Source organism: Camponotus floridanus, unplaced genomic scaffold, assembly GCF_003227725.1.
Source record: "Camponotus floridanus strain SB8 unplaced genomic scaffold, Cflo_v7.5 scaffold29, whole genome shotgun sequence".
NCBI lineage: Eukaryota > Metazoa > Arthropoda > Insecta > Hymenoptera > Formicidae > Camponotus > Camponotus floridanus.
The window spans coordinates 1,656,509-1,791,605 of NW_020229425.1; the positions used below are offsets into that span (position 1 = coordinate 1,656,509).

Consider the following 135,097-nt stretch of genomic DNA (forward strand, 5'->3'; position numbering starts at 1 on the left):
GAACGAGGGCGGGAGCGAGACCGAAACCGAGACCAAGAGAAAGAGAGAAAGAGAGAGAGAGAGAAAGCGGAGGTATCCCATCCTTGCCCGGCCACCCACGCGAACTACCCCACTTCCCATTTTCTTCCAGGGTGTGTCCCATGCTTCTTCGATTTAGGGTAGGTTCGGGGCCAACCGAACCACCCTCGGTCTCTCCACCTCGCGCGGTTCTGGCCGCTACACTTCCTCGGCAACCCCTCGCTTCGCCCTCACGCCGCCCTTGTTCCGGCGACTCGCACTATCTTGCCTACGCGGGACTGGCCAGGTGGCGGCGTATGGTGCTCGTGTGTACACGTACGATGCGCGTGCACGTGCACGCTTACACACGCCTGGTCCGATCGATGTCTACACCCCATACACCCTCTCCTCAAATACCGCCCCTTCGTCTTCTCTCTTCCTCCGGCTTTTCCGCCCCATACCCATCCCTTTGGTCCTTAATTACGCGCGCGGGACGCTACACTCTTTTCTTTCTCTTGGCGCGGCACGGCAGCTTCAGCAGCGGAACCGAACGGACCTCTCTCTTTTTCTCCCGCTTCGTCTCTTTCTTTTGCAGACGCGCTCGATCTCGAAATGCGAGCCCGATCCTTAGATTGCATCGCCCGGCTAAGGATGATCCGGCTTGATCCCTCGGCGCAGGCCGTATTCCGCCAAGACGCCGCTGAACGACACGTTCGATTTCATCTAATACAAGCGATCTTTTTCTCTGATCTCATGTTCAAGTGTACTTGCCTATTAATCCTTTTACGCTTGGATTATTTATCAGATACAAAAATCCTCGAGTAGAACTAACTTCAATTATTATAATGTGTTGTGAAAAAAAGAAAAAAAGTATAAAAATGTTTATCAATAATTTGTAATAAATAAAAGTATGTGTAAATAATTATAAAGAATATTATGTGATTTAACACATACGAAAACGATCTTTTTTTATATTTTTGTTGCGCTTGAATATAAAATATGTGTCTTTTATTAAATTATAATAATTTTGAATAACCTATATACAGGGTGTTTCTTAATAAGTGCGAACAATTTTAGGAGATTCTTTGTCGGGGGGTTGATTAAGAGGGGTGATTTTCATATAAACATTAAAAAGTTCTAATAAAAAATTGAATAGGGGTTGCTAGCTTTATCCTCTTATAACAATAGAGGAGGCTGAAAAAAATATTAATGAATAACTTTTTTACTAGTAGAAAATATCCATCTAATTTCATTTCTTTAATTTGTTTCAAATTTGAGAAAAAAATAAAGACTTAATTTTTATTCCCATTTTTGGAGAAGGATAACTCCACAGGGAAGGGATGTAGGAACATATGTAATGAAAATGAAAAACCCCTCTTAATTTTCGATAAAGAATCATCTCCTGAAATTTTTCGCACTTATTAAGAAACAGCCTGTATATAAAACACACAAAAAAAGGATTATATCTCTTCAAGAATTCCATCTTCACATTTTTAAAAGCACAATTAATTATATACGAGTACAGACAAACCTGTTTATCAATATATCGCAAACGTATGACAAAATACATCATAAAGAATGTAAGCGATATATAACGAGTGTAATAACAGTCCCTTTATAGAAGTGAAATTTACACCGAAATAGCAGATTATTGTATTCCACGCGCATATATTATTGATATCTCTGTTAGATGTATAGATTTCTTTTATAATGCATATTGTATGAGAGTTCGCTTAACTATCACATTTATATCTTGCACGCGATTATCGGTTTAAAATAATTTAAACTGTTATTTTTGTGCGAGAACATTATTATTATTGGAGGGAAAACTTGTGAAGAAGAATATGATAGGAATTGCGCATTGTCAAAATTATACGTAATCGATAATAATACAATGAAACATTATTACGTAAAAGTATGTATATCTTCCAACCTGGAATGCTGGATTCTGTTTTACTTCCAAAGGCGAGTATATTTCCGCGATATTACGTAAGGGGAGAAGATCACCATCCGGAAATTCTAAATATATTAGTGCGACGTACACGATTACGAAGAAGTAATTTTCGACGGATAAAATTTTGCAGACACTTGCTCGACAATATCGACGCATTAGAGTAATTAGTTACGTAACCGGCTATGAAATAATATACGTTTCGCGTCCTTCCTATCGATATAATATTCCTTAGTTATTATCCAACATAATTATATCCAACATAAGCATCTGCTAATTAGTAAATTTTATGATATATATACGATATATAATTCGATCTTTCGAGCGAAACCGTTGATCGTTTCGATATACAAAAGAAAGGATTATATTTTCGCCGGCTTTTTCGTCATTTCTAAAGTCCACTTCGCATAATTAACGACGCTCGAATCGCTCGCGTAAAGCAGCAAAGGCCATTCGAGCGTAAACTACACAATCAATTAATCACCGATTAGTACCATTTATCCCGAGATCACGATTGTTATCGCTTCGTTGGTTCGAAAGTATTGTCTTCCGTAGAGAAAAAAAGGGAAAAAAAGGGGAGAGAAAGAGAAAAAGAAGGAGAGAGGAAAAAATGAGAGGGGAAGGAAGCGGTCGCCTCGTCGTCGCTGCTGCTGCGCCTCGTGCTTTCCACCCCCGAGCTACGTCGGGGATAGGGTCAATGCCCGATCACGTGGCAAAAAGGGCGAAAAACGTTTCTTCGTGAGTAACGGCGGGACGACCCGTCGCGGGGGGTCGGCGGGGGCGGGGGCAAAGGCAAGCGGAAGTTCGAGAAGCGGAGGAGCCGAAAACGTGATAGCGCGTCGCCCGGGCCGCGTAGCAACAGGCATCTGTTGCGATAGAGAAGACCCGATAGATACCCTACGTCTCCTCGCGTCTGCCGTTTCCTGTGTGCGTGTGCGACGCGTAACGCCATCGACGTCCATGTGCGCGCTTACGCACATCTCCGAGAGGAGAGAATCAACCGCGCCTGCTGGAACGTCTCTCTACATTCGCAGGGAACACGATCGTCGTGCGTGTACGCACGTACGGAGGCAGTATGCGTATCGAACGCACGTACTATTCCGGAAGACGCATATATGTACAGTGGAAACACGAGCGAGCGCAAATTTCGCGGAAAAAAGTATGGTCCTCGTATGAAAAGAATGAAAGGAAACTTGTCTAATCGACTCCCAGAACATGAAACTCATCATGATTTTATTTATCGCTTATTAAAAGTTACCTAAACAAAAATGATTAAAAAATGAGTTAAAGATGACAAAAAGAATCATAAATTTTTGAGTTCAATAATCGCATTATATAATTTTAAAAAGATTATGCTGCTTAAATATAATTAAAATATACATGAATAATTAAATAAACAAGTAATTATATAAAAAATGATATTATTATGATTGATTCTTAAGATACGCGAAGTATATTCTCCAACAGAGTTCGCTAGAATTGTTTAATATCAAAAATAAGTCACCAAAACATTGCCAAAAGTATATCAAATGAGATCATTATGATTTTTTAAAAATGACTTTTAGGTGACGTCATAATGATGTCATTATGAGTTTCATGTTCTACCTGGGCTCTTCTCTTGAAAAAATTCTTTGATAAGAAATTAAATAATTTCTCCTAAGGTCCTTCTGTACGGAATACTGCGACTTGTTTTTTTTTAAATTATTAATAACGTTTAATTGTGTACAATTTTTTAAAATTAAATGCTTATTAACGAAGGTTTCCTTTTACCTGTGATAAAATTTTTATCATCACACAACAAAATTGGATAAACGACAAAATAATTATTGCAACAAATTCAATGATAATATACTTTGTGTTTACTATTGTTATTCGTTTAATCGAATTTTATTCGGACAATTTTCTCCGAATTATTTTGTACGTTGTAAAACTTTGTATATATAAGACCCTGGTTTACATGTCATCAGAGACATCGGGATATATATGTGAATCAATACAATGTCTGCGGATATATCCAGCGAGGGAAATATGCCGCGTGCAGGAAAATCGCGTCGTCGACCGAATCGCTCGCCGGAAAATAGGCATGAACGGCACGAAAAACGTGGCAGGCCATGCGTGGAGAATTGTCGGAGTGCTGGGAATGATAGAAACGTATAGGGGAAAAAGAGAGGGAAGAGGAAGTGAGAGAAACGAAAGTAGTACGATGCATAATCCGAGACGTGTGTCCTCGCTCAAGAAGCAAATCGACAAGCGAGCGCGATTAATTAAAGGCGATAACAGACGTTCTCTTGATTACATCCGCGGTACGTAGTATGCACATTCCATCTTGAACGTACGTAACAACACATTTTGCAAAAGATGCATTAAAATATTCCATATAAATCACGCAGACAGAGTTGGGGAAAAAAAGCTTAGTATCATTTAATAGAGATGAAAACGTTTCAACTATATAAATAATTAACAATATAGCATGCGTATCAAAATATATGAACCTTTGAGTAGGTAATAAATAAAAAAAATCGCCAATATAAGAGATTCTTATAGTCGTATCAAAACTAGCAACTATCGTCTGCATAATTAAAATCAAAATCGAGGCAGCAAGATGTTGAACTCGATATGGACGCGTAATTAATGTTGTTAAAACGTTGCCATACAATTTCACGCAGCAATTAAGTTTCAGGGGAGTCGGGACGTAGACGTAAAACTTGGTTTGCAATGATAATCTTTCGGTTCGCAGTAGAAAAAGCCCGCCGGCACAATGCGCTAGCGGTACAGTCGAACAGGTGGCAGTTCTATATTTTACCTTTACTTCACTGCGGCTGACTCCTCCCGGCTGGCTCCTCTACTTTCGCCTCCGCTTCGATCCTGCTCTGCTCTCTGCCGAAAATAGCGACCGTGAACTTGCCCGGCTCGCTTGAATGAAGAGATATCCGCTACGTGCGCTCCGGCGAAAATTGCAATTTTAAGAGACCCAACTGTAACAAATATAACATTCATTCAAGGTTACATTACGAGCAGCGAGTTAACAAATAAATCGTGAAATTGAATGTATTTTCGGATGTATCTTTTTTCACGTAAACATGTGTATTTTTTGGTTGAAATTTTATTGTGTCTGATACCGTTTTTAACACCATCGAAACGTTGAATAAAATTAATAAGAGTGGAATTTTATAATTTTTTTTCGTAATTTTTCAATCAAAAAATTCATCATTATTTATTCTTCAATCTCTATCTTCCCTTCAACTATTATGCACATGACGCATTTAATTGTCCGGTCAATTTATCGGAATTGGGATTGGCGGTCCCGAGATTGCGACAGAAACGATCGAGAGATTCAAAGGGTTCCGAAAGCATCGATGACAGATGTCAGAAGGCACTTCCTTGCTCCTGCAACGGGACATCGCCTACGACTTCTTTTTTTCGCGATTCAAAAATGTTTAATAAATACGCCCGCGTGCGAAATGGGAAAAGTCTGGCATTGCTTACACCGTCCGTTGCAAGGGCGACGCGCAAATTCCGCGAAATCCGGCAGCGCTCGATGATACACACGCGCCCGCACATATATACATGCATATACATACACGCATACGCGACACAGCGCGGCGTTATCATAACCTAGTGACGCCAAATATTGATTTTGACACGGAACACGTGACGAGGCGTCGGACACTGGCGCGCTGCAAATGCGTGCATGTGTAACGCGCGTGATGTGCACGTACGTACGTACATGTGTGCATATATTATACATAATACATACGCGAGTCCCACGGTATAGTCCATGTATGCATTCGGCAGCTCGAGAACCAATGCACGTCGAATTTAGCCACTCACACACGCACCTACGCACGTTGATCCATCTCGCGAGCTCTCGAGCTGCCACTTGCCATGTGTATATACATGTGTATATATGTTGTACATATATAACTGTAAAAGGAAGCGGCATTACACCGATAATATATCGGGAGAAAGGATTCGTGAGTTTTCAATCTCGTTACGTTCGACATGATTTACAAGATGATAAGGTTTACAGAGACTTTGAGATGGTAACTGTTAGACAAATAGACGCATCGTTCTGGAAAAGATATTTGGAAATTAATATTGAGTTTACAATCTCGCGAGTTTTAAGTCTCAGGCATATATAATGATAATATAATACACTCATTATAATGTCTAATGTCAACATTTAAATACGGCGATAAATATCGGAGCAAAAGCGCAACTGTTTCTTCCCTCTCTTTCCCTCTCTCTTTCTCTCTTTCTCATTGTCTTCGTATCGCTCTATTTGTCTCTTTTCTTTCTAAATAATATTCTCAGAAAGACAGTGTCGTTTCTTAAGCCGAACATTTTAATTTTCTCGATAAGACGGGTATTACGTTACGTACAATTCGATGGTGGAGCATGTTTGTTTTAAATCCGCGACAAATGCAAGAGATAGAAGATGCCGGCGCAGAAACCGAAAAGGTTAAACTCAAATGCGCATCACTTACGAAGAAGTCGTTGACGCTTGCATTTCGGGTCGATGTTTTCACAGCCGGTTAGTATACGGTTGCATGCGCCGCGTAAAAGGAGGTCATGGTACAACCAAATAGCAATAATAATACAAGAACTATGAGTCCCACACACCGCACCACACGCCGCGCACATCCGACACTTTAAAACTTGAAATTCAAACGCAGATGGTGGTGCGAGCACGTTTGCATGCTGACGACATCTGGCGGCGAAATGGGAAATGCAATCTGTAAAAGTCTACGATATAGTATCGGTAACGGTGCTATAGATTCAAAAGAGAGAGAGAAAAAAAAAGAGGAGAGAAAAGTCAAAAATTGATATCAATGTTTGCCAATTAATTACTTTCAAAGCTGATTTTATTTACGAAAAATGTTTTTACTGATTTCATTACAATCTTGTCATGTCAACAAGTAAATAGAGATAGATAGATAGATAGATAGATAGATAGATAGATAGATAGATAGATAGATAGATAGATAGATAGAGAGAGAGAGAGAGAGAGAGAGAGAGAGAGAGAGAGAGAAAGAGAGAGAGAAAAAGGAAATTAACAATAATAAATATCAATACAAAAACGCAATATCCCATAGAGCACAGAACATTGTTGTAACAGTAATATTGCAGCAATATTGCTGCAATGTTACAACATCCTAACAACACACATGTACAAAAGACGTCCATAGAATATCTAGAGGATAGCCAAAGGATATTTTATGTTCTCTGGATGTCCTCTCGATGACCTCTGGACATCTTTTGGACATATGTGTTATTAGGGCAATGTTATGTGCTCTATGGGATTTCCCCCTCTCTCTCTCTCTTTCTCTCGTTGCCTCTCTCTCGTTTTCTCTTTCTCCTCTCTTTTCTTTTTTCTTTATACAACATTATCAGAAAGATAGTATTATTTTTTTAGTGAAATGAGTCGCGTAACGTTACTGCAGCTAAGCATGTTTGCTCTGCAGTCAAAACAAACGTGCTCGAAAAGCCTATCGAAAAGATTAAACTCAAATGCGCATCACTTACGAAGAAATCGTCGAGTCGATGTTTTCACGGCCGATTAGGGTTACATGGTAACCGTGTGAAAAGAAATCGAGATGCACGCTTAAATAACAATAATGTGATGTAAGAACTATAAGTCCCCGCGTCTTTAGTGCTCCGGACATTTTGAACTGTGCAAACGCACACTAGCGTCATCTGGCGGTAAAACAGAGAATGCGACAAGACTATAAATTTCTACAATATCGACGAATGTTAACATTTGCACGCTACTTTGAATAAAAAATTGATGGTGCAAAAAGATTGGAGAGGAACAATTAATTCGTTGGCTAATTAATTATATATAAAGTTACAATGACTAATACCAGCTGATAATATTTTTCGATACAGTTTACAATTTTATCACACGAGGAAAATTGTCACAAGAAAATTGTCACAATCACAAGAGAAAAGAATCTTATCATTCATTGGTTTATTACTAACATTATCTCTATCAAAGAAAGATTATGATTCAATGTATATATTTTATAAAATCTTTGCGTTATTTGTGGCATTAAATATTTTATCAAGCAATATATATATATCGTCATTTCATGTGGAGGATATAATTACTTGTTAGACATTTATCGATAAAATATAATTACGCGTAAACAATATATGTAAACAATGTTTATAACATCTCATTTATGTCAACAATGAGTAATTTATGAAATATGTTTTATCGAGAATGCTGATGTTGTACATACATGATTTCAACATAACGATACAATTTAAATATTTTATGAGAAATTTTCGAAAAATCAACAAAGGATTCAACAAACTGGATTTTATAATAATAAAAGTAAAAAAACAAAATAAATATTACATACATTATTAAACACATTATTATAGTATATTAATATTATATTATATTAATATACGTTTTATAACGTTAGTTGCTATATATCTTTTTAAATTCTAATATTTAATTTATAAAATTGTACACAAATTTTACTTTGCATATTTACTTGAAAAAAATTCATAAATCTCACGTACCTAGTACAATTTATACTCCAAACATAATTTTGAGAAATCTACGATATAACCTTGGAATATACATCCCAGCTCGATAATAAAATTAATCAAAGTCGTCCAGAGTCGTTTTTACTGACACCTGTTAAAGGTGACCGTGCGCGATGATTTATAGGATTCGAGGATAGGATGCCTTTCTAATATTTGCTTTCTAGTTCGAAATACATGGAATGCGATGATAGATGTCGCGCGAGGAAAGCGACGCCTCGCGAAATCTGCCGTTTCGTGCATCGCAAACCTATACGTCTATGTATATGTATTCTCTTTTAAAGGTACGCATCAAACATTGCGAGAGATACCGATGGCTGGATAAAAACATTAACAATTTAAAATCGAACAAACCACGCGAAGCATCCGGAAACGAACAGCCAACTCGACAGTCAAGTAAACGTCTTCCGTTTTCACGTCGACGTCATCGTCGCCTTCGGGTCCTGTTTTTCTCATTTTTTTTTCTTTCCCCGATATCCCTGGAACATACAGAGATACTGATTGTCATATGACGCGACTAGGCGCTCGACGGCTACGAAACTCAGAGTACGCTTACCGCTCGTACAGTCAATGCCAAGAGGCTGGCGCGGCTCGCTTCGCGAAAGCGCGTATCGGGACCCTTAAATCGCAATATTGCGCCAGGGGCGTCATGAGAAACTTGTAGAGAAAAAAAAGTTGACCCGATTCGGTGTATATAGTATCCGTATTCGCGGCCTCTGGGCAAAGTTATCGCGCGGCGAAGGCGATTTTTCGGGAAGCGGTGGCGCGAGGCGGCGCGCGCGGACTGTACCGTGGACGCCACCGGCAGCCACGAGCGGCCGCTTGACGTACAGCCAGGCGGAAAAGTACGCGACGTGAGCCGTGGACGACGTACGAATCGGCACACTCGGATCGCCGAATTACGCGTGGGGCGTCATGAGAAACTTGTCGGGCGTAAAAAACTAACACGATTTGGTGTATATAGTATTCGTTTTCGCGCGAGCGTTTTCGAGTTATTCGCGATCCAGGGCGCGTTCCGCGCGCGCGTATCGGAGCGCTCTTGGCGGGGACTGTCCCAACGGACGCTACGGGAGTCCGCAGCCGGCATAGGCTCAGTTGGCAGCAGCACGCACAGCGAGTAGCATCAACCATGGCCGATATCTCGAAGGACGAGCTACGCAAGGAGATCACCGGTAAGTGGCGATATCGCGCGATGTAGGGGATTCCGGGGCCGTATGTGGGCGTAATCGCCCTTCGCGCGGACGGCCGCGTTTGTTACGCGGGGCCGCGGCACCGGGAATCGGGGCGAAATCGGGCTCTTTGCTCTTGCGACGTGACGTCTTTAGCGCGCACGTATGTGCCCGAGTGGCGTGCCCCACGCCGGCCATTACAACCGCGGTTCGCCGTATTTCGCCACCTACGTATCGGGCCACAGGCGGGCTCGCCCGCCTCGACGGCCCGTGCAATCCGCTCGGCATTTCCGGACCAGCCACTTCGTTGCCCAGGCGAAAGGCCGGATTTTTCGCCGTTCGCTATAAAAAGATAGCTTTCTCGCCCCGTCCCCGTATGACGCGTCTCGAGTGTGTGGTGGCGCGCGCCTATCAGCCTCGGCTCTCGCATTCGTGTCTCGTTGCCTCTCTCTCTCTCTCTCTCGCTCTCGCTCTCTTTCTCTCGTATCTCCTCCTCGGTGTACATTTCTCGACTCGCCCGCGTCACGATGAATCTTTGCGTCGCAGTTGATAAGAAAAAAAAAGGGAAAAAAGAATGCGTGTTCCTGCGAATGTGCGAATCTCCTTCGAGAGAGATACTCTTCGTCGATCGGAACCGAGCGCGCGCGCGTTGCCCTTTTCCCTCCTTTGCGCGCCTCTCGCGTATCGCCGATTGGATAGTCATTGGTTATAACCGCCACTACGCGCACATACATACGTGCGTACGTGTACGTGCATACGCGTCGTCGTCGTCGTCGTCGTCACCGTGCTCCTCTGCCCCGAGATGTTTGTCGATTCGCTATCTTTTCCCACCGCCTCGCGCCATTACAAGCGTTACGACTCGCCCGTTGCAATTTACAGCGCAGCGGCGATTAACGATTGCAACGAGCGCAAGTGCGCGCGCGCGCGCGCGCGTATTTTTTCGTTAGAGATTTTCGGCGAGAGCGCCGCGTGAATCGACCGAGCGCGCGCGCGCGCGCGACCTGCGCTCCCTCCGCGCGCTTCGCTGCCTTATCTATCTCTCTCTCTTTCTCTTTCTTCCCTTCTTCCCGTCTTCTTCTCGCGGTTTTCGATCTTTTCCGGAATCAATGCGCCGACATCCGCGATCGACCGCGTCACGTCGCGGAGAAAAATCCCTCCGCGTCCCGTTCCACGCGTCGCCTCGTCGCTTCGTGGCGTACTTCCAGATATCCTTCCTTCCGACCTAGCCGCCGATCGGCGGTGACCGGCACCGCGCGCGCCAGGCGGCCATTTGCGCTCGATATTTACTAGATCCTCCGACGCGGGAAAACGTACTATACCCCAGATCACGCACACGCGCGAGACGCGCCGCGTACGTGTGCGATGAATGGCGACGTACTCCCTCGATGCATTCATCCTTCCTTCGTAGGGTTTTTTTTAATCCTCTTTTTTGTTTTGTTTCTTTTTTCTTTTTTTTTTCTTTTTTTTTTTTTTGAACGTGGAAATTGGAGCAGAAAATAAACTTACGACGTATGCGTCTCTCGATGGAAGTCCTGAATAAAGTTCATAAATAAACACTCCGCGAATCGTATTTCATAATTAATGTTGATAATTTGAATAAAGATTATGCAATGTATGTTTGAGTTGGTGTTGGAAACTTGGCGGATTTTTCAGAGTTTTTCTCGATAAACGTTTCGAGAGAAGTAAAATATCTTGACACGCATGTATTAATATATGTTTATTAATTTTGTTTAGCTATCCTCAAGGATGCTGATCTCACTACAATGTCTGCTAAAAAAGTGAGGCAACAAATCGAAGAGAAACTTGATGTTGATCTTATAGAGAGGTAAGCAATAAATAGAAAATGTGATTACAAATGTAAAATATTTTTCTTATGTTAAAACTATTAAAAGCTAATTTATAGTATGTAATGTAGAAAATTAACGTGCATTTGTATATATGCAAATGACAAATGTATATGTGGCAGTGGCAGCAATTTTAATTTTCAATTGATTTATTGCATTGTGTAATATAAGATCAAAGATCCCATATAAAATATATTTAGTTACGGTAGATTTGTTATTAATTTGTTAATTACCCATAAAGACTATTATTTTTTATCAACCCAAATTACTTTTTCTTGTTCTTTTCTTCATATACTATACACAGGATTAATGTAATTTGTGTGAATACATTTATATAATATATAAAAAAGAATATTTCTTATTATATATTATATCCTATAATATATCTTACATCGTATATTTTGTTGTATTGTCAGTGTAAATCAATTTTAATTGTAAATTGTATATTAATAAAATATACTGATAAAGAATAGATAAATATGCATGACGTATTTTAATGAGATTATATTATTATGACAATTTATCTGTTAAGATAGTAAGCATGTAACTGAATGTACGCATTATTGTTGGAATGAATAAAAATTGAAAATGGACATACAATAGGCACTTGTGCACTGTAAAATAGTGCAGAAGAGAGTCTCTCAGTGTCCAAGAAAAAAAAGAGGATTTCTGAGTGGAGCTGAAATAATAAATAGATATAAGTTACCACCTCGTTCCTCCTCTGACATTTTAGTTTATATACAATATCGTTTCTATTTTAAATATTGATTGATGACATATATTTATAAATTGTTTTCTTCTTTATAGGAAGAAAGAGGTGGATGATTTAGTCATGGAATGTCTTCAAGAAAAACAAGATGGAGGAAAGAAAAAGAAAAAAGCTGCTAGCGAAGAATCTGAAGATGGTGAAGAGGAGGAAGAGGAAGGATCCGAAGAGGAAGAGGAAGAGGAAGAAAAGAAACCAGCCAAACGAAATCCTGCTAAAAAAGCTCCTAATAAACGTAAGAAGGGTTCCTCCGATGATGAAGAAAGCGCTAGTGATGATGATGCTAGTGACGAAGAATACAGCCCAAAGAAACCTAAAGTTACACCCAAAAAAAGTAAAATATATAATTTTTATTATATATATGTATAATTATTTATTATTATTATTTTACATCAAGATTTTATTTAAAAAATCAATTTTTCTGTAGATAAGCCTGGAAAGAAGGGAAAAAAGAAGGGAAGCGATAGTGATAGTGATGAGGACTGGGGTAAAAACAAAAAAGCTCCAGGAAGTACGGCAAAGAAGGGTGGTGGTGGTAAAGGCAAGGGAGGTGGTTATACACGCGCCATCACGCTATCTCCAGAACTCGCTGCAGTTGTCGGCGCAGAACAAATGGCTCGACATGAAGTCGTGAAGAAAGTATGGAGTATCATTAAAGAAAGAAATCTTTATGTAAGTATCATTATTTGTAATCACTTATTTAAAACTTTTATACTTGTTATAATTTTTATTTTACCAATTTGGTTGTAAATTAGAGCTCATGTATTATGTATATATGTATATATACATATATACATACATATATACACACATATATACACACATAATATTTACAAATTGCTAATAGAATGATTGGTGTTTTACAGGATCCTAAGAATAAACAATTTGCAATTTGCGATGAAGAATTAATGAAGGTAATCGGCGTAAAGCGCTTCAGAACTTTTGGTATGATGAAATACCTCAAAAATCACTTTGTAGATTAAATCATATTTCAATCCCGATCTCTGACAAGTTATATACATATATAACATATTCCAAGGTGCGTTCGTGCACCTCTCCATCTTTCTCACGATACATATATATATACATATATATATACATGAAACACAAACGTATTTCTTGCGACTTAAGACTTTAGACCATGTTTACACCATTCCGACGTATTCTGCCGCCCATCGTAATTATTTTGTCCCATTGATTATTACAATACTATGCGTTAATCCCAAGTATCATAGATATGACTTCCAACAAATGTTAGGAATAACGTTTTGATAATGTATAACAAGTATAATTGCCAGTGTTTTCCGATGACTCCACCTAACATTGGGACAATTGTTACCATGGACGTTCAGATGATTTCGAAATGTGAATGACATTACAGTGGCCAATAGTCAATAAGCTGGTTTTAAGTCATCTAATTCAAAATAAATGTTATATCATTTGTATGATCGTGATTAATAATGATTAATAACAATATCTTACTCCAAACGCGGTAACACGACGCACCATTATAACGTTTAAAATAACTAGAAACATTTAAATTTGAAAGTAATTTTTTTGAGAAATTTTATTTTTTATTTTAATTGACACATTTATCACATTGGTGGCACATTTTTCAATATATTTGAGATATGGATTAGAGAAATATCTTTTCTCGTCTTTTTTTGTATTATATCGATTATCTTAATTGTCCTTCAATGTGAAAATATCGCACGGTTTTTTTTGTCGTTTTGTTTTACCCTTTTAAGAAGAAATGCTTCTTGAAAATATTGGATGTAACAGAATGACAGATTTCACTTCCAAAATGGGAAAAAGTGTGGATGTTCGAAAGAAATGCGGAAAAATAAAGAGAGAAGCTATGCGGAAAATCATCCTGTACCTCTTCTGTATAATAGCTACATTATACACGTGAAAATGTAAGCAAAGTTTAATTGTATTATCGTGTAATTACTAATTATTGTCGTAATATAGGTTTCTTGGTGTAAAAATTGAAAATCTAACATTTAAGATCTAATGGTAAAACAATATATTCATTAAAAAGTACGATATAAGCACATTAAAGTCAAAGTGCGCGCAGCGGTCACTGGCGCCATGTTGAAGAGTAGGAAGTAAAATAGGCTCACGGAGCGAGGTGCGGAATCTTAACCGCATACGTCTGTTCGAGCTTCGACATGTGTAAAATTCATGTATTTTGAATATAAATTAAAGAGATGCTGGCCTAAGTCATGAGGAATGCCACACGAATAAGATCCTGCAGTTTGCGATAACGAAAGCATACGCGAGGAAAATGATTTGTGCGCACGGAATGATAAATTATAATGCTAATATTGTGTTTCCTAAAAAGAAAAAAAATGGTTTAAGCTGTAATGTTCCGTGAAATGTATTTGGAAGTGTCATTAAAAAGAGTATTGCTTTCATTTTTTTTTTAAATTGCGTCTTGCGTATAATTTATTTCAATTATTTCCTAGCACTCCTCTATGTGAATATGGTCCGATATATATCCTTTAATGTTCTGAATTAAATAATACAAAGGATATATAAAAATGTAATAATAATATATATAGTATAATTAATATATTAATATATATATAGTAATTAATATTAATATTATATATATATATATATATATATATATATATATAGTATAATTAATATATATATAATATATTAATAATAATAATATATAGTATTATATAATATTATATACATATAAGTACTATATATTATATTATATTATACATATATATAAATCAATAATAATATATGTATAATATTATTATTGTTATTATATTAATATTTCTAAATAAATGTATTAATCGCATGTATTATTGATTATTTACGATACTGTAAATATGTGATTCTATTAAAATATATTTTTTAATGATATTTATATTTTTTGTTATATGATTAATGCGCATCATATGAGAGTGTTATTTATTGATGAAACATTTATTTATATGTATACAAAAATTCGACTCACTTAATTATTTAAAAAATTGATTTAAATTTTATAAGTGTTCAAGCTCCTCTTCCAAAAACGATACAACATGTTGATTGTCATCCCGTCTACCTCGCAGACCAAATATAAACGTTTTGAGATTCTTTGTGTTTGTATAGTTATCTCTTCTAGTTTGAACTTCCTTATCCTGAGGCGGGGACGCTTGTACGTAAACACCATATCGAAAGTGCGAGTTGAATGTCTGCGTACTACGAGTAACGCATCGACTTATGTTTGCCTGAGAAATTATCACGTGTGAAATAAAATATTTTTCATCTACAGTAAAAATACACATGGGGAAAAATAAAGCAGGTGTGTATAATTTTTAATATTTCTTGATAAATTATTTTCTTTTTAAGTGTTGTAATATATTGCAATATATTACGACACTTTATAAGAAAATAATTTATCAAGAAATATAAAAATTATATGTATGAATTAATTAAAATACGCAATATTGTAAAATTATTATCGTTAGAGTCGAAAATACATATGTTTGCAACACATCAAAATATTTCACTGATCGAATATTTTCTCTAATGCTAATAAAAATTCGACTCACCAAGCGTAATGCTCTTCGTTTTAATTCCCATATATTGGAAGTATAATCTTTATCAATGTAAGGTGGAAGTATGTGAACGTCTGTTTGAACTTTTTGATTATGACGAACTTTTAATTGCAATCCTTTCTCCGTCAATCTTGTTAAAAATAAATATTTTTTTATATCTCAAATGTAAATACACAGCAAATTGCGATTATATACGATCATAAACTCACTCTTCTTGACTTTGCATGGCTTCAATTTCTTCGTGTAATTGGAACAGATGGATATATTCCGGATGATTGCGAACAAAATTGAGCGCCTCGTAAACATACCTATTAAAAGTAGGTGCTGAAAAAACTTATTGCTTTTATTTATAAATAAAAATACCTATCGGGATTTTCTCCAAATTTAACAGCTGCTTCGGGTGATTTAAAAGCGTAATATTTTCCTCGCCATTTTGCCACACCGTTGTTCGGATTTCCCGGTATTAAAGCACCCTTAGTCGTGGCGAATGTCCATGCACAAAATCCTAAAAACTGATATATTCTTTGATTAATTATTTGAAATTTTATTTGAAGTAAAATTGCATAAATCTTTTGATATATAGAAATAATTAATTTTTCTAATTAAAAGTCTTATAAACTCATACAAACATAAATGTGATAAATTAATTATAAATAAATTTAAAATATTTTATCGCGGTTACTTCTAAGTTAATCTTCTCAAAGTCCTTCATGACATTTGGATAATATATTAAACATTCTCCACATTCCGCTGGAAAAAAGATAAATACATTGTCAAAATAAGAAAAAATATAGCCGTCTTAATTTAAGATATCCTAATTTAAAGAATTTTGATAATATAATAATATATTCATAATTTATCCTAATTTAAAGAATTTTGATAATATAATAATAATTTAATTATTTTCAAATATAATATCTGTCATAATTTTTGATAAATGCAAAGCAGTCCATAGGTAAATATAATTTTTACTTATTAAATTGCCCATAGAACGTTCCAATCTTTCAGCATCAGTCAAAATATCCACATTTTGAGATATGTCATCTAGCTTGGTTTGATCGTAAACAATCTATGACATAAATATATCATTCTGAATACATATTTGAAAAATATATTTAAATTAATATCAGAGATGAATATACATTGATACCTTATTACTCAAATTCTGTAATTCCCAAAGGAAATTATTAATGCTGCTCAAAATAATCACCTCATCTTGCAAACTCATCCATATATCCGCTAGATCAATAAATTGTGGCTAATAGGCAGATTAGATATACATTATTAATCATAATATGATTGAGTCAGCAAGCCTTTTATTTCGATGAAGACAGATTTTACTATTTTAGTCTTTTGTGAATTTCAAAGAAACGTTATATTTCACATAAAAATTCTGCTAATAGAAAAAACTTCTGCGAAAAATTCTGAGAAAATCTCTTTGAAGAAACAATCATGAGATAGTTTATACGAAAACAAATTTTATTGAAACTGTCAAAAAAAATCAAAACTGAAATTGGAAAGATTCTATAAGTTTCAATTCCTGGAAATAACATAATGTCAGAATGTTAACAAAACAATTATACTATGTGCATCAATTGTAAGCTATTTTTTTAGGTAATAATAAGTCATATTTACGTAAACTTGAGCGATAGGAACAGCTGTTCTATATCGAACAGTATCGTGCAGTTTAAAGAGTCGTGTCTGAAGACGATCCATTAGAGTTTTCATTGTGCTCTCGCTGCGCTCCACGTCGCTCAACAGCTTTCTAGAATCGAAACCATGTTCAAAATTATGTCAATCGTATATTAAATATTATATGATTTCTTTCGAAAGGTACCGAATGTAAATCTCTTGCTGACGAGTAGCTGTTAACATTTCGATAGCCCACTCGATCTGTTCTTCCAGGTCAGATGTAGCTCCTTTTGAACTGTCAGCATCCGCAATGTCGATCGATGTGCGCGTAATCGCGTTTTCCACAACAGCTGTAAATTTGTACACCTTGGCCATTAGTGGCTCTAATAACTCAAGGACAGAGTTACGCGTCTTCGTTAAAGCCTCTTGCAAGATGCTGGGCACTGAAAGCAATTTATCATTATAAAATAATGAACGTTTAAAGCGTGCGTATATTTTGTCTTTTTCGCTCGATATCGTTTGAAAATGTAAAATTTAATAATTAGTGCTCTCACAATCATCGATCCCCTCGCCGCCGCGTTGACAATCTCTGTTAAATAAACGGATTCCAGCGACTATGCACATCAACTCCATCAACTGTTCTTCTTTCTCTCGTTTTGGCAAAGTCACATAATGAGCTAATTCGGAAGCCTGGAACACGCTCTGCAACGCTACCGAAACCTCTCTAAAATGTAAAATACTAAATGTAAAATGTCAAATAATAACATTTTGTAATATTATTGGGCATTCTTTTAATTAATCTTTTTTTATTCAGGATTTTATAAACATAATAATAATAATTTTATGAGCATAATAGTAATGATTAATTATTCTTATATATAGCAACTGCCACGATTATTGATAAAAATGCTAGCTTACAGATAAAAATTAACTTTATTTTTATTCAATAATGGCAATAATAATGTAACAATTGATACTTGTATTTTCAGAAATTTTGCATAATCAAGAAAATGAAAACCTAAATACATCATCGATTTTATCTGCTATAATTAAACTTAAAATTTTTATAAATCAATTAAAATTTTTATTAAACTTAAAATTTTTATAAATCTCAACATGAATATGTATATTATTATTATATGATATACCTTAAAATCGAAGGGATCGCAGGACTTCCAAGACCGCTTAGCAGCGTTATTACTGCTAGTATTTTTTGATAAAATCTTTCCGTGTCCTTTCCGGTATCCAATTTAGTAGTCTCGCAAATTTCGGCAACCAGAGGTCTAGTCTTTTGATGCAGTCGCAATCGATGCTTTTTGACAGTTTCGTCTGGAGAAAGTATAAATCTACATAATAAATAGCAATTTATAAAATAAAAATATGATTCATGAAAATGACGAATCATAAATCTTCTTACCTCTATTATGATAATGCTTGGCAAAGTACAATTGATTTTTCAAAGTTATCAGACTGGGCTTGCTTTGGTCACACAGCCTCTTCATTATCGCTTGGGTTAATCTCGCATTGCCCTCCTCATCGTTTTCTTTTATTCGATATATTGGATTTAATTGATACAGAGAAAACTAAAATTATTTTCAGAAACAACAATTGTAATTATTGTTTATGTGCTGCTTTAACAAATATACTTCAGAGTAACATTTTTTTTATTTGTTGATTATTACCAAAAACGAGGCCAAGTCCTTGGTTACTGGTGTTTCTTTCTCTTTACATTCGTTTACGATTCTTTTCGTCAATTCTTTTCGCACATTCTCCATCGTAGGAAACAAATAACACTCCTTTTTCAGCTGATTTAAGAAGTCTCACTTGTTACAGAGTTGTGGATTCAAACAAAATCCACCATCCATAAAGTTTGATCAATACTTGCATCGGAACCATTTATTATCGCTGTATCTGAAAATTTTCTTTCAGTTTCCTTAAATATTATTATAGAACTGAAGAGATTATACTGCTCATAAATAACTTTATACAATAAACATTAATATGAAAAATATACCGCACTCCAAAAAGAAATAATCTTCGATTAATGTATCAATTAATATGTTTATTAATATTAATATAGTCACTCCTTATTTCACGTATTAAGATATATATATATATATATATATATGTGTGTAAAAAATATAGTTTACGCGCGCATGCTTGTCCACACACACACACACACACACACACACACACATATATATATATATATATATATATATATATATATATATATAAATCAAAATTATATCAAGCATGGATAATAGATTTATGATTAATATATTTATAACTTATTATTTCACATATCAAAACATGTGTATACCGAACATAAACTTTAGTCACAAATCCAATTTTTAAAAATATGTATTTATATTTTTAATAACTCTGTAGTTTTGTTTGACTACATTTAGCTTTATTAAACTACAATTACGTATTTAATACTATTATGTAGATTGATTGAAGAAATAAAAATGCAATATTTTTGCAGATAATGAAAAAATTAGTAGTAGGCTAAGAATCGAAATTCTCAAAATCTTACTTTCGATGCATCAGTGCTTTGAAGAAATACTTTTTTAAATTATAAATCATAAAAATCACGCTTTGTCAACCATCAAATTATTGCACGCATATTTGAATTTGCGTTCGCTATTCACAGTCCGTTCTTATATTTAAAACATTTTAAATACAATTCTAGAGGTTATAAACCAATCACAGAGCACGTATTGGTATTTTAAGACGTTTCTTAAAGCCCATTTTACATAGCAGGTTGCAGGGTTGGTTCCGATTTATAATTATGGATTGACCAATCAGAGCAAAGCAGCTTATTAACTATTCGCAAATGTCAAGCAGAGAGAAGACTGAGAGATGTCATAGCCTGCTTTTAGGTGATCTCTGAAAGCGATATTTGGAAATATTGTGGTTAATTCATTTTTTATCATAAGTTGCAATACATCGAAAGCATTAAGTTCACCTTTAAAGAAAACTGAAACATTTTCGATTTCTGTAATTAGTTCTATCGCATCGATATCACACTCTTCGAATGAAGGATTAATTTTATTTGTAGGTCCATGCATGTTTTCAGTATAAAATCTTTATTTTCCTTATTAAATTCCTTTATATTATTTAAAAACCCAAATCAGTCATGAAAATTTTTTAAGTGTTCAAATCGTTCTTCAACCTTCAAAAAGGCAATGTCTATAATAATATAATCCCCAAAAACTTACCTTTTTAAAAAGGTAAAAAAAGGGCGCCAAGTTCATGCACTAATTGTATCCAACTGTTATATTGTCTACAAAAATAGTGATATAAAAAAATTGCGCCAACTAAGAATAAAAATTTGTACAAGATAAATAGTAAAAAAAATTTTAATTAAAAAAACTTGGCGCTGCCAATTTTATTAATATATTGTTCAGCTTAAAAGTCTAAATTTACAAATCCAGAAGATCTTAAGAGAATTAATAATAAATGTCCAGCAATTATATTTGCTGTTAAACATATATTTAATTGGAATATATGCCAATTTTATTACGAATTATAATACGAATTTTTTTGCGAAATTTTATATACTTATGTAATATGAAATGTTATGTATGTGAGAGCTCAATACTATCCCGATGGGACTGCTAAATAAGGGTGTGCATTTTCCCCACGTTAAAAAAAAGAACTGTTAGGGCTATTAGGTGATCATTAAAATTTTTTTAATATTCCTTTAACGCTAAAGAAAATATATTAAAATTCCAATAATCTTAGGGATTAATCATCGCTAATCTTGTCTGGACTATGTAAAATTTTTTAATAAATTTTATATTATAAAATCTATATCTGAGAACAAATGTTCATAGAAAGTATTCCGATGGACCATAGGAAAGAATAAGCATGACAAGTGATGGTAATTTTTATGATGTTTACACAAAGGAATACGATAAACCATAATAATCCAAGAACTCGAAGAAGAAAATATATTGGATGGAAATGCATAATGATTGGAAATGATTAGAAAGTAAAAGACAGTATGCATACAACCTACTTATTAATAGTAATATTAATAGTAATACTATTTTGTAATTATATTAAATTTTGTAATTTAGTACATTGTATTATATAAAGTATTAAGCACAAAAGTATTATGCTGGTATGAAAATTATAATAAAAATATAAAAATATAAATAGTGTTAGCATATAAATTCTTTATATTTTATATAAAGGAAGAGACTTAAAATATTATGCAACATCTATATTTTTCGAGTCTTAATTATAAATACTTCAGAGGAATCAGTGATTAATTTGACAAATTCTATACATATATTAATAATTAGATTTTTAAATAATTAAAAAAATGATTGATAAATATCAAAGATCAGTTTACTGATAATTAAGAAGATTTATAGAAATACAATTAAAAATGTTTTTATCCCACAGCAGGCATTTTGTGTTTTGTAAATAAAAAGATATAAATATGACAATGAATATAGAAAAATATTTATTTCATCTTTGAATAGTACAGTATCTTTCGCGATTGAATAATTTATTTACTATCAATTTACATACATAAAAATATCTTGTTTATACAGCATTGATACTACTGACATTTCGTGCACATAGCACGGAACAAAACCGAAAATTGTGCACATTATATATTACCCTCTGTGAACATTTATGGACATTGGCTTTGTAGTTCATATCCACGTTTTCAATGTCCATAGAGGGAGTATCGCTTTCAGAGATCACCTAAAAGCAGGCCATGACATCTCTCAATATTCTCTCTGTTTACGACTTGCGACGTTACGATACGACCAATGTAGATCCGGCTTAATGTTGGTGCAACCGGACCTAAGTCAGTTAGGTTAGGTTAAACACGTGCTCGGCCGTTTCTGTGACATTTCGTCGACAGCAGAGGATGAGCTAACGTTTTAGCAGCCTCGAGTTTCAAGAACATGGTGCGGAATTTTCTACGATCATCGTACCAACACCGTCGTTGACGATGACAATGGAAATGGTACATCGGTAAGGTACATCTCAATGCTGATTTCTTTGATGTTGTTCCTCATAGTCATCATCGTCCTGTTGCGTACATCAGCAATCAAGGTGATTCGCGTCGTGAATTTCTCATTACGCATACTACATGTCCTATTATATACGCGAATGTCATTAGTTTTTGTTTTCCATGATATTTATCGTGATCGTTGCTTGCCGTGTTTACATGCATGTTTACTTTTCATATACAGTGACAGTAATCGGTCTGATGTTTTGATTAAGTATCTGTCATTTCGTCTGATTCGATTTTTGATATTGGAATGAATAGTAATGATAATAGAATGATAAGGAGCACTGTGTGATATAAAGTTGATATTAGAAAGAAAATAATCTTACATTTGTTTGTTAAATCAACATCATTCGATTTACTTCTACATTTCATTATTTATATATATTTAACGTTTTTCTCGGTTATTGTGATACGTGTTTTTCTCAGTGTCAGAAATTAAATATTTATTTTATAATACTAGTTTTACATATAATTTAAATATTTCTAGAAAAATGAATAAAGAGATTACTCAAAAAATGTAAAATATATTTTCGTCATTTATATATTATTATTTTGAATTATTTTGGCTCAAAATCCTATTTAAAAAATGTCTTTTAGGTGTAGGTGAGCATGGAAAGAAAAGGGAAAAGAAAGGAAGTGATAATAGTGAGGACTGTGTGATAAAAACAAAAAGGCTTTAGAAAATACAGGAAAGAATGATGGCAATGGTAAAGGCAAGTCGGTTTCTCAGTATCACTTTGATTGCGCCATCATGTTATCTCCAGAACTTGCTACAGTTGTTGGCGCAGAACAGATGTCTCAATATGAAGTCTTGGAGAAAATATAGATTATCATTAAAGAAAGAAATCTTTATGTAAGTATCATTATTTGTGATCACTTATTTAAAACTTTTATACTTGTTATAATTTTTATTTTACCAATTTGGTTGTAATTAGAGCTCATGTATTATATATGTATATATATGTATATATATATATATATATATACATATATACATACATATATACACATATATAATATTTACAAATTACTAATGAATTGATTGGGATTTGATAGGATCCTGAGGATGAATAATCATAATTTGCGATGAAGGATTAATGAAGGTAATTGACATAAAGCACTTTAGAACACTTTAGAACTTTTGGTATGATAAAATACAAAATCATTTTGTAGATTAAATTATATTTCAATACCGATCTCTGACAAGTTATATACATATATAACATATTCCAAGCATACGTGCATCTCTCCATCTTTCTCACAATACATATTATATATATATATATATATATATATATATATATATATATGTATTGTGAGAAAGATTTGTGTACATGAAACACAAACGTATATCTTGCAACTTAAGACTTTAGACCATGTTTACACTATTCCGACGTATTCTGCCGCCCATCGTAATTGTTTTCCATTAATTATTACAATACTATACGTTGATCCCAAGTATTATAGATATGACTTCCAACAAATGTTAGGTATAATGTTTTGATAATGTATAACAAGTATAATTGCCAGTGTTTTCCGATGACTCCACCTAACATTGGGACAATTATTACTGTAGATGTTCAGATGATTTCGAAATGTGAATGATATTACAGTGGTAAATAATCAATAAGCTGGTTTTAAGTCATCTAATTCAACATAAATGTTATATCATTTATATGATTAATGACAATATCTTATTCCAAACCCGGTAACACGACGAACCATTATAATATTGACATTTAAAGTAACTAAAAACATTTAAATTTAAAAGTAATTTTTTTGAAAAATTTTATTTTTTATTTTAATCGACACATTTATCACATTGGTGGTGGCAGTTTTCAACATATTTGAGATACGGATTAGAGAAATTTCTTTTTTAGTCTTTTTTGTATTATATCGATTATCTGTTGAATTGTTTTTCAATATACAAATATCGCACGACTTTTGTTATCATTTTGTTCTTTTTAAGAAGAAATGCTTTTCAAAAATATTGGATGTAATAGAATGACAGCTTTTATTCTCAACGTTTTTGAAAAAGTGTGTGTTTTAAAGAAATGTAGAAAAATAAGGAGAGAAGCTTTGCGGGAAATCATCCTCTTCTGTATAATAGCTACAGCATCTGAAAATGTAAGCAAAGTGTATTAATTGTATTGTGTATATAATAATAACGTGTATAATAATTGTAATATAAGTTTCTTAGTTGGTGTAAAAATTACAAATTTAACATTTAAGATTTAATGGTAAAACAATATATTAATTGTAAAGCACAATATCATAATAATAAAATAATATTAATATTTCAGATATATTAATATTCATTTAGAATGATATATTAATATTCATTTAGAATGAATGTAATCGCACATATGATTATTTTTCATACTATAAATATGTGCTTCTATTAAAATATATTTTTGTTCTGTTACTTTATTAATGCGTATCACATGTGAGTATTATTCCTTGATGAAACATTTATTTATATGTACACAACATCATCTAATTATCTAAGAAATTGACTAAAATTTTATGTGTTCAACTTTCAAAAACGATATAACATTTGATTTTCATCCTGCCTATCTGGCAAACCAGATGTGAACGTTTTGAGATTCTTTGTGTTTGTATAGTTATCTCTTCTAGTTTGAACTTCCTTATCTTGAGGCGGAATATCTTATGCATAAATACCATATCGAAAAAGCGAGTTGAACATCTGTACTATGAGTAATGCATCGATTTATGTTTGCCTGAGAAATTATCACATATGAAGTAAAATGATAATATTTCTCATATACAAAACAAAATACTTGAAAAAAAAACACAAGACAAGGTATATACTACGTAATACACTATTGCAATATATTATGAAACTTTATAAAAATAATTTATCGAAAAATATTAAAAGTTGTATATACGAATTAATTAAAATATGAAATATTACTATAAAATTATTATTTTTAAAGCCGAAAATATATAGTTGAAACATATAGTTGGAACATTAAAATATATTTCATGGATTAAATAATCGTATTTCGTAATGTTAATGAAAATTTCATTAATCATTATGTTTTTTGTTTTAATTTTCAAACGTTGGAAGTTCATCAAGGAATGTTGGAATCTTCATCAATATGAAATGGAAGTGAATGTTCTGAATGTCGTGAATCTTCTGATTATGATGAACATTTAAGTGCAATTCTTTCTCCGTCAATCCTGTGAAAAATAAATATTTTTTATATCTCAAATATGAATACATAAAAAATTGCGATCACCAACTTACTCTTCTTGACTTTGATTTCAATTTCTTCATATAATTGGAACAGATGGATATATTCCACATGATTGCGAACAAAATTGAGCGCCTCATAAACATATCTATTAAGAATCGGTGAAAAACCTATAGATTACTTTTATTTATAAATAAAAATACTTGTCGAGATTTTCTCCAAATTTAACAGCTGCTTCGGGCGATTTAAAAGCGTAAAATTTTTCTTGTTATTTTGCCATTCGGATTTCCGGAAATATTTAACTGTTTGGAAATATTTTATTGATATAAGGAAAGCAATATAAAATTATTTTCAGAAGCAATAATTGTAATTATTGTTTATATGCTGCTTTAACAAGTGTATTTCAGAGTAATATTCTTTTTACTATTAGAAGAACCAAGCCAATTCCTCAGTTACTGGTATTTCTTTCACTTGACATTTATTTACGATTATTTTTGTTAATTCTTTTCACTTTCTCTATCGTAGGTAGCAGATAACATTCCTCCTTTAGCTGATTTAAGAAGTATCACTTTCTATAGAGTTGTGGATTTAAATAAAACACACTATCCATCTATAAAGTTTGATCAATACTTGCATCGGAAGTATTTATTATCGCCATATCTGCAGATTTCTTTCTACCTCTTTAAATATTATTGTAGAACTGAAGAGATTATATTGCTTATAAATAACTTTATGCAATAAATAACATTAAAAAATATATAAACGCATTATGAAAGAAATAATTTGCGATAATATATTGATTAATATATTTCTTATTTATTTCATACACCAAAATGTATATACAAGTAGAAAATTTCTCGATATGGAAATATAAATTTATAATTAATATATTTATTCCTTGCTTTGAAATATATGTGTAAACAAAAATTTATAGAGCATGGATATTTATAATTAATATATTTATTACTCATTTCCAATTACAAAAAATATTTACATTTTATATTTAATATGTGATTTTAGAGATAAATAATAGAGATAAATAATATTTTAGAGATAATTTAAGAAATAAAAATGCTATTTTTTAATAAAAATATTTTTTCAAATAATTAAAAATATCGTAGTGGCTAAAGAATGAAGGTTTTCAAAATCTTTCGATGCGTGAGCTTTGAAAAAAATCTCTTCTGGAGTCAAACGTCACAAAAATCACACCTTGTGGGCGATCGATTGATCGCGGACGTATTTGAATTCGAGCGCTCTCGCGATCGTGCGCGCTCGAGCGTTTCCGCGGCGCCTCGGGTCGGCGACGCGTCGACGGCGGGAGTGGGGGTCGCGGCCGACTTCAGAGCTGTCGCAACGGTCGGCGCGAGCGGTGGCAGTCGGGTTGGGTGGTCGGTAACGAGAGTGTGGTGTGTGCACGCGCGAGCGACAGACGCGATACGGCCAACGTGCGAAGAGGCGTGCGTGAGGGAGCGCGTTGTCATGACGTTCGCGTGAGTCTGCGAGCAGCGTTGATCAGCAGCGAGTCAGTCAGCCAGCCGTGTCCGAGTCTCAGGAACATGGCGCGCGATTCTCGACGCGTCGTCGACGACGGCGGCGGTGGCAGTGGTGGCGGTGCGACGGTGAGGTGCAAACTGGTGCTGGTCTTTTCGGTGTTGCTGCTCGCGATTGTGGTTCCTGCGTACGCCGACAGTCAAGGTGAGTCACGCCGTCAATTTCTCATCATGCACGCTACCTGCGTGTTCTGTTACGTGCGCGGGTGTCGTTAACTTTTTATCTCTCGCAACGATATCTGTGTGTCGTCACTTGCCATGTATACATGTGTGATGTCTCTGATACACGCAGAGTGACAACAGACGCTTGGATTAACTGTCTGTCATTTCGTTTGTTCGCATTCGATTTTTAATTTCAGTTACTATTGATGCGAATAGTAACCGATAACGAGTACCGTGAAGTTGACGTTAGAGGAAATAATCCCGCGCTTGTGTACGCTTTTCAATGTACTGTTTCAAGGTCGATTTATCTCGACATTTCATTTACATACGGTTGATATTTTTCTCGCTTGTCGTGTGTACATACGTGTACGTGCCTCTCTCAATGTCAGAAATGAAATTTATATTTATTTCAATGCTAATTTCATGTATAGGATTTTGAAAGGTATGAAGAGAAACGACACCCGCGAGATTCGCGCCAATTCACGCGATAACAATCATATATATATATATATATATATATATATATATCATTTTTTTAGACGCACGGTTATACATGAAAATTCAAATCTATAATTTCATCTGTGATTTAGATTCAGTCCTTCTCATCGCACTGATTGTGAAATTTTAATCTCTGTTTAATAACCGTGTGTCATAAAAATTTATTGTCTCCATTTTGTTATAAATAAATATTATGTTATTAATAAGTAAATATAAATAATCTCTGTTTTTTTCAACATTTTTTTTCAATATTTTTCAACACATTTAAATTATTATATATATATATATATATATATATATATATATCATATATTTATTATATATATCATAATCAATATATGAAATATTTAAGAAGTATATTATATTCGAACAAAACGCACAAATATAGATATATATATGAATATAAATACATATAGATAATAAATATAGGTATATATATAAATAATAAAATAAATATATATATTTTTTATTATATATCTCTTGCTATACACACACACATTTAGAAGTAAAAGATACTAAAAGATAATAAAATTAATTTAGAGAGATAAAATATATATAATATTTAAGAAAAATATATAATATATCCGAACAACATAAATTTTATACATCGATTGAAAATATTCAAACACACGAAAAACTGCATTTATGAATTTATAAAATCGATCGATTATATTATATATTTACTATTTTTATATAATTTGAAAAAAAAAATTTTTGCGATTGATTAACGACAGAGGAATTGATGAACGAATCTTGTGACACATTCACATTTGGTCGATGTTTGAGATGTTTTGTTTATACCACACAATATTTATTGTACTTTCATGATCACATGACGTAACTGATCGCCATCGCGCGATTTTGTTTGCAATACATGTACCTGTCGTTTGGACAAGATGATCCGCGTCGTTTGTTTTTTTTCAGAGAATTCTATAACCACGGACAGAATTTCTTTGTTCGTTATAATATTGTCGCGATCTTATTCCAAGAATAGATCTCAAGCTCCGCAAGTCACATTTGAATTAATAATGAACGGGTTGCTGCATTTGATACATATTTTATGTTTGATGTATGTTAAATATGTTTTATGAATACTTTCTAAATTAAAAAATTCTCATATAACTATTTTTTGCAAATATAAAAATTAAATTTTATTTAAAAATTTAACATTTTTACAAGTATTCTTTGTTATATTGCTGTGTAGACGATATATATAATTTTAATTTTCATATTTTATAATTAAAATCTCGATTATTTAATATAATACATCATTTCAAAATTTAAAACACTTTTTGTACATAATATACTTTAATTAATATTAATATAAAACAGAGAAATATGAGAATTATAATACTGTATGATTTTATTTATGACATGTGATTTTTTAATGAAAATAATTTTTGATGTTGCATCGTTAATTTGATTGTGAAAATGAACACTGCAATGATCAGCAATATTCATTAACGTTCAAAAGACCATGCGGAGTACATTTTATCTTTAATATCGAAAATCGATAAATAAATATGACTACTTATCAGAAAAATTACGTAATATGATGCGACTATGCGATAAGAATTATATATTTAATTTAACAGGGATGTATTAATCTATATTACGTTAAAGCCTTCGCATTATATTTACCTTCTTTCATGTTACTTTATACGATTTTGCCTTTTTTTTCAAACCATTTGGTCACCCTTGACACATTTTTCAAGGCGATGCACTCTTCGTCATGACAGAAAATAGGACATAAAGAAAACAATAGAATCTTAGGACGGCTGTCGATTATTTGATTCTAATACCCCTGTAAAACAGCATTTTGTCGTAAACTCTATTGCGTAAATTGCGACGTGACAATCACGCGTTTGTGCTGGAAAGGTTGCAATCAGGTATGAATCACGAGTTTCTTTGTATCGATGACCTTTCTGAGAAGTAAGCGCAAGTATGTAAATTGCCACGCGTGAATCTCGGCGACTCGTTCGTTGTAAATAAGATAGCAATCATCACACAGCTCGTCTTTATTCTTCAAATACGCAATTCCCAATGATTAGCATACAGCTTGAGATATGGACTATCACGGATGAAGTATCAAAAATCTTGCAATACGTACACAGAAAAAAAAGAAGTGTCAAATCAAAATTTATATACTAAAAGTAACTTCATTGTTTCGTATATACGCAACAATTTATAATCTTCTTCGAAGAATTTAATAATTTTAAATTTCAATATTACAGTCTTATTTTAATATTGTAATTGTCACTTCAAGAATATATAATTATTTAATTCTACTTTAAGAAAATTATAATCTTTGATTTAAAAATGTTATGTTTTTCCAACGTTGTTTCTTTTTCATTCAAAAAATTAAATCTTAAATCATAAGAATTATATATTTTTCTTGATTAAACTATATAAAATGGCTTCATTCAAGTAAGCAATTATTCAAGGAATTATATTTTTCTTTAATTAACGCAATATAATCTCATTTCAAAATTTCCATGTTAAAACTAAATATATTTTCAAAACAAGAATACATCCTTTTTTTCTGTGTAAGGATTCTGCCTGAGAGATTTACGTATAAACTTAATTCATCTGCTTGCGCGCGAGAATAAATTCATTATATCGATAATCGATTCATTATATAATAATCGAGCACTTCAAGATAAGATCCCATCATTTTTTCTAATTTTGAATCGCGTAGCGTTTAGGAAATCGATGGAGAGGCACCCTGTGTCTCTTGCGATTAACGTTTAAATGAAATTTTAATCCGAGAATATCCCTTTCCGATAACGAAGGTTATTAAATGATGAATCGTCGCGATCGGTTCCGCTGCAGCTCGGTACGAGTATAAATAATCGCGCCCTCGCGTATAAAAAGGAGGTCCCCAGCGAGAATGGAAGTGCCCTGACAAAGGGCGCCGTGGAATTTATGTCCATTGTTGGACTCGGGGGAGAGAATCGCCAGTTCGTCAATGCAGTCGATAAAAATTTATGGGTGTAGTATGTTGAATGTAAATGCGATGGTAGCCGTACGAAGGATTTATGAGAATTTACATGACGATTTATTTATTCTTTCCGATCGCGCAAGTTAGATCTCCAAAAATGCTGGGATTTATTTATTTTAAGTTGTATACCTCAACATTCAATCGATCGCAATCGGGGAAATCCCCAGAGATATTTCTTTTTATCTTTAAACTATCGGTTGGAAAATGTCACATGAAGATAAATATTTCATACAGGGTGTTTTATATAAAATGTTATAAGGTATTTTCTTCAAAACTTGATATTTGTGTAAGAAATGTTCCAAATAAAATTGATAGGAGAAAAAAGTTGATAACCTTGAATTTTAACTAGAATCATTTTTCAAGATTTCATTTTTTTTTTTTTTTTTTTTTTTTTTTTTTTTTTTTTTTTTTTTTTTTTTTTTTTTTTTTTTTTTTTTTTTTTTTTTTTTAAAATATATTATAATATGATAGACACTTTTTTTAAACTTAGATATTCTTTTTCAAGATTGATTCGTAACAATATGCTACTAATCGTTTATTCTAGTTATTTTTGATAGAAATTTTGCTATAATTAGATCATTTTTTTGTGCAACTTCTAGTTTTTTTAAATGAAATCATCTTAATTTTTATATAAATCTATTTCTTGGAATATTCGACATAAAAATATCCTGACCAAAAATTGTGTATGTAATTTGAGATATTTTATATCTTAATTCAACATAATTTTTTACATAAACTACAATTGAAATATAATTGTAAAATATTTATTTTTTTTACTATGTTGCCTCAAATTTTTATATCCAAAAACTGTAAAATAAGAGAAATCAATCTAAAAAAATAAATGGTTGTTTTTTAAATAAAAAATATGTAACCGTTTGTTGTAAATCCATATTTTTCCTAGTTAAAATTCAAAATTGTCAACTTTGTTCCCTCTCAAAATCCTATCAATTTTACCTGAAATATTATTGGCACAATGTCAAGTTTTGAAGAAAATATCTTGCAACATGAAATTCCTGCATACATGATATATCCGATTAAGCAGAAGAGAAAATAGAAGAAGAGAAAAAATATAGGAAGACAAAATTGTGACGATCCGATATAATTATAACGCGAATGCATATATTATTGTCATAAATCTCGGAGATGGCTGAATCTTACCGAGCTTTCGTGCAAGGGCGCGTTGCGTTCACAGCTGCGTGAAAAAGCCGCCAGCTGCAAATGAGTAATGTCAGAATACTCTCGTGATATGTAACGTGGTGGGAAAATGGTTAATCGTATTCGCGGCGGAGATGGAATAGAGATGTGTAATCTTTACACGTCGACGAGATGCATATGATCCGCGCGTTTTCTCGGACTGAACCTTCTTCGCGATGCGTCATATATTATCGTTCTCCTCCAAATCGTAAATCCGATTTCACGTTTCCTCCGTTGCAAATCATCTCTGACAAGCTGTTATCAGGAAAGTCTTATAGAGCTTCGCGCGCGTAAACTTTAATTGGAACTCTTAGCGTTTTTTATTATTTATTTTATTTCCCTTGCGAAGCGAATTCCATTTTTCGGCTGACGTAAAAGGATTCAATGAATATAGTAAGCGCAAAATTTGTCTTGCAAAATACGCGTAAAATACCGTAAAATATTATAACAACGCATCGAGGCTTTTACTATTACGAACTCGAAACCAAGTCTCGCTAACGCTCGTTATTTTCTTGTCCTTCTCGGAATACTCGACAGGCCGTGAAGGTGCCGACAAAAAGACCTTGATGTTGCCGCTTGCTACTTCAGCGTATCGAGAGCTGCGTACATAGTTTATTTTATTTTATTTTAACCTAACTCTTCGCCACACATGGATTTCTTACTGTATTCTCAACTCTTTCAGGACCTGGATTTTTTTTATTTTTTATTTACATTTTATGGAATGTTGTAAATGAAATCTTTATCGAATTAAATATTTCCTGAAATCTCTCTCATATGCCATTGTTGTTACATTGCAGCAATATTGCTGCAATGTAACAACAATGGTCTGTGCTGTATGGGTGTATTTCGACGGAAATATATGTATAAATTAAATGTATGAATTAAATAAAATATAATGAATTAAGTAAATATAAAATTAAATAATAGAATTAAATAAAAAATATAAAATATACTTAACTCTTTCCTAAAATTCTGTTATATTTAATTTCGCGCGGTTTTAAATAGTCTCCTAGACTTATCATATCCTTAGGAATCCATCCGTGACGAGCCTGAAACGCTTTGCATTTCCGATCCCGACGGTGAAAAAGCGAATCATCATCGGTTGAGTCATCATCGTCGAGCCCGTGTACTTACATAAGAGCGAATGAATCGCTATTAATCGATGATTAACGCGAACCTCTCGACCTATGCCGATCTAGACGAGAGTACTTGTTCAAGTCGGCATGTTACTCATTAAGCATTCGCTCGTAGGATGACGAGTGGCGTCTAACGAAGGAGATCGATTCACTGCTTCTGTTTATTTCTCATTCCGCGCGAGTGCAAAACAATGACAAATTGCACGTTGCCTCTTCGCGAAGATGTGTCGCGCGAAGAAAATGTAACATTAACGGTATCGTAATTTATGTACAAAGTACAATCGACATCATGCCACTCATAAATCACACTTATTACAAATTATCTTTCTGCTACCATCATTCTTTCGACGAATTTCGAGATGAGACAGAGAAAGAGAGAAGGGATCATAAGTATTACATCTCTTTTATTTGTAGCAAAATGATAAGTTAATTACACTCTTTTATTTTTTTAATTTACGTAAAAACGAAATGCAAAACAATCGCGCATATTTATTTTATTTTTTATGAATAAAATGTTTCGCGTGTAATAAAGTTCATTTAATGATAAAATGAATTGTATTATAATCGATACATAAAAATATTCGAAATGTTTCCAGAATGTATAAATAGACGCGCATATATAAGCGAATGTCAATTGTATATTTTTCGTAAATTTGTATCGCTGCTTTTATTATAACATATCACGCCAATTCTCATATTAAAAATTGATTTGTTATTTTGCTTCAGCCTCAATAACATACCGATATTAAAATGCAAAACATATTTCGTGTCCAAAAATTTAACAATATATATTTTTCGAAATTCCTGCAAATGCACGCATTTATGAACATGTCACAGTTTAATCTAAAATCCATAAAATGTGAATCTATAAAGCAGAATTTTACGAGTAGCACTAAAATAACTGAGATAATTCATCTGCGGGAACAAAGTATTAATAAATACAGCAGGAGTTTTCAAATGATTTAAATGGAAGCGGACTATATTCTCTCGTATTCTCTCTTTCATAATCTCTTCAAATCCTCTCGCATATTTTTTTGCTTAAACGCAATTGGAACAGTTTTCATGAATAATAAAATCTACTTAAACGGATTACCCTGTTGTTAACAATTTCGAATGTAAACCAGTTGGCAAGGATAATATGACTTCTTCTCGAATCTCGTTATAAAAATATATCGATCCGCGCATTTTTCCACGTGAAAAAAATTAATTATCACTCACGTGTAATTTTATCGAGTGGAAGCAATCGAATGGGCGCGTTAATATTTTCTCGCGCATCATACTCGTTTGATGAGGAGAAAAAAACAAAGAAGAGGGTGTGCGATCCCGGGGAGAGATCGATCGGAAAATTTTTCACAGACAGTTGAACGGGGTGAAGCACCTCGTTATACGGAAAAATCGAAAATCTAGTCCAACCTGTTTGTATGTCGATGATCGTCGCTACACAAAAGCTTTATTTCGAAGTTTATTCACGAGCAAGTAAGCCTGCCTGAGACCTCGCCCGAAGCTGCTCGTTAAATTCGCAACATTGTTCCATTTACCCATTTCGCAATGAAATCGACGACGTATTAGTCACCGGTAACAATGTTAGCCTGGCCTGTAAAAGCTTCATCGAAAATGCATTCGTTTCTCTCTGTTCTTTGCGCCAGTCAATCAGCGAGCGAGCGAACGAACGACTCGAATTGTGCGAGTTTCACGCGCGATTTTTACCTTTGTTCATTAAACGATGCGACCTGGTTCCGCGACCTCTCTTGACACACGGCGAACCCGTTATTATTTCACAATTGTATTAGCTTTATATCGCGCTTTAATGGCCGACGTGCAGAAGAAAACGGCACGAGCGTCACGTGCTTTATTCACGCGGGATTAAAGGTTTATTAGAGGAATTGTTGACAAAAAATGACCATTCTCGTTTCGTTCTCTGCTACTCGAAGTACGCTGCATTATTTATCTCGTCGACCTTTTCTGGGTAGACTTGCATTCACCGGAACTATAAGCGTACAAATCGCACGAGTGGCTAACTGTAAAGCCTGGCGTTAACGGACCTCCCGTTACATCGCTCGAAGAACATTCGTGATACTCTCACATGAGTAATAGCTGGAACACAAATTGCCTTTGTAAATATAAATGACCCGTCAGTTTTCAAACGTCGAAGTGGAATATCGTGATCAATCTTTTTTTTTTAAATAAAATTATTTTATGGCTATTAATTAATCGTTACGCTGATTATTATTTTCATATTTACGTTCCGTATACTTCTAAATATTTTTCTCGCAGGATTCATTTCACTTCATACAGTTAAGGTTGCGTTGCCTAACTTCTTTGTTGTCCAAGCTTGAAAACAGCTGTAAAAGTAACTTGTAATAGTTGGAACATAAATTGCCTTTGTAAATATGAATGACCCGTCAGTTTTCAAACGTCGAAGTGGAATATCGTGATCAATCATTTTTTTTTAAATAAAATTATTTTATGGCTATTAATTAATCGTTACGCTGATTATTATTTTCATATTTACGTTCCGTATACTTTTAAATATTTTTCTCGCAGGATTCATTTCACTTCATACGGTTGAGGTTGCGTTGCCTAACTTCTTTGTTGTCCAAGCTTGAAAACAGCTGTAAAAGTAACTTGTAATAGTTGGAACATAAATTGCCTTTGTAAATATAAATGACCCGTCAGTTTTCAAACGTCGAAGTGGAATATCGTGATCAATCATTTTTTTTTTAAATAAAATTATTTTATGGCTATTAATTAATCGTTACGCTGATTATTATTTTCATATTTACGTTCCGTATACTTTTAAATATTTTTCTCGCAGGATTCATTTCACTTCATACGGTTGAGGTTGCGTTGCCTAACTTCTTTGTTGTCCAAGCTTAAAAACAGCTGTAAAAGTAACTTGTAATAGTTGGAACACAAATTGATTTTTTAAATATAAATGATCTGTAAATGTGTCAGTTTTCAAACATCAAAGAAGAATATCGTGAATTATTTCTTCCTTAAATTAAATTATTTAGTAACTATTAATTAATCGTTACGCTGATTATTTTCATATTTATGTTCCGTATATTTTTAAATATTTTTCTCGCAGGATTAATTTCACTTCATACGGTTGAGGTTGCTAACTTCTTTGTTGTCCAAGCTTGAAAACAGCTGTGAAAGTAACTTGACGAGTCATCCATATAATGCTCGTGACGCATTAGCCGAAAATTAAGGCATATTCAAAAATCCTGTTTCCAAACGCGCTCATTAGACGCATAAACAGTGTCATTAATAATCGATTCGTTGGCGTACGTGTAATTTCGATGGCAATTAAATTGTCGTAAAGCGCCAAATTTATCGCTCGCGTACTCCGCTATAGAATTCGTAGAGAGATGGCGGGAATTGATGGAGTAATAACAATTTGTTTGTGCGAGGCTCTCGCATGAATCGGTAGGAACTCATTAGTATTTTCTATTTACGACCGATCGTATAAATAATTTGTTCGATACCTCGCTGAGCGCGATAAGCGAAAATAAATTGTGCTCGCTGATGACCTAACGCGATGCACATTACATCTCATGAATATAACATTGCACATTTTTGATTATCGACGTTGGATAATCATCGTGTCTGAATTTGCGATCATCCACGAAAAGCCGTATTTTGACAAAAATGACGATAGGTTTATACACGAGAAAATTAATAATGGTTTAATTAACTTGCAATCGACAGATACAATATCGCGTTTGAAAATTATTTAACATGCATAAAAAGCATCGTATTAATATAAATTTCGAAATTTTGTACAATATCGGCCTAAATTAATATTAATATTCTATTATCTGTCAATTTGTTGGACGCGTGAAATATGATATTATATACGCAAAGTTAATTGATGGAAAGTATCGACCGGATCTAATAATTGCAGGTTACATTGCTGATAATACATTCTATTTAGTATTCAGTACGTTGCCACGATCTCTATGGATCCATTTCCGATTTCCGAATCATCTGAATCGTTCCATGATTACGGCGGTCTGGGCAATACGATGCAATTTCGATGAATATTACTATTGCGATTGCATTAACGCACAGATGATGCGGGTTATTGGCACAATTCCGTTTGATGCCCGAAATGCTTCCGTTTATAATTATCGTAATTGTATTTACAAGTCATACAGATGGATTTTATTATGGAATATTGAAATCAGATCCTCCAAATTGTTTCCTGTTGTAAATGCATTTGAGAAAATTGTAAAATTGTGAAATTCGTGTCTGTTTTATGAAATATTTCATCTCGTAAATTATTGCGATCATGAAGTTTAAACAATCTTGCTCCAAGTTAGTAAATTTTGATTGCACGTAGAATAATATGAAATATTAGTTTGAAAACATTAAATATCAAACGTATCTGACAATCCATTTTTGATAATCTGTTTTAAAGTTAATTCTGTGGACGGCTAGTTTTTCTAATTTTTTCCAAAATTCTATGTATATTTAAAAAATATATAAGTCATGTTAAATCGTATACAATCGTGTATTTTATTTAAATATATCATATTTTATTCACATTGTCAAATATTCGGGGACATTTTTTATCTCCCTTTTATGGAACGGACTAAAAGAGAGAAAGAGATGTCAGAAATTGATTGAGATTAAAAAAAATAATTGTATGAAATATACACAATAAAAAATTGTGCATTTATATGTTAAAATTTTCTTGTATTACCACGTTTTGATTAGTACTTCAATGTAAAATTAACATACAATCTATATGGTATTATTTTTATAACGTTTTCATGTGTTATATTTATGTCAACTTCACAACTTAATACTTTGTATATGTCTCAGAAATGGAATATTATTTTGAATATTTTTAACATAATCATTTTAAATAATCAACATGTTTCAAAGTTAGTTTAACATTGTAAGAAAAGTTAATCTTGAAATAATCTTGAACTTTGACATACAAAAATAATCAAATTTACTAAAATCAAATGTTTCTATTACAAATAATTTAAGTTGAAATAATTACTATTACATGTTAATGTTCTCAACAATTCTTACGAGTTATTGTAACTATTTTTTGTAATTTTTAATTAATTTGTATGTTATTTTTACATTATACTTAATGTCACAATAACAAAAATAAATGTAAAGTGTCAATTATTTAACATTTTTAGTTTGTCAATAAGTAACATACGATGAATGAGTTATCTTAAAATTTAGAGTGGACTTTCTGGGACATATGAAAAATGTTAATGTAATTAACATTTTATTTTTTATTGCGTACGTACCATTTTAATCGCTGAGGAGACTTGCTTTGTTTAGACTTTATTTTGTGGAATTTGTGAAGAAAATTTGCCGCTTTACTTCGCTTTGTAGCTCGATTGAACGTGTTCAGCGTAGCGAGGATGCAGCGAGAAGAGCAATGAAACCTTGCTGCTTTACCTTTCTTCTTTATTGTGTCTACATCAAAAACGCTCCATCGAGCTACCGGGTGTGTCCGGAAGGATAGAAAAGATCGCTGCGACGAGAAAAAGGCCAATAGAGCCCTCGGACGAATAAAAATACAGCCAACGATGTGTGCGTCCGATAAAATCTAGTCGCTTATATTTGGAAATCTAGAAAGAATGCTATGACACTTTCGATCATAATTTAGAAAATTACACTGAATACAACTGAATATTCAGATCGGTTTAAAAAAGTTGAAAAAATCTCTCAGGCGTGAAGAAAAAATAATTTAATTGATCCGAGTAAAAGTGCGAAAATGTACTTTAAAATTCACTTGAAGCTAATTTTTGTTCAAAAAAGAGAAACAAAAAAGAAGGTACTAAAATCTAGATAAGAGAAAGGAGAGAAGATACAGGTGTTATTGCAAAATAAAACACCTGGTAATTGGCAGTTGTGTTTTTCCTCGAATATAAAAATTTCCGGCTGCACTTTACGTAACAAGAACCTAATTGCGGAATTATTTTTGCCTCTCTCCTTCTCGCATCTCTCCAAGTTTGTTCCTCAGTTCGGCAGTCGAGGTACTTTAATGATCAAGTAACGAGACAATCCGCGTGGAGGAATATTTTCTTAAAGCAGCTGGCTCGAGAAAAGAGTGTAAGTTGCCGGGAGGAGAACTCTGCACCTCGGTAGCATCGCCAGAAAGTGGTCCATTGTCAAACTAATGGCTTAATCGACTGGTAATGGAGAGAAGCAGCGTCTCCACCCACGAACGGCGAACAAAGGGCAAAAGAAAGCTCACGTGTCACCGATGGATAAACGAATGCGGTGCATCTGCGGCATCTAATGCATGTAACGTCCCGGGGGGATGCGCGGGAGCGTTAGATACGTGCATCGCACCTGGAGCGATGCCCCGCGCGAAATTGCGAATACAGCGCATCGCTAGAGGGAGAAAAATAGCCGGCAGCTGCATCACGTGGGAAATCGCGTCATTTCGAGCGTTAACCTTCGCGTTCGCCGCGAGGTAAAAATTGGAATTGCGAAGGGACCACATCATTCGACGAATTTATTTTTCAAACGATTTTTTTTCATTATTATTTATCAAAACTAGAAAAACACACACACATACGTTGACGATGTATGCAGTTCCTCCCTCTCGGTTTGTTAAATTTATCTCAATCCATTACCGTATTACGGACGGAGTCTAAGGAAGGAGGAGACGCGATAATCGATAGCGCTTTTTAGAACGATCGTAGGAAATCTCAATTACGCGATTTAAGCAGTAGAGAGAGAATACGTCGTTCGGACTCGAGCGCTGCTCGAAAGCGTTAAGCTCAATGAAAATGATCGATGATGGCGAAGAAGAGGCTCGTGCCATGCGTAGGCAGAAACTATATATACATATATACATATATATATATATGTATGTATATAATGTATATATAGGTGGTGTAGGCGAACCGTGCCAGCCGGCGCGTCATCCGCGTCGTCTGTAGATTGACTCAAATAGAGGATACGGCGTGCTTGAGTTTGATATCGATATTCTGCTCGATGCTTATTTTTCGAAAGTATCTCCACATTTTGCAATATAATGAAATAATGGGAAATTATGATTGAAAAACAGAAAGTATTCAAAAATATTCTCTATGAGAGATTGTTAATTATTTTACTTTATAATATTATATGTTAATTAAAATTTATTATTTAAATTTAAAAAATTTGAATTAATATTTAATATTATATATTAATAAAATTTTCTTTATGTTATCTCTCTCTCTCTTTTATTTTTTTAGTTTTCTTTTATTTTTTTTATTTCCAAATATAAACTTAATATCAAAACTAAATATTATATTAAATATATAAATGCTATTTTTCGATATTTTATTTTTATTAATCTTGCACGATATTTCAGCACCGATATTTTTTATACGATAATTTGATATCGTATAAAAAATAATTGTCCTTAAAATAAATAGGGAAAAAATTTCAAATATCTGAAAGTAATTTGATAAAACTGCACAAAAGTTTTCAAGATTTCTGATTTTAAACATTTTTTGATTAGATTTTATTAATAAAAACACTTTGTAAACGAAATTTATTATTATTATATTCCGGGCACTTTATATTTTATGCATTAGTATCGCTAATGATGAAACTCGAGAGTTTCAAACTTTTGATGTAAAATCAGATTGGGACGCTAAATTAATGTACGTAGTTACTTATGTTGCAAGTTTATCATGCTAATTATTAATGTGGGTGTGAAGTTAAAATGTCATATATGTAAATGACAGATATGTTTGTTAAAACCACAATGTTATTCTCTATATTTCTACATTCTATTCAAGAAACATGTATCTAAAAGATAGAATACGAAATATTGGAATAAAAATTATGAGGAAGTTTATCACTAAATATTCTTTTATTTACCGGTTAATATTGGCTTCATGCATAATTAATGTGAAGATAGTGTTTCGGCCTTGGGTTCTCTACGGATAGACAATCCTAGATTCGCGACATGTGGGTGTTTCCGATGCTAGGCGCGAAGTCTGATCTGCAACAGAAGACAACGTGCATAAGTTATGAAACTTCAATTGACTCTTGGTAATATATGAGAGTGCCGGATCTTACGTAATAATTGAATATTATATTTGATGTAGCGACAATATTTGTCGAGAAAAAAATTTCAAGAGAAAATTTATAGAAACTTCTCACTTTAAATGAACATTAAAGTGAATATTTATAATAATATTTAAAATAATATTTAAACTGAATATTTATAAAAGAAATATTTAAATACAATTTTATTGTGTGTGAGACAATTATAATAAATAATTACTTATTTATAAATTATATTCCCTCCGAATCCGATATTGTTTACTAAAAACAAATATATATATATATATATATATATATATATATATATATATCGAGTTGCATTTATATAAATACACGAAATATATTTGAATTAAAGAAAAGACTGTTGGTCTAAAAAAAATCAAAGAAACTGAGTTCTTACAAAAATAAGTATACAAGAGCGCATTTTCTGTAATGCCAAGAGCTCAACTTGTTTGTTGTCCATTCCGTTTCTTCCTCCCTCTCTGAGATCCCTTTGTGGGTCGTTTTATTTTTCTTGGATATACTTCTGTATCTTTTTCTCGCTGTTATCCCGACTACGCACCTCGGTCGAGATAATCCTCCTCGTGTTCCGTGCTGGTTCTACAACGTTTGCTCCGATACCCGTTCCATGTTCGCCGACAGATGCTGGCAGTCCGTTTCGAAAATACGAATCTTCCGTCCCACCCTCGCCCTCCTGCCCGAGCTATATCCGTTACGGGTATAACCGTCTGCCGAGAGAACAAGCACTTTTTATTTAAGGTCCTTTTTACGCGATCAAGTCCGTAAATCGCTTCCGTGAGATTCGCGCGAAGGAGTATCTTCGTTAAGTGTGATGACATAAGGAAACGAGGTGTCGCGCGGGGGCAAATTAACGGAGTTGCTTGCCTCGTGAATAAATTGCCACGTCAAAAACTTTCACGCTTTGACCACGCATTCAGTAGATTTAAAAAAAGAAAAATTTTCTAGAATTAATATTAATATTTCTCATCCTCTTCCATATTGTTTTTTTGGTAACATTTGATTTCCAACATTTCATTTATTTTTGCTATTATATGTATTATTATTTTATTTTATATTTATTATTTTTATTATTTTTATTTTATTTTTATATTGCTATTTTATATTATTATTATATTATTCTTATATTGTCCAACCTTCCATTTTTACTTTATAACGATTGTCATAGGCATAATTAGATCCGGCGATTACGCGAATGAATGAAGGGGATGTATATATATATATATATATATATATATATATATATATATATATAATTTAAATCTCTTAGAATAATACGGGAGTGCTTGGCATTCGCGAAGACACGTCCGATGAAATATGTAGGATTCCATACGTGCGACGATTACAGAAAGCTGTTCAGAATCGTCGCGTGTGCTCTTACCTACGACCCATTTTCATGGCCAGGAAGGTCAACTCGAGTACGCAGAGTGCGGTTGAATGGGTGAATTTATGCCGCGTATCCGACATCGGAGACCCTTTCCCCTTTTCGTACGACGTTCCATTGTATGCCCGACTTTTATTGAAGGACATCACTTCTAACCCGGGCTCTCTCTCTCTTTCTCTCTCGCCTTTCTAAATCGAGCACGCCAAATGGCAAGAAAAAGTATGATGGGGAAACGAATGGCGGAAATACGCCTTCTCTTGACATTTGGTTCTTCAATATCGACCATTGTAATGCGTATTACAATGATAAATGCACATGGTTCGTTGTAAAAAGACGTTATTGTGCGCCATATTATACGTTAAGAGCTACATATAAAGTTGCCAAATTAGCGAAGCGCCCAAGTTATAAGAGAAGTAAAACGTGTGACTGCATTAAACTTGAGACTCGCGTCGTTTCCCCTCGTGATGAACATCCTTTATATGTCCAACTTTCGTTGAAGCGTTCATTTCCGCTCGTATCGTCTTTCACATTTCTAAACGTAGAAGAGAATTGTGTGACGCGTGCCAACATCTGCCATATGTTCCACGCGTAATAACTCTTCTCTTGGGATTAGCGATCGAAAATATTCAGGCGCCGGAAATGAATTTTTCCCCCTCGACGACAATTATATATCTCACTCCAATGACAGAATTAATGAAATTTAATCTCATAAAATTTGTCGAAAAAAAGCAGAGTGGACAATCCAAAGTCAAATTGACAGGAGGCACACTTGACATGTATGTACTTTGTCCAAACTTTGTCGCCAATTCAAAATACACTTACGCTGTTATGATACAATCATGGATAAATATAATTAGTATCTCGTGAGGGGTCTGTCGACGACACGTGTGTCTCGTATTTGTCATGTCCGATTGCTTCTTCACGATCATTACGGCGTCATGGGGACGTGTTCTCGTTTCGACCCGAGTCTGGAGTCAATGTCGCTTCGCATGTCACGTGTGCTTTTTCAATGACTCAGAGCTAGTTGACATCGAGCACCGTTGCAAGCGATGTGGTTATTGTCGATGTATTTTCTTCCGGCGATGTTCAGTAACATAATGACGTGTGAATTACGTAAGACGATGATTGCCGTGAATGCAAAGGCTCGCGGAATATAAATCGACCAATCAAGACGTAATTGATCTTGCTTGATATCATTTCCAGGCACATTGTGGTTATTACCGTAAAGCGGTTATTATCAAAATTCACAATTTTCAATCTATGTCAATTTTCAATCTATGTTGCTGATTTAAAGGGAATAATTTATTACGTATTATTAAGTAGATTAAATATGCATATCAGGTTAATATTTAATCTTTAATTCAATCCTTAATTAGCTTTTAATTTAATTTTAAAATGAAGAGACATTTTATCTGGACTTGACATATGAAATTTTTTATTGCATATTGATAATTTCATATGATTTTAATCGGAGTTAAAATAGCGAGTTAAAATAAATTATAAATGATTCGAGTGAAAGCCTGCGATTTCCAACTTGTTTGTGTGGACAAAGTGCGCCTCTGATATTCTTGATTGAAATACATTTTCTTCAATCATCAAAATTTTATGGCATCCTAGCGTTGCTAGCTGATGAATCACGTACAGTGGAGAAAATATTTCTTCACCCTGTTAGTCAGACGTGACGCAAAAGAGAAACACTATTTTCCATCGTGTTCCATACGAGCGAAGTAAAGGAATTTATTTTGAATTAATTTTATGGCTTTCTATATAATATATTATATTGCTTCTTTTTGATTTTTCTCATTTTTATTCAATACAAGTTTTTTATTGATACTTTTAGTATAATTTATCAATATCTGTTTTGTTATTTAGTACTAAAATTAACTTACGACGAGTTTTGTATTTTTTTTCGCAATTTATCACGGAAGTGAAAAAAAATGCATGAATATTGCAAGTGAATTATTGCGAAATCAAATATTTCGCAAATATTTTTATTGCTATTTTACTGGTAAAAAACAAAATACGATACTGAAAACTCGAGGGATTACACAGGAGAATAAATTCGGGTCTTTCTGAAGTTTTTTTGCAATTTTCTGTCGTGATTTATTTTCGTGCCCGGCTTTGCTGGCGAGAGAAATTTTCACCGGATTTCATTTCGGATACTCGCGGCCGCTCGTCTATCGAAAACAGGTGCACCGACAGGTAGATTTTATGGGAACGATAAAGTGCGGAGTGAAGATAGAGCTTGCCCTGTGTCGAACAGAGAACAGCTTCTCGAAATCTCGCTGATGTTTGAACTGCAAGTCCTAATCTTCGGGGCGGCTGTGCGGGCATCATAAAGTACAAGAAACTTTTAGCGTGCAAGAGAACTCTATTGTGTAAGAGAAGCGAATACCGCACATAAAGATCCAATTGGGATCTTTCAATGCGATGCTTTCTTGCTGCATTGATGACGATGTTGATACTACTGTACTTGCCGAAATATTTGACGAGGATGATCTTCAGTTTAACGGTTTCTTCCAAATATATTTACGCGAAAAGAATTTTTATTGCCATCGTCACGAGTTGATCAGAGTGTCCATTGCCTAGAAAAACATGGAAATTGATTTCTCAGGGATTTTTTTGTGTCTGGAAAATTAGATAATTCTCATGAAATTTTATTGGGTGTCGGAGAATTTTTTTTTAAATTCTGATAATTTTTTGCTCTCATATTGTAAACAGTTGGCAAGTCAAGTGAATTATTAACTTTTTAAATCATAAATATATGTCGCTCTATCTCTTTCTTTATACATTCAATATTTTAATGAAATATTGAATGTGATATATATATTTTTTCTTGTAATTTTTGGTGATAAATGAAAATGTTATGCAAGTGAAAAATGTTTATCTTACGAAAACAAATTATTCGGTTCCTTTCAGTACATTTACAAATCTAGCACTTGAAACTTAAAAGACTCCGTGTTCTTCTTTGAACGAAAAACATTAGAAATTGCATACAATAAACAAATTTATTTTAGAAAGTTGCACCAAAAAAATCTTTAAAATATTCTCTTTAATATCTCTGAAATTTTGAATAAAAATATCTGGAAAATCATGGACTTCTTTTACAAGATTTCAACAGACACTCTGTTGATACGCAAAAAAAGAATCGCAATGTTTGATATGTAAAATGTTCAAATTTTGTTCAAATTTTTTCTTGGATTATTTCAGTAACATACATATTTTGTACTAAAAAAAAGTTATAAAATTGCGCTACATATTTATAAATTATCATTATTTATTTATCATTATTTATTATTTATTATTTTTTATTTATTATTTTTTATTATTATTAGCTTATAAATTCTAAACTTTAGGAAACACGAATGTAAACTCGTGTTAAAAAATAGAATAAGATGTGGGATGAAAGTAAATTTTCTACACTTTTCGCATATTACTTTTTCTAACTTATAATGTGTTTGTTTTTACTTGTTGAAAAAAAATCGGCGAGAGCAACAGAATAATCGAGGACACCGATCGATCTCTCGTAATCTGCGCGCGCTCCCGATTCGCCAAGCGTGGAAAGTCTGACATTAACGTCGCGTAGCGGATGCAATTTAACGGTAACTCTGCGATTTGCATAATCGGCCGACATCGGTAGCATCCCACGGTGATCCGATTCGACGACAATCGTTACTGACAAAGAAAGTATTGGTGCTTGAGTAAACTTTTCCTTTACGATCGCACGGGACGTCGGAAAAGCGTTGAACACGAGTAAAACTGGCCGAGCATTGCTCGTTTCTATCGGCGTTGACGAAGTTTAGGGAAGTGGATAATTTGATCTATAAAATATCTCAGAAAACTTCCGTTTTTAATTTTATATAAAGGTTTTTTTGAGAATATTTTTTTAGAATATCGTTTGTAATATTCAATCTTTGTTTCATATTAATATTTAAATATCAAGTCAAAATTATGCAAGGATGCAAAACTTGCTTGCATTTAGATGCATTTTATAATGAAACTTTGTCCATTAATTGTATTAGAAATTACAATAATTTGTATAGAAACCATACACAATATTTGTTTGATTTTTTAATCGTTTATAAATCGAGGACGTTATATCTCCTTATCTCGAATGTATCGAAAATGAACTCGATTAGCATTGATTGAAGAAGCAACTTTATCGACACAGATTCCTCTATAGTTACGACCGTTTAATTAAACCTGCATTTAAGGTACGAGATAGGTAGAACGTAATGTTTATCGTAATTTGCTGCCGGAAAATTTACGATCGACGATTGCAGGTGTATAAGTCGAAGAGATTTCATCTGTCGGATTTATACGTAGCTCGTGCACACTTGCAACCGAAGCTACATCTCGATGCGACCTAATCGTGATCCTGATCTATGTTTAGAGTCGCGTCTTAACGCGGAACTATACGATTGAGAACCGTCGGCAAGTCTGGCGTGTCTTGAACGAAAGAGATTCGAATCTATTCCCGGCTTTAACAATGGGCCGACAGTTTTAACGTGACCCGGGTAGCTCCGTCTACGAGATTCGACTGTCAAAAAAGTGTCTTGCTACGCTCGAATGCAAGAAAAATTCATTCGACATTCACGTTTGCAGGAATTATTACAGTAATATATAATTGACTAGGATATATATTCTCTTGAAAACCTAATATTTGCAGAGATTTTTGTTTTCTATCTTGAAAAATCAGGGAAAAATCAGTTCTCATTTTATCGAGATTCAAGAAATTTTTTTTAAATTGATAGTTTTGATAATTTTGTTTTTATATAAGTCATTTTTGTTTTTATATAAGTCTTAATAGCTTTCATTTTGAAATTCTGAAGACTATGTTTTTAATAGCTTTAGAACTTAAAAGAAATCTACATTCGCAACATTTAAATTTTAAAATCTTGTATAATTTTATTGATTTTATTTTTTTTACCAACATCTCTTGTATTAGTTTTATCTTCTGTATTGTTTTTATTAAAAATATTTTTCTTGTGTATTGTTTTTTATTAAAAATTTAAATTACAATGTATACACATTCTTTCATATTTAAATAACTTATTGTATACACACAACATTTCTTGAATCTCTATAGTTATAATATTTATAATAATTATAATAGTTATAATAGTTTATAATATTTCTAAGATTTAAATAATACTATTCTAATTTTATGAATATTTAACCGATATCAGATATTACATATTTTAGAGTCTATATTTTATTTAATATATGAATAGAGTTATGTTAAAATATAGTTATAGAAAATATGAAATTTTTAAAGTTTAAAACATATTAAAATATATTTTTCATTTATATTAAAAGCACAATAAGCTTATGCACAATAAGCTTATTTTATAAAATTGTATCTAACAATAAAAATATTTTAATTTTACCAGGAAACTTTGAACAAAATAAAATACCTGGAAATTCCTGGAATCTTCAGAGAATTTACGAGATTCGAGTACATACTCTGTTAGTAATTAATTAAAAGCGTAACAGCCGCTTATATTGCAAATGATGCGAGTGTAGCTTGTTGAAAATCTTTTGAATTAATAAAATTATCTGAGCTTCATGTAAAGATCTCAAATGCAACTTTAAGCAATAATGAAAGAACTTGTGCATTAATACTTATACTAACCATTCTCCTAATACTCGAGTGCATAGTATCGAACATGCCCGCTCGTTCCAGTTCTTATCTGCATCCGTATGCGTTTCCTGTGATAAGTGGTCGGCGCTAGTTTGCCCGCACGTCGGAAACCAGCGCAAATCGTATACGTGTAAGAATAGTAAGTGGAGCATCGAGCGTGGTCGCGAGGTCGATGCATGGCAAATGCATTTCCACGATTTCATTATTAACCTCTAACTGCTTTGGCGGCGTCAAACAGACTCCACGTCGTCCTCTCGATTTCTCGTCGTCTCTATTTTTGTATAAGAAAAACGATCTTCGTCACAATGAAATATTAATGTTTTTAAAATATTCAATTAATCGAGTTTTTCTTATTTTAATTATTTTTATTTTTTATTTGTTTTATAATTATTTTTTAACTATTTTAATTTTCTAAATTATTTTACTTTAATTATTACATTCAATAATGTATAAATTACATGCGATTTTATATGAAAATATGGTTTGGGTAATGGTTTTGAAAATGTCACATGAGTATTTTCTCATTATCAATTAAATTTATAAATACATTATATAATAATATTAAAAATAATATAAAATGTAATATAATATAATGATGTAATATAAAATAATATAATATAATAATATTTATATAATAATAATTAATAATATTTTAATAATATTAAAAATAGATTTTAATCATAATAATTATTATAACAAAATAGATAAGGATTCTACATAAATTTGAATATATAAATTATTTTCAATCGATTTTAAGTGCGCAGCTGAATGATTAATATATTTTTAGACTTTAATGCGATACAACGCGCATCCGATGTATAACATGAAATACATATTGTTAATATTAATATAATTCGAGAATATACAATCGCGCCGATATAGCAAACATCGTGTAATTGTTTGGAGAAGGAAGAGAACCGGGGAAAGAGGGAGGGGGCGGAAAACGCTAATTATATACCTGGTAACAAACTTTCGCATTCGCGCAACGCGCGCCTCTCATCCGGCTTTTCTTCAAGTTTTACCTCAGATTTACGCAAAGTTTTTCAATAAGCCCGGACCTGCCGCCGCTCACCCCAAAGAGAGTTCGTCGTCGTTCCATTCCCTCGGTTTCGAACTTTTATTTTCGTGGAGTAACTCCGCCACGGTTACTAGGAAGAGGGTTCGTCACCTAAAAATGGATTCGAGGGACTCCAGCGTTAAATCCCAGGCACGGGGGAGGGAAGAGGAAACGAATGCCTCGAAATTCGTTGTCCCGATAGTCAAATGTGGATGCTATCTCATCCTCCCCCTGCCCTCTTTCTCTCTCCCCTATTTTTTCCCGCGAGAACTTTGCGAATTTCCCGGGATTCAAGTTTTTCGATAAATTCCCTCACTCTAAATTTACCGTCGTCCTCTCGCTAAAAAGTCTCGCAAAAAAGTCTCCAATCGTTATTTCGAGAGATGCTTTTAAGTCGGGTGTCCCTTAATGCGGGTGTTAATACGATATCTTAGGATGATCTTCCGCGACGACGCGCGCATCTTAATCTCTCTTTTTGCAAAGCGTAACGTTGCATAATGCAGTACAACGTGAAAGCTATACGGTTCAACTAAAGTTCGTGCGCATTACAAGCTTTTCACATTAGTTTGTGCAGCGCGCGTACTATGACGGCGGACCATGAAACATTCTAAGTGGCTCACTCTGTAAATGCCTTGTAATTTTATGTCATGTGAAATAAAATAGAAAATCAAGTGGATGTAAAAGAGAGAGAGAAAGAAGAAATTAAATAGAATGAAATTAAATAAATATATTTATTTAATTTTGTTAAATATATTTATTTAATTTCATTAAATATTTATTAAATATTTCATTAAATATTAAATATATTTATTAAATATATTTAATATATATTTCATTAAATATTAAATATATTTAATGAAATTAAATAAATATTAAATTAATTAATTAAATATATAATTAAATTAAATATATAATTAAATTAAATATATTTAATGAAATTAAATAAATTATTTAATTTCATTAAATATATTTAATGAAATTAAATAAATATATAATTTACATATTATGTCTTCAGAATTTAACAGATTTATGTTTTTCTCTTTATTTATATTTACTTAATATATTAATATTTTATTAATATACAATAGATATTTCATGTGTAAATTTTTGAATATTAATATATTACGTGTTTTACATTTTCGCTAAGAGGGATTATATTTTTTTTGACTTGTATGGCTGTATCCATTATATAACATGCAAATGTAGCTATTTACTTTGTTCACCTACATTTGTACAGACAGTATTTTAAGCAGATAGTATTTTGGACTTATTTATGGACACATTATTTTAAATCGCCCTCGACTATCGATCGCGTTGTCGCATAAAGTTCTCGATTTATGCTGCAACCCATGTAATGTAAAGGTCGATTCTTTCATGCGTTTTCTCTCTCTCTCTCTCTCTGCGAATTGTTATTTTCGCGGATCCTCATTTATTCGTACGACAGTCGGTCGCCGAAAAGTGGTGAATCGCGAGAGAGCGATTAACTCGGAAAACGAGAAACACGAAACGTCTCGGAATCCGACTCGTCGTTGCGGTTGGACGAACGCAGCTCTTTTTCTCTCTCTGTCTCTCTCTCTTTTTTTCCTTTTTGAAAAGCACCGGTTGTTAACCCACATAGAAATTATCGTTACTCACTTGCCGTTGGATTCGCTCCAAGTCGGGCGACTGCAGGTCGTTCTGCCGCGGTTCATGACGAGCTTTTGAATTTGGTCACCTCTCCTCGACCGTTGAAAATGTCTCTTACCTGCGTCCACCGGAAATCGCACTTTTCACAAAACATCTGCATTTTTTCTACTGATGTTCTCAACTTGCTTCAACTTGCTTTTTGAGATTTTCATGTTAAAACTATGATATAAATATTAGTAATAATTATTATTAATGTTGAAATTTATTGTAATATGAATATAAAATTTATATAAAATAATTAATAATAAATTAAATAATAAATTTATATAATATAATATTTATTATTATTATTGTAATTATTGTTATTATTGCAATAATATTAGACAATAATATTATTTTCGATTTTAGAAATTTGATAGGAATAAACATACATGCGTCAACATGTATCCGTATTTTGCGGATATATGTTGTATTTTAAATTTGAATTTACAATTTTCGAACAAACAACTTGTAATCTTGCATCCTCCTTGAATTGATGAAGGGCGATTTGGAGGCGCAGACACAGTGCTAAACAGCTGTGCAAATTGCCTCGTTTCTCTGAAACTCCGACGTCGGTTGGTCGACGAGAAACGAGTGTAAATCCATTCCTCTTTCTTGACAAGATCGTAAAGCTTTTACAAGCGCGACGTGAGTCGCTTGTTGCTTATTCGTACGCGATCAGTGAAAATTCGAAGATTCCCTTCGTTTCAATCTTCACGTGTCTTCGACGGCTTAATTGATTGATGAATTTTTGTCGCAAATACATTTACAAATTATCGTGATTGATTGATAAACTATATTATCGAAGAAAGTGTACGTCGTTGATCAGAACATTGGAATAAATTACAATTTCGTGCAATAATGAACTGTAATGTTATAAGATTAAATAAAACGGATTCTCTTTTTAGACATCGCTCTAGCATAATGTTTGATTTATCGTTCTAGATATGTCGTAACAGAGGCAATAATTCTTATCCACACATGGAGTGTAAACGTGTTTGCCATTATGTATCGCCGAACTGATATATTGCAATAACTTTGTAGAAATTGTTGTCGAACATAGCCGTAGGGACCTGCTCTAGTGATTTATCATAATTCCCTAAAGATAAAATAATAACATACACGGTCTTACCAAAAAAATATATCTTGAATTTACGTTTGTAGTTACATATTTAAAAATTAAAAGTTCCCTTTAATTTCAAGTAGAAAGTAAGATTTCTGAAATAATAAATGTAAGATTAACCATAGAATTTATATATCAAAATGAACAGATAATAATAAAAATATAAATATAATAAATATAAGATTAACCATAGAATTTATCAAAATTAAGAGATAGTATTTTTTTTAATTTGCATCTGTCTACAAACTTCTTTTTTATAACATATATAGTAATATTTCAAATAATTTATTTCTTATCAATTTATTAATTTCTTATTATTATCTGCATATATCGACACAAATAAACAGCAACGTCCTGAAAATCATTGTCGCTTCCTGTAAATTCTATTGTCGCAAAAATCATTTATAGAAAAACGTGCGACTCTCGAGTAGGATTTCTTCACATACTATTTACGAGGGTCCTGCTGCAGCAACGATAACCCTTATCCGTGAGACAGTTCCCATGCTGCAATTGCACGCGCATAATCGTCTGTGAGGCGTTAAGTGACCGGTGATCTGTCATCGTCGTCGGTCGTGATGCGGCGATGATATCGGCGGTGATGAACTTGGCGGTGAAAACGAGATTTACGATGATAAATCATCGGGACGCTAAACCGTTAACGACCGGTTTTCGGTTCCCTTATCGTCGATTTGGCACAGGTCGATGCACCATCGTCATAGACGCCCCAGCTTATCTTCGCGGTCACACTTGAACGTACACAAACCCGAGCTTACGAGCCTGACGACACGATTCTGCTTTCGGCAGCGCGTTTACCTAGCATTCGTTTATTCCTAGTTTCAAGAGAACGGAAAAAGGTTCAATTATGAAAGAGTACTTTGATCTTCCCGAAAGCCGAAATGATACTCGGCTAAATGGAATCAGAGTATTATCTAAAAAATAGTGAATAGTCACTGATGGTCTCCAATTATTTATAAATGTAGCGCTGCAAGTACTTTTTGATAAGATCTCACTGAAAGAATCAGATAGTAGTAAAGGCTGTTTCCATTAGCAATATTTTAAAATTCTCTCTCTCTCTCTCTCTCTCTCTCTCTCTCTCTATATATATATATATATATATATATATATATATATATGAATTATATAATTTTTATTACTTTTAAGATGTAATAAAAATTTACTAGAAATGAATTCTTGATCAAAAGAGAATTTTGATATTTAAAAAAAAAATTATTTCTCATATATATGAGAAATTTATATAATTTTGTTAAAAAAAAATCAAAATTCTCTTTTGACCAAGAGTTCATTTCTAGTAAATTTTTATTACACTTTAAAAGTAATAAAAATCATATAATTTTAAATTTGAATATCAATTACGTATTTCATTTTAAATATATATATATATATATATATATATATATATATATATATACATATATATATATATGTGAAGTTTCTCCTCAAAAAAATAATTTAAAATAAATAAATAAAAAAAGTTTAGAGGCTACATCTTGCAAATATGTATATACGATTATTACTAATTTTTCAGTGACATATTTTTTTCTATGATACATTATCAACTAACAACTTTAGAAAGTGAAAATTTAAATACATTTTTTTTCGAGTTTGATTTCCTGTTATGATCCTTTCCATTCCGTCTCGGAGCGATGATTTCATTCGTCTTTGATATTCCCCTCGTTTCGATCTGATCGAATTACGCAAGGAGAAACTTTCTATCCTGTCTAACCGTAGGCGCCTATAATAATTCCCAAGGCTTAATCTCCTGGGTCTCAGCTTTGTAATCATTTTACCTAGACGACATACATATATTCGCGTCCGATTCGCAATCGCGATTTCCACTTATAATCCCGTCAGGGATCCGGTCCTTTCATTTTCCACGGCGCGGCCACGATTATTATTCCCCGGGCTTACTGCTCGTGCATTTGTTACATTTTCCCTCTGTCACGTAGATTCGCGTGTTCCGCGGCGACACAACGAAATTATCTTTGGCAGACAGGGGCGGGTAGGGTTGTGTGTTGGCGGCGCGTTAGACTCGTTGAACCGCGTTCGTTCGTGCCGCAAAGCAAAGCTCGCCACGCTCTCGGTCGTCTCGTTATCCGTTCGTTGTCTCCTTTCGACGCCGCAATTTCGCAATGTCACGTGATTTCATGCGAGATGGATCGTTCCCTTCGATTTCTCGCAATGCGTCTCGCACGCGAATCCGTAGGCTTTCCGCGAATATTTTCGCGACTAACCGTGATAAGCCATCGTGATTAATGTGTATAAGAAATGTATATCTATTTATATATTTTGCGTATATATGATATTAAATTGAGAGATAAATATCTCTGTTTGTTTATTTTTAATATATATTTGAAGGAAAATACTCTTAAATTTAAATATTTTAGAGATGCTAAAGAATAACTTGTGGCTTGTTATAATTACTCCTTGGAAAAATATGAGAGATTTGAAATTTTTGGGTCTGAATTTCTTTTGTACCTGAAAAAATGGAATTTCCATGAAATTTTATTGGGATTTAGAGAATATTTGAAAAATGTTTCTTTATAATTTTTCTTAAAAATTAATTATTTAAATTTGGAGAATCTTAAAATAAATACTTTCAAGACTTACAACTAGTGAGATTCTCTTGTAATACGCTTTTGTTTGATATGATGTTTTAATAACAGAAGTGAAACAGTGTGTTTTTACAGTGTAATTTTTTTCAAAGAGGAGTGATAGTGTATCAAACGAGATTAAAGCCTTTGATTTCCTGCGCATCTGCGTTTCCCAAATTGCTATCTCTTTACCAACGCACAATGCCAGTTCGCATCCGGCCTTTTATGCTCTCGATTGAAGAGTACATCGAAGTCAATTTCTTCATTTCCCTGGCTTTGCGAGCCGAGCCCCGGGCAATCCGCTCAGTCGGCTGAAATAACATGGGCACTGCATAAAGTACGCGAAAAGAGGTCTCGAGAGAGTCATTTTCTCTCTCTCTCTCTCTCGTCTCTCCTTCATCTCTCCAAAATACAACTTCATTCTATCTTTCATCCCCATTGACGCTTTAATGAGATTTAATAGCGAAAAAATACGAGACACGGAAGCCGATTTCGTTGAATTTTTAAGATCTCATCTGCACGACGAGTACGTAAAGCTTCATTTATAGCAGAGTGCGATAAATGCGCGCACATCGCTATAAATCTGTCGCAGCCGCGATTCCGAGCATCGATCAATCTCCATCAAAGTCCCTGCGATATGTGACGCTCGCGATATTAGAAACGTCGTGAAATCCGAAGGTTTTTCAATTCCGGAGCACTTTTAATATTCGAGCATTAACTAATCATGAAACTTGTCGAAACGAGATGAATTATTACGTGTGATATAAAATGGAGGAAGATGTATATCTACGAAAATTCTCCCGCTAATCTCCCAAGATATGGGGTACAAATTTGTGGAAACAAATTTACAAGACGCGCTTGAAGCAATTCCCTCGGCTGCTTTCTGCTTTCTTGACTTAATGCTGATTACTCGGCACTCAGTGTGCTACGCTCGCTATTTCGAGTTAAGTGCCATTCGTTTCTCCTCCATTCACGATTCTCCTCGTCTATCTCGTGGATGTTTATTTTCCTATGTCGAACTAGATCTCGAATAGATTCGGCAACTTCATCAGTTTAGTTGAAACGCTGGCGCGGATATTTTCAATCTATCGCTCTGTCAATATTTTATCCCCCGAAGAGAAAAAAAAACAACGCGTTCAATTCGCAGTCTTTTTTTCGAATTCGCGGCGAATTATCTTTGTCGAGTTTTATTGAAGCAAATGAAATTTCGAAAACACGCTTAATTCCACGATTTATTTGATTGTCAATTCTAAACGAGTACCTTTGATGAGATCACGGTCGATTACACGTGTCGACGACTCGAATAAAGAAGAAAATTGTCAAATCAAATGCTGAAACACGGATGTAATTTAACATCTCGTTAAGGTAGTTAAATTGCAAAATTTCCAAAATTCTACTGTTGGCGTTTGATCAGGTAAAGTCCAGAGCTATTTTCACGCTTGAGAAAATCTACCCTCGATTTCGAATTTTGGCAGCCATGTGCGTTTTTATAATGCCGACGCGTCTCTTTAATGGCGAAACACGGTTGAATGAAAGCAATATACGCCAGACGGAGATGCTCGATTTGGCGGACGTTAGTCGCCTCGTGTTTCGGTTAGGCGCCTAGACGATGATGACTCACGTCAGGTTCGTTGCCTTCGCCGACGGTTTATCGACTTTTCATCGTCAAGCGGCACAGCTGGCGCGGTTTGTTGTTACAATAAAATCGCACTGAAAGAGTCACGTATTCTCCCAGGAAGACCTCTGAACTCGCCATTAGGTGGTAATTACATTTGCTATGAATGATTTGACATATTGTTCACAGTAGCTGCTGTATAAGGTATATAATATCGACATTTATAGGGGTATCATAATAAAATTTATAGTGGACAGAAGTTCCTTTTGACATTTAAATTGTATTGTATAAAATTCTGGGATGAAAAGAAATAATGTTGATCATATTTTTTTTCATTATCTGTATTATAATCTGCTTATGCAATACAAACATAATTTCGTATTTATCGTAATTCTTCAGGATATTAGATTATATTAATTTTTGATAATTTGTAAGAATATTAATATTTTTTCTATTTATATCCTATTAATATTCTGTATATAATATTTATAATTTAAATTCAAAAATTTAATATTCTAATAATATATAAAAATAAATTAATAAATAATATATAAAATAAATAAATTAATAAATATATTAATTAATAATATATAAAAATAAATTAATAAACATATAAAGATTTAATAATAATTCTCTATGAATATTTTATACGAATATTAAAGTTCAAATATAAAAATACTATAAGAATACAGGATTAAAAATTTCACAGATTTTTCGACATTTTTAATATAGCACGTGTTATATATCGCGGTCAGTTTGACAGAGACTGATCGATACTCGCAATCGCTTATGACTTTTCTGATGAATTTTAAATACGCTTTAATGATATTAATATATACCTAGGTAACTCGTGTAGAAACGTATTTATTAATATCCAGGCTTTCGATTAAGAACTTTAATTGAGAAACTTCCTCGCTGCAAAAAATTCGACGCACTTCGATCACAGATTAGCGTATTGCTTTCGACGAACTGTCTACACTATTGACTTATTTATTTCACTTTGTCCATGTGGCATTAAACGGGATATATATACAGCGGGCGCATTTTCGATAGATAAGGGAATTATAGGCGTGTATCGGGGGTGGATTATCCAGCGTATCGTGTACTCTGATCGAACCGTCGTCGAACATTTTGTCGACAGTGTCGACGATGATGTTTAGCGGAAGTAGAAGGGTTTCCCTGCATCATGCAATCGATGTTCCACGATGGATTATGTCTCTCAAATTACTACGGCTTAAGCGACTGTCCGGGTCGCGACCACTACTTTGTCTCGCGAGAGATTCCAAAGTTTTCCTACTGTTCCTTCCGCGGAAGAGAAGCCCCTTCTCCTCGAAATCAATATTCTGATAGACTCGGAAAAGATCTTAATATTCTTTATCTTTTCTCTTTGTTTTTTTCATTCAATTGATATATTATGAGTTATAGAAGCTATATTAAAAATTGCGATTTAAAATTTTTTCGATCTTGTGGCAGCAAATAAAAATACGTAGGTATAATTTTTTTTAATAATACCAGAAATTTTAAAAAGTATGAATTCCACTAGAGAATTCCTCATTTTCAGAAAATCGAGAAAGATGTGAATTTTATTACCATTTCTTGTATCTATAATTGACTTATCTATAGATCTTACGATGAACTACTTTTGAATATCTTTCTTACCTCGCAAACTTCCTTGGAAAAAAAAATTGAGAAAGTTTAAGTTAACGTTTTCTCTCCAGATTAACATTTCCGGACTTTCAAATTACGAAGAAAATAAAACATAAAAAGAAACGGTTCAAGATACAATTAAGATCTCGTCTCAATTTTTTATTACTTCTCATGTTAAATTATTACGCAATTACACGTATTTACCTCTTTCATCGTGCGCTATTATTTTGCGAGAAATATATTAATGCTGAAATGGGAGGCGAAATGCTCGCTCGTGATGATCGAGCAATCGCTTGTATGGCACGCGGATATAATATCGAAATTCGGATCATTTGCTCGGTTACACGGGGATATTCGAGCTGCCGCACGTCCGGCCCGATGGGCGATAAAGCCGTAATTCGACGACAATGCGGCGCGCATAAGGCCGCAATGCAGCGGCGACATTTCCGTTTAACAGCGTCCCGTGCTGCTGTCTCTCGCACGACTGCATTGTGCGGCATAAGCTTCTAACAATGGTCCCTAAACTAGCGACTTACCGAGACGACCGAGCATCGCTGAACGTGTCCCGACGACTGACAATCATCTGCGTGGGCGGAGGAGGAGTGGATGGAGGAGAATCAACTCGCGTTCGAGGATGAATCACGCGGGATAAATTATTTATAAGGTGCCTGCGGTCGATCAAATTTCGGGAAAAAAGGAAGCTTCGGCGCCTCTCACGAGATGTAAAGGAACTCTCCTGGAAACATCGATCTATTCTTGGACGATGGCATGTCATATGTGTAGGCAAGGAAAGAGAGACGATGCCTCGAAGAAAATGGACAAGGAGATGGTGATTCTTATCATCGACTAGCGCGCAGATATCTTTTATGCAATATCTAGATTTGATTCTCGATTTGAGGCGGTCGATTTATCGGATATTAGCTAGAATTTTACGCCATGTAATAAAGCGTAAAAATGATTAAGATTAAATTTCAGGAAATTATTACGTGGAATAATGTTGGATTTATCTATTGCCTTTACGCTTCATTAAAAAGTTAGACTGCAAGACGATATATCAAGGCCAATATGCGATCAAACACCCTTGTGTGATACTAGTTATGTATCCCAAGAAATTATCTTCATTACGAGATACGATGGATGGTATTCGCTCTTATAGACTCGTGTCGTCCTTGCGGGGGATGGTAACCTAGAAATATGGGTAATGTTCTCATTATCTTGCGAATAACGCCTATTTTTATGTAGCATGACAGGACATACTTATGAGATAATAATTATCTCGCACGCGAAGCGGCATTCTGGAACATTTGCGTTTATGTGATAGTAAATTTAATTAATACTGCTGTAGGTTGCCACGCCTTCGCGTTTATAATCATTACATTCGATTTAAAAGTGCTAGCGTTGACACACTGGCAGAAAACATAAAATGTAAATTTTATATTACGTCAGCTATATAACACGTGAAGTTGGTGCGCAGAGTGAAAAGAACAATGTAATATTATCAAGATTATTCTTAGTCATCATCCGTGTAATAATCTGTCTGTGTAAAAATTATTAAAAATTAAATACATTATAAAATTATTTTTCACACACGGAATAATATGAATTATTTTTTATTTTAATTATATTTGACTCTTTTTATTAAAAATTATTAAAGTTAAAATTTTAAAATTAATATAAAGTCATATAATTATATAATTGTTATATAATTATTTTAATATTGCGTTAAAATTACTTAAATATAAAACATAAAAGTAATGTAATATACTGGAAATAACATTTGAAAGAGTTATTTATGCATAACAATGATAACCTGTTGTTTACTATAGGGAAATATGCTGGCGCCGTCGCATCTTTTTATCGTTATTATGATATAGAACACCATCTCCTATAAACCTACTATATACACCGCTCTTGAGATGCGAAGGCGAATCTTGACGGTCCTCACGTAGACTCGATAGTCCTTTTAACCTCGAGACTCAAGTACGTTATCGATATCAATCGATCGCAACGTTCGAGTTTCGTATCACGTACAGATGCATACGTATTAGACCTCTGGTACATGCATCATGTATATCAGTGCCTTTCCGTTCTACTCGTGCAAAGGGAAACATTGTATCCTCTCTACACATTTTGCTCTCTATTCCTCCATTATTTCACTCAAAATGTTATTTTAACATTAATTTCAAAAACAGAATTTTAATTTTAATTTTAGCGATTTTAGTGTCACAAGATTTGGGGGAAATTAAATCTGCGCTCAATGATTTCGCATTTGTTATCATAATTAAATAATTTGAGATATTTTAATGTTCCAAAACATTTAGTTTATTATTACATTATATTTAGTTTATTATTATTATATAAAACGTTTAGTTTATTATTATATTTTTACTTTTATCCGATAAATCTAAATTTTATTTATTTCATTTGAAAAAACACTCGAGTGTTTTCAATGTAAAGGAATGATAAAGTTGAAAGAAATTAATATTCGACGTTTGGCGATTTTGGAAAGTGTTTTTGCGCATGATTGAGAGCCACTGCATTGCATACGTACATTCGACTTTTATATATGTGCGACATAGCATAGGGGTGCAAATATAGGACAAATTCCAGACGCCAGCACATCCTCTTCGACAGGATTCCGTTACGAATTGTCATTCATTTTACGAATCATCCGGAACGTATCCTCGGATCACCTCGCGACAAAAGAAACGGCACGCGTTACGATCTTTGAGATCACGAGATATCAATCGTTTTTACCCATTCGTAAAATCTCTATTTGTATTTGGAGATAGATTACAAACATATTCGATGCAGCAAATCATCCGGATCCGCGAAAGAGCAAATCGTGCAAATCGATTCCGACCAATGTTTAATTTTATAACTTGAAATTGAATAAAAAATGTACGTAAAAAATAATTTGTCAAATAATAATTTAAATAATTTGTAAAATAAATATTTCTTCACATTCGTTCACGAACATGTTTATTAAATTAATAAAAAAGAGTTTATTAAAATGCGCGGATGCGTAGGAATTAACGGAATCATATACGAGCGGAATAAAGTTTATTTAAATCTGAAAATCGAATACTTGCATGCGCAGTGCAAAAATTGCGATTTTCCTCTCATTGAGGCATTAAATTCACCAGAGTGTCTATCCCCTGAGGAGACATGGGAAAACCTGGAATTTTCACGAATTTCTTTTGTATTTAGAAAACCCAGAGAAATCTCATCGAATTTTATTGGAATTCATGAAATTTTTTAAATCATTTTCTCTTGGATAATTTTGCTTATAGTGAATAATCAACAAATGATTATGTATTTAAAATATATCATAAATATATATCTATCTTTATATATTTTATATTATCTTGATAAAATATTGAAATATTGAATATACAATATATATTCTTTATTGTAATTTTTAACGAAAAGAAGACAAATTTTATGCAAGTGAAAAATGCTTATTTTTTTACGAAAGTTATTTACATTTATAAATCTAGCACTTAAAACTCAAGAGTTTTTTTTTGTCCTTTCTTCATATGAGTGAAAAGAAATGTAATAGAAAAATTTATTTTAGAAAGTTGCACGAAAAAATTGTTAAAATATTCTCTTTACCTGGAATTTTGAAAAGTATCTGGGGATTGGGAAATTTTTCCAGAGAATTTTTTTACAAGATTTGTGTAGATACCCTGAATTTACAAAGTGCATTAAAAATTATTCATTTAATCATTAATATAACAGATCTACATTATTTACATATATTCTCTGATGAATAGCATGACGATGTCAAATTTTATTATCAATTTTAGCATCAGGATGTATACTTGATCTTGACAGTTATTTCTATATCTAACATTCAGAAAGAGAGATATAAAAATGCCATGTGTCTTGAGATGATTAATTATGATATAAAAGTATAATGATTTTATAAGATTTTTTTATAATATACATATTTTTTATAATACGAAGCACTATAATATTTTTGCACGTTCTCGAAGAGAGAAAGCGAGAGAATGATTTAATAAAAATTGCGATACCTGTGTGTGTGCTTATCTTATTGTTGTTACGTATCGAAACCTCGCTCATGAAACGTCAGATCGATCTCTGCAACTCGTGCAACACTACACACAGTTAGATTGTATAGACGCGACGTTCTTAAACTTCCACACGTTATTTCGCCGCAAAATGGATTACGCGATGTTGCCTGGCACGGAATCTCTTACGATGCTGGAATACGTTGGGGATAAAAGGGCGTTGTGCATACGTGCAATTAGGCGAAATTATTGCGCAAAGAAGGGCAAAGAGAACGCGCTCGTTTCCTTCCCTTGGGAATTTGCAGTGTGCTCTACGAACAAAAGAAATTGCTCGCTAATTTCATTAATTCTCCAATCCGCGAACAGTAATCTCCGTTTTCGAAGTTTGCAAGATTTATATGTATAATATAATACATATATATAATGTGTATATTACATAATTATTGCTGTGTGTAATGGATATTACATCCGTTTGACTTGGTGCGCTGACCATATAATTTCCAAAATCATATGTATAAAATCATAATAATGCTCAAAAATTAGTTTAAAATCTTAAAATAAAATAATTAAAATAAAATAAAATAAACAATAATAAAATTAAATAAAATAATTAAAATGAAATTTAAAAAAACATAATAAAATTAAATAAAATAATTAAAATTAAATTAAAAACATAATAATAAAATAAAATAAAATAATTAAAATAAAATTAAAAAACAATAACAAAATTAAAATAAAATAAAATAATTATTAAAATAATTCTTTTAATCTACGTTGTTTGACATTTTGCAGATAATTTAATATTGACATTTCTCAAGTAGTTGGAACTCACTCGCCAGAGACTACATAAACGATCGTTTTTATGACTTAGATATTTCATTACTGAATACTAAGTTGAATCGAAATTTTCGAAAGTACAACATTTTCTCCGTCATCTTTAGGGCGACGGTAACTTGAGTTTATGGTAGTAAAGATCAATACCAGTGACTCAGAGAAATTCCCTCAAGCGAGCTTTCTCGAGCAAATCGATCGAGTCGTATTCGTTCTGCTCGTCGACGCGAATATATATTCCTCGTAAGTTGTATCGAATATGTAAGGCTACTTCCGATTTTTCTCTTATTCGGATCCCCGAGCCGAATTCGTATTCAAGTGTCTCGCAGCGGTTGATATTTGGATGGGAAATCTTCAAGGATAATAAATGTTTATAGGATCATTTCTGTCACTCGATAGTTATAGTTGATCGTATTTCGCGCTTTCATTTAATATATGTATAATGTATATATTATAGTTAATGAATTTGATTAAAGTTTATATTTTGAAAATATAATAAAGAAATTTAAAATTTTCTATTAACTTTATAATTTTAATTATAACTATTAAAAACTTAAAACCTAAAATAAAACATATATATATTAAAATTAAAGGCAAAATAATTTCTCAACTTAAGTATATTAACTCATCATATCGCATTCGAGGTAATAAACTCGTATTATAATAATTAAAAAACATATTAAATTAATCCATAATATTAAATAAATATATATTCCTAATAAATTTGTAAATATAATCGATATTACTACCCTAAAATAAATAATTATTCCATACTCCCTTAAAAAAATTAATGTAAAACCACCGCTAAAATATTCAAAATTAACCTCGATACTAATTCTGATTCCTCCTCAATAAAATCTATAAGTTTTCGATTTAATTCAGCTAAAATTTTTAAAAAAATTACAAATAAAGGATATAAATAAATAACATATATATAAATCTGAAAATTTATAAAATCTATAAATGAATATCTCTCTTTTATATAATTTTTAATACTAAAATAATTAAAATAAATCTAACTTCATAAGATAATATTTGAATTTTGAAACGTAGTCGTATCTCCGTGTCCCAAATTTAATAGCTTGAGTATCGAAGATTTTCGACGGGAACAAAGGGAGTGTTCCAAAGTAACGTAAAATCAGAGCTGAAAATAGGCGGGCGTAGAGTTGAATGATTTATTACGCCCGCTAAGATCAGCTGATATACGTATCTCGGTTCTGAACTCTCCGATGTACATTAATGCGGCGGCAGTTAAACGGGTCTCATTAAATACTTGAACCCGACTACACGTTCCGGGAATTGTCCGAGGAATTAATATACGCGATGCATTGTGTGAACTATTTTCGTGCTCGTCTAAATATTACGAAATACAGCCGGCAATATATTTAAACGTTTATTGCGTCTCTCTCTCTTCGGAAAAAGTGTTTTAATAATAATTCTATAGAAAGAGGCACGTTCACCTGGTGCGTTTATTATCATCGTTATCTATAATGATTATTTGCAATGATCATTGCCGCGATAATGGATACAACAATCAGTTAGCAGAACTTTAAGTTGCACTGTATATAACTACAAGCTTGTAGTAAATAATGAAAGAAAAACACAATATCTTGGTACTCAAAGGAATGCAACATGTTACATTATGAAGTATCGCTTTATCGCGATACGCGAGATCCGATAATAATGGATATCAGGTTTTTTAAATGGAATAGGTACGAGTTATATTGAGATAATAATTGATCTCTCTCTTTCCTTTGGAACGATAAAAGTATATCTGTTGTGAAACAAATGAGAAAATAAGAGGGAAAAAATTTTAAATAATTCTATTCTCGATTCTTTACTTAATATTTTAATATCAATTTTAATATTAATTTAATATTTTAATATTTAATTTAATATTTCATATCTGCAGAGAGTTAAATTAATTTTTCTACAATTTCTCAGCTTCTGGGAATCTATTATTTACATCCGAGGATGGAGTATATTTTTTTTTTTAAGACGTTCACGTTCATTCCTTATCACTCAGGATAATGAGTAGGGATATTCTCGCCAGCATCCTTCCGAGGATTCTTCTCGTCCCGTTAAGGATCACTCCGGGCTGGAAGGAACGCATGAGTCACGTGTCGGTCAGGTTTCCTCGGTAGCTTCCTGCAGATCGATACCTACGGCAATCCGGACCCCAAATTACCGAAGGAGGAGGAGAGGCGCCCAACGGGCGACCTCGACTTTCCACGCAAGTGTAACGCACTCCGCGCACGCACGAGCGCGCGCGCGCACATGCGTGTGCGTATACACGCCCGTGCGTTTTATATCGGGCGTGTGTCATCGCCCCTGCAGCCAACGCAGAAAGCTACTACGCGTTCTGAACACATGCGGTCATCACTTTCCCTTCGCCCTTCGACGGAGAGATGCGTGGAAGCCGCGAATATCCCTCTGTCATCTCTCCGAAGAGAGTCAGGCATTTAATTGCTCGTGGAATTTTCACGTAGGAATATGTCTCCGCGACTATTTCAAGATTTTTACAGTATTTACTCGTCCGTTTGGGTGAACAGTTTTGGGAAAAAATATCCTTGCTATTTCTGATGCGAGATATTATTAGGTGCAATTTTGTTTGAATATTAAAGACGCAGAAACGATGTGCATGTTTATTCTTAGACGATAAATGCTGAACTCGATGTAAAATTACCATTTCCATATTTATACGATAATTGTAATTGCATCTAGTAAAATTAATATTTCTTGATGATATTATCGCGTTTATTTTTACGCAACTTAAATGATTTTGCTCGAGGCATTGATTTGAGGTAAAATTAATCTCCGCGTGAACAACCGACAAAGTCGATTCGGAGGTAATGGTTTCCAAGAATGTCAATTAATCGCAGACTCGCGTAAAGATCCTCGAACTTTGTTCGGGAGGGACGAAATGCTCGACGAAATTTGCGAAGCGTTTAACTGTATTCCTCATTTACCCAAAGGCATGCGGAGAGACGGTCAAGAATGGACGCGGCGAACACCCAAAATAAACGGAGCACATTAACGTTAGAACTAGAGGCCACGCCCGTTACTTGGTCGGGTAAATTCCGTTTAAACGGTCAACAATCTTACGATTAAAATATTCACTTTTTTATCGTTCGATACACAGTAAAAGATAAAATGTTGATTATAACATTTTTCACATGTCCCAGAAAGTCCACTCTAAATCTTAAGTTAAAATAACTCATTCGTCGCATCTTATTTATCTACAAACTAAAAATGTTAAATAATTGACGCGATACTTAAATGTAATGTAAAAATAACATATAAATTAAAGAAAAATTAATTAAATTAAAGTGGTTTGAAAGATATAACAACATATAAATTAATTAAAAATTACATGAAAAAATAGTTATAATAATTCATAAGAAATGTTGAGGACATTAACATGTAATAGTAATTATTTTAATTTAAATTATGTGTAATAGATTTGATTTTAGTAAATTTGATTATTTTGTATGTCAAAATTCAAGATTATTTGAAGATTCACTTTAACTTTTCTTAGAATATTAAACTAATTTTGAGACAACATGTTCACAAATATTCAAAATAATATTTCATTTATAAGAGACATATACAAAGTGTTAAGTTGTGAAGTTGACATAAATATGACACATGAAAACGTTATAAAAATAATAACATATAGGTTGTATGTTAACTTTACATTGAAATAATAATCAAAACGTGGTAACACAAGAAAATTTTAACACATGGACACACAATTTTTTACTGTGTAGAAGCGCTAATTATATCTTCCAAATTGTAATCAACATGACATTTATGTTCTCGAAAAAGAAACCGTTTTTGACAACTATTTTCAAAATTTTTCTGACATGCGTTATTTTCACTATTAAAATATTGTTAATTAATCTCAATTTTTTCTTTAGAAATAATAAATACGTCAGGTCAACTTCTAAATTTTTTTCACGTAGAATTTACAGTTGAAAATGCAATTAGTCAGAGATTTTTGAAAAATACATATATATGAAAATTTTTCCATCCACTTTTCCCATTTTTAAAGTCTCAAACGCTGTCACAGCGACAGAAATATTAATTCATGCCATCCGGAATCGTATCATCTCTTTTTTTTTTTTGAAAAGCGGCTGGCAAATAGCGGATAATAAAATCGCCTCGCGTATCTCTCCGGACGAAAATGATTGTCAGCCGATTCAAATGAGAGCGGAATAAAAATGTTCTCTATCTACACTATCGTCTCTGTAAAAAGGATATCCAGGTTTCCCGTTATCGAAAAACCATCGTTCGATGTCGAGTCGATATCTGGTGAGTTACCGAACAAGGGAATCTTCTTCGCTGCTTACGTTTTCATCCGATCGTTAACGGAATTCCATCTAAGATGCACCGATCCATCTTTAATGTCCGAGTGTCACCGGCCATTTGCTAATCAGTAGTTTCCAATTAACAAGTAAATTAAAATGTTTTGGTCATAATCATAATCACACACGTTCGACCATCTTTTCATTTTTTTTCGCGAGAAAAAATGTATGAATTCGCCGGGATTGACTCCTTGGAAATGTTATTTTACTTTTGCAATCGAACGTAAGGCCATGGAATTTCTTGGTCATCCATATTTGATCGCGTTTGTTTTTGAATTCTTTTGATTATGCTCGCGTGAGCCCCATTCTCGGTCGATTAAAATTTCAAAAAGCATTTCCACTCTCGGATTTATTGAATAAAGAATGAGTTACGATGTAAAAAGCGATCACGAGTTAGTCCACAGTTACTTTTTTCATCAAAGAAATTATTACGCGATTTTTCTCCATTTTTTCTCAATTTTAAATCAACGTATAAGTTAACGTACGATATGATATTGCCGTATCTATGTTTATCGTATTTTTATCATTTCGATTCGTTAATGTATCATTCTCGACATTTCAATTACTCGTCGAATTATTTGTTCGTCGTCACGAGAACACTTATCCATTAATGTCGTGTAATCACAGTTGTAATTAAATACGATAAAAATTCAGCATGCTTCCTGCAGTTGAATATACTCCTTAATGAATACACCCAACAATTTTCCGGAAGAATAGAAAATGAAGCGTACACTTCCGATATCGACACCGCTCCCTTTTATTACATTCTCTAACCTCGTTATACACCCACATTCTTTAATCCTCAGCCGAACCGATAGGTGTGATAGGCAGATTTTTTACTCACATCGTCAACAAATTGCTGTTTTGATTGATGACACTTGAATACGAATAAAAAATCAATTATTAATTTAGGTATATTTAAAATAAGATAATTTGAAGAATAAAATAATTGAATAATAAATGAATAATAATTGAAAAGAATAATTGAATAATAATTAAATAATAACAATAATAACAATAATAAGATAACATGTAGAAATATTACTGACAATGAATTTTCAATTTCTCATAATTATAAGAATACAAAAAGTCAATCTATCGAATATATAAAATATGTGTAAAATATTTATCATACAAATATTCATATAATTTCTATTTTTATTATTGGTTATTTTTTTAATTATTTTTATTATCTATTTTTATCATTAAATTGAATTATATAATTTGTTATCTTTAATTTTTATCTGTACTCTTAACTTTTTATTTATCTGTTATTTTTTTGTTCAGAGTTTTTTAGCTGTTTATTATAACTTTGTAATCATGAAAGAGAATCAAATATGTAATACAATCCTATACATGTCGACTTGGAATTCATTGAGGGACCGGAAGTATACGACATCAAGACCAAACACAGACACGAATGAGATATGCTATCCGACTTGGCAATTCCGTAGATAATGTCAAAGAGGGAGAGAGAGAGAGGAAGAGAGAGTTAGAAATATGAGGCAGACTACGCTTTTCTTTCGATAAAGATCGCGCTCGTTTTATTACGCACGGACTAAAAATCGAAAATCGCAGTGGATTGCGATACCAAAATATTCTTCATGTTCGCGATCGAACGATATATTCGTATATCACTGAGTTTTGGCACGCTTTAATTGGCAAACCGGATATAAATTCCTCCTTCCTAAGTAAGCGCAATTTTGCGGTTGGGATTAACGCATTTACATTATATGTACAAAAGCATCCGGTAATGAATAACAACATGAATTACACACAGTTTTGTTAACAGAATAAACATGAATCGTCCTCCTCTCCCTCTCTCTTTCTCATCAATTCCGTCGTAATTAGTTTTATATGTGTATTAAGTGAAATATCAATATTGATTGAATAAACGAGCTATCGAATTAAATAATCGATTTTATTGATCAGTAATATAGTATTGATCAAGAGAATTGCATCACTTATAGAAATAAAGATATCGTTATTTCAATGAAAATAAAAACTTATATTTTATTACTATTATTTTATGCTTTGATAACTTGATAAAGCTGAGCAAAATAGCTGAAGGAAAAAATGGAAATCTGTATTTTTCTGAAAACGATGTAATACTTGCAACCGGATATACAACATGTCAACAAACATGTTGGAAAATAATAATGCCAATAAAAACGTCGCAATGAAAGGTTGAATAATAAACAACGGGACGGATTTTTTCTCGAGAAATTTTCTCATATTTATTACCTCGTCAGATGAGATATGGCGGGATTATTTACTACGGAACTTCTCGTCCGTGAAAGAAGAGCGGCGAGTAATTGAAATCGCGAGCGTAGTCGCGGGGATGCGCTTTTTGTTGTGCACGTTATGGCTATGCTCCTTAGATTGGACGTCTCGACGACGGCGGCGGGGAATTCTTATTATTTCATTCGTCTCATTAGAGAGTCTGCACTCGTTGATGCGCACCAGTGGACAGAAACGGGAATTAATAGAAGAACCGAGAGAGAAGCGAGAAACGAGAGGAGGAAATGGAGAGGCGCGTTATTTCCAGAATAAAAAAAACATCTGTACGTCCGCACCGTTTCAGAAATATCGATGCACAACGAGGTATTCAGGAGTATTCCATCATACTTTTTAAATGGAAATTCACCTCATTGTCGAAATTTCGAATTACGTCGAATGCGCCTAAAATTAATTTATTATTTACACGATAAACAAACTGAATTTTCAAGATAACTTTCCGTTTATTATAATCCATGGTTGATGATAATTTTTTCTTTACATTTATCTTTGTATATCTATTCTTGCTTTATTAAAATATCGTCTTTACTCTCGAGAAACATTCAGAGATTCAGTACGTATTTTTAGCTGCATTCATTACTTTTTCTCTTAATGGATTTTTTTAGTAGGCTATGCGAATTTTTTTAATCATAATTAAATCTATAATTAAAGATGAACTAGAAATTGCAGACTTTTTTTCAAACAGCCTGGCGCGCTATTGCTCCAAATCGCCCAATTCTTCTCTTGGAGGAAAAATGAATGTTGAGATAAAACTAGGTACTCAATCAAGGGTTTGTTTTTCTCATTCAATCAACCGGCTTATCTTTTTCCAAGCGTAAATTCTCGAGTTACATTTGAAATACAACTGTTCCGCGTTCTCATGCATTTCGATTCGACGATTAAATGGGGTAAAAAGGTCGAGGAAAAAGAAGAGAAACACTTGCAGGGTCTTGCAGAGGCGATGCATCACGAGAACAAAAATAAAGTGTGGAGGAGACAAGCCTCTCGATGTTTTTTACGTGGGAGGGAGAATGCGATTTTTTGACCGAACCAAGAGAAGTCGCGGTGCGTCAAGATAAGGGGAAATAAATATTTGAGCGCGTTTGGCGTTTCCCTCTTCGCTATCCTCTTGACGATAAGGGGATAGAAATAGCAAGGGTGTGCCATGTTGAAACGAAATTTTCTTGCCCTCGGTTTTGTGATGCAGTCAAGCTGCGATTCTCTTTTCCTCTTGACAGGAGATGGAGGCATTTATTTGAGAGAAGAGGCTGTATAAGAAGAAATATAAATAACATTAATTGTTGATGCTCAATTAATATTCATAAGAAAAGATTGATTGTATTTTCTCTGAAAAAACAAACTTCATTTTTATGAAACTTAATTGAGACTTGATTATCATGACATTTAACGTCGACTATTAAAATGATGAGGAATAAGAGGATCTTCCTCGAAATTTGCTCTCGGAAAAAACGACTTGAAATTCGTGGAATAATATTAAAATGAAGATCGGCATCTCTGGATTACACCGTGCACATGAATAAAGAATTGCCGGAGATATAAAAGCAATTGGCAGGGGAACGACCTTAAAGAGATTTTATCGCATTCTCTTGGAGGAGCTGGCGAAAATATAGAGGAGATTCGCAGATCGTTCGTCCGCGAAGAAAAGTTTTCGCGGAAAACTCCGACCAAAGATAAAAAGTTAACGCAGATAGGAGCGGAGACGACTTGAAACAATAGCTGCGAAGAAATTCTTCAAGATGAAATCCTGCTTTATCGCGAATGCAGCTCTCACTGGAGAGAAGATATATAACGCTCATGTTAATTATCAAAGCGCAGCTCTATCATTTGACCTTGCTTTGATACGATTGTTCAATAACATTGCGTTGCTCTGCTGCATTGTTTCGCCAAGACCTTCATCGAGGGATTATTATCCGATGATAACGTCTTTGTGAAGAAACAGCTGGATGCTGCGCTCGTTGATAATTTCGAAATAAAACAAGCTTTTTTTAGAGCGGAGATTAAATATTGCAAAATTGATTATTTTTGCCAATATTAATAATAATAATTCTCATTAATTTTACGTAATATAATATTAAATTACTAAATACTCATAGTAATTTTAAATGATCATAAACAGATGGTTCAAGTAATATTTTTTTTTCTCTGTGTTTAGGGGAGATTTAAAAAAAATTAACAGTAAGTAACATTAGATGTCAGTTCTCGCGGATAGAAAAGGCAAGCAATATCATATGAAAGGAGAACGAAATGGTAACCGGAGAACAGTAGGTTTCGCTGACGGTAATCCAAGAAAGCATCGCTTAACGCCTATTCACAGTAATTAACCTCAGCTGGGATAACGAATTTGAACTGTCTCTGCCTTCCTTCATCTGATTCAAGATGCTTAAGGCAGATAAAAGTATTTTTTAATTTTACGTTTCAGGCGATTTCACACATTTGCATACAATTTGTAATATTATATAGGATGTGTCTTAATAAAAGTGCGAAAAATTTTAAGAGATGATTCTTTGTCGAAAATTAAGAAGGGAGATTTTTTTATATAAACATATACTTCTACATCCCTCCCTGTGGAAAAATTAGGTTTTTCTTTTTTAAGTTTTTAGGTTTTTATTACAATTTTGTTTTTGTTCCAATTTTCCTAACATTTACTTTAATTTTATTTTTATTTTAAAATTTAATTTCTCGTATTTTGAAACCTATACTATTTAACATCGTGCTGTGAACAATAACGTATTTTATTTTTTTCTTGAAAACTACTGATTTTATGAAAAAAATAAAAGAAATAATAAATTTTCTAAATAAATCAAACTTGTTAATGTATATTTTTAGATGATCATATTCCAGCCTATTAAAAAGTTGTAATAAAAAATTGAATAGGAGTTGAATGCTAGTTTCATTCCCTTATAACAATCCGGGAGGCCGAAAAAAATATTAATAAATAACCTTTTTACTAGTAGAAAATATTCACCTAATTTCATTTCTTTAACTTATTCTAAATTTAAGAAAAAAATAAAAACCTAATTTTTACCCCTATTTTTGGAGAAGTGTAACTCCACAGAAAGGAATGTATATTTATATGAAAAACTTTCCTTAATCTTCGACAAAAAATCATCTCCTAAAATTTTTCGCACTTATTAAGAAACACCTTGTACATAAAAAATATATATAATATGAGAAAAATTTCTGAAAAATATTACTATAGAAAGGTCAGAAATTTATAAATATTCTCGAGTAATTAAAAAATAAAAAATAGTGATCTGACATAAAATGTTTCCATAAAAATTTCCATTATATGACGAGGAATGTTGGAGATCATATAAAAATGCTTTTAGAAATACAAAGGTTGTCATCGTACATCATCTTGGCATGCAATTTTGTTTGCAGTGACAGTCAATTCTTTTGAATATACAGCTTGTCATAGTAGTATATCTTCTTGAATTTATGGAACAAACAATCGCACACGTGTTGCTGTAAAATAAACTCTTTTAGTAAATTTTAATGTTCATAAATATTGAGCTTGTAGTTTTTTTATGTACACGGATCCGAATAAGAATGCAATTCCATACCTTGAAAAATAATGAATGTTTAATGAAATGGAATGGAGATGGAGTTTCAATAAAAACATAGGTTACTCGACGACATTATATCTTAGATATCTGCCATCACGTTAATTTAATCTTCATGTCTTCATCTCATAATAATTCTAGAGAGAAGAGGAGGAGAAGAGAAAGAGAGAGAGAGAATTTTTATATAATACAATATACGTGAACATATATGCACTTTCTAAAAATATATACGTCTCTCTCTTCTTGTACCTCTTCTGTAAAATTTTGTTGCTTCCCAGAGTTCTACAGCATAGTTTGAAAGTGTGTAAAAAATTTTCAAGCTTAAACTTTTTAAGTTTATTTGCACAGGCGCGGATATTAAAGTAGTGAACTTGTGTTGCGAGCTTCAGACAAAGTTTGTGAAACGTGTTTCGACGATAATTCATGAATATAACTCATCGATCAAAGCGGAAACCTGTTAACAGTTTTATAATTTTCGAATTTTTCAATACCCTGGAGGTCATTAATAAAGAACGTTGCAATTCCCTTTCAGCGAATTCAATTAACGCACACGCGCATCTCACGTATCTTTACGCCATCGCGAAAGGATTAATGTACTTCAATGTACTTTCCACAATAGTCTGCAAAAATTATTCCGCAAACACGCTCGCTTCGCGAGATACACGGGATCGTCGTGCAAATCGCATCGCGAGAGACGTTGGCGAGAATTTGCTTCGCGAGTACACAACGACACTTAAGCGCAGCGATAAGACAAGTGATATGACAGGTAGACAAGCGATCCTTTAGCCACTCGCGCCGTTGTGCAAGCAATTCTGAGTGTCGGCATAGAGTATCTTACACGAGTGCAATTATAGCGCGTGGCTGTATTTCGACCGAGCGAGCAATTTTCTACAAGTCTGCACAACGAAACGATGCTTCCAGGACCCTCGTAAAGTCTGTTCATTGGTACTCTTACGATTTTATGTACGGATTCACTCGAGGGTGAGATTACACACGCTCAAGAGGGAGCGAGCGATTATTGGCAGAACCTATTCGATATTAGATAAATGGCGGAGATGGGATTGGATGACCGGTAATATTCGGCATTTATTCTGTCAAGTATATTGGTTTCGAAAAATGTAAATTTTTATAGAATTAATATGGCATTTTATTGGCCGCAATTTATTAGATAATCGTTTTTTATCCATCTTGCAAAAAAATTAAAATAAAAGAAGCGAACAAATTGAGCATCTCTAAATGTGTTTTTTTTTTAATTGTATATGAATTTCGATTATTTCCCATGAATAAATCTATATAATTCTTTATCTATCATGCAAAATAAAAATGCAAAAAATTGAAAATAAAGAAAATCACATTTTTGGTATCTCGAATAATTTTATATTGAAAAAAGCAAAAAACCGCTTTACATATAAGGGATAATTTCATTCTTTAGAATGAAATTTTTAGACCGCAACTGAAAATTTTCAACTTCATCTATTTACTCCCCCTCTTACATATGTATAAAATTTTATCACAATCAGGATTTTCCGCAAGGTTTCCTTGTCAGTCAAATATTGTTTTTATATACAATATCAAAAATCTACTAAAGAAAAGACATATACAGAAAAAATACGCAGAGAACATTGATTAATTTTATTTTTTGCAAGATGCGTCTAGTAAAATTTATTACGTACATAAAGTATGTAGAATAAACTTCACAATATTTATTAAGTAAATATATCATACATTATCCTCTTAGCACGCCAGATTGTTGTAGAATAAGCAAAAAGTAGCCGTGAGGTTTTAATGCAACTAAATCAATTTTACGCTTGTGCACTTTCTTGTTACGCTTGAGTGCATATTAATCCGTTAAATGCGGCGAAATCGTTCCAGAAATGCAAACGAATGCACGGAACGTGACATATCTGATCGAGATATCCATTTCGCGAAGCCAATTCGTTGGTAAGCCTTGCAAATGCGTCAACGATAAGCCGCTTTTGGATTGATGCCAACCCTATCAAATATACGAATACGGTTAGTCTAGCGAAAGAACGAACAAAAGATCCAATTTGATGAATAGCGTAGAGCGTCACCGATACAAAGATCGCTGTTACGTGGAAAATTCACCGCATCGCTTGTGGATGGTACAGAAATTTGCATTTCATTTTTGACAGAAGCAAATGTCGAAAACGACGAAACGTGTAGAATACTCTGCGGAAATGAACATTCGTTCAAGCTCCCTCTCTATCGAAAATCTATCATCACTCGTCGTTTTATACATCTGTGAATGAAGGAATTCGCCTCTGTTCGACGCACAATCGATAGCTGCGATTTGTGACAACTATGCTAATCAACAACGACTGTCGCTTTTGTATCCGTGTGAGTGAAATGCTAAGAGAATTGCAACATCCGTCGTGAGTCATGTGTTCGGGAGTCTCTCCTGATGACTGGGGGACTGTAATTATGAACTTTAATTGGCTAACGAGAGTAGACTGAGAGCGACAAAGTAGCGCAAATACGAGAGTCTGATTGATCCATTCATTAAATTCGGCTGTTCATTCACGTTGCGATTAATCCGAAAATAATGTTTCTATCGAGATCGTAACGCAATTGTAGCTGATGTTTTGTTGCAATTGATTAATACAATCAAATTAATTTTTAGAATTATAATGAACTGAAACATAATTTATGTATAATATTTCTACGATGTAGATTGATATTTCATGGCAAATATTATATCAAATTTACAAATTGCTCTTAAGTTAATTGCTCTTGGCTAATAGTAATTATTGATTTTCATATTTAGTTTTAATATTTTATCTTTTACTGCTTCTTGTAGGAAAGTTATTTTTTGAGGTTTTATTTTTTTAGAAAAATGATTTTTCTAAAGAAAAATTACTGTAAATTATTTTTAAGGACTTTTTTTATTAAACATTTTGTTGTATACAAGGTAGAATACTTTTATGTACTTGGCGTATTTTTTTTTACCTTTGTAAGGTTTGTTTTATAATTAATATTCCTAAAATCAATTTGGAAAAGTTTTGAAAAATCTTTATTTGTCTCTACATTAGATAATTTATATAATTATTATATCTTTATTATTTTTTAATTATATAATGCCTTCAGAAATCTTGTCTCTCAGGATTCTTGATGCGTTCTGACTTGAATTTTTATTAATATGCATGCTGAGACACATGCCTATTTTAACGACATGGAAGAACTTTCTTCACTTTCACGTTATCCTGTCTGAAATATTTCTCTATTGTTCAGCGTATATTCTTCTCTTTTATCGCGTAGAGTGTATACTGCATTTGACGCGTAAATTCATATCCATGATATTTTATGTACCTTACTTCCTGTTTACGTTGAAAGCTTCGCAACGGTAAACATTTTCCGCGGAAAATAATTGTAAACTTTTATGAAAATATGTCGCGAGAGAAATATCTGAAATTTTAAATCACTAATAAATGGGCCGAGAAAGGGATCGAGACACGCGCATAAATTTCATCCCGTTGGAAAAATAGAGTCCCCTCGCGGACAAAAGGAGTTCACACTTACATCCCTGATGTCTTACTTATCGAGAAAAAAATTCGTGCATCGTTATACGTTGATGTAGCGTAGGTAATGTAAAACGAAAGAAATGGGACGGCGTTGAGAGAGTTACGTGCCATGCATGTCGACCGTCGCGAAATACGGAACACGCGATTATGGCCGTCGTTCTTCGTGTTTGCGCGCGCGATCGCCGGGGACACGTGTGAAATCGGGATGCGAGTCATGGGAACGCGAAACGCAGATCCGCCTTCGCATGTGCACCGATCCGATGCGCGCGTTTGTCCGCCTCGCGCCGAATTAGTCGCGTCCTAATTGACCGTCGCTAATTCACCTCCGGCTGCGCAGCCGTCATCTGCGAACATCTTTGCGCGATCGCACACATGACAGCGCCTCTCGAATCTTCCGCGTCAATTGATGAATCATAAAGTAGCACTTCCACCGTGATTTTATTCAATTTCTTCAATTAGAGTCGCGAAAATGATGCCAGTTTTGCCCAATTTGTGAGAGATAACATCGGAAAGATACACACGGCTTCTGCTTTTTGGAGAAACCTTTTGGAGTCTTCCTCTGAATTTTTTTTATTTTTATTTAGAAAAATGAGAGAATTTTCATGGAATTTTATTGCAACTCGGGATATTTTTTTTAAATTCCCTCTTTTGTTTAATTTTGCTCTTATATTGCAAGCAATGGTAAGCAAAATATTATCAAAATATTATGCAGTTAAAAATATTTATTTTGCGATATTTAGTTCTTTTTAATATACAATTTTGAAACTGACATTTAAAATTGAAGTCCTTCATTTTTTATGTGAGTGTAATGAAAAATTTATTTTAAAAAATTTCATCTCTACAAATGCAACTAATTTTACTTGGAGTATTGAACAAAAATATTTGAAAAATCAGCAAATTCTTAGAAAATCTTGATCGGGATATTTTTTTAAAAATTTCCTCTTTTGGTTATAATTTTGCTCTTATATTGCAAGCAATGGTAAAAAAATGAAAATATTATGAAGTTAAAAATATTTATTTTACGATATTTGATTCTTTTTAGTACAATTTTGAAACTGACATTTAAAATCAGTCTTTTATTTTCTATGTGAGTGCAATGAAAAATTTATTTTGAAAAATTTCATCTTTATAAATGCAACTAATTTTACTTGGAGAATTGGACAAAAATATCTGAAAATTCTCAGAAAATCTTACAAGATTTGAGACGTCTTGGATAATAAAGTTTCTCTTATCTAATTATCTCATTATAAAATGCTATCAAAATAATTTTTGTACGTATAATAATAAATAGAATTAATCATGACATTAATATACCAAATTTAGGCAAACATTTTTCAAAAAAATTTAAAAATTACTCGTTCGACTTATGTAGTGTCAAGAGATAAACTTATGCTAGCTTACCTTTCGATTCGCTGAAGATGCAAAGTAAAAAGTATCATAAAAAAATAACATTCATATAATTGATAAAAAGGATATGTAATAGTACCGAGAATAAGAACAATGAGAAATACAGCCATTAAAAGCATGAAAAATACACGGGTACAAATATGTAAGGATGAAAAATGTGAAACTCCTATCGTCTTTACATTTTCAGTATACTGTTTCCGAGTTTCTGCGATAGGTTTCCCAAGCTATATTCGATATCCGAAATGCAAAGTGGGTTACAAGTCACATCGAAAAGGAACTTATATCGGAGATATTTTACGAAATATTTTATCCCGACAAAAAGGGAGCAAACAACATTTTCGCGTTCTCCTTCTGGCATTTAATTGATAAAAATCGAGAACGGATGATGATTTTTCAAACTCTCGTTCTTCGAATCGAGTTTTCGACTCCTTTCTCCGGTCAACGACACGCGTACGATTCAACGTAGTTGTAGTTACTTGATTAACGACGCCAACAGATTCGTATTCGAGCATTCGCATCTCTGTATAAGCTTAGTACGACAGACCATATGGCGAAGTCTAGTTGGCTGTGCTATCTGGGCTATATAGAGGATGACCCGCGCCGTAAATCAGGATTATCTTGCGACCTCGGCCGAGATATGGAAAACGGCTGAAACAAATGCCCGTGCCCTTCTCCCAGCGTATAATTTCCATTCACCCACATTTCGGAATTCGCATAATCTTGCAATCATCCTGACGCTTTCAGGACCCAGCAATTTTTCAACACTTTCCGTGCAATTTTTCACCGTACGTTTATATGTCTGTTTAACATACTACACGACTGAAATATTCATATAAATAATCTAATCTAAAGAAGAAATGAGATTCTTTGAAAGTAATATTAAAAGATGAAACATTTTATTTTTTTCCTGATGAAAATATCCTGCTTCATCGATCAAATAAATTCAAAGATAAATTCATCGATAATCAGTTAAAAGCTATGTCTGGAATTAAATGTTACATCGCGCAGGATCAGATAAATTTGTAACAATAAATTTGTAAAAATAAATTTGTAACAATTTATAGAATCAGGCAGTAACAACCTTGGAGCATGTTTGTCGACCAAATTACAGTAAACGATATAAAAAATGACGGTCGTCATAAATTTGTCAGCAAACAGAGAACGAACGTCGATGCTGCTACGAGGGACACAGCCAGGATGATGCATGCGAGCAATTGCATCGAGTCGTCGGGATTCTCGCGATACACGAGGATCAGGATGATGTTGTATAACCGGCCCCGATTTCCCGCCTCTGTGTATCACGTGCACACAGCCTTGTCCGACAGGAAATTAATGACAAATCGACCATGCCCAGCGTAACGAGTTATCCGATAGGCTTAAATCCATCGTGACGTAATTGCGAGATAGCCGGGGAGATACATAGTTCAATTACATCGGCGCGAGAGAGAGGAATTATCATTCCGAGTCGCGTTGTTCCGTGCATACCTGTGGCAATTGTCGGGAGAACAGTCGCGGAAGTGAAGGCAACGAGACTCGGACTCGGTTCCTACGAAGGTACTCTTGTACTCCCACGAATGACATGGCGACATTATTTCATAATAACATACGGAACGTCGAGCAGAGAAATCCGAAAGCGTATAAAATTCTCCGCGCAGAATAATAATGGTGATAAGCTGCGGTGTAATGATGCTCGTAGCAGCGCGATACGTTGTATTATTATCTTGCCGATTTCGTAATACACGGATAATCCTGTAATGCGAATGTCTCGTGAATCGCAAGGATTTCTGTAACGACTGCAACTTTGCACGTGATCTCTTTTTAGTATCTAGAAACTTGTGTGAGAGAGCCTTTACACACATTTTACTGCTCTCTTTTCTTAATTTTCTTTTTACAAGACGCAAATGGTGCTGAAATTTTTGTTCGGAAAAAAGCTAACAAGGGAATAATACCAAGAAATTTTGATTTTGATAAAACTTTACACATGAGGGGGAGGAGAAGGAAATAAATGGATGAATTTAGAAATTTTCAGTTGTCCAAAAATGATTTTAAGGGGTGAGACCATCCCTCATATGTATGCGGTTTATTGTTTTTCTCGATATATCTCCAAAATTATTCCAGATCAAAAAATGTTTTTAAAATTTCATGGCAAAAACATCTCTATTAAATATAATAAATATTCGTATTAATAAAATTTTAAAAGGATATTTTTTTAAAGAACTTTTTCAAAAATCTCTGAAAAAAATTATTTTATCAATATAATTAAACAGAAATATTCTTATCATAAAACTTGTAAAGTACTTTTTGATTTCTCGAATAATTTTGGAGACGTATCGAAAAAAACAAAAAGCCACTCTGCATATGAGAGATGATCACTCTTTAGAATTTTTTGACCGCAACTGAAAATTTCTTAATTCATCTATTTATCCCGCTTATACATGTGTGTAAAGTTTCATCAAAATCAGAATTGCTCAATTCGCGAGGCTCCTTCATAAGACAAAGGAATCCGTAAAAATGGCGGGTGAAAAGAGAGGGTGCTTTGTACTTTCCCGTTGAATCCAAACAAAACGCGGGCGGGTTTCAGCCAGTCAATACAAACTTCATTAGCACGCGTTCGCGCCCACAAATTGCACGAAAACGCGCATACGCAATCCATTCCCCATATCGCGGTATTAGTCTCGAAATTATTCAAATATTAAATATCCGTTGTTTGAGCGCATGCGAGAAACGACGCTCGGAGTTTATTTGAATTTAATCATAGGACAAAGTACCCGTATTAATCGGGATATACCGCTCTCCGCATAGCGATGAGATGTGGCGGGAGATCGGGGCGGTGGGGAAAGGGGTGGGGAGGGGGAGGGAAAATTTAATATCCGGACGAGTAACATCCGCGTGTGCGGCAACGGATAACAGGGTGGTCGAATTGTCCGGGCAAATTTGCGTGTTCGTTGCCGCGGAAACACGCGGAAAATGTGCGACGCCAGCACAGGCGTGCCGGAAGTCGCGATTTTGACAGCTCGGTTTGGTTCGCGTGCGTCGCTTTGTTTCGACGCGAAAAAAAAAAAAAATTCCGCTCGGACGCGTAAGCGTCTCCTTTTCTTCCTCTCCCGCTGTCGTGTTCGCGGTGGACAGGTATGTACCTCTTGCGGCGAGCGACGCGCGATTTGACAGATGCCATCGAACGCACGTCAAATTCGGTCGATCGGAATGACGTGTTGCTATATCGAATGCGAGCTATATCGAAATATGTTATTACGGCTCATCCGATCGCGTGCGTTTAAATATTTTCACAGTAAATATGTATAGGGTTCTTTACGCTTGTACGAATCGTTTTTACGTCACGAATAGCGGTTATTTATTTCGCTATTCGTCGGATTATTCGAGATATACTGATGCGATGGGATGCTTAAAATATATCTGTTGTATTTCTGCAAAAGTATTTTTTTTTAAACTACGAAATGATCGTATTTTTTTTTAATTCGTTTCGCATAAAAGTGCATCTCTAATTCTGCTCGTTGAAGGTAATATTTTTATTAACCTCGCATTTTTATGATAATTCTCTGTCACTACTGATTTTATTATCAAGATTGAATCTATATTTGTTTTTTCGATATAAAAGCGTATAAATTTTTAAAAGAGACGGCAAATTTTATCAAAAATTGCTTCAAATTTGTAGGATTCTTTACGCTTGTGTTAGTCATTTTGACATCACATATAACGGTTATTTATTTCGCTATTCGTCGGATAATTCTCTGTCACTACTGATTTTATTATTAATATTGTACCTAGTTTGATTCCACGATATAAATGCGTAAATGAATTTTGAAAGGAGACAGCAAATTTTATCAATAATTGCTAAACACAATTTTCGATATTTATTTATATCTCTGATTTTTTAAGGCTCACAGTGAAGAAACAAACATCCTCATATTTTACGAGCAAGGATAAAAACGTATCCGGTGAGGCCTGGATATAAGAGGCATTGGCTTCTCGAAACATGGAAGCTGGCGAAAAAAGAGTTCGGTCGCCGGGCAAGATGGGGCTCTCTCTCTTTCTCTCTGTCGCGGCCATTAACGCCTTTCTTCGCACTCTCGTATATTCGCGAGAGCCCCCGTTTTTACACGCGAGTCCTTCTTTTTTTTTCATCTCCATTGACGTCAATCTCGCTCTTCTCATAAACGTCGTCGCACATGTGCGTGCGAGCGCTTCGCGAACTCGCGTCGCCCGTCCGCTTTAAAGAGTCGATCAAAATTCCACGCTGACCCACTTTGTAACTGACCGACGATGATGCCGTCCGATAATCGCTCCCGAACGCGATCCGCGATCCGATGTGCGCGATCGCCGCCCGATCGCAGGAAGCTATTATCGCTTTCGCGCGTCGGCCTGTCATTCAAATTGCACGCGAAGCAAACCGTGTGAATAAGGGATCCGCATGTTTGCACGGGATGCACACGAAGCGGGAAGCGATCCGGGAAGAATCCAGGTCTAGCCTTCTTCGCTGTCAACTCTTGAAAAGGCATCTTGAAATAGGCAGGAGACGTGTATCTCTTCCAATTTTTTTTTTGCCTCTGTAAAGAAATGATAGTAATAACGCGTGTGATTGATCGTTCCTTTTTTTTTTCAAAGAGCAAACGTTAAAACTTTTCCATTGAAACAGGTGCTAAATCAGCAATAGTCACCGTCCAAATATTAAAATGGATGACTCAACAAATCATGATTCGTAAAATTTTATTTCGTGACACGTCGACAGTTCATTCAATAGGTACCGTATCGATAACCGATAAAATACTTTAAAACTCTCTCTCTCTCTTTCTCTCTTCCGATTAAATTTGATAGTCGCTATCGAGAATTTATCATCGAGAAATAATAGCATCGATGCTGAATATGAATTTACATGCGTCCGGTTTGTCGATGCCTATATCGACTGCGCATGAGTAAATTTAATTGAAATTCAGATTTGCACGATGCTCGCGCGAGAAACAGAGGAAACGTTAAGTAATAATTTCAATCCGTTTACCACCTACACGGGAAGAATTAGCGCGCTTAATGTGCAGTTGACAGAATGACGAATCGCGTCAGCCAATCCCTCTTCTCGCCTACATACGCAATATAGTTTGCTTTTATACGATGCTTCGTATGCAGCGATGTATAAAAGCAGTAAATCAACAAACACGATGTAATAAATTATTAATTAATTAATAAGTAATTATGTTTAATTATTTGCGTTATAATTAAATTACATATTAACGCTAATAAAGCAATCATATCGAAATTTATGAAACAATTTTTAATCGCAAAATTATAGTCTAAATATGGAATTAATAACTCATCTATTCATCTGATTATCTGACTTTAATTCATGATCCATATTAATTGTATACATTTTAGAGAGAAATGTCATAAATCAAATATTGCAGAGTTTATTTAAATAATCATATCTACAGGTTTGTTTTAATTGCGTGAATCTATTTTATTACAACATAATTTTATTCTTTACTCTCAAACTATCCTTTACAAATTTCATCATTATTCTCAAACTATCCTTCACAAATTTCATCATTATTTTTTTTTAAATCATTTTTATTCGATATTTTCGAAATTGCCTCTGCGTTTCTTCGAATTTTCGGACTCAAAATCCGCCTCTTCCTGTGTGATAAATGCAAATGGTATCGCTTCGCAAGCATATCGACTTCATCGAGTCGGAAAATAAATTCCTACGCTACTGGGTGGGTCGATAGTTTGGGTGCTCCCGGAACAGGAACGGGGTCGCGTAGTTAGTCGAATTTTGGGAAAACCGAGGCCCGACCGCCGAATTTACCCCGTTGCAGACCGTACCGGTGTCAAGGACTTTTGTCGATACAACATCTGGCTAAAGTGTCAGCAAGAGGTGGCCTCGTGTAAACGAACAGGAGCAGTTTCCTGCGACGCAGCTGCGAGTGTCGACGAGCGAAGAGCGATTTCATTGCACCCTCGATCGCCACGCTCGATTACGCAGTTCGAAAATGCTCTATTTGCGAAAAGAGCCTCGCAATTTTTGGGGACGCTTCGCTGAATACTGATATGCGCTCGCCATCGAAAATATTTTACTTTTTTTCCCCGAGAGTTTATCGAAAAGAGCATTCAAATGAAAAATAACATTTGATTTAATTCCGTTGCTTATTTTGTATAAAGTCCATTTCCATGGTCATGAATTTTAACAGTGCTTGAATTTTAACAAAATACACAAATAGTTTTACACGATTTTTTATAAGATTTTTTTTATACGCGAATATTTCGTATCTGTGATGAATTCGTAACAATTTTATTTCCGACGAAAAAAAAAAAATATTTTCACTCGCGATAGTCAATAATTCGTTTATCAATAATGAAGAATGTTTTTAAAACGTTTCATCGGATAATTAGTAGGATTGTCGTTTGACAAATTTTAACGCGACTCTCCAGCAATGGATTTTAAATATTGCATACGACATACTTTTTTGCAAGAGCTCTTTTAATGTTGCTCTTACTTTTCGTATAATGCATAAAAGATAGAAAACAGTGATGTCTGGTGTTCAAGAAAAAAGTATAAGAGCTTCGATCGCTACACCAACGTTCACCAACTATATTCTTTAATGTGGAAGCTTCGTAAAAAGCTTTGTAAAATCCCATATTACGATGTGGACTCCTCTTACGTTGCGCATCTTTTTTTCAACGTCGCTTGTCGCTTAACACTTGAATGGTTCGGAAAGAGCCACTTATAAGTTTGATACTGAAGTTAGTATAAAGTAAAAGCGCAAAATACTCTTAACACCGAGGGAACGAAAATACAAAATTGTTTTTATGTTAAGAAAAGGCTAATTTTAAAAAATATAGTATAAAATGATGATGAAAGATTTTTTTTTATTTGAATTCTTTATGTTTTTATTTTCAATACAGTTCTTGATAAATAGTTCTGGACAGAAAAGGAAATTGTTTCAGAGCAGATTAAGTTCACCACAGACATCAAGTTCACTCGGTGTTTTGCTTTGTCTTGCGAGACTGATTAAAGTTCGTATTTTATTATGTACTTTACAAGTCTAATATATACTTCAACATTGGTTTAATTAATTGTTATAGGTCCGTCCCCAGACTTTAGTAGACACGTCCTGATGAAACCGCGAGTGTATCACGGCAGGACAAAGAGGCAGATTTCATCGACCAAAGAGAACGTGAGTACGATTCAACATTTCGTTTTTGAATAAACTAGAAAAAGTTTAAAAATTCCATGAAATATTAGCTCGTATATCCTCGAGTTTCTAATGCGGCGTCTACAATAAGATTTTAAGAAGACTTAAAGCGTAAGACTTAAGAAACTGACCAATCACAATCAAATATTAAGAGAATATTCGATTGTGATTGGTCAATTTTTTAAGTCTTACGCCTTAAATCTCCTTAAAATCTCATTGTAGACGCCGCATAAGGCCGGGTCTACAATAAGTAATTTAAGCCTTAAGTCTTGAATTACCTATTGTAGATCGGGACTAAGACGTCACTTGAATTTTCTTCGATCGCATTATGAAAAAATACTATATTCAAGGCTTTTGCATAAATCGACTCTTCTCCATCTTTCTCTTTATCATATCGTATAATACTTGGCTCGTAAATGTGAATTGTAATAGCGGTTTCTGACAAAGATATTGTTCATGCTTCTTTTGTAAAAATTTTATGGACACAAAGAGTCTTTTTTGTCGATAATTTCTTTCTTTTTTGCAAAGATTAATTAATACATTAAAATAATACATTAAAATAAATTAAAATAAAATAAATTAAAATAAAAATAAAATAAATTAAAATAAAAGTAAAATAAATTAAACTAAAAATAAAATAAATTATTTTACAGAAATTTTTTAATCGATTTTATTCGCTAACGCATTTACTTGAAATAAAGCTTGCGATTTAATATATTTTATTTTCACTTTTATATAATTGTAAGAAATTATATTTTATAGTTGAAGATATATATTAATTATCAAATATATCGGATTGGAAGATATTTAACGCCCATGCTTCGTGACCTTCTCTTGGCATTGTTCGCTATCGCAGTGGTCGCCGAGTGCCATTTTTCTGCGAATTTTTGCACGACGTTCGCCATTTGCTCAGGCGGATTACAATGCGAAACGTGTATCGGCGCCGGGTGCAACAATTTCAATGCAAATGTTTCGGCGTGCAGCGAATACAAGCGAACAAATACTCGCCACGAGAATCGTGTTATTAGAAAGGACGGCGAAAGAAGGCAGAGAAAGAGAGAGAAAAAAAACTTCATTTGTTGGTTATTACCAGGCGCAAAATCAGGAGGAAAAGATAATTGTTGCCTTTTGGACATTGTATGTGTGACTGAGTTTTAGATAATGTTATTCGAAAGATAAAAATTTTGATTTTTTTCCTCGATGTCTGTCGAAGAGAACTCATTTCCAAAAAATAGTATATATGACATTTTTCCAGAGTAGAAAAAAATATATTCTTAGCTGTTATATTAGAAAAATATTTATTATATATTGGAAATAAAAAAAATTATCAACGATTAACACTTATCGTAAAGGCAATTTATTCAGAGAAAATTCTTAAAAATTGTCACATATGTCTTAAGTTTGATATACAGAAATATTTAAATTTTACATATAAATGATATTGAAAAAATATTGTTAATATGTTTATTAATATCGTGTTTTATTAAAATCATTTTAAATTCCAAATTTAAATAAATGAAAAATTGTCTAGATTTTTAGATTAATTTTCAGGACGCAATTGGTGGAAACGTAGTCGAAGTGAGTTCTACATGAATAAAAAACTACTAGTTCTACATGAATAGAAAATGAGATTACTTTTTTGAATCGCTTATGCAATAATTTTTCCGTTTCAACGATTGCTAAGCAGATATAAAATATCGAGGAAAATATAAAGTAATGTTTTATTTCTGTGAAAGCTATTCCGAATACAGCACAACATTCCTGGATTTTTTCCTATCTTTTTTCCGGACGTATCACATAATAAAAGAAAAGCACATTTATAGGAATAATAACAGAATTTATATATCAGATGTATATCTCGGTATCGTTTCTTTTGAATTCATTGTTTAGTGAGTTCTACAGTGGATCTGCACTTTACAAGAGTATATGCAACATACAATACACACGTATACACACAGTTATCAAAAGTTGTTGTGCATATTTCGTTTTTTTATTGTGCCAAAAGTTTCGCGATAAAAAAATAAAATATACGCGATAAAAAAATATTTTTCACTTACAATTTAAAATCGTTTTTGAATTCACAATACGATAATGAATTCATAATACGACGTTATACAATTTATCTTTTTATATTGAGAAGAGAGATCTCCCTCTATTAGAGAAAAAAAGGATCAGAGAGAAGAAATGTTCGAAAAATATGTTTTTTAAAATAATAATTTACATAATTGATTAGAATCTCTGCGATACATAAAGAAAATAAGAATTTAATAATAATTTTTGAAGAGAGAGAAATCTAATTTTGATTCTGACATTCTAATACAATTTGCTGAAACGTTAACACCAACTCTCCGACTTTACGACTTCATTTTCAACATTATCTTTAAATATCTCAATTTCGCACATCGCAATGTTTGCTCGCAGATTGCGCTTCTTTATTGTATTACCGAAATCACCAGATATCTAGGATTTTTTGTAACCGAATTGGACGTGCTTCGAAACATGCCAAACAATAAAGTAATTTTATCAAACGATATCGCCCTGTTTCGTGAACGGCATAACGATAAATGTAACGATAAAATGTGACGGTGGAGGAATATCGCGTATAGTAGCTTGCGTTTTTAGTACGGCTATATTCTTCCGAGACATTCCCGCGTCTTCGAATATCGTGAACAATTCGCTTTATTGGCCTCCATCCAGCGTAATCGTCGACCGCGAGTCGCGAACGCATAATGCACGTCGCGAATGTAGGCTGCGTAATCGCGACAATATACATAAAGCGTAGGAATTTTAGAGCAAAAGAATTAAATCGAGCAGAGAAACAGAGAAATGTTTTGAACGAAGAATAAAATAAAAATTATATTACACGAGCATCGTGCTTAAAAAGACTAGCGAAAAATTTAAATCTTTCTCGTTTTCGTTTGAAAAAAATATCTAAAAAATCACAGACCATTGCAGACTATTACTAGATATAAATTTAAAACGAAAGGCATGTTTTAGAAAAAATAATGTATATGACATTCGGACTAATTGAAATTTTTAGAGAATCTAGAGCGTGTAAACGCGTGGTGTCAAATTTTTCACTCTCTTGTAGTCGGTCTCTTTTTTTTAAATTCTCGAATTCCCGCACCAACGTTGCGAATCCCAGAATCGTGAAACAAACTTGGAAACACCGCAATCCCAAATACTGCAACAGTACAGAGGTACTCGTGTGTGCCTTCGTGTGTTAGTTTAGAGGGACGACACTAGTATCTTCGCTAAATATACAGTTCACACCGTTTGACATGGGAACCTGCAGAACATGTATAAGTTCACTAATAATACGGTTGCTCGAATTTGTGGATTCTAGCATGACAACAGACTGTGATTTAATCGTTATACAATGATACAGAGATGTGATTTACGTGCATGATTTCTTTTTGAATAGACAGCGAAATAGATTTCTTGATTGATGTTAAATTGCATTCATGAATTTTAATAAATAAATTTTAATAAATATATATATAAATAATATATAAATATATTAATATATAAATAGTATATAAATGTTACTAATATTTTAGATGAATTTTATCATTAAATAATGTTATTAAAGTAATCGAATTTTTTTCTGACATGATAACTAATAAGATATGAACAATTACTTAAAATATGCAAATATTATAAAGCACTATGGAATTTTTTAATTATACGTGTGAGTGTATTAGATTTCTTTCAAATATTAATTACTCGTGCACATCAATTGCTATCTCTCTGTTGCTAGTTTTCTCAAACTAGGATTGTGGGTCATGGCAATAGCCAATATCGAACAAGCTGCACAATTTAATCTTCGATTAAACGAGCAATTTACTCCATTTCTTGCTATCATACACGCTAACAGACAATATCAATTTGTTTGATAGAAACAGCTATGATTCTTTATTGCCCAATATCTTGAATAACACGTGTCCGATTGCTGTTCGCATTTCTGCATCTTTCATGTGCATATGTGTAATTGATTTCGAGATATAAGATTAGTGTATCTATAGCTTGAAAAGTAGAAAGATAAAATTTCATGATGCGAAGTGCAGCTCTATATGAATTTTATTTGTGATAAACTAATGTTTCAATGCAAAAGATATTTCGCTTTATTTATAGTAACGATAATTACCTTCTAATTGAAACTATAAAAATACAATGTTTAAAAAAATGATTGAACTTAATTTTAAGATAAAAAAATTGCTGATACATCTTAATTCAGAACTGTTTGTAATAATAATAATTTTCTCGATATTATGATACATACAAATAAAATTATAAAAAATATAATTATTTTCTGCATTGAAAAGTTAATTGATTAAAAAATGGAAGGGGGATGCCAAATTTATATAAATCTTCTGCACTTGAGTTCTTTTTAGCGAAACTGAACCATTATTTAAGAGTAGAGAACCGTGAAAATTCTATCAAGGTTAGAGAAATCTAACAACTAGAAAAATAGAAAAGGATAAGGAAGCCAGGGAAACTAAACATCTCTCGAGTTTCTCGTTACGGATAAAAATCAAAGAAGCAACTGTTTGGATAACAATGTTTATTCCTGTTTCAATATAATAAGATTTATCATTAAATCTTTTTGTGCGTTTCTACAGCAGTAGATATCTTTTATTATAGTAATAACAAAATTGAACGATAGTTTTTTTTACAAGCATAGTTATTTTTTATTTCGCTTAATTTATTTTGTTAAATATTTATTTTTATTCGCTCTTCTTGAAATGTCAGTTGTATTTATACGATGTTCATGATGTTTATAATTGTTTTGGTTAATTAATTCAGATATGATTCAGGAAGTTAATGATTCATCTTTCTTGAGATATCATCTTTTCTATTCTTGAGATACGTTCAATTCATTGTATTGAGATGCAATCGATATAAGTTATAATTGTAATCTATCGTAATTTAATGTAACATTATGTCAAAGGATATTTGCTAAATTAAACAGTTAAACGATAATTAAATGATTAAATCTAACGGTAGCTGTAAGACAAGCAAAAACGCTATTATCCAATAAATTTTCAATAGAGCTTCGTTAGTTTATTTAAAATTTTAAACTATTCTGCGAGATATTCTTGACGCGAGTAAGAGAGCTACATCGAAAAGAATAGATTTCATTTTATATGCAGCTTTGCAACTAAAATATGAGCTTATAAAAAATGGATAAGTACTTTCATGAGTCGATGAAAGAGTAAGACTGATATTATTAAGGTTAATTTCTACGGTCAAGTAATGAAGCAGATTTCAATCAATTTTATTGAATGATCGAATGATATTGATTGAAAATGCAGTAAAGTAATTGAATGATATTAGTGAAAGATTTATTCTGATGGGCGTTTCTCGGAACCAAGTAAAAAATCTCTCGAGAGAGAGCGAAATTTTAATATAACAGTATTATCTTGTACTTATTAGATCAGATCTCACGTAATTACTAGATTATATGTACATCATTAGCTACGTGGCCAACTACTCCTCCGCGAATATGCGAAGTTCGCTATCCTATAAAATTAATCTTTAATTAATATATTCTTGGAATAACTCGCTCATGCGATTTTATAAAGGTTCTTTAATATACGAAAAAGGAAAGTAACAACTTTTCAATTTTCCGACCATTTTACAAGACTCTTTACAAGATATATAACACAAAAGCTCTTTCACAATTTTTTTAACTTTTAACATAATTTCAAAGTTGAGACATCATTATACGTTTACAGACTTTGACATTGATATTCATGAAATTCTGTAACTTGTGAGATACACATACACGTGCGAAGCAATTTCAAATTTCGTTCATTAACATATATTAGAAAATTATCCTTATAATTAAAAAATCTCTTATATTGTTTTTTATTTTACTTAAATTACATGAGATGCATGTGCAAGTTTATTTTCTGCTCTTGACTATTTAATTATTTTTGTAAATTGCCTCACAAGCTTTTTAATCAGATGGCAGATTAACGAAATTCTTTTTAGATGAAAATTTGAGCTAATATCGCCCCACTGAAGCGGAATTACATCAGCTGCGGTGCATAATGTAAATTTTCCCGTTAGATTGCGATAATCATACGGACGACAAGTTCTTTGTTCACATCTGCCGGTGGCGGCAAACTGCGGAAACGAGACTTCCTCTGCTCGCGAGCTCGACGAGTTGGTCTAGGATGATTAAAGATTTCTTTCATTCCAAGGTAACCACGACGGACCTCTATAAATGATATTGCATATGCCAGTCTTGCCAAGATGGAGCAGAATCAGAAGATGCGAAGAGCGTACTTACGAGGTTGTAAACTCTCCTGAAATAATTTAAACATATATTAAGAAAATTGTCTGCCTTTTCTCGTAAATTCAAGAGCTTAACAGTTGCTCGCTGACTCTCAAGCGTTTAATCAAGTCAATGTGTTGGGCGCTGTATTGCAAAAATATGCGACAGATCTAATATCATTATCTATGTAGATAATAAAATATCAAGAATAATAAAAAAATGTTTAATAATTTAAATAAGAAATAATAAAATAATTTAAATTAATTTAAATAAAAAATAAATAATAAATTAATATAACAAATTAATATAAAATAAATTGATAGAAAGAAATTTGGTTAAATATCAACGAGTACAATTTTATTAAAATTAAAATAACACAAAATACAATAAAAATTAAAACACAAAATTAAAGTAAAAATTAAAACACAAAATTAAAGTAAAAATTAAAATATTAAATACGAATATTTTATATGATATTTCTCGTTGGACATACAAATCCAAAAATCACGCAATGAAATAAACGATCTCTCATTTTCTCTTTCTCTCTCTATGAATTTTTATTGCATTCATATGAGGATATTTTGCTATTCTGGTGGAAAAATCATATCAAATTATAATCATCTCATATGAGAATGAGATAAATTATGATGTTGCAATTCTTTTTTTTGCGATATAAATAACTTGTATAAACGTTCGGTTATTATGCATTCTCCAGCGCATGTCGAAATACCGCTCGAGAGAGGGAAAGGCCTGGTACAAAGAAAACACAGATTCACTGCAACCTTGGCGTGATCGTGAGAATGAATACGGCAATGTGTGCGCATTCACTTGTGTTGCACGCAGCACGCATTTTCCGATCGTCGTCGTTGAGAATCATATAAATTCCAGTCGCGCAAAGTTAAAAATAGCACACGTGCGTTTCCGCATATGACATATAAGTAATATATTGAAAATATATTTAGAAAAATTACTCGATAAAAATCAATCGAGATCTGTCCACAATTATCGAGTGATTTTTGGAAGAAAATTGGGAGAAATTTGTTTAAAAAAAAAAAAGGAATAGAGCGAAATACTTTCTACGACTCGAGAGGAGAAAGATTTTTCTTAACGAGGGCATAACCAGCGGATCTATTTCAACTTTTCGAAAGCGAGGAAGCCTAGAAAGCCGACGAACCGCCCGCATTTTGCGCTCGCTGCCGATGTCACTTGTCGGATTCGTATCAATTAATTCCGTTCGCTTTCAGCCGATGCAGCCGCGCGTACCGAATATACGGGAGCGCCTTTGTTCGCTCTTTTTCCGGTGGTTGCCGAGCGGATAATTTTCGAAACTTACACTATCTACTCTCTGTGATTCTCTGATTATGTGAAAATGTGTCGATATGGCGAGATAGTTGGTAGACAGAACCCCGGGCTTAGTGATACACACGGACACATCTCGCTTATATGTGATATCCGGTTATTTTTCCACTCGGAGTTTTTGCTGTTTCGCAGTGTGTAATAAAAATATTTCTTCGTTTTTAAAAAAATAACGAAAAAGTACTAGTAATTTTAGCGAATATCGCTGAAATGATGTACGTTTGTCGCATTGACACTTTGCGTAATCTATTTATTTATAATTAACTGCCCGGTTTGTGTCGTGCACAATAAACACGCGACGAATAATCACGTTTGCATAAACGATACGCGACCACATCAATAGGCGAGGCACATAAATACACGACAAATGAGCGTCGTTACAATTTAGTAAATTGAAACAAATTCTTTTTCGCGGTTAAATGTTCGAAAAAAAAAAAAGAAATCGCGATCCGCAACCAGGCAATTACCCAATGTAACGCGCCGAGCGTTGATGATTTGTATTTCGCGACACGAATAACATCGCGACCGCGCGAATAACCGCGCCGTAATTAAAATCGCAAAAGCTATGTGCCATTAACGCGTTTAAATCGAGCCGCAGGTGTGTTTCTGTTTCTATTGCACTCTCGAAAAGTATACGAATTGACGCGCGTGTTTCGTCTAAATGCGATCGCGATGAAGCTCGCTCGAGTTCATCGAGATTCATTCAATGATCCGAGGACGATACAGGTGGAATTCTCTTTTCCATGCGCTCCTCCTTTCAATTATACATTGGCTTTGAATCTCTTTAACCCTTTAACTACGGCTGTCGTCAGTAGACGACGAATAGGAATGCCCATCCGTAGTTAAAGGATTAATTGCACGGATTAAGAATCATTAGTCACGTGTGAACAGCGTATGTGGATTAATTTATCCCGTATCTTTAGGAAAAATTGAATTTAAAATCAAGCTACATACGATATACGATTTTTATTTTTAATTTTTTAATTTACTCCTCTCTTTTTATAGTTCTAGGATGTTGCAGAATTTATGGAAAAAATACATATAAATACTTTTTTAGCAAAATTTTATCTATGCAGGATTTCGAGTGTCTCAAGAAAATAATTTATATATAAATATATTATAATTCATTTATACAGGATGTTTCTTAATAAGTGTGAATAATTTTAGGAAATGATTCTTTGTCGAAAATTAAGGAGGGTTTCTCATATAAATATATACTCCTACATCTCTCCGTGTGGAGTTACACTCCTCCAAAAATGAGAGTAAAGATTAGGTTTTTATTTCTTCTCAAATTTGGAACAAATTAAAAAAATGAAATTGGATGGATACTTTCTACTAATTAAAAGATTATTTATTAATATTTTTTCAGCCTTACGTATTGTTATAAGCGGATAAAACTGGTAACCCGTATCAATTCAATTTCTTATTAGAACTTTTTAATGGGCCGGAATATGATCATCTAATATGTATTAAAAAGTTTGATTTGTTTAGAAACTTTTTTATTTCTTTTACTTTTTTCATAAAATCAGTAGTTTTCAAGAAAAAAAAATACGTTATCGTGCACAGCACGATGCTAAATAGGTTTCGAATTACGAAAAGTTACATTTTAAAATAAAAATAAAATTAGAGTAAATGTTGGAAAAATTAGAACAAAAATAAAATTATAATAAAAACCTAAAAACCTAAAAATTTAAAATAAAAGCCTAATTTCTACCTCCATTTTTGGAGGAGTGTAACTACACAGGAAAGGAGTAGTGTAGAAATATATGTTTATATGAAAAATCCTCTTTAATTTTCGACAAAGAATCATCTAAAATTTTTCGAATTTATTAAGAAACACTCTATACATTATAATTCAAGATATGAATAGCATGTAACATAGAAAAAAAGTGATTATTTTAATTTAACCTCAATTTTTTAAATATTGACTAGTTGAAAATGTATTTGTGAAACATATTATATATATATATATATATATTTTTTTTTTTTTATAAAAGAAATTATATAAATGTTATTTACAAGGAGGAGTGAAATTCTTCCGAGATATATTATATTTAAATATGAAAGCTAGCAATTGCCGTCGAATGTTGAACACAAATTGCTTTCGAGCGTGATTAATCAAAATGTTCTGTGGGGGTGACTCGTGCTGTGCATTTCTATTCATACGAACGACCCTCTCAATTTGTCTTTCTTGCCATTTTGGCGCACGTTTCCCTACGTGGCCCTACTGGAATTTTTTCTCAAAAAGATCGTCGTCAAGCTTTTCTTTTCCTTCCCTTGGAATTTCCGAGGGGCACGCACAATCGGCGAGTTCGGTGTAGGAAGAGCCACAGAAGCGGAAATTCTGGAGAAACGTGAGCGAGGATAGTTTATTCACAATGAATGAAACGTAGGGGCCACGTCGGCCGAGTTTTACGGTTGTCGGAAGGAGAAACTTTTCTTCTTTTCTCTTTCTTTCTATTTTACCGGACGTTTCGTGTTGTTCGTTTTTTTTTTCTTTTCCGACGTTACATTCCTTTTTTCTTTTTTCGTTGAATTAACTCGATTCTGTACACGGGATTAAAAGGACGGCACAGCGATTTTTTTCCCGTCGACATACGAAATAATGACGGCCCGATTCTCTCCTCGTGGAAAAGTTGAAACGATTACCGACTGTTTAATTCAAGCCGAGTAATGCAGTTTGTTGAATTTGCCGGATAAATTGTTTGGGATGCGCTAACAGAGCGAGGAGCAAAAAGTGTCCGCCAACTTTTGCGAGCTTTCGCATTTACTTTGGCAACACTTTCGGATCTGTTTTAACCACTTCCAATCCAAGAACATTGTATAAAAAAATACATTTACATTAATTTTCAATTATTTCAGTTATTATATTTATATAGCGTTATAGAAATTTGTGTCGAATTTAGCAAGTTATTATTTAAAACCTAAAATTTTCTAATTTATTTGTCGACTTGGAATTTCTGTCTTTGAGAAAATTGACAACGGTTTTTCTTGCGAATGGGGCAAAAAGAGAGAACTAATTAAGCAAGGAGCAATTATTCTCCTCTAGAAAGAGATTAACTGAATAAAGCATAAATTTGGAAGATTAAGCAATATTTCAACTATCATAAGATATCTATACACGAATATATCAAATAGCCGTGACCTCGCGATACATATATATATGTATTTGTTTCCCCGATATCGATGGAAAACGGATGCAGGTCGTGCCACTGTAAGAGTTGAGCAACGATACAATATCAAAAACGGTTTCTGCAGTGGTCGCGAGCCAAGTATAGATTGCTAACTGTCACTGGACAATGATATACACCACGTTGAAAGGATTTCAAAGGAACGTACTGTCGATCCATACAACAGCGTTATGTTGGTTATCGTTGGACGGGTTCCTAAGAAATACTACTGCGCCACTTGTCTTACGATATAGTATGTGCCTTGTAGAAATTACATTGAAGATTCTCATCATTTTGGTTAATGCTTCGATTAATCTTTTTTGGAAATCAATTTTTAAATACAGAGAATAATACGGAGATGATTAAAAAGTCATATTTCATCTAATATATCACAAATTCTGGTTTTTCATCAACCAATTTTTTGCTATGAATAAAACATATATTAAACCGAATAAATATAATAATATAATACTAAACTTGAATTGAAAATGATTGAAAATAATATTGAAAATAGTATTTTGTTTGCATTCACCTGATAGATTCTGGTTCTTCATCAATCTGTTTATTTTTAAATAATGGCGATTAAATTATTTCTATTCTACAAGTTTAATGAGATCTCGATGTCATTTATAATTATATTTAACAAGCATATAACCAAGTTAGCTAATTTTAATTTATCTCTATTACCATTATTCAATATTTTGCACAAGCAATGCATAATATATTTGTCCTATTTTCAATATGGCTTTTTCATTACTAAATAAAATTTTATTTTGAAACCAATTTTTTGCTATGAATAAAACAGATTAAACCGAATAAATATAGTAATATAATAATACTAAACTTGAATTTAAAATTATTGAAAATAATAGTATTTTGTTTGCAATAATTTATTTGTAATAATAATTTCGTTATAATACTTTTATAATTTTATGTATAATTTTATTTACTCCGAATCAAGATACATCAGCGATTCTTTTATCTTGAAATCGAGTGACAATTATTTTATCAAAATAATATATTATTTTGTATAGTTTTGAGCAAAATTATTGTTATTACAAACAACTGTAAACGAAATACTATCATCTTCATAGAAGACTTAGTTTATTAAAAAGGATGGGGAGAATGTCGAGTTCACGAAGGTGTATTAGACGGCATTGCGTTGGCTGTCGAAGAGCAAGGAGGTTAATCAATAATTCATGTTGGCGCAGTACCTTGGTTCGATTTATCCATCCCAGCGTGGAGAGAAGCGCGGTTCTCCAATTTCGTAGCGCTACGTTACACGAGTAATTACTGCCACAATTTCAATTGAACGCGGCACTTAGAGTAATTAAGAGTCGAGCTTCCATCGCGCTATCCCGTCTTTGTACGCGTGGGACGGAAGATGGTTAGTTAGAAGCTTTCTTTGTGTCGACGTAAATTGTAAGGAGAACGTAAAACGTAGCCTGGAGAATGTGATCTTGTGTAAGCTTTTAAAACGTCGGTTGCAACGACTACCTTGATTAATCCTGGCTGGTTCTTAACGTTCTCCTATCTTCCATTTTTTAATCACAATCTATATAAATCGTAGCGAAAGACCGTTGAATTGATTTCCAGCCATAAAAGCACATTTTATTTATTCATATAACATTTTCTATTTTAAAAATAGAGATCCGGATTAAAAAGTAAAACGGCACAGAAATATAAGATAATATTGTATTTAAAATGTCTTCCTCTACGACTTTATCCGCTGATTATTTCGGAACCTTGATATTTTTGTCGACTTGATTGCAAATCAATTTTAAATTGATTAAAAATTGATTAAAATTGATTAAAAATCGATTATTACAATTTAATCTTTATTCGGAGCAACGTATCGATAAAGATAGCACATTTAATTTTTTTGGATAAAAATATGCGCGATTAAAAATTCATCCAAATTGTTCTCTCACAATCAGGACCACCGACAGACTGTTAACCGCTGTTTACCGCTGTTAACATCAGTGTCATCGTCAGTGCAGCATCCGGTTTACGCAGATAACGCAGCATCCACCACTCGCTTTTCGTTTGTCTATAGGAAGCGGGAAAGAGTATCTCGGCTGGGATGTACATGAATTAAACATCACCCATGCCGGTGGCGCAAACGAGATTCGCAAATTCATTTCGCACTCGGCACGCGTTTCGTACTCGAAAGGGATGACGCTGTACTGATTCTCTCGGAGAGCTTATGAATTTCGAATCGAGCTTTTCGGCCTCACGGAATTGTAATCTAATAACGTTAACTGTTTTACGCGATTTCAAACGATATGACAGTCGGCAAATTGGATTAATCGCACCGAAAACGACAAATGCGACGCACAGTCAGCTGTTGCACCGATATAATTGACATTACTCTGGTAATCAAGGATTGAATTCATGCTGTCGTGATTAATAGGCGTAGAAATCATGCAGACAAGTTTATCATGAATATGATAATTTCTGAATCGAGTTATTACGTTATCTCATCATTCATGATCAAATTTTAACCATGTAAAATTATTATTGTATTTTTCCGTCATTGTCAAAATTCATAAACGAAATTCAAATGTCAGATACTACTTTTTATCAGATACATTATTTTTGCAAACTTTCTACTTTTTTTTACAGATATACAAATTACATTTGAATTAATTATTTGTAAGGAAGTTTCGCTATTTGCTTGTTTAATATTCCCTCGAAAATCCGACGTCCAATTTTCCTGTTTATTGTTCAGACAATATTCTCAGGTTGTTAAATACTCAGTCAGTCGGTTTCATGGTTGGAGCATCTGAGTATAAAATTAATTGCAGTTCGATACAACAATCTCGACAGTTCAATTTTCGAGAGAGAAAATTTCTTTTCTTAAGTCTAAGCATAATTTTATCGCTATTAATGCAACAGGTGCGCGATCGGGCTCTCTGGTGACAAGAAAGAATCGGCTATTATTCCACCATTCAAGTTGCAACGAATCGGTCTTTGCAGACAAGAAATTTATAATGGAGAGTAATATATGTAAAAAATATTACATATGAAAGTTATAATCGAAATTTTAGATTATATATGGCAAAAATTAAATATAAATACATAGTAATATAAACATATAAACATAAAAGTAAATAAAACATGATGACGGATATGGATGGAATAAAATAAAATTTTCATTTATTTTATATATTTATATTTCATTTATTTATTTGATATTATTCATTTTTATATTTTTCATTATTTATTTTTTAATATCTTTTATATTTTTTACATAAATTATAAAAATCATTTTTCGTTTTTGATTCTTTCTCTTCTAATTTCCCAATCGATTTCTCATAAGCTTGATACGATATATGTTCTTGAATCGATAATACGTTCTAATTTTGCATTTTTGTAACGTCGATGTCGAGGAAGAGGAAAAACTTGCTGGCAGACGGAAACTTTAAATTGCAATATTTTTTTTATTTTTCAGGACATCGAGCACGCGGACGTGCTGACGGTGGGTTTCAATGTGGATGGTGTCGAGCGCGTTCTCGACCTTCGACTGAACACCGATTTAATTCCGGTCGGCTATCAGGAACGCCACCAGCATCGCGGCACGTACAAAGTGAACACCCCGTCGAAAGTTGTAAGTACACTTGGGTACTCCCACAGTATTCACGCCGCGGCGTGTTAACCGCCTTTCCGCAAACAACGTCGGTTAATCGATATCGAGCGAGCGTAATTTTATCGGGCACGAAGAGGACCGAGGAAGCATCCAAGATTCATTCCACTTGACGCTATTGACGTTCGTTCGCCACACGCGGCCATTCACTCGCGCGATTTGTGACGTATCGAATGGCCACATAAAGAACGGCATTATCGCCATTTTATAGCGTGATACGCGACGTCAAATTTACGATCGTGTAAGCGGTTGTCCGTTCAAGGAGGGATCATTGTACATGTCATTTTTCGCGAGCTCTGTCTGACGTTTCGCAATTTTTTAAATATTTTTAATGATATAATTATCGCGTATAAATTTCGAGTATTATTTTATTATTCTTTTATCTCATTAATTTTTTAAGATCTTATGCTACTGAGCGCGACAAGATATTGCATTAAATATTGCTGAAGCGCGAATCAGCTGTTTAATATTGATATCCCGAGAAAGAAGTGTCAAGATTTGTTCGTTATAATTAATGTATAATTTTTTTTATTTCCCACCTACATCTTTTTTTATTACATTTTAGTTATTTGATAGAAGGGTTAATAGTCCCGATTTTATGATGATTCTAGGAGTCGACTATAGAAGCATCGATTTTATGCACACATGTAAGGAAGGTCGCTCCGTACAATTTAATTTTAATTCGACAAAACTTTTATACCGTATTAACTTGCCGACGAGATATTCCACATTATTATTCACAACGTAATCGGCCAACGCTGGCAAACTTTAGACGGAGCTTGATTTATAATCGGATCGACAGAAGTATGTCAGGCGAAAGCGAGAGAGAGAATGGCATTATTATAATAAAAACTAATTTCTGTCTCGGGCAAAATGGAAATCATCGTTTCTATTTCAAATAACTCAAAGCTACAATATATCCGGGAAAGTTCATTCGATTCCACGCTCGAATTTCCGGTCTGACGAAAATTAAAAATCTCTCCACGGATGTCCGTCCCTCTTGTCGATGGTCTGCCACCATCGCGGATGGACTTGGCAGACAGATGGGTATAGATAGTAGACACCGGGTGTAACGACCGAAATCGATCGGGGTGACTCATTCTGTTTCTCTGCATGTTTAATACAACGTTTCGTTGCAAACACACGCGAATGCGTAGCGATGTGTTGGGCTCGACGGATGACGGGTGCGATATAAAAGTGTGCGAGCGGTATTTCCGCAGTATTTCCGCTTTATAATTCAAGCACCGGTGGGAGAAAAGCAGGAAGGACGAAAAAAAAGGAAAAAAAAACAGCCCAGAACACGTTGAATTGTGACATGTCCACAGAGTGGGAGCAAAACGTGAGAATCGCTGTGGGAACACTCGAAAATTGTTCACGTTAATCGTCCAATTGCACTGTCTATCATAACGGCTTTTTTCCATAGATATTCTAACTAACTGCCTTATACAGTAGCTATTGTAAAATAAAGCGGCGGAGATTAAAATAAAAAACGAGAAATTCGATATAAATGTATTCGGTATTATTCGATATATATATCAATCGAGAAATCGGTTGTGCTAAATTTCGCTCACTGAGTCAGCGACTATAAAATTTCTCCGTATTTTATTCCACGGAAATTTTTTTATGGTAAAAATTTCTGATGTTTGATCAATTATCAAGTTATGGCCGAAATCGCGTAATGATTACACCATCCCGGTGAAAGTAGCAACTTTTACATGAGCAAACATCGATAACGAAATTGAGATATCTTTTGCAATTTCCAATTAGAAGCATTTCTGCGCTGGTTCAATACTATAATTATATCTCCAACATCTTAATTAGAATTGATGAGTAAAATAGATTCTGAATTTATTGTAACATTTTTAAATAAATTATAATAAAGGTTGGATATTTAAATTATTAAAATTAGAGAGAGCTGGATTTTAAAAAAATCATAAAAAATAATAGAATAAATATCATATAACACATTTTTTAAGTTGCACAAATAATGATATGATATGATATAATATAAAAGAAATATAAAAACAAAATTATAGAACAAATTTAAACAACGATTACAAGATGTCAATATCAGTGAATCTTTGAATATTTATATCAAACATAAATATAGTAACAGTATAACGTGTTTAAAGGTTCGATATATTGGCTTTTGTCACCGTAATTTGGATTTGTTCTAAGATGACGAGCTGAAAGCATATTATTTTTTTATTTTTAAATAAAATTATAATTATATAATTATATAAAATTAAAATTAAAATTATAATATATAATTACGTATAATACATAATTATATAAAATTAAAATTAATAATAAGGAAAAAAATAATATAGTGATTTTCTACTTAATTATTCTATTTAATTCAACGACAAAGATTAGCTTCTCTCTATGAATTGCGATATCTTGCACGGCAACATGTAGTCGGACGATGATGGGCAAGAAAGAGTCATCCGGAATGTGGGACAAAAGTCATGCGTGAAACTCGTTGTCGCCAACTGTTGAAGTTCGTTGCGCTGGCACCGCGACACCGTATTTACTGTTTTGCACAATTGTATTTAATTAATTGGTGGTTCCGGCTCTGCCTTCCATCGTTCTGTTCCACCTCCCGTTCCTCGCGATATAAATACAGTTTATCCGCGCGGGTAAACTAATTTTAAGCTCGTTGAAAGAGAAAATAGAAGGATATGAGATGCAAAAAGAATAGAAATTCGCGATAGACGCGACGATTGCTCCTATGAAAGAGGGAACGATTAAAATCCATTATTTTTTTACCTTCCCAACATACGGTTCGGAAATTTATCGTCCTGGTAATAAGGAGGCTGTTACGAAATGTATTTTTCTCTCGCTCTCAGCTCTCTTTCTCTCTCTTTCTCGTGATATAAATCTACATAATCTCCAATGCGGCGCGCACGCGATATTACATTTAATAGAAGCGAGGATAAGCTTACCGTGGGCGAATACAAAATTTCATATTCCGCCGACACGCCTCGTAACGCGCTTTCCATGGAGCACGTTACGCTCTCGCGAAATTTTTCTCTTATCCGACAATGAATCAAGCTGTATGCTTTATCCGTCCGTTATATATCAAGCGAGTCCCGGTTATTATCCTTGGACCGCATACAGGTGAAAGATGATTACGGATGTTTTGTGAATTAAACGCGAGCTTACTGCAAATGAGTCGCAAAAACAAGGTGTATCGATATCATTTAATTTGCTTAAAAAATTATTTTGTGCGACTTTTTTCTCTTTTTCATGAAAACTTGCTGCTAGTTGTAATTTATGCAGACCTTTGGAATGCTTATAGGTACGCGATATAACAGATCCTTGGATACAAATAAATTCCTAGCCCCTTTCGCGATTTCCTCGACTTCGTTTAATATTGAAATTTCCAGAATACAGATCTCTTTCTCTGGTGATAAAATTCATTGCTGCTGAGAAATCGATTTTAAGTGTCATCGAGATTGAGATTTTGCGATGAGAGGAGAGTCTTTATGGCATTTTCAAGGGAGTAAAACGAACGAGATACTCGAGAGGCAATAAATAAGCGTCACGTTAAATAATCTTGCGTTAAATCATCATAGGACGATTGGCACGTTTCCTTGTTAATTCAATCTCATCCATGTACACCTTTTTACGCGGTAATCGAATAATGGACTCTGGATCGATGGCCCTCGGAGAAAGCGTTTGAGCGAGGGACGATCCCGATACTCACCCTCAGCGAGATCGTGCTTCTTTGTCGGAGCAACTCCTTTCGGGAAAGTAACGTGCTTGCCCTCCGAAGTAAACGGCTCTCCTCCCTCATTCCTCGCGGCGGAAAAAGGAACGTGAAAAATCGCCGGGGTTCGCCAACGACGTGCGCACGTCCCAGAATCTGGGACAACTATATTTGTACTGTGAGCCAATGTATACGATTCAGAGATGCGCACCCGAGAAACCGAGATAAGCCTGCGAACTATAACTTTGGAGTCCCGAGCACGAGCGTCTCGATTTCCTGATATATTATCGTGAATCACGCGCATTATGAGTCGAAATGGCAGAATTAGATCAAACTCTAATCAAATCAGAAAAGATCAAACTCCAATTAAATATACGCACACATATACGGGGTGTTTCTTAATAAGTGCGAAACATTTAGGAGATTCTTTGTCGAAAATTAAAGGGGATGTTTTCATATAAATATTATTTCTAGATCCCTCTCTGGAGTTACACTCCTCCAAAAATGGAGGTAAAAATTAGTTTTTATTTTTTTAGGTTTTTAAGTTGTTATTATAATTTTGTTTTTGTTCCAATTTTTCCAACATTTACTTTAATTTTCTTATTTTTATTTCAAAATTTAACCTTTCATAATTCGAAACCTATGCTATTTAACATTTTGTGCTGTGCATGATAACGTATTTTTTTTTTTAAACTACTGATTTCATGAGAAAAATAAAAGAAATAAAAAAATTTCTAAATAAATCAAACTTTTTAATGAATATTTTTAGATGATCATATTCCGGCCCATGAAAAAGTTCTAATAAAAAATTGAATAGGGTTTACTAGTTTCATCCCTTTATAACAATACAGAAGACTGACAAAAATATTAATAAATAACCTTTTTATTAATAGAAAATATCCACCTAATTTCATTTCTTTAACTTGTTCTAAATTTGAGAAAAAAAATAAAAACCTAATTTTTGAAGGAGTGTAACTCCACAGAAAAGTATATTATAGGCGTATATGTTTATATGAAAAACCCTCCTTAATTTTCGACAAAGAATCATCTAAAATTTTTCGCTCCTATTAAGAAACACCCTGTATATGTGTTATGTGTATATATTTATTTATTTATTTACTTATTTATTTATTTACTTATTTATTTATATGAAGAGTAAAATGAAAGCATAAGTTTAATTAAAAGTTGAAAAGCTTAAATGAAAGACTGTGTATTTATTTTTTAGTCGCGGTGATGAAGTTACACGACAACTTTGTCCAGTTTTGTCGAGTTGTTGTAGCAAGGGAAATTATATATAAAGTAAAAACTGTAAAAACCACGCGATGAGACCCGAGAGAGAAACTTCATTCAAATGTCGATAAGATTGAGGGGAATTTGAGAAAAAGAGGATCTCTTAAAACAAGTGTGTATTTCAGCGAATGATGATATTTATGAGTTGCGTGAACTCTCTTGCAGGAACTCTGTCATTACCAAGGTAGCGTTCGAGATGTTCCCGATTCGTGGGTTGCGTTATCCACTTGTAGAGGATTGCGCGGTGTCATCTTCGATGGTGAGAACCTTCATCACATCCAACCGGAAGATGAGAGCTTGGATTCTTCACATTACCTCTACAAACACAACGACCTCATCGCTAATAATACGTGCGGTAAGCATACCTTGCACGATCAATCATTCATATTATTATATTATTTGCATAAACGTTTCTTTAAAGAATCTCATGCTTAATAAGACGCTTTTCCGCCATAGAAATATGAAAAAGAAAAAGATAAAAATTGTGTTTGAAAGAAAAAGATTGATATTATTAGCCTGTTAATGTCAATATTTGAAAGAAAAAGACTGATATTATTAGCAAGTCGATATTTGATAAAGAAAGATTGATATTATTAGCATGTCAATGTCAATATTTGAAAAAAAAAATGACATTATTATTGTCAATGTGGAGAATATTTTTCTTCTCGACTTCATTACTAACGTTACAAACGTCCGCTTCTTTGACAGCGTCACCTCGAAAAGTGGAGATGATTATTATTTCGAGGAGATAGATTGAGAGAATACATGACACATGTTATATCTTATGAAGCTAACGACATTCATAATTAAGATCTCAGAGCTTCATGACTAATAAGTTGACTCACACAACTCGACACTCACAAATCCTTCGTGAAAATTGTCATTCAAGATTGATTATTGTCACGAGAAACTTAGGTAAAGCGATTTCCGCGGATTTGTTAAGAGTATCCACGAGCTTTGAGAAACGCGACTTAGTAGCTCTCTGGGGTCTTCATCCTCCTTCAGTGACGATACCCTCGCTCCTTCTTTGAGCAGACTCAAAGACCCGTCTCGGAAAGAGACTGGTCTCTCCTTAACAGTCTTAACGAATGTGAGAGCAAGGCCTCGGAGGCTCTTTGTCCCCCGGTCCTACCGGGAATCTCGCTGCCAACGATCGTGTTCCTGTGTGTCTGACGTTTTTCCTCGGTTCCAGGTTACGAAGGCACGCCGCCGCACCACGTTCTCCCTCGCGATTATCGAGAAACTGAAAGACTCTCTAGGGTACGTATGTGCAGAGAACGACGTAGAAAAAAATTTCGCGCAAACCTCTTTCCTGTCCTTCCTCTTCAAGTAAATTACAAGCTTCAAAGAACGCAGGAGGTTTTATATCCGCGGTAACTTGAATGCACGTACACGCTTTCCTGTTTTTCCGTTCTTTCCTCCCTTTTGTTGGACTAGGCAATTGGAAACACCTTTTGGAATCATTGTATTTTTGCAAAAATTTAAATAGAATTTAATTTTTATTAATTATTAAAGCATTGATGATAAAAGATGTACAACAAATTCGAACCATCTTGCACTAAATTATAAATTAACTTTAATGAAGAAAATTGAAATTAGTGAGTGTTATGATTAATATCGCTTTTTTTGTAGCATAAAAGAGCGGCTGAAATTATTCGGGGACCCTACAACGCGAACAGGCAGTCGCGTTATGTCGAGCTAGTACTTGTAATCGACAAGAAGGAATATATGGCGCTCGACGAAAACCTGGATAAAGTACATCAGCACTGTAAGGACATCGCCAACATTATCAACGCTGTAAGTAACGTCGGTCGTCATCACTTAACTGGACGTATAATTAATTTCGACCTCAAGTCCAATGAGAACGAGCTAAAACGCGCGGCTCTAGTTCAACAACTCCATTATCCAATTAGACACGTTGAACATTTGCGGTTTCCTTTTCCTAAAATTCGCTGAAATATATTAGAGCCTTCAGGTTTAATTTCATTCCTTTTAGAATTTTACTTGATCTAGGCTAATTTGATTATTATATACACAATTACGTTCTCATGGATATTCAAGCCTTCTTTCTTCAGAAAGTGGGAACCACAAGCGCGAGAACTTTAATGAATCTTGTTAATCATATGTGAGCCGTTCTTTGCGTAGATTTATTATCTTTCAAAAATTGATTTATTATGTATGCATTATTAAGACTAAATTTCTCGGTAATTACGCTAACAAGTTAAACTAAAATTCTTGATATTATCCAAAAGTTAGATCCTGTTAATTCGGATTTCTCGGAGCTCAAATATTTTTCATCCTTCCACTTTCTTTTTAATTTATCGCCGACGACAATGATGGATCTTATATCCACAACCGGGAGAAAGCGCGATGTAGGGTGTATTCTGCGTATACTCTGACGCAACGGAACAAAGAGATTAATTAGCGCGTTACTCAAGCGTATCGCGATACTGTGAAATCTCCATGCAAAATACGAGACGAGGATATCTCGGTGTGTTTGCAGCTGTACATGCCGTTGAACGTATTCATCGCTCTGGTCGGCGTGCAAGTGTGGTCCGAGTCCGATGAGATAAATCTATCATCGAACGGCGACACCACTCTGTCCAATTTCCTGCGTTACCGCAGGGAGAAGCTGGTTCAGGATATACCCAACGATAACGCCCAGCTATTGACGTGAGTGCAGCTCGCAGTGCGAGATACATTATGTAAACTAGCGTAAAATAATAACGAGCTTGATATTTTTCTTTCTCGACAACAGGCGAATTACCTTTGAAGGCGGAGTAGTCGGCAAAGCTCTTAAGGGACCGATATGCACCTATGAATTCTCTGGCGGCGTCTCCATGGATCATTCCAACGTCGTTGGTTTAGTCGCGGCCACTGTTGCTCACGAGATGGGCCATAATTTTGGCATGGAACACGATGGGCCGGATTGCGGCTGCCCGGAAGAGAAGTACGTCGTGGCTTTATTTTACTTTAATAATATTGTATTTGTCAATTGTTGATTCACTTCAAGTCCAATTTTAATTATTATTCCAGGTGCATTATGGCATCGTCCAGCGGCTCGTCCGGGCCAACGCACTGGTCCACATGCTCGCTAGAACATTTGGCCATAGCCTTCGAGCACGGTATGGATTATTGCTTGAGGAACAAACCGCAGAAGCTCTTCGATAGTCCCATATGTGGCAACGGATTCGTCGAACCTGGCGAGCAGTGCGATTGCGGCCTGAAGGAAAACTGCGACAATCCCTGTTGCAACGTGACTACTTGCATGCTGCATAGTAATGCAAGCTGTGCCACCGGCGAGTGTTGTGATCTGAAGACCTGCAGGCCGAAGAGCGCGGGTACAGAATGTCGAAGCGCCGAACATGAGTGCGATCTGCCGGAATATTGCACGGGTCAGAGCGAATATTGTCCGGCGGACGTGTTTAAGATGGACGGAGAAATCTGTAGCGTAGGCAAAGCTTTCTGCTATCAAGGCTCGTGCAGGACACATGACGATCAGTGCAAACTCCTGTGGGGTCCCACCGGTTGGTCCTCCGACACGCAATGTTACGATATGAACAACCGAGGTACAAAGAACGGTAATTGCGGCTACAATCGCATTGATGCGAACTTCATCAAGTGCAACGATCAGTAAGTTGGAACTATATCGTATATGTGAATGATGTGAGAGAAGTTGGATTTTAATGTAATCGAATTTGTAGAAATCTTCTCTGCGGCATGCTACACTGTAGACACTTGAATGAACGATTAGAATTTGGCATGGAATCGGTCGCAACTTTGAGCCATTCCTTCATCAACAACGGCGGGAGGATAATACCATGCCGTTCGGCTATAGTCGATCTTGGATTGAACGAGGTCGATCCTGGACTCGCCCCGGACGGTGCCAAGTGTGCACCTGGAAAGGTAAAATATTTCCAACGATGAAAGTCTGATTTCTTAAGCGTGAAGTAGACCAGAAACGTTTGAATAATTATAATTTACTTATTTATAGATGTGTGTGAATCAAAAATGTATGTCAGTAGCGGATTTGAGAGCATCCGTATCTAGTGGTAAAGCCTGTCCGAATAATTGCAACGGTAACGGAGTATGTAACAGTCTTGGCCATTGCCATTGTAGCCGTGGCTTTCGACCACCTGACTGCCTTCATCCCGGAATCGGAGGCTCCGAGGATAGCGGTCCAGCCGAGGATCCAAACGGTGAATATATACTTATATCTACTGTTATAAATCGATAAGAAGTAAAAAAATTAAGTTTGTTTAGCATTCTAAATAATTTCAGCGAAAAACACTTGATAATTAACTTGAGAAAAAAACGTTTGAGATATATTACATATTTATAGATCTATATCTTTGACTGTGACTGTATAATATTCATTTCATGTGTTATCAGCGAGAAACGATGTCGCAACCGTGCTCTACATTATCTTCTTGGGAGTGGTGCCCGCTATAGCTCTGCTGCTGTTCAGTGTTTGGTACGTCAGAAATTCCTCACAGCACTGGAAGAAGGACGTGATGTCTACGTACGTATCTAGTTTCAACCGTTTTAAAGAGAAACGCAAACCGCATGCTAAAAAGTCACTCGGTGTTCTTAAGTCAAAAACACATTACACTGCCGGTAATATGTTTTTCGGAACTATCGTCGCCTATTTCACACCGAAACGAAAGAATATCACCCGTAATGCGAACAAAATATTCACAATCAGTGATAACGCCGCGCTGAAAGAGTCGCTACAAATAACTAAGACTGATCTGATATCCACCACCAATCCGGACGCTATTAAATTTAGCAATAATATCGAGTACAGAAAGTCATTATTATTCGACAAAATAAAACCGGACGTTAGCGCGAAACCCCAAATACAGAATAACATTGCGACTCTTTCGATACCTGCCGTTGAAATCCAGAAGAAAACTACTCATAAGTCGGAATTAGGCTCCAAGATATCGGAATGTATTCAACAGATTCAGAGAAAATCGCCTAAAAATGTCAAAGGACTTACGCTCAATACAGAATTCAAATTCGAACACTTGAATGAAAGTCCAGCTAATTCGTCTGACGTTACTCCAAAGGACGTATTATTTAATAATTCGAAAACGCCTACTCCATTTTATAATAAAAAGCCACCACCCCCACCGGCACCTGCTCAAAGCTTAAAACCAAAGATCTGAGCGATATCTGATCTGTCTATACGAATCTAATCACGCGTAGATATTTGGCGTGAAAATTCACGTATGTTCACGTTTATTAGAAGAATTTATCGATTTATTGTTTATGTAATACATTATGATATATGAATCTCGAGTCTGTTTTATAATCTATAGTAGTTGAATTTATTTTCAGAGAAAGAAATTGCAATAAATCATAAAAGAATCATTTCAATTAAATAAAACATATCATTTGCACAAAAATCGAATTTAAAAAATCCGAAGATTTTATTTTAATATTATACAAAGATTTTATTTTAATATTATTATTATTGTGATAATAATTTAAAAAAAGATCAGAATTAATTATTAATCGAATATAATATTTCTTAAATAAATATGAAGTAGATCGTTAAATTAAGAATAATTTTGTTCAATAGTGCAAATATCATAGCATTCTTATTATAACGAGTTATGATTTTTGCATTATAACATATACGGGGACTCGAAAATGGTGGTGGTATATAGAAACAATATTTGGATATAACTGTTGCCAGAACACGCTAAAGTAATTCCTACTGTGATTCCAATTGCTGATAGTCATAATATGCTCTTCAGTATATTGTTATATATATATATATATATATATATATATATATATATATATAATATATATATATATATATATATATATATATATATATGTGTGTGTGTGTGTGTGTAGACAAAATTTTATAATAATATTTTTCAACGGATTAGATAAAAAGTGAAATTAATAGTTAAGAATAAATGTAAATAATATAAATCGTATCACTTTTTCTCGCGTGTCTATCGTGATTAAATCTGTTCAAGACAGATTCTTTTATGTTATAAGCATAATGAGATGTAGAAATAATAATTGCAGGCAATTGATGTAAATACTTTTTCTTTAGCATTTCAAATTTAATACATTTTTGTAATCGTGCATTATGCATTGTTTATGTGATCGCAAACTTAACATGTCTAAGAATATTATTAGAACAGCATTTTGTTCTTAGTGATTGTTTAATGTACTTAAAAAAACAAACTAGCTATCTAATTTGGAAGGCCTTATTTTATTCTTAATTATATATTAAATATAGAAGCTAAATATCTAAATAAAAACTTTAATCAATATACTTTACAATATTAATATACATCTGTAAAACATATGAATTTTATATGAGACAAATTAATCTGTCAATGCATTATAATTAATGTTAAATGAGGTACTCAAATTTGCAGAACAGAATACTGTTCCTTTATTGAAAACCAACGAATTATTATATAAATTTTATAAAAATAATATTTTTTACATGGACATATTGCGCTATAAAGACGGAGATTATTGACAAGTGTTGCGTAACTGTAGAGCATGTGCAGAAAATCATGTTATATGAGCATGAGCATGAATAAAAATTCTCTTCTTACTGGCTTTGCATTTTGCGAAATTGACAATTTATATAATTTAAAAGCCGTGAAAAGTTTATTGATTATTTCTTATTATATTAACGATTACTTAAGAAGTACTTAATTTTTATTAATAAAAAATATTTTTTCATTTCTTTATTCATTTCTTGAATATACAAGATAAATATACAACGAATATTATACTCATATTTTGATAATTGTACAATTATTATTATTATTATTAATAAACGTAGTATCGAGATACAGTGTTTTCAGTTTTCCTCAATGATTTCCTTCTCCAACTGCTTGCTGTACTAATATCTTAATCTGTAACTAACATTTCCCTGCAATTATTTCTTGTCTGCGCATGTTTGGATTTGCGGTGAATAGTTATGCATTTGAGAGAAATGCTAATAAATGATTTTTTTTCACGATGCTGAACACGTATGCATGTATAAGGATAAAGCGTACAGTATACAATAAAAAATTTTAAATTTAAACATTACTTCTCGTATTATTTTAATTTATACATTGCTTCTCGTACTATTTTAATATTTTGAAAAACACCTATTTTTTTGCTTCATCAACGAGATGTGCACGAGAAAAACAACACTAGTATTTTATACTTTAATATATATGAAAACAAATAGATTCTCAGATTTATCTCACTACAAACAAAATATTTTCATTAGCCACGCACTAAATATCACATAATTGCGCTTACAAGTTCCCCAGTTCCTTCGCTTATAATTCTGCTTCAAATTTCAGGACCGATCGCGGCCACAATGGATCGCTAATCAAAACGATTGATCGTTCAAGCCCCATGTCTCGTAACATCGAGACGATCGATTCTAGCCTGAGTCAGGATCCGGCGTGCGTGAGTTTGCTACCTAAGACAGAGGCCGACGAGCGCTACACCAACAATATGTTTGGCCAGTTTAAAGGCTTCACGATCACGCCGATCCACTCTCAATCCAAACTGGCCGAACCCACGAAATCGGCTCCGCCTCCGCCGCCAGGGTGGATGCCTACCGTAGCAATTAAGACAAATGTAATTAAGTCGAATATGCAAAGATGCAATGTATCGCAAAAAAGTACTCTGTTAAGTTCTGATGTCAATGATGCGACCGCGCCCATGTTGCCGCCATTGAATCCCGGATCTACAGCGCGACCGTTAATCAGCAGTCCCGTATTGGCAGCTACAACCTGCACGTCTGTTGAACTGGTAGCCAAGGTACCCACCAGACCTGCCCCGGATGTACCCATGCGTCCAGCCCCGGCACCGCCAACCACCGGTTCCACGGCATCTGCAAAGCCGCAGAGACCAAACAGTACGCCCTTGACGAACGTGGTATTGCCAGAACCTGAGAAGAAGCCGGATAGAGGCAGCACGCTCAACCGAATCGCATCGATGTTGCGTCCTGGTTCTGGCATCATGAGAAGCAACTCTCAGAGGGACGAAAGGAATACGAATTCTCTGCCGAGGAGCCAGCATCATAAGGCCAACAAAGTCATCGACAAGGAAATCTTAAGAAACTTGGAGATTTCCAATCCGATACCTCAAAAAGAGATTGAGATCGCCACACCAGTCATCCCGGTGATATCAGCGGCCGAAGTCGAGAAAAAAAACGTGGTCCTGCGCGCTCAGTCCATGAGAGACAGCAAAATTACGCCAAAACCTCTTGTCCATACATTCGGTTCGATGCGTCAGACGACGCCCGTTAAAAGACCCACCAGTATTCCCGCCAGCACGAGGCCTACGTCGCCACCTCCAGGTCCGCCGAACATCGCGCAGACAGAAAAGTCCGTCGAGAACGCGATAAAAATTCCAGGATTGCCTGGTTATCAAAATCCACCCGTGAAGCCGGAGGACGTTTACGACGACTGCATGAACTTGATTGCGGAATCTTCGTTATCAGCCTTGAGAGAGATTAGGGAGGAATCGCCTACGAATGACAATATTTATGCGGTGATAGAGGAATCCGTGCCGGAGAAGAACAGGAAGAACATAGAATTGGAGGCAACAATATCAACCGATAACGAATATAAACTACCGAAACGCATCGACGCGACATCCACCGCTGGTGCGAACGACTTGGAATCGATGGGTCTGCTATCAGAAATTGTATCAGAGATCTCGAATCGCCACTTTGATTCTATATATTCCACTTCGACGCTGACCAGGAAGAAGAGGGAGAATAATAATGAGGATGCGTCGAAAAATGCAGAAAATACAGGCTCTGACAGTTCCTTGGGTAGTTACATGAACTCGAGTCACTACAAGACACCCGGGAGCGTTTATTCAAACTCGACTTCCGGCAAGTTTAATTCCTCGAGTTCCACCACCAGCTCCGGGTATCTTCATCCATCCGTGATAAATGTTCCTCAAATGGACAGAAAAGAGACAGATAAAAGTATTTCAGACGCGAACGACAACTTGAAACCTATCGAAAAAAGCAAGCTAGATACCCTGAAATCTAATAATCCTAATATAAATGACGAACTGTCCAAAGAACTCGGTATGAAGCCGCCTGAGAATCCTGTAGAGCACAAACCGTTCGCTCCGACGAAGATTCGACCGTCTCATTTGATACATATCAAGAAGGACGACCAAACTGAGAGTAAAGTTCCGGTTAAGCCGCTTTTGAACAGGACTAAAACGCCACCGAATATCGCGAAAAGTCCGACTTCCAGGGAAACGACCGAGTCGAGCGTGAAACTCACGAGACAAAGTTCAGATAATACATTAAAATCGTTGAAATCTTCCTCAAAAGCGTCCGACGCGAGTTCGATAAATTCGACGAAGCAGCGTTCGGACGCGAGGCAAACGCAACTGACCGCGACCAAGTCGAATAGCGAATTAGATAAAGAGGAATCGCGTACAACTGTATCTGTCAAAAATGTGCCTTGTAGTCCTAAGGATAATCCGGGCAAGTTCAATAGTCCGGACCTGGTCTCAAGCTGTTCGAACGCGAATCAAGGCGGCACAAAGTCGCCGGACGTTGTGGGCGGCAACCCCAAGTTCAGTCTCCCATTGAAGACATCCGCTCACAAGATATCCACGCTGCCAAGAAATGGTGGGCAAAAGACGCCTACGACACCGTTGAAACCTCTAAATATTACGTCCAAAACTACTGGTCTCTCGGAAAGGAAGAAATCCCCGACCGGCAATGCAAGCCTAGCTAAATCATTGTCGTCATCCATCAAGGATTCGAATAATGCCAAGGGTGCGAAGGTATCTACTAAGACGGAAACGATCAAGAACGAGGATGGAGGAGGAAGGAATCCTCTGCAAAGGGCGGCCAGTGGCAAGTCCAATGTGGCGTCGCTTCAACAAAAGTTTGAAGCGAACAAGAACAATTCTGGTGTCACGAGAACTATATCAAGTGTAAACAATAAGAAGCCGGTGTCGACGCGACCAAAGTGACGAAAGTGAGCGGCAGCGGCACTGAAAAGAAGAAAAAGAAGTAATCGTCACGAGAGAGAAATCTATACTTGAAACATTCTAGTCCACGAAGCCGTTTAAAATGTTTACGATGATTGATTTAATCTCGTTGGAGAAGATATACGTGAACGAGTACACACATTCACGCTGATGTAAACGTGCACGTGTATAAAGTAGTAGATACACATACGAGGGCGATATGTGTCTCTGTAACTTCTTAATTAAAAATCCTTAAACGGATGTTGAAAGAAATAGTACAAGGATCGCGAATGTTTCCTTCTAAGATCCATAAAAGAAAACGCTAATTTTACGAGCAAATATTATATTTCTTGTCAGAATATTGTAAAATTGCGGTCGTACGTGGCCGTTACATAAGAGAGACATAGTATTGAAAATTGTAAATAGTATCCACTTAAAAATTGTCAAATATTTTTTGTAGAAACTACCCACATTGCCGATGTTCAAGCGTACCTATGTAAGCCAATAATTACCAATATTAGTAATATTTATCTTTTACAATATTAGTAATATTTATCTTAAGCGTTTTATAAGAAGCGATATTACGAGGTAAAGCGACATTATTTTCGAAACCTTCGCTTAAAATTGGAGAAGGGGGGCGTGTTACGAAATTCATTGATCTCTGTGATATATGTATATGTATAAAGAAATATACTGCACAGAAATACACACACACATACACACACTGATACGTCACCTTGTTGTAAGACTAGCAGACTATAGATGCGACCAAAATTTATTTTATATCACTGCTATGATGAGGGCCCCATTATGAGAGATCTTTGAAATCCGGCGATCGGATCGAGGCAAGATAAATAAAGATAATAGAGAAAATAAGAAGGGAGATATCTCTCTTTTTGAAATTTCACTCTTATTCTTGTATTCATTTTATTAATCCACCGAAGGCTGATGAATTATTAAAATCGATGCGAAAATCTGTGCCCTCGATTGAATCCGATACATAAGTAGATGGTATTGAAAGTTGTCACGCACCGTTAAATTGATGAAAGCTATCGGAAATCGCAGTCATATCTGACAGACGTTAATAGAAGGCCTCTTTCCAAAGATTAAGATGTAATGAAATCTAGGATATATACATATATATACACACACACATAGATACAAAATTGTACCTTGGAGATTCTGTGGGAGTCAAAATTGAAATGCCATTAGCTAGAAAAGTCTAGGTGTTAGCAATCTCGATAGTAACACTGCGAATTGAACAAAGTCGATATTCTTTCAGTACAGTAATGAATTAAGCCGGAATAAATTAAGCACTTCCTCTCGATCGCGCAGTATCACGCCTTTATTTTTTCACCATTCTCCCCGTAAATTGAAATGAATTAGCGATAAAGGCTTGCTTCGTCTAAGGCCGCTCTCGACGCAAAGACTAAAACTATTTATTTGACTGATCCATGTAAATATTGTTTATATAAGATAAGCACATACATATATAGAGAGAGCTAAGTTTTATACAATGTACCTTCGAATTGGATAAGTTAAGTTGTAAGTTACCCCTAACGCATTATACGTGCGATTGTGAGAAATAGCTTCGATGCTTTCTTGAAACTATAAAAAAAATATGTAGATTTTATTACTTTAAGAGCGCGTAAAAAGGTTTGTGTGAAAAGGTTTTATTGAACGGACTTGGTTTTATTGACCTAACCGACTATATATGTGCATTTACTCGTTTTTTCTTTCCTTTATTCTTGTGTGTGTTACATGAAAAAATCCAGTGCATGATTTTTTATTCATAGTATTCAATTTGCAATAGTTCCTACACACGAGTATATTCAGAAATCACGAAAGAATTTCGCGAAAATTCAATAAAACTTTTTTACTCACGTATTATGCATTGCTTTTTCCACTTGTTTGTCTATGCGTGATGTCATATGTGTATGTGTTGCTTCATTACGAGACAATCAAGCGTTTGTTTTGCATACGGTTCGACGAGGAGTCTCAACACAACCAGCTTATTATTAATAAATAAATGCTATTTTAGTAAAAGTACTCTTTAAAAAGAAAATGAGAGAAAAAAGAATTAAACTTCACACTAAATAAATACTGCAACGTGTAATTGTAATTTCAATTGTATAATAAAAATCATCCAACAAATTGGCTTAAAATAACGATCATCGATGACATATAATGAAGTTCAAAACTTCATCTTACATCGGTTAATAAATAAATAACAACAATAACAGCAAGCATCATTGCAATTTGCAATACATATTGTACATTCAGTACCAAAGATAAGTAGCATCCTATCTATGACACTGCTGAGATAAGTACTACAATAATTAATTACGATAATGTGTACATTACCTTAAACCTTTACGATGTTACAATAAAGTCTTTATTCCAACTAAATATTTCTCCCAGCTATTTTCTGTATTTACGTATTTTGCGCAAAAATTAATTAGAACCAACGTCGATAAAAAAAATTTTTTTTAATATTTTGTAGTGCAATGTAGGATATATTGTGTATATAATGCAAGATGTAATAATTGCAAATTTAATCCTTGTTATATCTGGCACAAAATCTATATATTTTATTTTTAATTTATATTAAATTTGATTAATTTAAACTCTTTAATTTAATTATTTTTTTATTATATTTTCTTATTTTATTTTTCTGTTTATTCTTCTCTTTTATTCTTAATTAAAATCTAAAACTTTGTAACTTCTAAATATTACAAAATTGTACAAATACTATTTTTACACGCAAAATTCGCAAGTAATAGAAAAGTATGTGACAAAGAAGAATAACATATGAGATAAAATTAAAAAATTAGCTCACATACGCATAAATTATAATCTTATACAGAGAAAATATAAAGCAAGAAAGATAATCTAATTTAAATCTATATTATAGAAAGATTTTTTAAATCTTAATTTCTTTGATAAGAGAAATATAATCATGAAATAACATAACTGATATTTTCCAATACGAGCAAAGAGAGAGGACATAAAAACACAGAGTAAAAAGAATAGAACACGTAGAGAAATATACTTGTACGAAAAAAAAAACGAAGGAAAAAAGCGGGTCTTCTCTCGAGATCTAAGATCGATCATGCGCGGGCAGCAGCGGTGAGTAAACGCGCGCATGCGCGGAACCTTTGTGTGTATCGCGGTTTCGTCGATGGCCACCTCCGTCAAAATTAATTTCACGATTTTTGCCGCTATTTTTCACCGTCGCGACGGCGATCGCGCGTTTGACAGATCACGCGACGCCGATTCCCGAACGAATATTGGAGCGTGATTATCGTTCCTTTAAGAGGCTCCGGTTTGTCGACCTAATCGTGTATGTATCGCCGCAAGAAAAATTCCTTCCGGAGAAAAAAAACCGTGCATGTACTACTGTGTATGATACGGAGAATTGCACAAGCAACGCCAACAACATGCTGAATATGTATTAAAATTCCAAATCATGGCACGCTGATTGTGAATCGATCGTAGCGAGTCGCTCGCTCTCCCTCTTTCTATCTCTCCCTCTCTTTCTCCCCCTCGTAAGTATAATTTAAAAATTCCATATACATGGCTGAATGAAATCGCGCAAGTGTGCGGGGAATTCTAGATATATTTTTAGATATAATTCTAGATTAATTTATCTATAAATTAGGCTAACCTACCGAGTGTGGATTTTTTGCCGCGCGACCTTTCGTTTTGACGTGTTCGCTCTGTTTTGGGTTGTGAGCGAATAATTGGAGCAGAATTATTGAAAGTCTGTGAAATTTGACGCCCTTTGATCGAATTTTTCCAAATTATAGGGAAACCTACATTGAATGTCGATATGGTGAAGATGGCATATGCATCATTACCCAAACTTGTACCCATAAACTCGTCCAACATGTGTCCAAACAACATGACGCAAATCACTTTGTCCGAGGTGAGTTACATGGCTAATGTGCAAATATAGAAAAATAAATGAATAAAAAGAAAGGTATATTACATGAGAATATCTTCTATGTTAAAAAAAAGTGTTACTGTTTGTACCAAAGCGATCAGTCATAGTTATAGTGTTACACAAGTTTACAAAATACAATATTATTATTTGCAGATGTTGCAATCAGATCCAGTGAAACGCCTTTTTAATCAACCAAATATTATTATTAAGACGATTCCTTTAAGTTCAGTGAGTTCCGAGCTTGATAAGGATATATTTGGTGATAAGAAGAATGGCATGAATGCAACAACATTGAAACCATCTGCGATATCAATAGTTCCTGTGATGATACCGGATGAAGAAAGAGACGATGCTAATCTTCTGCCTTCAAAAATAGAGGACAAGAAATCGGAAATTGCTCTGTTGCCCATTAAAAAAAAATTATGTGGCCACAATGAACCGTGCGAGAATATTGTTTGTGATGTAATGGTACAACAATATGTAGATAACGACAGAGTGTCACCTATGTTAGCAGTGAACATAGAAGAGGAAGAGATTAATGCACCAGTTGGAAAGCATTGCAAAAACAGATATTGCGATGCGTTGAGTATCGATCATAATCGTTGTCGTCAGGCATCAATAAAGTTATACAGATGCGATAAATGTCGCGTATGCGATATTTGTGGAATAACGCTGGAAGGATGGAGATCTCGGATACATCATAGGAATTGCGCAAGAAAGAACGAGTACAGGCACAATAATGTGGATAGAGCGGACTTGTTAAAGGAGAGGATGCGTGAACGTGAGCTGCAAATTTTGGAAGTCACGAAAATGAAGAGAAACGATTACTCGGATCCCGCAAAAGCGATGGAAACTTTGCGCAAAAATGAGGAGATAATAATCATTCCAAAAACAACGCCTAGTCAACAACCGATTATCACCATAACTTCAGTACCCACCACTCAATCAGTTGGCTCTAATGTATCTAATGCTCAACCTATTAAAATTAATTCCCAAGCAAATAACTTTGCGAATATTTTTGGAAATTTGCCCTTTACGATTTCACCACAAAACACGTTACGTCCGATCGAAAGCAAAGCGCAACCGATAAATCAAGTTGGGTTCCCCAATCTGCAACAGAAATCATACGTCGTGACGCCTACTTCAACTCCCACTTCCATTCCTGCTTCTGTTGCTACTTCTGTTTCTACTTCAGTTCCATCTTCGCAGAATCAATACGTTCTCGCAACTTGTTCATCTCAAACTACCGCTATTCAGCCTTTGACGATAAGCAATTGGGTCGTATCACCATCGCACGTTATAACGACTACGCCGATTCAGGCTAAACCGTTTTTGACGCCAATACGCGTGGTGCCCATAACTAACTTGATAACCGCTCCATCATTGTTACATCGGACCCAAGGTATCCCCAAATTCTGTATTATGGCGGAAAATGTGGTAACCACACCGGTAACTGTACCAAATCCATCACCTCTTCAGCCCGCTGCTGCAACCGTTACTAACGCTGTTACCACCGTTAACACTGTTACAACAGCTACTGCTGTTACTACTTCTAATACTATTACCACAACGCAACAAAAGGATGCCTCGAAGGTTCCGATACAGCATTATTCAATACAAAAATTGCACAAAGGGCAAAAGGTCTTAAAGAAGAAGAAAACTTTTTTCTGCGATTATTGCTCGAAACATTTCAGCACCGATTGGTATTTTAAAATGCACGTTGCAAAGCACAAGGGCGTGAAGCTCTTCTTCTGCAATCTTTGTGACGAGTCTTTTAGTAATAAATACGATATGAAGAAGCACATGACTAAACAACATAATGGTCAAAAGGAAATATTTACGCAGCGATCAAAGGAATTTGCTTGTGATAAATGTGACTATGTTTGCAAATCGTTTGCTTTCTTCAAAAATCATGTTAAAACGCACGCGACATTAAATTCTGATAAAGCAGACGCCAAATTGAAGAAAGAGAAATTAAAACTCTCAGAAAAAAAAATAAATCACACATCAGTAAATGATTCAAACAAAAGGGATACGAAGGACATAAATTGCCAGGATACATCCGATAATCTAAACAAGGATAAAGTAGTTTCTGTTATTGATACAACAACACAGGATAACATCAAGAGTTCAGTTTTTCAAACAGTAACAATAAAAAATGAGGACGACACAGACTCGATGAATAATGAGAACACCAGTGCGAAGATGAATGGGTTTACATTCGTTTCCATAGAAGAAAGTCTCGATCCCAAAAATTACAAGCAAGAATCTATTATCATGTCGTGATAAAAAAGCGTGCAATATATTTTATTTATAAGAAATACGAACGAGATTATATTCTGCCAAGTTTATTATAAAAAGCTTGGAAGAATGGAAAAGCGTAAGTATCCTATCAACAACCAAAAAGCGTTAAATGTAAATATGAGTATAATGTCGATATGAGTTTTGTACAACGCGTGAGCAAGATATACTTATATTAAAATTAATTTATAATTATTATACTCTTTGCAAGAGTATTGACTGTATCCTTTGAGATAGTTGTATAATTGAGATAGATGAGATAAATGAAATAGTTGTATAATTTAATGATGTGGAACACCGTGATATGAATCTCGTTCAAAACAAAGGATTCTTGATTTATGCAGTTGCACTTTAAATTATCGTGCAAATAAAAATCGCGACGATTAAAAACTGCCTATATTTTTTCCACGTGAAGATAAAAACGTTTATATAAAGAGTAGTGTTTAGAATTTTATTTATTTATACATAATAATTTAAGATTATGATTTTAGCTAGATTTTCAATATCTCGGTTGTTACGGCTATCAGTTATATTTATGCTAGTAATTTTTTCCCTTACATTCCTACATTAAATATAATTAGATATAGATATATATCAACAAATTTTATACACACATTTATATATATATATAATTATTTTATTATTTTTTTGTTATAAATGCTAAAATAAAATTTTGTTATTCTTATGTTATTCTAATAATGTTTCATAATCACAAATGATGTACAATCTTTTTTAGAACAGAGATCAAAGAATACTGACAATGAAAAAAATAGAAATAGAATCTGAAAAAATTACTCCATTATGTTTCATCCATCTTGTACGTGTAGTTAAACTGTATATAATGAAGTAAAAAATTTTAATTCTTTTATAATTAATTTTTTTTAAACAAATATATCTTATAGATTTATTTTCTTAACAAATTTCTTATAAGATAGTGCAAGTTGCACATTTTATTGATAATTATAAAACACTTAATTATTGTTGTTAATAATAATTATTATTATTATATATATTTAATATTAATGAATTAATAGAAATATAATTTGCAAAGTATAAATGACTGTGTGTGAATGCACGCTGCTACTATATATTATATATTAACATGTCGGTGACACATGTGTCAATGCACAGTGTAAAAAATGTTTATGTACATAAAAAATATTTTAATTTAAAGTATAAAATTTTAGCTTTCTCAAATAATCTTAATTCTCAAATAATCTTAATTATTCAGATATAGAATAAAAGTTACATCCCACTGCGTATTATGTAAAAACTCGTTCCTTACGATTAAGTAATTGACATTTAAAAATTCATAAATGTCAAATCAAATTAATAAAGAAGGACCAATTTGAACCAAATTTTGCCATAATTGGTTTCTCTTTATTAATTTAATTGACATGAAATGAGTCACACAATATGATAAAATGTAATACAAGTAATATATCTTTTTGTATTGCATTTTATTTCTTATTCAAAGAGGCGTATAAAATAAAAAAACAAGCTACATTTTCAATTATTTATGATGTGATATAGATTTATTATTTCATGATTTTTTCCTTTAAAAGCAGCATTGTATCTAAATATCACTCCTTTAAAATCAGCCACACAACTAGAATTATATATGTTAGAATTATAAAATGCTCTATCAAGATACATGAGATGACAGTCTTATTTTCTAAAATTGATTACATATGTATTTTATATGTTTAATAATAAATTTATTTTATAATGCAGTTGGTAATATTATGTAAGAGCAGAACAGTACAAATATATAAAAGAATGAAATATTCTCAACAATAAATTTAAATTTATATGTGCATATTGTGTGCACACACATTGTGAAATATCAACTACTTCAATTTATTCTGCTCTGTCTCCTGTTGCTAGAATATAAAATAGAGAGAAAAAAATATCATGAAATATTTTATTATATGCGATATGTCACACAATTTGTTGAGAATATATAATGTTCCTGAATATGAAAGATGAAATGTTGAGTGCCTTGTAGACTGGATATATTTCTTCTAATATAGTCATATTTATTTTTTTATAGATTTATAAGTGATCATCTCTACAGAAATAAAATCTATTTGAACATGTTCCACATTTTCTATATATTTCTCTAACTAATAAATGTTCAAGCTGTGAATATAAATATTATTTGATATGTCTCTCTATTGCCAGATAATTTGAGTCTCGAATTAGCAAATATAGAATTTATATATGTCTTGCACATATAGTGTGTACATGTTCATAAAGACTATGCTTTATAATCTTGTGGACCTAGGATTGCAAAATAGAGTATGATATGCAACAAAATTGTTACATTTTTCACTTTAATAGTATATAAATATTGTTTCATGCTGTGTATTGGAGATATTCATCTTATTCATGCGTTTTCAATCTGTATTATTGCAATACAAAAATATAAAGCTTGCAATAAAAATATAAAAAATAGCTAATATATAATGAAGTTGTGAAATAAATCAAGTATTGAATATTACCTCAAAAAACTATCTTTCAAATATTGCATAAGGAAATAAATTAGTTGATTTATAAATTTGTTAATTATATTCTCTATTAGTTTAATTTATATTTGAGTTTTAATAAATGTATTTATTTATTTATTTTCTATTTACTTGAAGATATAATAATAAGGTAGTTTAAATCATGATAATTTTTTATATTTCCTTTTTCTAAATATTGATAATGAAATTTACTCATTAATTATATATTTTTATTTTTGATGTAAATTGTATATCTTCTAATCGTGATTTATAGGTGTATAAAGATTTTAATTTAAATTTATTATAGAATAAAAGAGATTTTCCTGATATCTATATTTCTTAAATAACATTTGATTCTTTATTTGAAAATATACATATTAAAAAAGGAGATAAGATTTTAGTAGTATAAATCATATTCGATCTAAAGCTTCTAACATTATGACGCTGTTGCCACGAATTACCTAGAAAAATATACAACTTGTCTTAATGAAATCTTTCATCGATTTTAAGTGATAATATTAAATTCTCTTGCATAATATATAAAATTTTTAAATTTATTTTTTCTATAAAATTGTACTATAACTTACCACCATCCCAATATTGTTTTTGGTACCATCTTTGCATTCTTCTACACTTTCATCTATAACCATATTCATGAATGGATCAAAACCTCTCAGTATGCCAATAACATGTCGACCTCCGTTCAGCTTTACTGCAAGAGATTCAAATAAAATTACAATAAAGAACAAATTATATTTGTTAGTATAAAAACGTATATATATATTGCATTTTACATATATAAATGTTTTTTAAATATTATAGGATAAAAACTGGTGGAAATATGGAATAAAGTTTTCGTTAAATTTTGTTATCGCTAAATGCATGCAATTTCCAAAGGACAATAGAAGCAAGCCTCTCAAATTTGCATAATCTTCTTAAAATAATATTTTATGTTAAATATATATTTCATAAAAATCTTTACATGATATAATTTTCTCTGTACAAGATATACAACTTCCAACAAGGATTATATCAAGTCCTTTAATTTAATCTAATCTTTTTCTCAAATATATAATTTGAATTTTATTAACACGTTCTTATACGATACTTACAAGACAGCCTTTTATCCATATACCTGAAAAAAAATTACAAAATTGTCATTAATAAATAATGCGTAAAATGCTCTGACGATTAAAACAATGATTAAATAATGGTAAAGCATTGTATTAAATTATGAAAAATTACTTACTTTTTTAGCTCGGGCGGATGTGCCTTGCTCATTTTGATAACAACTGACTTTACTCAGGTAAATACACGAGACCGTTTATATATATTTATATTGCCGGTTGACCCTTTTGCTTAATTCTTGTTCTTTAGCATCCTTAAGGTACGATTACATTCATACGACAAAATGTTTAAGGCCGCAACACACACTTTTGCACAAACGCATAACCATAAGCATAAGAAAATTGATTGGTTCATTTTCTTATGCATATACTTGAGGACCAATCAATTTCCTTATGCTTATGGCAGAGAGAAACCTGAGAGCGGCCACCAGCCTCGACGGGCACATTTCTCGATGCTTGACGCGCCGTCTGACAAAGTGGAAGTGAACTTAGTACATTACGCTCGGTAACGAAACATGGTTTGTGTCTATGATATAGGTTCATGTCCGAACTATTCAGAGATGGACAGTCATTATATGTATATTTATATTATCAGGAGAATATATTTTGCGAGAAGGTCGATGATGCGTTGATGACCTCTTTACAAATCATGTTCTCCTAATAACGCAAGCGTGAAAATTTTCGAAAATTCGTTTCTTATTATTTTATATTATCAGGAGAATATATTTTGCGAGGAGGTCGATGATGCGTTGATGACCTCTTTACAAATCATGTTCTCCTAATAACGCAACCGTGAAAATTTTCGAAAATCGTTTCTTATTATTTATATTTCAGGAGAATATATTTGCGAGAGGTCGAAGATGCGTTGATGACCTCTTTACAAATCATGTTCTCCTAATAACGCAAGCGTGAAAATTTTCGAAAATTCGTTTCTTATTATTTTATATTATCAGGAGAATATATTTTGCGAGGAGGTCGAAGATGCGTTGATGACCTCTTTACAAATCATGTTCTCCTAATAACGCAAGCGTGAAAATGTTCGAAAATTCGTTTCTTAATATTTTATATTATCAGGAGAATATATTTTGCGAGGAGGTCGATGAGGTGTTGATGACCTCTTTACAAATCATGTTCTCCTAATAACGCAAGCGCGAAAATTTACGAAAATTCGTTTCTTATAATTTATATTATCAGGAGAATATATTTTGCGAGGAGGTCGATGATGCGTTGATGACCTCTTTACAAATCATGTTCTCCTAATAACGCAAGCGCGAAAATTTTCGAAAATTCGTTTCTTATATTTATATTATCAGGAGAATATATTTTGCGAGGAGGTCGATGATGCGTTGATGACCTCTTTACAAATCATGTTCTCCTAATAACGCAACGTGAAAATTTTCGAAATTCGTTTCTTATAATTTATATATCAGAGAATATATTTTGCGAGGAGGTCGATGATGCGTTGATGACCTCTTACAAATCATGTTCTCCTAATAACGCAAGCGCGAAAATTTTCGAAATTCGTTTCTTATATTTATATTATCAGGAGAATATATTTTGCGAGGAGGTCGATGATGCGTTGATGACCTCTTTACAAATCATGTTCTCCTAATAACGCAAGCGCAAAATTTTCGAAAATTCGTTTCTTATAATTTATATTATCAGGAGAATATATTTTGCGAGAGGTCGATGATGCGTTGATGACCTCTTTACAAATCATGTTCTCCTAATAACGCAACGCGAAAATTTTCGAAAATTCGTTCTTATAATTTATATGATCAGGAGAATATATTTTGCGAGGAGGTCGATGATGCGTTGATGACCTCTTTACAAATCATGTTCTCCTAATAACGCAAACGTGAAAATTTTCGAAAATTCGTTTCTTATAATTTATATTATCAGGAGAATATATTTGCGAGGAGGTCGATGATGCGTTGATGACTCTTTACAAATCATGTTCTCCTAATAACGCAAACGTGAAAATTTTCGAAAATTCGTTTCTTATAATTTATATTATCAGGAGAATATATTTGCGAGGAGGTCGATGATGCGTTATGACCTCTTTACAAATCATGTTCTCCTAATAACGCAAACGTGAAAATTTTCGAAAATTCGTTTCTTATTATTTATATTATCAGGAGAATATATTTGCGAGGAGGTCGATGATGCGTTGATGACCTCTTTACAAATCATGTTCTCCTAATAACGCAAACGTGAAAATTTTCGAAAATTCGTTTCTTATTATTTATATGATCAGGAGAATATATTGTGCGAGGAGGTCGATGATGCGTTGATGACCTCTTTACAAATCATGTTCTCCTAATAACGCAAACGTGAAAATTTTCGAAAATTCGTTTCTTATAATTTATATTATCAGGAGAATATATTTGCGAGGAGGTCGATGATGCGTTGATGACCTCTTTACAAATCATGTTCTCCTAATAACGCAAACGTGAAAATTTTCGAAAATTCGTTTCTTATAATTTATATATCAGGAGAATATATATTGCGAGGAGGTCGATGATGCGTTGATGACCTCTTTACAAATCATGTTCTCCTAATAACGCAAACGTGAAAATTTTCGAAAATTCGTTTCTTATTATTTTATATTATCAGGAGAATATATTTTGCGAGGAGGTCGATGATGCGTTGATGACCTCTTTACAAATCATGTTCTCCTAATAACGCAAGCGTGAAAATTTTCGAAAATTCGTTTCTTATATTTTATATTATCAGGAGAATATATTTTGCGAGGAGGTCGATGATGCGTTGATGACCTCTTTACAAATCATGTTCTCCTAATAACGCAAGCGTCAAAATTTTCGAAAATTCGTTTCTTATATTTATATTATCAGGAGAATATATTTTGCGAGGAGGTCGATGATGCGTTGATGACCTCTTTACAAATCATGTTCTCCTAATAACGCAAGCGCGAAAATTTTCGAAAATTCGTTTCTTATATTTTATATTATCAGGAGAATATATTTTGCGAGGAGGTCGATGATGCGTTGATGACCTCTTTACAAATCATGTTCTCCTAATAACGCAAGCGGAAAATTTTCGAAAATTCGTTTCTTATAATTTATATTATCAGGAGAATATATTTGCGAGGAGGTCGATGATGCGTTGATGACCTCTTTACAAATCATGTTCTCCTAATAACGCAAACGTGAAAATTTTCGAAAATTCGTTTCTTATAATTTATATGATCAGGAGAATATATTTTGCGAGGAGGTCGATGATGCGTTGATGACCTCTTTACAAATCATGTTCTCCTAATAACGCAAACGTGAAAATTTTCGAAAATTCGTTTCTTATAATTTATATTATCAGGAGAATATATTTGCGAGGAGGTCGATGATGCGTTGATGACTCTTTACAAATCATGTTCTCCTAATAACGCAAACGTGAAAATTTTCGAAAATTCGTTTCTTATAATTTATATGTCAGGAGAATATATATTGCGAGAGGTCGATGATGCGTTGATGACCTCTTTACAAATCATGTTCTCCTAATAACGCAACGTGAAAATTTTCGAAAATTCGTTTCTTATTATTTATATTATCAGGAGAATATATTTGCGAGAGGTCGATGATGCGTTGATGACCTCTTTACAAATCATGTTCTCCTAATAACGCAACGTGAAAATTTTCGAAAAATTCGTTTCTTATTATTTTATATTATCAGGAGAATATATTTTGCGAGGAGGTCGATGATGCGTTGATGACCTCTTTACAAATCATGTTCTCCTAATAACGCAAACGTGAAAAATTTTCGAAAATTCGTTTCTTATAATTTATATGATCAGGAGAATATATTTGCGAGGAGGTCGATGATGCGTTGATGACCTCTTTACAAATCATGTTCTCCTAATAACGCAAACTGAAAATTTTCGAAAATTCGTTTCTTATAATTTATATATCAGGAGAATATATTTGCGAGGAGGTCGATGATGCGTTGATGACCTCTTTACAAATCATGTTCTCCTAATAACGCAAACGTGAAAATTTTCGAAAATTCGTTTCTTATAATTTATATGATCAGGAGAATATATATTGCGAGGAGGTCGATGATGCGTTGATGACCTCTTTACAAATCATGTTCTCCTAATAACGCAAACGTGAAAATTTTCGAAAATTCGTTTCTTATAATTTATATGATCAGGAGAAATATATTTGCGAGGAGGTCGATGATGCGTTGATGACCTCTTTACAAATCATGTTCTCCTAATAACGCAAACGTGAAAATTTTCGAAAATTCGTTTCTTATAATTTATATGATCAGAGAATATATTTGCGAGGAGGTCGATGATGCGTTGATGACCTCTTTACAAATCATGTTCTCCTAATAACGCAAACGTGAAAATTTTCGAAAATTCGTTTCTTATAATTTATATGGTCAGGAGAATATATTTGCGAGGAGGTCGATGATGCGTTGATGACCTCTTTACAAATCATGTTCTCCTAATAACGCAAGCGTGAAAATTTTCGAAAATTCGTTTCTTATATTTTATATTATCAGGAGAATATATTTGCGAGGAGGTCGATGATGCGTTGATGACCTCTTTACAAATCATGTTCTCCTAATAACGCAAACGTGAAAATTTTCGAAAATTCGTTTCTTATTATTTTATATTATCAGGAGAATATATTTTGCGAGGAGGTCGATGATGCGTTGATGACCTCTTTACAAATCATGTTCTCCTAATAACGCAAACGTGAAAATTTTCGAAAATTCGTTTCTTATATTTTATATTATCAGGAGAATATATTTGCGAGGAGGTCGATGATGCGTTGATGACCTCTTTACAAATCATGTTCTCCTAATAACGCAAACCTGAAAATTTTCGAAAATTCGTTTCTTATAATTTATATTATCAGGAGAATATATATTGCGAGGAGGTCGATGATGCGTTGATGACCTCTTTACAAATCATGTTCTCCTAATAACGCAAACGTGAAAATTTTCGAAAATTCGTTTCTTATAATTTATATGATCAGGAGAATATATATTGCGAAGAGGTCGATGATGCGTTGATGACCTCTTTACAAATCATGTTCTCCTAATAACGCAAGCGTGAAAATTTTCGAAAATTCGTTTCTTATAATTTATATATCAGGAGAATATATTTTGCGAGAGGTCGATGATGCGTTGATGACCTCTTTACAAATCATGTTCTCCTAATAACGCAAACGTGAAAATTTTCGAAAATTCGTTTCTTATAATTTATATTATCAGGAGAATATTTTTGCGAGGAGGTCGATGATGCGTTGATGACCTCTTTACAAATCATGTTCTCCTAATAACGCAAACGTGAAAATTTTCGAAAATTCGTTTCTTATAATTTTATATTATCAGGAGAATATATTTTGCGAGGAGGTCGATGATGCGTTGATGACCTCTTTACAAATCATGTTCTCCTAATAACGCAAGCGTGAAAATTTCGAAAATTCGTTTCTTATAATTTTATATTATCAGGAGAATATATTTTGCGAGGAGGTCGATGATGCGTTGATGACTCTTTACAAATCATGTTCTCCTAATAACGCAAACGTGAAAATTTTCGAAAATTCGTTTCTTATAATTTATATTATCAGGAGAATATATTTTGCGAGGAGGTCGATGATGCGTTGATGACCTCTTTACAAATCATGTTCTCCTAATAACGCAAGCGCGAAAATTTTCGAAAATTCGTTTCTTATATTTTATATTATCAGGAGAATATATTTTGCGAGGAGGTCGATGATGCGTTGATGACTCTTTACAAATCATGTTCTCCTAATAACGCAAACGTGAAAATTTTCGAAAATTCGTTTCTTATAATTTATATGATCAGGAGAATATATTTTGCGAGGAGGTCGATGATGCGTTGATGACCTCTTTACAAATCATGTTCTCCTAATAACGCAAACGTGAAAATTTTCGAAAAATTCGTTCTTATAATTTATATGATCAGGAGAATATATTTGCGAGGAGGTCGATGATGCGTTGATGACCTCTTTACAAATCATGTTCTCCTAATAACGCAAACGTGAAAATTTTCGAAAATTCGTTTCTTATAATTTATATTATCAGGAGAATATATATTGCGAGGAGGTCGATGATGCGTTGATGACCTCTTTACAAATCATGTTCTCCTAATAACGCAAACGTGAAAATTTCGAAAATTCGTTTCTTATAATTTATATGATCAGGAGAATATATATTGCGAGAGGTCGATGATGCGTTGATGACCTCTTTACAATCATGTTCTCCTAATAACGCAAGCGTGAAAATTTTCGAAAATTCGTTTCTTATAATTTATATTATCAGGAGAATATATTTTGCGAGGAGGTCGATGATGCGTTGATGACCTCTTTACAAATCATGTTCTCCTAATAACGCAAACGTGAAAATTTTCGAAAATTCGTTTCTTATAATTTATATGATCAAGAGAATATATTTTGCGAGGAGGTCGATGATGCGTTGGTGACCTCTTTACAAATCATGTTCTCCTAATAACGCAACGTGAAAATTTTCGAAAATTCGTTTCTTATAATTTATATGATCAGGAGAATATATTTGCGAGGAGGTCGATGATGCGTTGATGACCTCTTTACAAATCATGTTCTCCTAATAACGCAAACGTGAAAATTTTCGAAAATTCGTTTCTTATAATTTATATTATCAGGAGAATATATTGCGAGGAGGTCGATGATGCGTTGATGACCTCTTTACAAATATGTTCTCCTAATAACGCAACGTGAAAATTTTCGAAAATTCGTTTCTTATATTTATATGTCAGGAGAATATATTTTGCGAGAGGTCGATGATGCGTTGATGACCTCTTTACAAATCATGTTCTCCTAATAACGCAAGTGTGAAAATTTTCGAAAATTCGTTTCTTATTATTTTATATTATCAGGAGAATATATTTTGCGAGGAGGTCGATGATGCGTTGATGACCTCTTTACAAATCATGTTCTCCTAATAACGCAAACGTGAAAATTTTCGAAAATTCGTTTCTTATAATTTATATTCAGGAGATATATATTGCGAGAGGTCGATGATGCGTGATGACCTCTTTACAAATCATGTTCTCCTAATAACGCAAATGTGAAAATTTTCGAAAATTCGTTTCTTATTATTTATATTATCAGGAGAATATATTTTGCGAGGAGGTCGATGATGCGTTGATGACCTCTTTACAAATCATGTTCTCCTAATAACGCAAACGTGAAAATTTTCGAAAATCATTTCTTATTATTTTATATTATCAGGAGAATATATTTTGCGAGGAGGTCGATGATGCGTTGATGACTCTTTACAAATCATGTTCTCCTAATAACGCAAACGTGAAAATTTTCGAAAATTCGTTACTTAGAATTTATATGATCAGGAGAATATATTGTGCGAGGAGGTCGATGATGCGTTGATGACCTCTTTACAAATCATGTTCTCCTAATAACGCAAACGTGAAAATTTTCGAAAATTCGTTTCTTATAATTTATATTATCAGGAGAATATATATTGCGAGGAGGTCGATGATGCGTTGATGACCTCTTTACAAATCATGTTCTCCTAATAAGCAAACGTGAAAATTTTCGAAAATTCGTTTCTTATAATTTATATATCAGGAGAATATATATTGCGAAGAGGTCGATGATGCGTTGATGACCTCTTTACAAATCATATTCTCCTAATAACGCAAGTGTGAAAATTTTCGAAAATTCGTTTCTTATTATTTTATATTATCAGGAGAATATATTTTGCGAGGAGGTCGATGATGCGTTGATGACCTCTTTACAAATCATGTTCTCCTAATAACGCAAACGTCAAAATTTTCGAAAATTCGTTTCTTATAATTTATGTTATCAGGAGAATATATTTTGCGAGGAGGTCGATGATGCGTTGATGACCTCTTTACAAATCATGTTCTCCTAATAACGCAAACGCGAAAATTTCGAAAATTCGTTTCTTATATTTATATTATCAGGAGAATATATTTTGCGAGGAGGTCGATAATGCGTTGATGACCTCTTTACAAATCATGTTCTCCTAATAACGCAAGCGCGAAAATTTTCGAAAATTCGTTTCTTATAATTTATATGATCAAGAGAATATATTTTGCGAGGAGGTCGATGATGCGTTGATGACCTCTTTACAAATCATGTTCTCCTAATAACGCAAACGTGAAAATTTTCGAAAATTCGTTTCTTATAATTTATATGATCAGGAGAATATATTGTGCGAGGAGGTCGATGATGCGTTGATGACCTCTTTACAAATCATGTTCTCCTAATAACGCAAGCGTGAAAATTTTCGAAAATTCGTTTCTTATAATTTATATTATCAGGAGAATATATTTTGCGAGGAGGTCGATGATGCGTTGATGACCTCTTTACAAATCATGTTCTCCTAATAACGCAAACGTGAAAATTTTCGAAAATTCGTTTCTTATAATTTATATGATCAGGAGAATATATATTGCGAAGAGGTCGATGATGCGTTGATGACCTCTTTACAAATCATGTTCTCCTAATAACGCAAGTGTGAAAATTTTCGAAAATTCGTTTCTTATTATTTTATATTATCAGGAGAATATATTTTGCGAGGAGGTCGATGATGCGTTGATGACCTCTTTACAAATCATGTTCTCCTAATAACGCAAACGTGAAAATTTTCGAAAATTCGTTTCTTATAATTTATATGATCAGGAGAATATATTTGCGAGGAGGTCGATGATGCGTTTGATGACCTCTTTACAAATCATGTTTCCCTAATAACGCAAGCGCGAAAATTTTCGAAAATTCGTTTCTTATAATTTATATTATCAGGAGAATATATTTTGCGAGGAGGTCGATGATGCGTTGATGACCTCTTTACAAATCATGTTCTCCTAATAACGCAAACGTGAAAATTTTCGAAAATTCGTTTCTTATTATTTTATATTATCAGGAGAATATATTTTGCGAGGAGGTCGATGATGCGTTGATGACCTCTTTACAAATCATGTTTCTCCTAATAACGCAAAGCGTGAAAATTTTCGAAAAATTCGTTCTTATTAATTTTATATGATCAGGAGAATATATTGTGCGAGGAGGTCGATGATGCGTTCATGGACCTCTTTACAAATCATGTTCTCCTAATAACGCAAACGTGAAAATTTTCGAAAATTCGTTTCTTATAATTTATATTATCAGGAGAATATTATTTTGCGAGGAGGTCGATGATGCGTTGATGACCTCTTTACAAATCATGTTCTCCTAATAACGCAAACGTGAAAATTTTCGAAAATTCGTTTCTTATAATTTATATTATCAGGAGATATATTTGCGAGAGGTCGATGATGCGTTGATGACCTCTTTACAAATCATGTTCTCCTAATAACGCAAACGTGAAAATTTTCGAAAATTCGTTTCTTATTATTTTATATTATCAGGAGAATATATTTTGCGAGGAGGTCGATGATGCGTTGATGACCTCTTACAAATCATGTTCTCCTAATAACGCAAACGTGAAAATTTCGAAAATTCGTTTCTTATTATTTATATTATCAGGAGAATATATTTTGCGAGGAGGTCGATGATGCGTTGATGACCTCTTTACAAATCATGTTCTCCTAATAACGCAAACGTGAAAATTTTCGAAAATTCGTTTCTTATATTTTATATTATCAGGAGAATATATTTGCGAGGAGGTCGATGATGCGTTGATGACCTCTTTACAAATCATGTTCTCCTAATAAGCAAACGTGAAAATTTTCGAAAATTCGTTTCTTATTATTTATATTATCAGGAGAATATATTTTGCGAGGAGGTCGATGATGCGTTGATGACCTCTTTACAAATCATGTTCTCCTAATAACGCAAGCGTAAAATTTTCGAAAATTCGTTTCTTATTATTTATATTATCAGGAGAATATATTTTGCGAAGGAGGTCGATGATGCGTTGATGACCTCTTTACAAATCATGTTCTCCTAATAACGCAAGCGCGAAAAATTTTTCGAAAATTCGTTTCTTATATATTTTATATTAATCAGGAGAATATATTTTGCGAGGAGGTCGATGATGCGTTTGATGACTCTTTACAAATCATGTTCTCCTAATAACGCAAACGTGAAAATTTTCGAAAATTCGTTTCTTATAATTTATATTATCAGGAGAATATATTTGCGAGGAGGTCGATGATGCGTTGATGACTCTTTACAAATCATGTTCTCCTAATAACGCAAACGCGAAAATTTTCGAAAATTCGTTTCTTATAATTTATATGATCAGGAGAATATATTTTGCGAGGAGGTCGATGATGCGTTGATGACCTCTTTATCAAATCATGTTCTCCTAATAACGCCAAACGTGAAAATTTTCGAAAATTCGTTTCTTATAATTTATATTATCAGGAGAATATATTTGCGAGGAGGTCGATGATGCGTTAACGCA

At 33.7% G+C, this 135,097-nt stretch overlaps 5 protein-coding genes and 1 long non-coding RNA gene across 10 annotated transcripts; 4 read left to right on the plus strand and 2 right to left on the minus strand.

Annotated features, from left to right (window-relative positions):
* Positions 1-9,508: 9,508 nt before the first annotated feature.
* Positions 9,509-14,715, plus strand: LOC105255464 (upstream activation factor subunit spp27). Its single transcript, XM_011264762.2, has 5 exons — positions 9,509-9,678; positions 11,410-11,500; positions 12,327-12,619; positions 12,713-12,957; positions 13,152-14,715. Exons 1-5 carry the CDS (start codon positions 9,636-9,638, stop codon positions 13,266-13,268), a joined length of 789 nt encoding a protein of 262 aa, XP_011263064.1. The 5' UTR covers positions 9,509-9,635; the 3' UTR covers positions 13,269-14,715.
* A 467-nt stretch (positions 14,716-15,182) lies between these two features.
* On the minus strand, positions 15,183-19,258 carry LOC105255465 (cilia- and flagella-associated protein 206). The gene is made up of 13 exons (XM_011264763.2): positions 19,166-19,258; positions 18,901-19,066; positions 18,632-18,812; positions 18,038-18,207; positions 17,689-17,926; positions 17,487-17,616; positions 17,002-17,109; positions 16,824-16,920; positions 16,534-16,601; positions 16,215-16,363; positions 16,061-16,159; positions 15,846-15,981; positions 15,183-15,521 (listed from the first exon to the last, which is right to left on the minus strand). The coding sequence occupies exons 1-13, from the start codon at positions 19,256-19,258 to the stop codon at positions 15,294-15,296; spliced, it is 1,863 nt and encodes a 620-aa protein (XP_011263065.1). The 3' UTR covers positions 15,183-15,293.
* Positions 19,259-22,302: 3,044 nt separating this feature from the next.
* LOC109610317 lies at positions 22,303-26,084 on the plus strand. Of its 4 annotated transcripts, none has more exons than XR_003122969.1 (7): positions 22,303-22,492; positions 23,125-23,380; positions 23,584-23,630; positions 24,500-24,654; positions 24,831-24,973; positions 25,152-25,351; positions 25,619-26,084. It is a non-coding gene; the product is annotated as an uncharacterized LOC109610317 (long non-coding RNA). The 4 variants fall into 4 exon arrangements; XR_003122968.1 differs by having other exon boundaries at positions 25,165-25,351; XR_003122966.1 differs by lacking the exons at positions 24,500-24,654; positions 24,831-24,973; positions 25,152-25,351; positions 25,619-26,084 and having other exon boundaries at positions 23,584-24,490.
* Positions 26,085-27,077: 993 nt separating this feature from the next.
* Positions 27,078-117,203, plus strand: LOC105255467. The gene is made up of 13 exons (XM_011264764.3): positions 27,078-27,440; positions 85,229-85,320; positions 99,602-99,757; positions 104,961-105,150; positions 105,988-106,055; positions 106,428-106,592; positions 107,299-107,468; positions 107,554-107,745; positions 107,832-108,428; positions 108,500-108,701; positions 108,790-108,994; positions 109,188-109,317; positions 112,139-117,203. The coding sequence occupies exons 1-13, from the start codon at positions 27,302-27,304 to the stop codon at positions 114,795-114,797; spliced, it is 4,965 nt and encodes a 1,654-aa protein (XP_011263066.1). The 5' UTR covers positions 27,078-27,301; the 3' UTR covers positions 114,798-117,203.
* A 547-nt stretch (positions 117,204-117,750) lies between these two features.
* Positions 117,751-121,613, plus strand: LOC105255468. Of its 2 annotated transcripts, XM_011264765.3 has the most exons (3): positions 117,751-118,342; positions 118,604-118,722; positions 118,894-121,613. In XM_011264765.3, exons 2-3 carry the CDS (start codon positions 118,627-118,629, stop codon positions 121,024-121,026), a joined length of 2,229 nt encoding a protein of 742 aa, XP_011263067.1. In that variant the 5' UTR covers positions 117,751-118,342; positions 118,604-118,626; the 3' UTR covers positions 121,027-121,613. The 2 variants fall into 2 exon arrangements, with proteins under 2 accessions (XP_011263067.1, XP_019884409.1); XM_020028850.2 differs by lacking the exon at positions 117,751-118,342 and having other exon boundaries at positions 118,364-118,722.
* Positions 121,614-123,821: 2,208 nt separating this feature from the next.
* LOC105255469 (probable small nuclear ribonucleoprotein G) lies at positions 123,822-124,980 on the minus strand. The gene is made up of 4 exons (XM_011264766.3): positions 124,798-124,980; positions 124,661-124,683; positions 124,136-124,260; positions 123,822-124,009 (listed from the first exon to the last, which is right to left on the minus strand). The coding sequence occupies exons 1-4, from the start codon at positions 124,827-124,829 to the stop codon at positions 123,959-123,961; spliced, it is 231 nt and encodes a 76-aa protein (XP_011263068.1). The 5' UTR covers positions 124,830-124,980; the 3' UTR covers positions 123,822-123,958.
* Between the last annotated feature and the right edge of the window lie 10,117 nt (positions 124,981-135,097).

Excerpts from the sequence above, each read along its gene's own strand:
- LOC105255464 (XM_011264762.2), top strand. The coding sequence starts at position 9,636 with ATGGCCGATATCTCGAAGGACGAGCTACGCAAGGAGATCACCG. Across the intron at positions 9,679-11,409 it reads GCTACGCAAGGAGATCACCG|CTATCCTCAAGGATGCTGAT; the intron begins GTAAGTGGCGAT and ends AATTTTGTTTAG. Across the intron at positions 11,501-12,326 it reads GATGTTGATCTTATAGAGAG|GAAGAAAGAGGTGGATGATT; the intron begins GTAAGCAATAAA and ends TCTTCTTTATAG.
- LOC105255465 (XM_011264763.2), bottom strand. The coding sequence starts at position 19,258 with ATGGAGAATGTGCGAAAAGAATTGACGAAAAGAATCGTAAACGAATGT. Across the intron at positions 18,813-18,900 it reads CAAGCATTATCATAATAGAG|ACGAAACTGTCAAAAAGCAT; the intron begins GTAAGAAGATTT and ends TACTTTCTCCAG. Across the intron at positions 16,364-16,533 it reads TTGAGAAGATTAACTTAGAA|TTTTTAGGATTTTGTGCATG; the intron begins GTAACCGCGATA and ends AGAATATATCAG.
- LOC105255467 (XM_011264764.3), top strand. The coding sequence starts at position 27,302 with ATGGCGCGCGATTCTCGACGCGTCGTCGACGACGGCGGCGGTGGCAGT. Across the intron at positions 107,746-107,831 it reads TGCGGCTGCCCGGAAGAGAA|GTGCATTATGGCATCGTCCA; the intron begins GTACGTCGTGGC and ends TTATTATTCCAG. Across the intron at positions 108,702-108,789 it reads CCAAGTGTGCACCTGGAAAG|ATGTGTGTGAATCAAAAATG; the intron begins GTAAAATATTTC and ends ACTTATTTATAG.
- LOC105255468 (XM_011264765.3), top strand. The coding sequence starts at position 118,627 with ATGGTGAAGATGGCATATGCATCATTACCCAAACTTGTACCCATAAAC. Across the intron at positions 118,723-118,893 it reads CGCAAATCACTTTGTCCGAG|ATGTTGCAATCAGATCCAGT; the intron begins GTGAGTTACATG and ends TATTATTTGCAG.
- LOC105255469 (XM_011264766.3), bottom strand. The coding sequence starts at position 124,829 with ATGAGCAAGGCACATCCGCCCGAGCTAAAAAA. Across the intron at positions 124,261-124,660 it reads TATGGATAAAAGGCTGTCTT|TAAAGCTGAACGGAGGTCGA; the intron begins GTAAGTATCGTA and ends AATCTCTTGCAG. Across the intron at positions 124,010-124,135 it reads AAAACAATATTGGGATGGTG|GTAATTCGTGGCAACAGCGT; the intron begins GTAAGTTATAGT and ends ATATTTTTCTAG.